The sequence below is a fragment of the Lonchura striata genome, chromosome Z (genome assembly GCF_046129695.1).
Source record: "Lonchura striata isolate bLonStr1 chromosome Z, bLonStr1.mat, whole genome shotgun sequence".
NCBI classification, from domain to species: Eukaryota; Metazoa; Chordata; class Aves; order Passeriformes; family Estrildidae; genus Lonchura; species Lonchura striata.
In genome coordinates, this window is record NC_134642.1 from 52,991,795 (window position 1) to 53,135,973 (window position 144,179).

The 144,179-nt window shown below is 39.6% G+C and overlaps 2 protein-coding genes and 1 long non-coding RNA gene across 5 annotated transcripts; 1 reads left to right on the top strand and 2 right to left on the bottom strand.

Annotated features, from left to right (window-relative positions):
• The first annotated feature begins 40,929 nt into the window (after positions 1 to 40,929).
• On the top strand, positions 40,930 to 95,866 carry CHD1 (chromodomain helicase DNA binding protein 1). Of its 3 annotated transcripts, none has more exons than XM_021546224.2 (37): positions 40,930 to 41,283; positions 43,045 to 43,252; positions 60,610 to 60,814; positions 61,826 to 61,927; positions 63,184 to 63,254; positions 64,466 to 64,615; positions 64,926 to 65,194; positions 66,735 to 66,960; positions 67,767 to 67,867; positions 68,114 to 68,292; positions 69,301 to 69,428; positions 70,011 to 70,227; positions 70,873 to 70,962; positions 71,857 to 72,047; positions 73,043 to 73,231; positions 73,536 to 73,698; positions 74,110 to 74,262; positions 74,737 to 74,808; positions 76,772 to 76,921; positions 77,512 to 77,660; positions 77,900 to 77,996; positions 78,085 to 78,180; positions 79,103 to 79,279; positions 79,453 to 79,613; positions 80,977 to 81,018; positions 81,806 to 81,936; positions 82,326 to 82,464; positions 83,161 to 83,311; positions 84,293 to 84,415; positions 84,775 to 84,912; positions 87,141 to 87,389; positions 87,781 to 87,921; positions 90,645 to 90,823; positions 92,389 to 92,485; positions 92,700 to 92,757; positions 93,706 to 93,913; positions 94,108 to 95,866. In XM_021546224.2, exons 2-37 carry the CDS (start codon positions 43,200 to 43,202, stop codon positions 94,469 to 94,471), a joined length of 5,409 nt encoding a protein of 1,802 aa, XP_021401899.2. In that variant the 5' UTR covers positions 40,930 to 41,283; positions 43,045 to 43,199; the 3' UTR covers positions 94,472 to 95,866. The 3 variants fall into 3 exon arrangements, with proteins under 3 accessions (XP_021401899.2, XP_021401901.2, XP_077646334.1); XM_077790208.1 differs by lacking the exon at positions 40,930 to 41,283 and adding an exon at positions 41,446 to 41,465; XM_021546226.3 differs by lacking the exon at positions 87,141 to 87,389.
• Positions 95,867 to 102,462: 6,596 nt separating this feature from the next.
• RGMB (repulsive guidance molecule BMP co-receptor b) lies at positions 102,463 to 111,084 on the bottom strand. Its single transcript, XM_021546227.2, has 3 exons — positions 110,747 to 111,084; positions 107,898 to 108,409; positions 102,463 to 103,453 (listed from the first exon to the last, which is right to left on the bottom strand). The coding sequence occupies exons 1-3, from the start codon at positions 110,979 to 110,981 to the stop codon at positions 102,791 to 102,793; spliced, it is 1,410 nt and encodes a 469-aa protein (XP_021401902.1). The 5' UTR covers positions 110,982 to 111,084; the 3' UTR covers positions 102,463 to 102,790.
• An 11,936-nt stretch (positions 111,085 to 123,020) lies between these two features.
• LOC144248295 (uncharacterized) lies at positions 123,021 to 128,250 on the bottom strand. The gene is made up of 2 exons (XR_013341676.1): positions 127,720 to 128,250; positions 123,021 to 124,792 (listed from the first exon to the last, which is right to left on the bottom strand). It is a non-coding gene; the product is annotated as an uncharacterized LOC144248295 (long non-coding RNA).
• Between the last annotated feature and the right edge of the window lie 15,929 nt (positions 128,251 to 144,179).

Here is a 144,179-nt window from a genome sequence, read left to right on the forward strand (position 1 = left end):
CTGTCCGGAGGGAAGTGGTGCTCCCCGGCGTCCTTCTGCCGAAGCCGCGCTTCGGAGCCTGCGGCTGCCGCTGCCCTCATCTGTGCGCGAGGCAGCCGCTCCTTCGCCTCCGGTAGCCGCAGAGACAGGTGGCTTGTATGAGGCGAAGAACGAAGCCGGCTTGTGTGCGCATTCTTCGGAGTGCTAAAGGACAGTGGCTGCAGCTCCATGCCGCCTCAATTCACTGCTGGCATGCTTATGGCAGGTGTTCCTGGACTACTTTCCTGCGTTTTGACTTCGCCCTGATACAGCCCCTCCTGGCTAAATCGTGCTCGTCCTCTGAGGCTCCGGGATGCAGAGACCTCGGTGGCAGCTGCAGAAAAGAAGGGCTGCGCTGAATTTGTTGGGAAGCAAGAGCATAAACAGCGCCTTGTGTTTGGGAATGAGCAGCTGCTGGATTTTGCAATTGACTTCACTGTGCACTGAATGCCAGGCTGGGATGTGCGCACCTAAAATTATGAGCTGGGCAGGAGCAGGCAGACAGCACGGCCATCTGAGAGCATTTTCTAGCCTGCTCGGAAAAGAGCAGTGTCTTTGGAATGTGAAGCAAGTCCATGTTTCTGGGCAAGATCGGGATAATTCCGCTGTGCTGGTAAAATTTTTCCCTGCGAGACACACTGGCAAAGCTTTTCGCTATGATGCAATCCACTCAGGACGCAGACTACGGCGGTCCGGAGCTGTCTGGAGGGAAGTGCCGCTCCCCGGCGTCTTTCTGCCGAAGCCGCGCTACGGAGCCTGCGGCTGCCGCTGCCCTCATCTGTGCACGAAGCAGCCGCTTCTTCGCCTCCGGGAGCCGCAGAGATTGGTGGCTTTTATGAGGCGAAGAATGAAGCTGGCTTGTGTGCACATTCTTCGGACTGCTAAAGGACAGTGGCTGCAGCTCCGTGCCCCTTCAATTCACTGCTGGCATGCTTATGGCAGGTGTTCCTGGACTACTTTCCTGCGTTTTGACTTCGCCCTGATACAGCCCCTCCTGGCTAAATCGTGCACGTCCCATGAGGCTCCAGGATGCAGAGACCTCGGTGGCAGCTGCAGAAAAGAAGGGCTGTGCCGAATTTTTCGGAAAGCAAGAGCATAAACAGCGCCTTGTGTTTGAGAATGAGCAGCTGCTGGATTTTGCAATTGCCTTGACTGTGCACTGAATGCCAGGCTGGGATGTGCGCATCTAAAACTACGAGCTGGGTAGGAGCAGGCAGAGAGCACGGCCATCTGAGAGCATTTTCTAGCCTGCTCGGAAAAGAGCAGTGTCTTTGGAGTGTGAAGCAAGTCCATGTTTCTGGGCAAGATCGGGATAAGTCTGCTGTGCTGGTAAAATTTTTCCCTGCGAGACACACTGGCAAAGCTTTTCGCTATGATGCAGTCCACTCAGGACGCAGACTACGGCGGTCCGGAGCTGTCTGGAGGGAAGTGCCGCTCCCCGGCGTCTTTCTGCCGAAGCCGCGCTACGGAGCCTGCGGCTGCCGCTGCCCTCATCTGTGCACGAAGCAGCCGCTCCTTCGCCTCCGTGAGCCGCAGAAAGCTGTGGCTTGTATGAGGCGAAGAACGAAGCCAGCTTGTGTGCGCATTCTTCGGACTGCTAAAGGACAGTGGCTGCAGCTCCGTGCCCCTTGATTTCACTGCTGGCATGCTTATGGCAGGTGTTCCTGGACTATTTTCCTGCGTTTTGACTTCACCCTGATACAACCCCTCCTGGCTAAATCGTGCTCATCCTCTGAGGCTCCAGGATGCAGAGACCTCGGTGGCAGCTGCAGAAAAGAAGGGCTGCGCCGAATTTGTCGGGAAGCAAGAGCATAAACAGCGCCTTGTGTTTGGGAATGAGCAGCTGCTGGATTTTGCAATTGACTTCACTGTGCACTGAATGCCAGGCCGGGATGTGCACACCTAAAACTACGAGGTGGGCAGGAGCAGGCAGAGAGCACGGCCTTCTGAGAGTATTTTCTAGTCTGCTCGGAAAAGAGCAGTGTCTTTGGAGTGTGAAGCAAGTCCATGTTTCTGGGCAAGATCGGGATAATTCCGCTGTGCTGGTAAACTTTTTCCCTGCGAGACACACTGGCAAAGCTTTTCGCTATGATGCAGTCCACTCAGGACGCAGACTACGGCGGTCCGGAGCTGTCCGGAGGGAAGTGGCGCTCCCCGGCATCTTTCTGCCGAAGCCGTGCTACGGAGCCTGCACCTGCCGCTGCCCTCATCTGTGCACGAGGCAGCCGCTTCTTCGCCTTCAGGAGCTGCAGAAACAGGTGGCTTGTACGAGGGGAAGAACGAAGCCGGCTTGTGTGCGCATTCTTCGGACTGCTAAAGGACAGTGGCTGGAGCTCCGTGCCGCCTCAATTCACGGCTGGCATGCTTATGGCAGGTGTTCCAGGACTACTTTCCTGCGTTTATACTTCGCCCTGATACAGTCCCTCCTGGGAAATTCGTGCTCGTCCTCTGAGGCTCCGGTATGCAGAGGCCTCGGTGGCAGCTGCAGAAAAGAAGGGCAGCGCTGATTTTGTCGGGAAGTAAGAGCATAAACAGCGCCTTGTGTTTGCTCAGGAAACGGGAAGCAGGGTGTGAAGGGGGTGCGTGCTCAGACACAAGTTCCTCTCCAGTCCCCGTAGCCCATGGAGGTCTGCTCAGCCTGCTCGTTGCCAGCACCTGCGGGTCAGCAGGTGTGGATGTCTGCACAGCAGCAACAGTTGCTTTAGACTTTTGCAAGGTGCATAAGGTTCCCCTGGACGCCTTTGGTCCTTTGGGTGAGGGCATGAGTGCCTTCCTTATCGGGAGGTCTAGTGCCACCCTTCAGGGCATCATTGTGCATCTGGGTCTTATAGACGCAGACTTCACAGGGCAGATCTGTGTAATGATCTCCACGCCCACCCCCCCTGTTACAATCCCAAAAGGGACACGGCTTGCTCAACTTGTGCCTTTTAAGTCTTCTGTTCGCAGGACGGCTGACCGGTCACGAGGGGATGGCGGTTTTGGATCCACTGGACCGCCTCTAGTTCACTGGACCGCTCTCCTGACTAAAGACCGTCCCGAGATGTTGTGTACCCTGTCCATCCCTGGTGCGACGCCGTCAGAGATCCACCTGCGCGGGCTCCTTGACAGCGGCGCTGATGTCACGGTTCTCTCCCTTGCCGCCTGGCCTCCAGACTGGCCCCTGGATCCAGCGGAGACGTCTGTCGCGAGCCTGGGAGGAACAGCGCAATGTTATGTGAGCCAGCGGCCCGTGCTGGTCACAAACCCAGAGGGACAGACGGCTTGGATCAGGCCTCATGTTACTTCTTCTCCTGCTAACCTCTGGGGGAGGGATGTTTTGTCTGCATGGGGGGTGCGCATCGGGACGGGTTTTTGATGGGGGCCACTGCAGCAAAGGGCGAGGAGTGTCCTACACCTCCTATACGGTGGCTGGTGGATACACCTGTTTGGGAAAACCAGTGGCCCCTCCCTCAAGATAAACTGACAGCCCTTCAAAATTTAGTGCAGGAACAGTTGGACAAGGGTCGTTTGGAGACTTCCAGAAGCCCCTGGAACACCCCTGTTTTCTGCATCAAAAAGAAGTCTGGGAAATGGAGGTTGTTACAGGACCTCCGGGAGGTCAATGCCGTCATGGAAGGCATGGGAACATTGCAGGCGGGCATGCCATCGCCTACCATGCTTCCTGCAGGCTGGCCGATCTTCATCGTGGATTTGAAGGATTGTTTCTTTACAATTCTTTTGCATCCTGATGACAGACCAAAATTTGCCTTCACAGTGCCAGCAGTTGACAATGATGAGCCCGCACAGTGATATCAATGGAAAGTTCTGCCACAGGGGATGCGCAATTCCCTGGTTATATGCCAATGGTATGTGGCTCGTGCCTTGTCTGGAGTTCGCAAGCAGTTCCCTGATGCACGTCTGTATCATTATATGGACGACATCCTGGTGGCTGCATCCACTCAGGAGGAGCTGCTGAGGATTCAGCCTCGGTTGCTTGATGCTTTGCATGCTCATGGGCTGCAGGTGGCTCCAGAAAAGGTTCAGCAACAACCTCCTTGGAAGTACTTGGGGGTCAAAATTCTGGAACGGACAATCCAACACCAGGAGGTGCAATTTGTGCATTCAGTGAAGACACTGAATGATGTTCAAAAACTGATGGGTGTCATCACCTGGTTACGTCCATACTTGGGACTAACTGACACACAACTGTCTCCTGTGTATGATCTGTTGAAAGGAGATCCTGATTTAAAATCACCTTGCACATTGACCCCTGAGGCACGTCAGGTGCTGGAGGAGGTTCAGCAGGCTGTTTCTGCCCGTCAGGTTTATCGTATTGATCTTTCTGTTGATGTCACTGTGTTTGTTACCACTCCAGATTCGCATCCCACAGGTATCATTGGTCAATGGAGTGACAAATGGTCTGATCCCTTGCACATTTTGGAATGGGTTTTCCTGCCCCATCAGCCGCAGAAGACGGCAACGACATTGGCTGAGTTGATTGCTTAGTTGATAATCAAATGCCGGCAATGGTGTTTGCAATTGATGGGTGCGGATCCTGCAAAGATCGTACTCCCAATATCCTGGGAGGACTTTGACTGGAGCTTTGCACACTGTGTGTCCATGCAATGTGCTCTGGAAAATTTTTCAGGGCACATCACTTATCATTTGCCCAGCCACAAGCTACTGCAGGTGGCAAAATCTACGCAGATCTCTTTGCGGCCCAAAAATAGTCAGGAACCCGTGCAAGGACCCACTGTCTTTACTGATGGTTCAGGGAAAACAGGAAAGGCCATTGTTACTTGGAAGGACGGATCTGAGTGGCAGGTTCTGAAAGCTCCTCAGGAGGGGTCGGCCCAATTGGTTGAGTTGAGGGCTGCTGTTATGGCATTTGAGAGATTTTCCCAGGAACCTTTCAATTTGGTCACGGATTCTGCCTATGTGGCTGACATTGCACAGCGGTTGGGTCATTCGGTTTTGAAGGAGGTCAGTAACCCTGCCTTGTTTCATTTACTGAAGACCTTGTGGTGTGCTATTCAGGCCCGGGTTCATCCGTTTTACGTTCTGCATGTGAGAAGTCACACCAATTTACCAGGGTTTGTGGCGGAAGGTAACGTGAGGGCTGACAGGTTGGCTAATCCGGCGTGGGTAGCACCTCAGCCTGATTCACTCACGCAGGCCAAGGCATCGCATGTGTTTTTCCATCAGAATGCACATACTCTGCAGAAGCAGTTTCAGCTGACAGCAACAGAGGCTCGTGGCATTGTTGAGTCCTGTGACGACTGCCATGCACTTGCTCCGCCTCTACAAGCAGGGGTAAACCCTAGAGGCCTTAGGGCCCTAGAGCTTTGGCAGACCGATGTCACCCAGATTGCCGAATTTGGCTGGCTCAAGTATGTGCATGTCATGGTGGACACGTTCTCCTCTGCAATGTGGGCTTCTGCTCACACTGGAGAAAAGGCCCGCAATGTCATTGCCCACTGGAGGCAGGCCTTTGCCGTTCTGGGCATACCTTCTGCTGTGAAAACCAACAATGGTCCTGCTTATGCATCGCAGCAGGTGTGGCAGTTCCTGCAGTTGTGGGGGGTGTCACACAAGTTTGGTATTGCCCACTCTCCAACTGGCCAAGCTATTGTAGAACACGCTCATGGTACTCTGAAGTGGGTTCTTCAAAAACAAAAATGGGGAATGCAGGGTGAGACCCCACACAGTCGGTTGGAGAAAGCATTGTACACCATCAATCATCTTACGGTGCAGCAGAATTCAAATAACCCTGTCATTTTAAATCATCATCTCTCGTTGCAGGCTTCAGACGAGGCACATCAGCCTCGAGCAAAAGTTTGAGTGCAGAATTTAGTCACCAAACAATGGGAAGGTCCCTATGACCTTATCGCTTCAGGGCGCGGGTATGCTTGTGTACGCTGGGTACCTTCGAAGTGTGTTCGTCCTGATCTGCAACTGCAGAGACAGAACCCGATCAACGGGCAACATGGAAGCCGTGACCAAACTGAAAGGCATCAAATGGATGGATCGTCGAATGATGACTCAGTTGAGGATGGTGGTGGGTGAGCACTCTGATGATTCCTCTGTGAATGGACATTGAACCTTATTTATTTTTTTTCTTTTTAAACTGAAAAGGATGAGATGTCACCCTGATTCTTAAGACTTCCTAAAGCCTTCATCTCATTCCTTTGGAGAACTTTCCCACACAATTTCTGTAAACAACATATTGTTTACATTCTTTTATGAGGGTGGAGAACACTTGATGTACTGGTGGTTTGTCCAATGTCTTTGGAGAGGTGACCCATTCACTCTCCAGTCCAATGTCACCCTTGGGAAGGTATAAAAGACAGAGTCAGATAATAAACATTCCTTTTTTACTTTGCAAGCAGCAGGTGGCTCGTGTCATGCTTTCACGTGTCCTACAGTGACAGGGAAGAAACTAAAAAGAAAATAAACAATACAGTAAACGAAAACAACACTGACAGAGTCAGAATAGAATGTGACACCCTCTTGGACAAGGTGTTGGTAGCGGTCCAATTGGAATTGTGGCTACAGTCCTCCTGGAGTGTCAGGTGTGGTTTTGTTAGAACAGTGATCCTGTAGAAAAGAGTGTAATCTTCCTCTGAAGAGCAAGTGGAAGAGGCTCTGGGAAATCCAGCGCAGAAAAAAAGCTGTGTTGTTGGGCCAGATTCTCAAGACTATATTCAGGTGGGAATGCTTGTCTCATCTCTCTGGGCAGTGCATCTCACAATGGGATGCTATAGTTCTTATCAGTCATGCAGTGACATGCAATAGTCCATTATCAGCAGATGCCTCCCCAGAGAGAGGATTGATTATGGAAGAGATAAGGAAAAACTGCCCACTTAACAGAAGACAACTGCCATACAGATGGCAAATAGAATATATCTTGCTTGTCAATCAATCTAGGACAAAAAGACAATTTCTTTGAAAAAGCAAGTATCATCTCCACTCTAACAGAGCTGCTGTTGACTGTTTTGCTATGCATCCCATCAGTGAAACTCCTAATCAAATCTTGAGACATCTTGCTTTTTGAAAAAAAGGACTGTCTAAGAAAGACATTTTCCTCATAAGGTATTTTAATGCTCACACACTGAGAAGCTATAGAACAAAACTATGACAATTACTAGTCTCATTTAATATCTAATATTAGATATCTAATATCTATCATTTAATATCTAAGTGGGATTTTGTGCACAATTTACAATCTAAGGTTTTTAAAGTAATAATCATGAAAAAACCTCAAAGAAATACTATTACATGTATTTTGCAAGTCACATGTTAGCAGTCTTTAGAAATGCTCCCACAGTGCAGATATATTGATATTTTAAAATCTACATGGAAAATCTACATGGAAACTCCATGGAATAATCTAAGATAAAACAGTAATTCAAAGTTTTTTTTTTCTTATAGCTGGAAGAAAATAAACTGATAGCAAGATTCAATCAGTTCAATCTCTCTTGAAAATCCATTTATGTGATGGTCCAAAGTTTCCTTCTTTGCCTTACAGCTGAAGATCCCTGACAGGGGTTCTGGCCTGGCCGAGGTGGATGTGGACACTTGCCACATGACTGTTAGCAGGTGCGCTCACTGTGCTTCTACAGAACACTGCATTCAAACAGGTTCTAACAAGTGGTGGCTTGTCCCTGCATGCCTGCACCTGCTCACAGACCGAGGGCTCTTCACAATGACCCCTAAATATTCCCTACCTTCTGGCCAGATGCCACTTGCTTTAGCTAAAGACTATGCAAACTGTAACTTTCTGAGATAACTTCAGTTAACCCCCACAGATGATGGTGAATCCATGTGGCTGTACCATTTAGGATCTCGTCTCAGCGGTAGTAGCTATAATCCCCTTTCCCCTTTTTTTTCTCTTTATCCTTTATTTTCTTTCCTGTCCCCTCTATTGCATTTGCTGTTGGTACCATAATGATGTGCATTTGTTGTGACTAAACTGATATTCCTCTGCTGCTTGCCTTCTTGCACTTTAAGGATTGATAAACGAACCATCACGACACCCTGCTCCTCTAAGCGGATCCTGACATTATGTTATACAGATATCCAAATATTACATGTCCATGTCCTGGTTCTAATAAAAATTACAGGCTATATCAGATCCACAAATCATTTCTGTGAAAAAAAAATCATTTAATGAATACAGTTCCAATAAGGTAGTTCACAAAATGTAAACATTACCTGAATACTTTTTATTTCAAATAGCATTGAATTCACATACAACATTTTATAGGAAGAAACTGGAGTTACTCTGTTGCCTAGACCTGTTTCCTTTGTGTGCTGATAAAAGATTAATGATTACTCAAATAAGATTTTTAAATAAGTATATTCTACTCTACCCAAGCATATTCCCTACTTTAACTCTGCTTTTCTTTAAATCTTTGTGTCAGTTATTCTACAATGTCTAGGAGCACCAAGAAAAACTCAAACTCAAAAAAAAAAAAAAAAAAAAAAAGGTGCAGCAGAGGATGTCCTGCTTGAAAGTAGAAGAAATGGACTGCAGATGGTAGAAAATAACAAGTGTCAGAATCCAGGACATCCCTCTGGCTGTCCTGCTTGTTTTGAGACCCTGGAAGTGGGCTCGGAGACCTTGGCAAGAAGTCAAAAATACTTGTGGCTTCGATTTTAGTCTGTGGAAAAGGCTGCCAAGTCTGTGTGAGGAATTATAAGCCACATGAGTTTGAGTAGTGTGATATTTGGATTAACACATGGTGGAAAAGTAGAAATTTGGAGTTTTTAGACTGTAGGTCAGGGAGTCAAGATGGAGGAATTTAGGTGTGTCCTAGCCATCTTCTTCTTGTCCTCCATGTCTTGGTGTGATGGTGACACTTTTCTATTGGTTTAAGGTAGAGACACACTGTCCAACATAGATGATAGGTATTGGCACGGTATCATAAACAGACTCTATGTAATATTGAGTATATAACGTAAACTCTGCCTGAGGTGAGAGGCAGATTGCCCTGGCCTCCTTGCTTGACAGAGCTCAGCAGGTCAGAGAAAGAATGTCATAGATAAGGAAGAATAAACAACCCTGAGAAACCGATCCAATGCATTCCAGACTCCTTCTTTGGCTTCACAGGCTAGGAAACAAGGACTTTTACACTCTTGGGTCTCAACAAACTGACCCCAAGAAACAAGCAGGATAGAAAGCAAATCTACATTTTCACACACTTTGCCTAGCACATATCCCAGGTCCACCTACTATCAATTCTGTTGCTGCTGTAGCAGAAGAGTGTAACAGAAAGGTTAGGCATCTGTTCCAGTGAAGAAAATTGCATGCTCCAGCATGGTGTTGATGAATGGAGGCAGAGATCTCTGAAGTTTGCTCTTGGGGAAAGAGGTTTATTGGGGGTGCAGAAGGTTCTGCCTCATGCTCCCAGGCGCAGCACGTGGCTGGGTCTGAGAGAGTGGGGGAGGGAGAGACAAAAGGAGGGTTTAGGAGAGGGGAAGCTCCAATGGAGGGGAAGTTCCAAGAGAGGGGAAGAAGTTCCAAGAGAGCGCGTGGCCCCTCGAAGCCTCCTTATCAGGGGCTTCTAGGTGGGTTGGAATAAGGCATGGGCCAATGGGGCTACAGACATTTGATGTTTGAAGGGAGGGATAGAGGTGTGGGGTGAACCATACATATTTTGGGGGGTGGGATGGAACAGTCTATTTCACCCCAGGAACCCATCCAAAGGCAGGGGTGTCATCCAGATAGCTGGGAGAACTGTTCTCATCCTAGCTGTATTATTTATGAACAATCATATTTATCTATCATCTGCAACACTCCAGGTTTTTCAGTCAGTCATTTTTCTTTTGAGCAGATGAACCCAGCCAAATAGTATATGTATGTGCAACAAATAGGATAAAAGAGCAGCATAACCTTACAGCATCATAGGCGAAGTGACAGCCTGAAGAAGACAGAGAGGAATCCAATGGAAAATTAGATCACATGGAACTCAAGTGTAAGAAGATAGGATTCCTGAGAAAAGGACAGTGTTATAAGAATGTGGATAGGGGTCCATCTTGTTCAGGTCTCACTGCCAGCAGTATAAAACAGATGTTATTTAGGGTATATCCCTATTTATAGATCATTATCTGTGATTTTTAAAAAATCCCTTCTGAATCTCTTGATGCTGTGTGTCTCTATAGTCCATTGAAGCAAAAGTTCACTGCCAGTTTTGCAGGGAAAAAAAAGGAGGCTTTGTTTTTTAAGTGCTCTTCTTACTAGTTATTTCCTACTAGTTTAAGGAATGCCTCTGATATTAGGACTTGCCAAATATAGTACTACCTACCATTTTCATGATTTTGTAAGACTTGATTATATTCCCCCTCACCTCTCTTCTCCAATAGCTACCCCACCAGCTCTTTCAATCTTATCTTTCAGGCCAATTACTCTGCTCTAAATGATAGGACTATAGCATCATTACGCTGTAAAGAAAGACAAAAATTAGATTAAAGCATTTCACAGTTTTAAAAATCTGAGGTTTCATATTGGGACACAAAAGACAGATGATGGACTTTGGACCTGTTAGCATAAGAGAATTGATAACAGAATGCCTTGGCAAGAGCAAATGGAACTTTGGGGATTAAATCAAGACTAAGCTGAAGATTAAATCAGGATTTACCAGAAAATAAAATTACACCAAAACTTCTGTAAGCAAGAGATGTTGTAAAATGTATAAGTTTGTTTATGTGATGATTAACCTAATCATTGCAGCAAAATATTACTAGTCTTTCTAAAATAGTATATAAGCATAGGTACTCCACAATAAATTTGGATTCTGACCACCAGCCAGTTGTCCCTATCTATTTTCATCACTGATAGTCTCATAGTTGTCAAGAGAAGATTCTGTTTAGGAAAGGCAGAAGAGATAACTTCAGAAAACCTAGTTAATTTAAATTTATAATTAGAGTATCTGTATTTTCTTTTATTGTGCTTAGTTACAGGGAAGATTTTACCCACGCACCTCAAGTCAACAACTATTCAGAGTTGTTATCTTTGCCCAGTTCATTACTTGGCCATTACAAAATATTAACTTGGCCATCAATAATATTTACAATGTTGTTCCCTATTTATTAAAAAGCAGATGTTAATAGAATCCACAGCTCATTTTCTGAGCGAATGGAGAATATATATATATGGTCAATGACTAACAATAATCCAGAAAGATCTGGAATTATTACACTGCACACAAATACTGTATTTTTTGTTGCTCTGCATTGACAACATTTGTTTTTATTTTTTATTCTGAGCTATGTTGCCTTCGTATTTTCTCTTAATAAGTCTACTTTTAGCTAGCATAAAGTTGTTGTACCTTAATTGCAAACAAAGCATGATCCAACTGCACCACTAAAGCTTAGAAACAGCAGAGAAAAAATATTTTCTTTTCTGTAATGTTTAGTGGACAATTAGGGATTTTGAACAAATGGTTTTGTTAAAAATTTAAATATAATTACAAATTATTACAACACCACATGAGGCTTGAGTAGCTTTAAAATTGACTGTAGCTTTTACTAGATTATTTACAACCTAGCTTCAATATGCTACACAATGATTTAATCACCTTCCCTGATTACTATTTATTATGGAAATATTACCTGTCAGAATAGGCAAGTTTATGATCAATGTCTATAATGAAATCAAACTCCAACTTGATTTTAGTTTTCAACCTTCTTCTTTTGTATACTACAATCAGAATCCTTTGCACACTGCTAAGCACCAAGTGTAAATTAATACTCTTCTCAGTCAAAGTTTTCCATTTTATTTCCCCATAAAATTAATTTACCTGTATTAAACTCTTTTGTAGACACACAGAATGAAAACTTAGCACTGTCATTCTGTCTCTGAAGAAAATATGGTCAAGTTCCCAAATCTGCTCTCACACCTTTACTTAAATGGGTCAACCTGTTGTGAAGAGTTCATCATCTGTCTTGGTTTGACAAGACAGGAATCTGTGAAGGAGGGCAAAAGCCTCCTGTGCAATGGAGAAGGTGAACCCCCTCCCTCCGAATTACCAGGATTTTTAAATTAAAAGGCTCTCAGGCAAAGATATGGGAATGGGAGTAACAATTCTTTACTAGGAGAAAACTAGATAACAATTTAAAAAGGCAAATGCAATCGGTACAAACAAAACTAGTGATAAAGTCCACAACCTGAGGATTCGGGGTGTTGGTAGCAGTCCGGTTGAAATGATAGCTGCTCCTCTTGCAGTGGCTGATGAATTGCAGCTGAAGTGGTGATCTTTTGAAGGGTATAGTTTTCTCTGAAGATCTGGTGGCAGTTGGGCCGGTCTTCCTCTGCGCCAGGGCCGCCTCCGAGCTCCGCTGCCGCCGCCTCACCGCACTCTGGCCGCTTCTCTCGAGAGGCCTGCCGAAGGAGCTGCTTCTCTGGGAATCCCACAAAGAGAGCGAGCTGCTCTGTCTCCCCAAAAGGTACCACTTTATCCTATAAAAGAGTGCTTGGCTTCCCCCTCTGGGTGGAGCATCTCACAATGGGATGATGTTACGTTACCAGCCCTGCGGTGAGTCAGTCAATGGCCCATTAACAAACCATTACCTCTTCGGAGCAAACCATTGTTCTTGGAAGAGATAACAAACCTGCCCAACCTCCAACAGATGGCAAATAGAATACAAGCTTATCTTACAAACCAGGACATCATCTAAGAGTTTACCACAAGTTGCTACATTCTTATAAAGTCTTATCATGTTTCTAGCAGAAGAATTAATTTTCTCCTTAAAAAAAAAAACTAAAAATAATTTGCTGTTAAACAGCAGCCAACTTATCTTGTGCAAGGCAGTTTCCTAAGACAAAGTACTCAGTTCTCTGATAAACTCAGTCTTAATTTTTTTCACTCTCCCAAACAAAATTCCTGCCTAGATATATTTATTTATACAATCTTACTCTTGTTTGGTGCAGGTGAAAAAAAAATATATTATTCCTGGAAGCAGTTCCAATTGTTCACCAAAAGCCTGTAGGTAAGGTACCACATTAGGAAGATCTGGGCTTTTCTCCTTGATAAATGTTTTTGTGGACTTTTGTGTTGGCATTTACTTCTTCCTCCTTTCTCCCTTCTCTATACATTTATGTGTTTGAATTCAAGGTAGCTTATTACACTCAATACATGTATGCCACAAAGAAGGCCAAATTAAGCAGCAATTTACCTGGATAATACACATAAATTCTTATAACCGTAACCATTAAAGAAAAACAAGAGCACCTACCAAGAAAATTACCACGTCCTTCCTACCATTCAAATAATCATTTGTTGGAATTGATATATGCCTTTGGGAGAATTAACAGTGATTTACTTGACATACAATTGAAGGAAATTTAAAAGAACATTCAGACCAGAAATGATTTCAGTTCTTCTTCTCACCCTCCTGTTTACTTTAAACTCTGTGTTTCTGAATAATACAACAAAAATCATATTAGAGATGGCTAATCATTGTATTTGAAAATAAAGCTTTCTTGTGAAAAATGAAGTTTGCCCAAAGTCTTTAATTTACTAAATTCTGAATAGATTGGATAAAAAAGAACAGAAAACCCAACAGCTTGTTTTTTCTTGATCTTTGCAGAAAACTGTGAGTGAAAAATGTTTTGCTTTTCCAGTCTTGCCTTGGAAAAAAGAAAATAAAGGAAACCAGAAATTTTTTAAAATCTTGACAAATAATGAAAAAGTATAGCCTTCTGCTCAAACAACAGTAATGGTACCTTCTTGTGCCTCTGCCATTTGTTATAATCACTTTGAGCAGAGCTCTGTCATCTAGAAGAAATAGTTTAAACCACACCAACAGAGCTTGAGATCGATCTGACAAGCTCTTCTTCAGTTGAACATTGTCCACAATAGCCATTATTTTGTTCCTTTGACAATATTATTGTTCTCTTTTAGATGTGTTATTTTGCTATATCCCTTCATTTTCTTCTCTCACTTGGCTTTTCTATCCTTTTCTTTAAAAAAAAATTAAAAATGAAGTTGGTATAAGGCAGCTAGAAAAAGAATAGGGCTACCCAGAGTCCATTTTTCTGCAGAAGTGGATCTTAATTTTTTTTTAATTCTGCCTTCTTTTTCCTATTCCATCTAACTGTTCATCTATTTTGGTTATTTTTATTAATTTGGGTATTCACAAGTATTTTAATGCAAAAGGAATAGCTGTTAAGAATTTAAAACAAACAAAATAAAAAGAAACAAAAAACCAAAACCAAACACCCCCTTCATCAATAGCTGTCAATCTTACAACAGTTTTTCCTTCTATATACTTGTACAGCAATTAAAAAAAAAATCTCTTAAGGAAATTGCAGAATGAGAACACTTTTAACTTAATAAAGACCATCCATTTTGGACACTTTATATCAGCAAGTCCTGCACTGATTGTCTTGTGTAGCAGAATTGAGGTCCTTCAGTGCATTAGTAAAACATCCTTCAATGATTTTCTCACCCGTATTTGTACAGGTGAGCCAATCTGCCTCTCTGACGCCTTTTTTCACTAGAGGGAGCCAAAATCCCTCTGTATGTAAGTATCATACTTCGAAGTATTTCAATCCAGTCCTGGCGTTAGCAGTCACTGTGTAAAATAAAAATGTGGTACTCCTGAAATATTATTTTTATTATCAATAATTTTAGTATGTTATTGCAGCAGAAAAAGGAGAAAATTCAAAAGATATAGTCTTGGTCCTGCTGGTACAAGCTTACAGAATTTTGGTAGCTGAACATAAACGTCTTGGGTATAGCAACAAGTTTTGACTTTGCATCATAATACTAGTAAGGAAGTCACTTTACAGCTAATCATCTCACACTAATTTATGCTCAGAACAGGGCTGTCTCTGTGTCTCTGTTTTCACAGACAGACAATAGACCAGAAGATACACTAACCTCAGAGTTAATAATTGCTGTGGAACAGGCCCATCTGAGCCTCAGTTTTGCCAAGGCAAAACAGGGGTAATGATTATATGGAAGAGCAAGAAGTGTGAGTATGACGGACAGCACAACAAGGAGCTAGAGTCAACCACCACTCATCTTTGGCAGTCTTTCTAACAGGAAGATTTTGTACCAAACTTCAGAGCTGATGAAGAGTTGTAGAACAGGATGAGCAACATTACTGCAGCTTGTCTTCATGACATGTACATTTTGCACTAGCTCAAAGGCAGCATTCACCAAGCAAGCACTTGGGGGAATTACACAACTAAACATGACTTAACCATGTTAATAAGATCACAGGTGGAGAACACAGTGCTAATTTTGAATGAAACAAGGAGAATGCACACATGGGTTTTTGGCTAAAAAACTGATCTTCTCCATCATTTTAATAATGTCAAAAAGGTCAATTTTCTTCATATGTATCTTTGATGATTCCAGTGATACTGCAATACGGGATTTCTATTTGGCAAAAGGGTTCATACAAAGAATGAAAGAATTGTATCTGAGGACTTCAAAGCTTGAGTTTTTTTCAGGTATCCTTTTTTCTTCTCTTTCCTTTCCCCCCCACCCCTTCCTTAATAACTTCTGAATACTATGGCCTTAAGTTACTAAAAATCAAATGTAATTTTATTAGCTATAAATCCTCTTTATCCCTCTAAAAATTTATACAATTTGTTATCTAGATTACTATTCTCTTTTGGTTTATATTTGGTTTTAGCTGTTTACAAAAATGTATTTATGACTAAAACCAGCTCACATCAACCCTATTGTATTCACCATCAAACATTGTTGTTTCTTTAGATTATTTACTGTATGAAATGGATATAAGGGAAAAAATGTTGATATTGTTGGAAAATGGTGACCATTAATGCCCTTACCAACCCAAACTATTCTCTGAATCTACGACATTAGAAAAAAAAATTATTGTTAGTAATTATAAAAACTATAGCATCTGATCATTGGTTAATCTTGAAAGCAACATCTTAATTTCTAATTGAGAAGGAAATAATAATGCTGTTTTTCAGGGAAATTTTAATTGACCACATCAAAATATATTTAAAAGGATCCTTAATAGAGCTCCTTTCTTATTTTTCACAGTCAATTTCAATTTTTTTTTACCTAAACAAGTTTTACCTTTTATCCAATTTCATTGTTTTGGAGGGGGAAAACATGCAAGAGAGCAGGGAAAATAATTACCCTTTACAAGGGAAAAGTAACTCCCATAGATTTGAGAATGTAGCAGAAGGCCTGAAAATTCATATTTTGATATTTTTATTACACTGCATTTGTGCTTTGAACTTACAGACTTGCATAGGCTTGATAAGAATATAGGTTTGTTTCAAGAAATTACATAAATAATTTCAACATAAAAGTGGAAATTTCTACACATGAAAGGAATTAAGGGGAAGTAACATTTTTTTATTTTAAAATAATCATCTAGGTCTAGTCAAAAAACAAACAGAACAAAACCAAAAGAAGAACAAAACATTGGCTTCAGAATCTAAAATTCCTTCAATCTTCTGATGTGGACAGTGTCAGATTGTGAAAGCACTTCTAGTATCTACATATTAACGGCCACTGCAGCTTCAGCTCTCTGCACTAATGACTCACGACAGTCACTCCTGCCTTTCCAATGCATTAGTGACTTTAAGAGCATTTATGGCTGTCTCTGTTAATGACACAGTTTCCTTGTCCATAATATCTCTCCGAAGCCTAACAGCCTTATCTCCTTCACCATCCACCTCTACACTGTCCAAGTCTGGGTGCAAACACCTGGGGATACTTTTTAAGGAAGCTCTCTCAGTGAACCCTAAAGAGGGTAAAACCTTACTTTGCATAAAAGAACTGTGCTTGAAAGCACATTATAGATCTAATAATACTCTCTAAGTACAGAAAGAGGAAGTAGCAACTAGGCAAATAAAGACTGCCTAATAACAATTTGCACCATAGTAATAGAGTTATGCATTAGCATCTGTATACCTGTATTGTCCTTGCCTGGGATAGAATCGTATTTCCTCGTAGCAGCCTGTATAGTGCCACACTCTGCATATGTGACCAAAATGTTTTGGTTATTGAACTGGGCTTGCACAGTCCAGGCCCTCAAACAGAGTTTTGTCACTCTGTCCCTGCAGCAAGCAGTCCAGGGGTGAGCAAGAGCCTGGGAGGAGAAGTAGGCAGGACAGGTGACCCCAAATGAACAAATGCAAAAGCCATATGCCATACAATGGCATGCTCAGCAGCAGATCTGGGTGTATAGTATTTCCAAAGTAGCTTATCCTCAGACACATAACCTGGGCATTGATGTGCTGTTTGGAGATGGCAAGTTGCTGCCATGACAATACATGCTCTTTTTTCCCCTCTCTTGTTCATTATTTAACTGTTCTTATCTCAATCTATAACTTTTTCTTAATACAAAAGACAAGAAGTATCTTTTTAATCAGCCCATGGATCACCTTGCAGAATTTTCATACAAGAGGAAGAGGAATGTGGGGGTTGATGTAGAAAACGTCTTTACTTTTTAGGTCAAATTAGTATGTAGCCTCTTCACATTTTCTTGGAAGGAAAAAATTAATTATGCAGAAAATAATTTTCTCATCTTTCATTCTATTAAAAAGAAAATAAAATTGTTGACTAATAAATTCAGTTTTGACAAGACCAGCAGCAATTGTGTGGGCCTTTATACTTGAGTATAAGACTGTCAAGAATCTGAAGTTGAAGTTTTGACTCCAAATTTTAGAGATTTAAGGGAATAGAATCATATAATCATGTAATATGCTGACTTGGAAGGGACCTATCATTGCTCATTGAGTCCAAATCCAGGGCCTGCACAGAACACCCCAAGAATCACATTATGGGCCTGAGAGAATTGTCCAAACTAATTGTCCAAATTCTTTAACTATTTCAGGCTCTGTGTTGTGATGATTTTTCTGAGAATCCTGCTCCAGTGCACAACCATCCTGTGGGTTAAAAACATTTTCCTGATAGCCAACCAAAACCTTCTCTGACCCAACTTCATGCCATTTACTCAAGTCCTGTCACCACAAAGAAGAGATCAGTGTCTGTTCCTCCTCTTTGCCTCACTAGGAAGTTGTAGATTCTGATGAGGTCTATCCTCAGTCAGATCAAGTGACCTTAGCTGCTTCTCATATGGCTTCCCCTGCAGACCCTTCATCACCCTCATGACCCTTCTTTGGATGTTCTCTAATAGTTAATGTCTTTCTTACATTGCACTGCCCAAAAATACCCCCAGCACTCAAGGTGAGGCTGCCCTACTGCAGAGCAGAGTGGGACAATCCCTTCCCATGCCTGGCTGGCAATGCTAGGGCAGGCTATGGTTGGCCATTTGGGCTGTCAAGGCACTCCTGACTCACGTTCAACTTGCCATCAACCAAGACCCCCATGTCCCTTTCCATGGCACTGCTCTCCAGCACTTCATTCCCCAGTATATACACACAGGCATGGCTGCCCGGTCCCAGAAGCAGAATCCAGCATCTGTCCTTGTTAAACTTCATAATGTTGGTGATTGCCTAATCCTCTAATTTGTCAAGAATACCTTTTTTATAAGATGTTCCTACTGCATTACCACTCATATGATCATATGTTTCTCCATATCTCACCTTTCACTATCACCGATTTAAAATTTATAGGGCAAAAAATACCCTATGCCTATTATAGGCAAAAAATACCAGTGACATATCTTACATTTTATTAGAATAATTGATATCAACTTCTAACAAAATCTTTTCTTTCTACACAGTTTTATGTAACAAATTATGTTTCAAAACATTATCATGAAACTCCCTCCTCTACTTTAAACCTTGTAAAGAGCATTAGGCATGCAGAGATTCTCTATAGATAATTAATGATTGATTAATGTGCAGTCTTAATGCATTTTAACATTCTTTACTATAATCAATTCACTCTGCTTAAGCAGTAATTTGCCACAGATGTTCATTCAAGCAAGAAAGAGCATGACAACACTCTGAAGGATAGAGTTAGTAAAATACTTATTCCAAAATTGACTCACCATTATGTCCTCAGTGACAAGGTATTTGCATTTTTTAAAAATCAAATAATTTTCCATTCAGTGATCCAACTAGCCATTTCTTTGTCCCTTTCTAGTATACATATAATCATATTAAGTATCAAAAAGATGAGCAATGAGAGATGAAAGCAAAAGGTCTCAAATTTTAGTTTAGTAATTTTGCTTTAATATTTCTCAATTATCTGTAGATGTCATCCTTCTAGAAAGGAATAAGATCTTCTAGTTTTTTAATTAATGTAAGTTACCCTTAACAATCTAGGGAAAAAAAACAACCCCAAAATAACAAGCCCAGTAAAATCTAAATGCAAGTCAACAGCAGTGGTTTAGAATTAGTGGACCCACATAGCAGTTTAATAAATACCTTCAGTAGAATTATCATCATGTGAGTTATTTCAGCTCAGCTATAACTACTTCAGGACTATCAGTTCTGATTAAAGTAGTACAAAGATATGTAAAACTAACTAACACTTAAAAACGACACTGAAAATTCAATTGAATTATTCTGTTAGGTCTAGCTGGAATTCTCACTGATGCTCCTTCTATTGCACACTGGCAAATTGTACCAAATTTCACCAAGTTTCAGAATACAAACATAAGAACATGTTCAATCATGTTTGTTTTCCATTTAGTCTGAATTAAAGTTCAAGTGCCAGTAGTACCTCACACTGTAACTCATCAATGCTGAAACACAGATGTAAAAATTATTACAAAAACTGTTCCCATAATTATTAAGAATTATAAACTAAAATTGGGCAGATACTTTACTAGTGTAAACAGTTCCAACATTACACAAATAGATCAATTTAATAATGACTAAAAGTTACACTGTCACTGGCGAATATCCACAATTCTAGTTTTTACAAATGTTGATTTTTCCATTTATGGTTTTCCAGAGCTTATTTTTAACAAAATTGTTAATAATGTGGGGGATTTCACCCTGAATTTTAGTATGTGTTATGAAAAAATTGTATTTCACACAAATTAAAATTACTAATACTACTAAAACTGCTACTATTGATTGTAAAACTGACTGTGAAAGGCTGTAGTTACATACTTGGAAAAATAAAAAGGTTAAAAAACCAGAAAAATGACTTAATTTAATAAATTTCCAAGTAGACTTTCCGATAGAGAACAGGTTACTTCAAGAAGAAAGAGACATCTATTAATAAAAGAAAATTTACTGTACTAAAGAATATTTTATTTCAAAAATCACTATTTTTTACTTATGCAAGGAATTCACACTAACTACATCTCAGATTTTAGGCACACACAGCTTTTTGCACAACAGCTACGTAATAACCCAGAATCTCTAACCCAAAATCTACTATTTTTAATTTACCAACAGCTTCCCAAAGTGGAACAGCTGCACAGCATATTTCTTTTTCATTTTCCTAATGTTCGGTAATGCTGACCACCATAATAATTTCATTTCCTTCAGAAAAGTGACCAATAGGATAGTACAAACCTTAGAACTCAATATAATTTATAGTACAAAGAAAGATGTGATACAGCAATGGATCCACTCGGATGGAGGTAACTTAACTTGGATATGAAACTTCAAAAAGTCATGACCACATACTTACTTAGCACTTACACATAAGCATAAAATAGGCAATTCCCTAAGATTTTAAATTACAGCACTGCTTTTCTCAACATGTCACAGAATGTTGGTGATTTTTCCAATTCAATTCTTTAATATGATCCCAAATGACACAAAAGTGATCATCTGTGTTTCTTACACAAATATACATTACAGCTGAAAGCTGAAGTCTTGTAAGTTTCAGTTTGCTCGTTCTTTTATATCATGTTACCTCAACACTTTAACCATAGGCTGTAGTATTAATGAGATATGTTGTTTTATTTCCATGTGCTCACTTTGACTCACGGAATTTTCTTGGAAGAAAAAAAATTAACCTTTTGAAATTTCCTTCTTTATCCAAAATGAAGTTAAAATCTGATTTCAGAATGATAAAGGTTAAATCTTGCAAGAAAAATCTACCAGAATTTAGATTAAACAGTTTAATTATGAGGTTCCCACGTAAGAAAAATGCATGTGCAAATTCTACTTCTGGGTCAGAGACAAAAAATTAAACCAATGTTTTAAGTGACAGTGGAGAAGCCAAACAACAGATTTACTACCTTTTCTGGGTACTTTTAACTCTTCTTTCCTTAAGAATCCTTTGCTCCTTTGTAGCAGCCACAGGCCCTGCAAGGCCTCCTGGGTGGTTACTTGCCCCAGACAAGAAATGCCTAGTCATGATGATTGGACCAAAGTAGCCCCTCTTCCGGCTTTGGACCCTTGTTATCTCTCTGTAAGACCATAGGTCATATTCGCCTTGACCCTTATTATTGGACCATTTCCCAAAACCCCTACACCCTATATGTACCCCATTTCTGCCCAGTTTGGCAGAAGAGCTGTCACTGAAAGACTTTGTAGAAGCTGCCAAGGCACATCTGTGGAACCTCACACAGCCTTGTCCTCTCTTTCCCTGCATCTGCCGAGGCAGCTTAGCAAGCAAAGAGCTGAAATCACTGAAGAGCTGAATTCACCAAAGACCTGATTGTACTTAAGAGCTGAGCTGCTTGCTAAGATTGCCTGCAGCTGGGAGCTTGCCGGAGGGACCTGGACATCGCTATCCGGGGCACCTACAGCAGCCAGGGTCAGATAGAACCCAAGAACCTCAGGCCGTAATACTCCTCTGCTAGCTGATTCCCAAGGTTACACTCTTGTAAGGAAGAAACTACACAATCTGCTGTTTTGTTTTTGGTAGAGATATGCTTCATCAATACAAAGGACAAACACTATTACAATCATTTGCAAGCAGCTTTTCACAATCTTCCCAATTGGATAACACAATTACTTCCAAGTCCTAGATCCCTTAAAGATATGAAATAATTAGTGTGTATTGAAGGAAGCAACATCTATTAATATTTTAATCCAGGCTTTTCTACCAAAGATAGAGACATACATACTGTCACTCTCAGTTACAAGCTGTACCTGGGCCCCTAAGGTTGTTTTTGAATGACTGATTTCCAAAACTATTTAAAATATAAACAAACAAACAAATAAAACCCCCCAAACCACAGCACTGCAACAGCAAATATTTCTTTGTTAGTAGAAGAATTACTTTAATTATTTAGGGACAAGCTGATTCAATTCTTTGGTTTGCTTGTTACAAAACCATATCTTAATTTTCCATCAGAAGAAATCATGTCTTGGAATTTTAAGAAACTTTTTTCAGGTTTGACTTACCTCATGATTGTGACAGTAAAGAAGGAGTTTAAAATAGATATTAATTTAAAAATCAGTATGAGAAATCTTCAATTATATTATTTGGAAGGTACATCTCTACTGTTCATTTACCAAGCATAATCCATTCCTGCATCTAGAAAAATTTTGCTTAATTGCCAGAAATGTCTGGAATGGAATGGAATAGCTCTATGATCTCAAGCAATTAATTACTATTTATCTTCCCAGTTTCATAAATGCAGCTCTGAAATTTTTTCATAGCAATAGCATGCACCAAAGTGCTCTGCACCAAAGGCATTCTATATCTTGAAGCACTCTTTCTCACTAGTCTTTACATTTCTCTTATTTTTGGATCTCAGAGATAAAATTTAGTAATATACAGCCTAAATAAGTAGCTTTCTCCCTTTGATTATGCACTTGTTTAATGTCAGCATAGATTTTAAATGATTTATCAAACTCTTTGGTAAACAATATTAAATAAAAATAAACTAAAGATAGCCCTCATTCCTATTCTACACTCCCTTCATATTTAAAATTGTGAAAATATTTTCCTGTCTGGTATCAGCAAAGTTAAAGTTAAAAGCACTATTTGACTTCTATTTCCATGTATTTTTAAACAGAAATTGCCATGTTATCTTGATCTATGACTTCTTCTTTCTACAATTAAAACTCAGAAGTTTGTCTGTTTCAAATTCAATAATTGAATTTAGCTTTTCTGTAAGTTTTGATATTGAAAATAAGGAGGGAGGGAAAAGCAAAATCTCTGTATTTTAAGTCCGCGTTTATAGAAAGATGTGGTAGGACTTGTAGCATATGAAAGTATCTTCAATCAACAACAAAAAATGAAAGCAGCATTTCATGTGACCAACTCAGTTGAGGTGGTAATTTGAAGAAGGTCCCACAAGACAACCACCCAAGTAATGACAATTATGTCAATATGGCTACATGCCAATCTACAAATTTTATTAACAAACCTATTATACTTCTATGCTTTGCTCACGCAGCAGTTATATAACACTCATTGGCTAACTGGCTGCAATTACACGTACATGTTACTTGTTGATTGGCTATCATGCTGCAAGTGCTTGGTCAGGGTTTGCTAACGTAGTGGTTCTCATATCCTGCATAGTGTTTAGCTTTGTACTTGTACAATGGTTCATTTTTCCTTATTCTGCTTGTTCGAGGACCGTCCAAGATTGTTAAGTAACTCTGTAATCTGCAAACCAGGGTTATCCAGTCCCTGCAAAGTAAGAGCATGTCCCTGTTCTGCAAGAAATTACTCTACAGTAATTTAATTTGAACACTTTTATTACGTTTCCAATACTAGTGAGAATCATCACGAGTCTATGGACTGATCAGGAGAACTAACTGACCACTAGAGATTTATTTGGAAGGCACATGGTATGGTTCATTGTTTTGGGTATATTATTATATTCCCCATGCCTTTAATGAAAAAAAACCAAAAAAACAAACAAACAAAAAAAAACACAAACAAACAAACAACAACAACAAAAAAAAACAAAACAAACAACAAAAAAAAACCAAAACCCAACCCAAAAGTTACATCAATAGTGAAGTTTTTGGTGTTGGAAGTTTTTTTCTTTTTTAAATGGATATTCTAAAAATCATAGATGTATTTTTGCAGCAGGATTTCTAATTTATGTATATGAGATGTATTTTAAACTAAAAAGTTAGATTAAGACTCCCCAGATACACACACTTGTCTTGGATTGAAAAGACAAGTGTCCGCTAAGGAAGGCAGGAGCCCCCCCTGAGATGGAAAACGTAAATCCCCTCCCCCCTAATTGTTATAATTTTGGAATTAAGGGGCCTCTCAGGCAAAGATATGGGAGCAAGAATAACAGTATAACAATTCTTTATTTGATGCTGTTGAGTCAGAGACAAGACGGAATGACTCCAATCATCAGAAGACAAAAAAGAGAGTGTTTATTAAGAAACAGCAAGTCCTTTTATAATCTGACTTGCTAAGGTGAAACCTAATTGGTCTCAAAGTAAAAACCTTTCACACTATCGGTGAACTATGAGTAGCACATTCTGGAGAATTTTATCTATAAACAACATCAACAGAAAGAGAGATAATAATTGTTTTCATTCTTTCTCTCTAAGTTTCCCAGGCCTAAGGCCTGGAAGAATCCCTTCAACTGAACTGAGAGTCTTGGTAATTCCCCTTTTTTCTTTCAAGAGGGAGGTGGCATTTGTAGTCCTCTACAGGAAAGAAAACAAACACAGCTCAAGAAGTTTATCAATTGTCAATGAAAACCTCAATCAGACATTTAATCAGAATGGTAGAAGGGATCTCTAACTTATATTAAATTCCAAGAAATCAGTTACCAACTCTAGTATAGTAACAAACTATTGTCAGTCTGCCAAAGGACTGGCAGCCCAACTTGCCAAAACCCATTTCCCAGCATGAGCAGATGCCCACATTGCAGAAAAGAAGATATTAGTAAACACGTGCACATACCCAAATCAGCCAAATTTGGCAAGGTGTGTAACATCTGTTTGCCACAGCTGCAAAGCCTTTAAGCCTCTGGGATTTATCCCAGCCACTAAGGTACAGCAGGTCAAGCCTTGGTAGGCATTAATTGAAATTGCTTTTTGCAGGGTGTGTGCACTTTGATAGAAGCATTGTTTCAGGCTTTTGGCCCATGAATTCATGTCCTGAATGAATGAAGCAGAATTGACCAAATTCAGAAACACTTGAGGAAAATGCTGGAAAGCCATGGCAACAGTCTTTAATACAACCAGGCCGAGCCTAACTTGTAACCTTCCAGTGCTCTGAGCCATCTATGACTCATCCTTCCATCCTTTTGTTAGGAATGAAACACTTGACTCAGCCAATTTATCAAGCACCAATTCAATTTATTAATTAATATGGTAACATATGAGCAAAGACAGCAGTGGGTACAGTGGTGAGGGTTTTCCCCTCTGACTGCACAACAGTGGTTGGGCTTGATGATATTTATCGATCATATTCATGCATATTCATAATCTTTTCCTAGTTTCTACATAAGCTTCCAACAGTTTGCATTTCTACCTTTAACATCACAATTCTATTCCCCAGGGTCATAAATCTATGATGGTGATGTTTAGTTCATTTCCAGTTTCTATACCCTATTGTGTATACCCCAGGATGTGTGTCCAGAGGGTGGAGTCCAACTTCTGTTTTCTGGGATCATTAATCTATGGTAGTGATGTCCAGCTTCCCCTTTCAATGTCACTAATCAGCAATCTTGATGTCCATCTTCCTTCTCCAGGAGCTTGAGATAGGGTCACTTCCCTTCCTGTTTAAATCCTTTGTACATTCTAAAGCTACAGTTTAAAATCCTTAGTACTCAGCAACATTCTAAAATTATAATTCAAAAGTTCTTATTACAGAACAACTTAAGACTTATAATTGTTATTTACACACTAAAGATTGGTTCAAAAGCCTTCTTTCATGCTTTCCTCAGTTGTTTATTAGAACTCATCTTCATAGCTATCCCATGGCCGTGTTCCATATATTTCATAGCCACAGCTACGCAGGTTGCTTTTATTTACCTGACATGAAACACAACTTTGTATTTCACAGGATGGACTCCCTGTCAGAATGCTTCCTCCTCCCCCTCCTCACTCCCTCCAGGACCACTAGTCCATGTTGGCAAATGGAAAGGAGAGGTTTTCCCAGGAATATGAAATTCCATCCTGGATTTGGAGCTCTTGGTACAGCCCATGCCTGCCCAGGACAAACGGGAGATTCTCCGTCTCTCCCGTACCACCCTCCCCCACGATACAATTGACTTTCAAACGGCTCCCGGATTTGTGGCACCACCACCATCCCCCCCGGGCATGAGAACAGAGCCAGCATTTGTGGAGCCCGCCCCTCCTCCCCCATAGATATATATGACCGCGGGGGCGAGATGCCCGAAGCCCCGGCGGGAGCCCCAGGGAGCAAGAGGAAGCCCACAACAAGAAGGTGCTGGTCCCAGAAAAATGCTGTCCCCCAGAACGTCACTGTGTTAAAGAGTTCAGGCACCGGCTATGACCTGCCGAGCGGCGCCGGCGCTGCAGAACAGGTTGGCGTTTCCTTTAGCCACCCCAGCCTCCGTCTCCGAGGAGCACAGCTTGGGGCAGTCTGGAAGAAGCGGGGGCAGGAGCAGAAGGGGGCCTGGTTGCAGGCTCCGAAGCAGATGGCAAAGCAGACAGTGCAGCTGCTGGAGGCGCAGCGGCGGGCAGCGGCACGGGGAGGCTGATTGGCGGGGGGGCCACAGATGCACGACGAAGCGCCGTGGCAGTTTCTCTTGGTCCTGGCAGGGGCGGCACTGGCGGCGGTGGTCGGCTCAGGGCCGGCCGAAACAAAGGAACACCGGCTGGTCCTTCTCTGGAGCGGGGCTGGGCTCCGACGGCGGCCACAGCAGGGCAGGTTCCGGCAGGGGCGAGCCCACCAAGTCCTTGCGGAGCAGGGAATGCCGGAAATGCTAGCGAGTGCAAAGGCACAGCTGCTGCCTCTCGCCGCGCGGGGAGAGCTGGAGCCACTGGAAATGATCGGGACACAGTCCCGGAGCCATCGCAGGCAAAAAACAGATGACATTCTGTGCCACTTTGTTGAGTCAGGGACAGGACGGAATGAAACCAATGATCAGAAGGCGAAAAAGAGCGTTTATTAAGAAACAGCAAGTCCTTTTATAATCTGACTTGATAAGAGATTCACACTCTTGGTGAACTATAAGCAGCACACCCTGGAGAATCATATCTATAAACAACATGAGCAGACAAAGAGATAATAATTGTTTTCATTCTTTCTGAGTTTCCCAGGCTCTGAAGCCTTGAAGAATCTCTTGAACTGAACTGAGAGTCTCGACATTTATTAGGGAAGAAAAAAAAAAATAAACCAACAAAACAATGTAGTAATACAAAACAGCACAGACAGAGTCAGAATACAACCAGACACCCTGTGGGTCAGGTTATTGGTAGCAGTCCAATTGAAATGGTGGCTGCAGTCTTCCTGGAGGGACAGATGTGTTCTGTTGAAGCAGTGATCTATTTGAAGAGCGTAGTCTTCCTCTGAAGATCCAGTGGTGGTGTAGATGGGCCTGGTCTTCCTCTGGGAATTCAGTGTAAAAGGCAGCTACCCCTCTGGGAATCCAGTAGAAAAGGCTGCCTGTGTTTTTCCAAACTTCTGATTATATCCAGTTAGGAATGCTTGACTCCTGCCTCTACACAGAGCATCTCCCAATAAGATCAGTGAGACTCAATGGCTCATAAACAGAAGGTATCTCCCCAGAAGGAGGCTTGGTTACAGAAGAGATATAGAAAACCGCCCCAAAAAAACCAGAAGATACCTGCTCCACTGTTGTGGCGCGGCATGCGCTCCTCTCGCCGCGGCACTCCAAGCCGTGCCAGGCTGGGCGGTGAGGGAAGAGAACGGGCGGCCGCTTCCCCCTGCAAGCTCTGCAGTTCAGTTCGTGGCGCGCGGGGACAGACGAAGGCGGCACGGGACTTGGGGGGTGAATGGGATGGTTTTATTCAGTGAGCCCCAAGACCCCCTCGGGGGTGGGAGGAGAGGTTTTATACAGAACTCAGGAGGATGGGTGTAGGAACAGCAACCAATGAGGGAATAGCAGGGGAGGAGTTTAGGGCAGAACTAACATCTGGAAGCTGAGGAGGGGGCTAGAATGAATGACAGGGAAGGTTCTAGGGAAAGGGGCAGGGAAAGGGAGGATTGACCACTTGGAGATGGGGGGGGGTTAGGGGAGAGCTAGGGAAGACTGACACTGGGGAGAGGAGGAGATTGGGGGGTTGGGGGGGGGGGAAACAGATATTAAACAAATATTAAATGAAAGAAAAACACACCACCGCATCTCCCTCTTTTCTTTTACAAAAGGAAGGAGAATTCTGTGGTTTAAGCAAATTAATATAACATAAAATTATATGATAACTTTGTAAATTACTTAAAGGACATGAAAGACACATTACTGCATTTATAGGGCAGGAAGAGTAGTAACATCCTAAATCAGACATAAGACTGTACAAAACTTGCTGTTTTGCTGCTCTGAGTAAAAATCTAGAATAATGCAAATAATTGAAATAATTGAAATATAATTGAAATCAGATAAAGACTAGGTGATTGAAATAGAATGAAATAGTTAACAGAAATTAAACTAAAAAATTGAATTAGAATTATTAAAATCACAACTATCTAATTTAAATAAAATAATTAAATGGAATTATTGGAATTAAATACAATAAAAGATCAACTAAATAAACTAATACATTTTTAAACCTCGCAGCAATGCAGCAAGCCTGAAGTGATACACTAGTTGTGTGATTCCTGTAGCAATAATGGTTAAAAACACAGCCTTTAAGTCAAAAAATATTAGAAAAGACTGAATTAATTATAATTATAACAAAACAACTTAATATAAAATCAAATTGTAACATTACATATTATTAAAAAAAAACATAAGTTGAAAGACATCAAAAAATGATAAACTAATTGTGATTATAACATATGAAACATATAAAAACTTCATCTGGAATATATAAAATTGTCCTAAACGAAAGTCCAAATTAAGGGTACAAAGCACAGCAGGATTTGTGACTTCATCTGATTTAGAATTTGCTTCGTTACGGCGCTTGCGATGTTCAGCTTCTTAAATTCTTAAAGCAGAGTCAGCGGATAACGGTGCTTGTCTTAAAGCAGAGTCAGCGGATAGCGATGTGGTTTGTTCAATTTCAATGTTTGTTTGCGAGGTGGGCATAATATCTTGAGTATTAATTAACTGGGATGATATTTCTTTCTATAAAATATAACTCAACAAATAGATTATTCAAAAAATAATTAAAAGCAAAAAGAGGAATTCGTAGTTAAATAAAAAGGAGTATTGGGTAGGGTACATTAAGGAATAGGATAGGGGAATCAGACAATCACTTAATTAGTGATTGCCATGATTAACAGGGGGTATCGGTAAGGGGTGGACCGGGGCGCCGCCATTTTAGGGGGAAGACAAAATGACGGATCCCCAGTCCCGGGTTTCGGCTCCATTTCCTTGGAAGAAGATCCCTCCTGACCTTCCCCCCGGAGGAAGAGCCAGAAGAAGGATTGGGGAATATCCAACCCCGCCTCCCCACAATAGGGACTAGCCTCGTGCAGGGACGGTGCAGGGCTATTGGGGGAGAAATGGGACTGGCGGAAAACCAGGGGTGGAAAAGAAGGGTCAAGGCAGGAAAATGGGTCCTGAGCGGCGTGGCCAGCGCCATCTTGGGAGGGGGTGCCGGGCACACTGCACTTGGCCTGAGCAGTGTCCGGCAGGGCACTTGGGGCAGCTCGGCCACAGCAATCCCCAAGGGAGGATAGGAAAGGGTTTTAGGAAAGTCTGAGGGGATGGGGATATAGGGAGCTTCACAGAAGCAAAAAAGGGGAAATTTATAGGAGGGGGGGGGGCCCAACGCAGCTGGATGTCGGCGCAATGCGTGGGTGTAAAGGGCCCCTTTCAACAACTCTCCTATAGCTAACGTGTCGCCCTCTTAGCTGTTCCCTACTGGTGTCTTTTCTACGCCCTCCGTCCAGCCCAGAATGGGGAGGGGAGGATAGAGAAGACAACATTTTCGAGGAGAAGAAAAAGCGATCCAATCTAGGTCCCCACAGAAGACTAGGCGAAGAATAGCACTCAGTGCTAGCTTCCCCCAGAAAAGGAAAACCCACCCGCCTGCCAGGGACATGCAAGGCTACAGCCCCAGTCTGGGCGCAGACGGGGGTTAAAATGCAAAAAAAAAAAGTGGCAGACCCAGCCGCCCGTCGGGGCGATCCCCACCCCGTGTAGCCTACCTTACCTTGCAGGCTCGGACGGAGATGGCTTGAATCTTCTCTTCGACTCGATGGAAAAGTCGCGCTAAAAACTGGGGATGTTCCTTCCCGGTTTTGGCCCTTCCGGAGGCCTGGGTGTTCCCGTTAAACCAAGACTTGTCCCCGAAGCCTTGGTTTCGGCCACTATCAGCCTCCGGTGGTCTCACTGCAGATGCTGACCGAGGAATGAACCTCTTCTCGGTCAGCCTTTCTTCAGGCTCCCCCGAGCCGCTGCCAAAACTGCCCTCTGTGTCCTCGGGTAAGTCTGCCCGCCAAAAAGCTCTGCAGCCCAGCTGCCCGTGCAGCGCGGCTGCTCCAGGGTGGGTATATGGCGAGAACAAAGAGGGTCCCGGAGCCTCAATCTTTTTCGCTCGGCGCTCAGCTCCTCATAGCATGGGGCAGAGCTTTTACGGCCGTAGATTTTCCTCTTCCCTCCTTCTTCTTCTGTGAGGCGGGCGTCCCCACGAATTTGCCCGTTTTTTTTACAAGACGAAGGAGGGAACCATCCTCTACTACCATATGTTGTGGCGCGGCATGCGCTCCTCTCACCACGGCACTCCGAGCCGTGCCAGGCTGGGCGGTGAGGGAAGAGAACGGGCGGCCGCTTCCCCCTGCAAGCTCTGCAGTTCAGTTTGTGGCGCGCGGGGACAGACGAAGGCGGCACGGGACTTGGGGGGTGAACGGGATGGTTTTATTCAGTGAGCCCCAAGGCCCCCTCGGGGGCGGGAGCAGAGGTTTTATACAGAACTCAGGAGGATGGGTGTAGGAACAGCAACCAATGAGGGAATAGCAGGGGAGGAGTTTAGGGCAGAACTAACATCTGGAAGCTGAGGAGGGGGCTAGAATGAATGACAGGGAAGGTTCCAGGGAAAGGGGCAGGGAAAGGGAGGATTGACCACTTGGAGATGAGGGGGGGGTTAGGGGAGAGCTAGGGAAGACTGACACTGGGGAGAGGAGGAGATTGGGGGGTTGGGGGGGGGGGGAAACAGATATTAAACAAATATTAAATGAAAGAAAAACACACCACCGCACTCCACAGATAGGAATAGAATACACACATCCATTTCCAACCTAAGACACACTTGATTGGACACTTTCTGAATTTTAAGTTATTTCCTTACATTTTTTAAGAGCCTCTTAAAGACAGTCCTGTTGCAGTTTGAATTTATTTTATTGATTCCTTGTTAAGTAGCTGATCCTGTTGTACCCCCATGTTTTCCTTGAGTTGGTTTACCCCTGGGTTTTACCCTCCTTCAAAACTGTCCCTCATGCCATTCCCTGCCTCTTGTTCCAGCTTTCTCTGCCTATTAAGGCAACCCAGCTCTTGATTCCGGAACCTTCTCTGCCACTTAAGCCTCAGGCCAATCCCTGTCTGCAACACCCCTTTGGAATTCCCCTACTCCTCAAAAGCCCCATTGGCCCATGTGACCCATCCTCTCCACCCTCCTACTCCAAATGGCCCCAGATACTTGATGTAATCCCCTCAACTCTGAAAGAGTGAAACATTTCTAGTCTAGCAGGCTAGAAATCCATTTGGATTTAGGGGAAATGTGCCACTTTGAGCTTGATAGCTCAAGTAAAATATGCTGTTTAGTCTGGAAGCTCTGCAGCACTAGTAAAACTGCCCCACTTGTGGAGAAAGAATGTGAATTTCCAAGCGAAGAGATAAGAGGTGAGAGATAAGAGCTGCGATGTTCCTGGAACCTTGAAGCAGACAGGGCAGAGTGACCCAGGAGTTCTTTCTGTACTTTCTGATAAAAAAACTAGCTACAAGTGTAACTAGCTCAAGTGTAACTCAAAATCAGTAGAATGAATATGGATGAACCTATTGTGAAATTCTATGCATAGGTAAACTAGTAAGGGGTAATAAAAAAGGATCTTTGAAGGGGAATGATTCCCTACATGCGTCCAGTGCTGTAATAAACATACCATTCGCTACAAATCTTTATAGGAATTGTGGGGTTTTGGTTTTTCCTCTGTGTTTCAACTCCTCCCCTGAGGATTCCCTACTGGTTAGCTGTTTGTGTCAACTCCCTGACTTGTATCTATACAAAATCCCTTGGAAAACACATCTAAGGGCTTTTTGTCCTACTACTTTCACCTGGAATAAACCATTCCTTGTGGAACCTCAAGACAGAGAGCCTACTCCTTTCTCCTCTGCCTGGTCCCTGTCATGGCTTGCATCTGGCACCTGAGAGCAAGTGGCTCTAAAGGATCTGCCTCTTGTAAATCTTCATATTGAGGCAGTTCCCCACTCCTGGTGTGACAACGGAGTTCTAAGAGCTAGCCTGGGTTTGGGCAATCACTTCACAGTCCCACATTAAAATTATCTTAAAGTGACCAGCTCTGGGGGGGAGCCTGAGGGGTCGCGCACACCACCGCTGCTCCCTTTGGCGATGCAGAGGAGGAGGTAGTCAGTTTTGCTGTGCAGCAGAACTGGGGCTTCCGTCCTCACGGGCGTGCCTAGGAAGACACTTCTTGGCTCGTTGGCTAGGGTTTTTACTCAGGGTTGGCTCTACTTAAATTATGGTGACGCTCCGGATACGATCCGATCCGTAGTGCTGGTAGGATAGAAGGACTCCTTCCTGATCGTCAAAGTCAATTTGTTGTTCAAGTCTTAAGTTGACTCATCATCTTCAGAGGTTTTTTGGAGTTTTTGATCACTGTCCTTAATTTGCATATCCCTGGAAGTGTTCTGGTCGCCATTTTGTGGAGCAGCAGAGGCAATACCCAATAATCGCAACAGGGATGACAGGTACAGTGAATAGGCACAACATGGAGAGATATAAGGGAGACATCAATGGGGTTTAACAAGTAATAACAGTCTTAATTAACACATTTAACCTTAAATTCCTTAACTTCCTTCAACTAATGAACTTATTCATAACACATATCACGGAATGTTCTCAATTCAGAAGTACAGAATGGCCAAATACAGTCCTGCCAAGTATTCATTTCCTGTGATGCTTTTCTTTAACAAACAATATTATTGCATCTTCCTGCTTCATAATAATTTACTAAGTTGATGAAAGTCTCTGAGTTACAGCAGTGCTTTTACTTCCAATCTCCGCTTAAAGGGCCATTGAAAATTGATCATTGAACAATTGAAAGATCAACTAGAGGTCCTGTTATTCTGTGTGCTGCCACTGTGCTAATCTGAAGCCCCCTGGCTTCACCTGCCTGGCAGAGGCACGGTCAGCTGTGGTCACTGCCTGTATCTCAAGGAGAGTCAGGGAGCAGCTAAAACAGAGCGCTACGCTATCTGTCTTGTATGGAGGAGAGGCAGCGTCCAAGGAGCTAATAAGGGAGTTGATTCAAGGCTGGGGAAACAGTTTCAGGTTTAATCTAGGCTCCGGAGAGCTCCGAATTACAAAGTATCCAACAGCCAAAAGCACCTTCGAGGCTTTCACAACATCTAAAAAACCGGGGTGGTAACACGGGGAAGGGAACGCCCATTGACCATGTGGGGATTTGGGGGGGTGGAAGGCGAAAGGATAGACAGATGCAAAAACAAGTGGAAGAAACTTAAGGGAGGGACCCTGAGCCCTCATCCAATCCCTCAACGCACAGGGTAGAAGATTCTGGAAGAATTGGATGGGGTGTCGAGTGATGGACAAGGTACCAGGGAGGGGAGAGGGGAGTGACTAAGCATTTTCAAGGAGATTGGCATTGAGGGAACGGCAGGAAAACTTGGGGTAGAGCCACTGGGAGAAGATGGGGGGTGAAGGGGCAAACCGTTACAGAACTGTTACAGAAATATAAAACCACAATACAACAGCACGCCTAATTTGAGAAGTCCAGGATCTAATGTGCCAGTATCCTAACATATACGTTTACCTACGTTATCTTGAATATCACCTTAAAAGCAAGCTTATGTCCAGCCTTACAGTAGGAGAGGTACAGGTTGTATTTGCAGTCAGCTCCATAACTTGTTTTTTCTGCTGCTACAAGACCTTTTGCATTTTACACATACAAATTCAAGCACAACTTCCTGCAATGCAACACAGTGTTCTTAATTCCAGTCATCATATCCTTCATTCTTGCTATACTTGTAAAGCAATTTGTAAGGACTTTCTCGGGAAACAGACAAGCATCTCAGTAAATTGCTTTGTCAGAGGGATCAAAACGAAAAGAAAATTGCTAAATCTCTTCTGCATAACTCACATCTTTGTGAAAGCATAATTCATGGCTCTCCATGGGACAAAGACCAGTCCTGAATTCTGTCTCCCAACCTGTACTTGGAAAGACTATCCACTTCCAGCACAAACACTATACACTTCCTATGAGACTCAGGATACCAGGATGCATACCCAGCTAATGTCAGCCACCAGAAAAAAACATCTTATTCTTAGAATTATGGAGTACCAGCTCTCAAAAAAAAATAAACAGCTCAAACGGAGGTAAAACACGAAACCATTTGGAGACTCTGGATATCTCATATTGGTGAAAGTGACTTGGTCTGTTGCCGCATTGGGTCTACAGTGCAAGATTATGATCATTGCAGTGGACTTTAAGGACAACCTCTCTGAGGAGCAGCCATGTGCCTATACGTAGTTCCAGCCAGCTCAAATGGACATAGCTGAGCCCTGCAGTCAAAGTGGTAGCAACTCTTGGAAAACTGATTTAAGAAATGGTAAAAAATGCTGCACAACAGTTGAGAGAGGGGAGTGAGAAATATGTGAAACCAAGATCAGAGAACAAGGGGACAAGGTACTGCAGGCACTGGTCAAACAATTTCCCTACAGCGCATGCTGGAGCAAGTTTATCTTAATGGAACTGTGGCCCACATACAAACCATGTTGAAGCAATTTGTGAAGAACTGTATCCCACAGAAAGGACCCACCTGGGTATACTAGAAGAGTGTGATAAGGAAAAAGGGGCAGAGAGGAGCTGTTATGGGTTGATCCCAGCAGCCATTTCCTGTGTTCTGGCACCATTCAGGGAGAGAAGTCAGGATTGAAGGACTGAAGTTGAGCCTGAGAAAAAGAAGGAGGATGAAGAGAAGGCAGTATAGATATTTTGTATTTGTTTTCCACCATCCAGCTCTATTTTAATTGGCAATAAATTAAATTATTTCTCCCATGTCCGGGCTGTTTCTGCTGTGATGTTACTTAGTAGGTTTTCTCTCTGTCTTTATCTTGACCCATGAATTTAATCTAAATTTCTCCCCATCCTGCTGATGTTCAGGAATGAGAAAGCAGCTCTGTGTGTGTCTGGCAGGCAGCCAAAGTCAACCTACCATGTGTAGTGGAATTAGTCACAAAGAAGAAACAGAAAAGTCAGATAAAAGGATTCAGTTTCATTGACAGACAAGCTATAAGGACAAAAATAACCTGATCACTTGAAAATACAGACTGTAGCAGAATCAAAGAAGAAAATGTTAAAACTCACATTAGAATTTCTTGTTGCTCATTACACCTTCTAAGAAAGTCTATGACACTTTCTAACTTTACAGTTCACAACTCCCAAGAACTCACATAACTTTAACTTTTTTGCTCCTGCCCACACATACAGCTTCATATTTTCTAGCACATGATGTAAACCCTCTTTTGTACTTCCTTGCCTCATATGATTGGACAATGGAGTCTTACATGCTAGTCTGACAGCAAACGTATTCCTCTTACATTCCTTTAAGCTTTAGGGTTGACTTAGATCTCTTCCGCCTCAAGAAATAAATCCCTGTCTTTAAGGTGTTTCTTCCTACTAAACTGAGTTCTCAGCTCTACTTCTAAGTGGAATCATTAGCTTCTGTAATATTTTGGAATAATTAAGGCTTGGTATCAATAATTTTGGAAAGAATTTTTATCCAATCTTGTTGGTAAGACCTGGAGACAAGTCTAATGTATTTTAATACATTAATGATCTGTCTTAGACAAGACTTCAGGAATCTGAGGTCCCATTGCCCTTCTTTTATTTACATTAGCAGTAAATGAATGATGTAATTAGTTTAAAAATCAACCCTGAGAAAATAGATACATAGACACTGTTATGTCTTTAATGTCTTGCTGCTAAGTACATGCCGTTAACACTTCATAGACATTTTTTTCTTCTGATGCTGTTGTATCCTTTTAATTCTAATTTACTTTGTCCTGCAGGAATATTTTGAGGATTAAATTCTGAATAACAGTACAAACACTTTGAAGTAATAAATATATTCTGCATTTTTGCGACTCTTCTCAGCTTCAAAATCACTGCTTTCCATCACTCACTATAGCAAAGAAACAGTTGGTTTTGTTGTACAGAGCAATATAGTGCAGGTCTTTTCTAAACACCCCTTCATGTTTTATATGTTATATGGTTAAGTACAGAAGCATGATTCCTCTTTCAGACAGTGCTCCTGCTTATCCTTTATTTAGTAACTGGAATAAACTGTTAACGTATGATTCTTTCAAATTATTTAGTCTTATTTTCCTAACAGCATTAGGATTAAGTAACAAACCTTAGCTTTGAGCTGAAATCTGCACACTCTAAAAGCTCTACTCAGAGAGACTCAGAAACTGAAAACTGTTACTCTTTATAAACTTATTATAGCTGTAAATACTGAAGTACCAAAAGATTATTCATTAGTATAACTTCTAGCATGACCTACCCATTATACTGCCACAACTCAGAGGTTGGTCCAGTTGGTCCAGTTAGAGAATTGCATTACTCCAGTACACAGGGCATAGTTCTCAAGGTTTTGGCCAAATGTAACCAATATACTAGCATAAAATATGTTCATTTGTTAGAACTGATGCCTAAGAGTGGCATTCCTGTAGCAGAGAGGATGCTCCGAACATCTGCATTTGTAAACACTTGTAGTGTAAGATCTGTCAGATTGGAATATGAGCAGGGGAAGCTTGTGACTGAAATAGGAATGCAAATAAAATTTCCAGGTGTAAATATAGTGTTATATATAGTAGCATATATTTATGCCATTTTATCCTTCTTAACTTCCAGTAAATTAGAAAAAATAAGGCTACAGTGACGTACTACAAAAAATTGGCATTTTGTGCATAAGGCTACAAAACAATGCTTATCAAATGAAAAACAGGTTAACGTATTGTCACAGAGGAGGGCCTGCAGCACAAGAAGTGCCTTATGGTGGGAGCTCATTAAACAAGATGCATATTCCATCAGACCTACCCAATATAGTGCCTTTTGCTGTGACATTCTACCTGTCAAGTGTACCTGATCAACACTCTACAAACCAGGCCAGCTGGCCAGCCACGTGAATTCAGGAAGACATGAATGAGACTTCTAGAAATTTATGATACACCACCAAGAAAACAAGGAAATCAAGAAAGGTGACAGATATAAAAGACTTGGATGATATAATTGTTGCAAACCCTGAAAAAGGCAGTCTGCCCTAGAAATGGTATAACAGTTCTCTAAAGGAGAGTTATAGCATATTAAACCTACCAATATGTAGAACCTGACATATTTTGTTTGTTAATATCTAAGGTTAATATCTAAGAAAAGAAAAAAAGTATACTTTACACTCAATTTATAATTTTGTTAGCTAAACATTGAGAAGAAAACAGTAACAGACATAATGCTTATTTGACACCTAACATATACACCCTGCAGCTGCTTTTGGAGAGAATTAATGCTTCCAGCAAATCTGTGGTAACTTAGGCCAAACAAAACAGTATTTTAAAGAAAAGTGTGAACTTTTCTCAGCTGTCCTGATGCAAATTAACTTTAAAGGCTCATTATAACCATATAAATACCCCTGGTTTTATTACTCATTTCAGCTTTTCAGCACGATGTTCAGCCAATGCAGAGATAATATATTTCTGTAGAGGTCCAATTGTGTACACATACTCTGTTCAGACAAGGCAGTAATCTGTTAAAACTGTAGTTGATTGCAATGTGCAGTTTTAAGTGAAGCCTTAGTCATGCTTATCCAGTGACCAGTTTGTTGTTCAATTTAATTAAATTAATATAGTTAAGAAATTTTATGCATACATTTTTACCAGCCAAAGGTGTTATTTTTAACTTGAAAATAATTTAAATAATGTACACTTTTTTTTTAGGAATCATGTAAATAATGTAAGAAATTTATAATTAAATAATTAAAAAGCCTTATGCTTGGTTGGTCATACTTAACCAACGTATCTAAACTATCACTATTTCTTTTTTCTTCCATAATTCCACTTTCTGTGCACTGCAGTTACCTGCACTTTAAGTATTGGCAGATAACTGACATTTAACTCTAACAAGACTTTGCATCTTGCATAAACTTGTTTTGGAATAACCACTTCTGCCCAACTGTTTGTGAAGACCTAAGCAAATCACAGATCTAAACTAAACTGATTTATAACAAGAGTAATCTGAAAGTGGCCCACAGACTAAACTGATAAAAAATTCAGACTAGCTTTTTCCCCCTGATCTGAAGGAATTGGTTAAAGATGCAATATGAAGAAGTTCTAGCATGAGAGAAAAGTCCTTCTCTCACATGGAAGGACAGTGTGAATAGTGTCTCCAGACACTATTTTGGCAAATTTTAAGCACTCTAAGTAACAACTGCTGCTACTATCACAATACACAGGGATCACAGCATGTGCAGCTGCATGGTGACCTGGTTTAGACACTTAAGTAGCTAGTTTTTGGCTCTCATAGCAGATGAAGTTGGTATCACAGCAGTTCTAACTCCGGTTATTTAAACCATTGTGAAAACAGACCTTCAAAATGGATTTCCAAGGCTGCGAGCTGATAAATTCTACTAAACAAATCTAGGTAAAGAAAACTGAAAAATCCAAGATTATTAAGTAAAATACAACCAAACATGAAGGTGTGCTAATTTTGGCTGGGATAAAAATTAGTTTTCTTCATAATAGCTGAAAAGAGGCTATGTTTTGGATTTTTGCTGTGTGAAAAATGCATATTTTATGATTGGTTTTACGCAAATGTTACAATGAATATTATATGTGTAATGTTAGAAAGTTATGCTGTATTAATTATCTTAAGTAGTGTGTTAAATACAGTTTTAAGTTAGAACATAATTATAACATAAATAGAAACTCTGCAATGTAGGATTTTTTTACTAGCTCAAGCAATAATTAAATAATCAAGAAATTCTTTGCATAGAGATGGCAGTGATGGGGCCCATAAAGAATTACTCCCTCCTTATCAGAAAAGACAAACATTCTTCCACTTCTCTCTGTCTTTATGGAACCACCAGGATTAAGGGGAAGAAGTTGACAAAAACCAGAAAAATTCTTAATTTGCAAGGAATGTATGCCTCATGTATGAGATATATGAATATGCAACAGGCTATTGCTTTTAAGGTTCTTCCTTTGTTCACAAGGCATGCTTGTTGTGGCTTAAGTGCCCGAGAGCATCTGGACATCCATAAGTCTTTGCTTTTTATTCTCTTGTAATTGTCCTAACTCTAAATTTTTATTACTCTAATTGTATTACTGTTTTTATAACCTTTTTATTATTATTAAACTTTTAAAATTTTAAAAACCAAGTAATTGGTGTTTTTCACATGCTGGAAACAGTGTTGATAAAACAAGTATGTTTTAATTACTTCTGATCCGGGCTTATGCAGAGTCAGAGCTTTTCCTGCTCCTCATCCCATCCCACCAATGAGGAGGCTGGAGGTGTGCAAGGAGTTGGAAGCTAGGATAGTTTAGCCCAAATGACCACAGGGATGTTTCAGACCGTATGGCATCATGGCATCATGCTCAGTATATAAACTGAGGGGGAAAGAAAGATGGTGGATATATGATAGAGCGCTGCTCCCCTAGGGATGGCTGAACAGCCACCTGCCCATGGGAAGGGGTTAGGTATTTTTTTAAATTTACTTTAATTTAAAAGTTATTTTTATTTTGACACTCTTCAATTTAAACTTGAGTCCCATTGCTCTTTGCAATATCACAAAATATTCTCCATTAAGATGACTTGGGCAAACTTCAGTGCTTCAGTAAGGAACATAGCACAATTATCCCTTTGTTGTAAACTTTAAAGCTGTTTTCTTGTCCAAGCAATTCCTAAATGCATCTTTCTTAACTCCAGAGGGAAATCTTTTTCTCTGTCATTCATCACTGAAATTTCGTGGTAATCGCCACGAAAAGTGAGTGTATATGAGAACTGTGAGAACTGAGTGTATATGCCTCATCTGGCCTCTGCAGCTCCTTATTGTTAAGTGTGACATGCAACATCACATCATACTTGGTGCACTCAAGGTTCCTTGGTAGGCTCCAGGAGACCTAACCAACTCAGCTGCAGGGTGGTGTGTACATCAGCTGTCCCACACATCACTGAGCACCAAGGCAGCCAGCATTGCTCACCCTGAAAGAGCAACCATGTGTGTTGTTTTTTCGGGGTTGGGTTGTTCGGTGTTTTCCAATAACGACCACGCATCTCATTACACCATGCTGATGGGCTGGCAAGGAGCGGGCGTAGATATTTGGATCAAGGAGGAAGCCAGCTCCCTGCCAGGGAACAGTCCAAACCTCCCTAAGCACGCTTCAGCACCGCTTGTGACCGCGTGAAGTGAGAAACGCGGTGCGTTTTTCGTCAGGCCGTGATTTTACACCGAAAACCGCAAACAAAACGCTTGCGCCGCGCAGCGCAGTATCAGGCGGCCCCCTCCCGGCTGCGGCCGCGGCACTCAGCTCATGGCGCCCATCGGGCAGCGCCCTGCGCTCGCACACCGGATGGGAGCTTTCCCAGCGCTAGGCAGAAGGGAGGTAAGTCCAGATGGCGGGCGGGAGCTGCGGCGACCCCAGCAGCTCCCAGAGCGACCGCACGGCTTCCGCCGCGCTGTCCGAGGCCGGCGGCGGAGCTGCTGCTCGTCGCCTCCGCCCGAGGCTCCTCCTTCCGCTACCGGTCGGTCCCAGGGCGCAGGGCTGACATCACGCCCGGGGTTTCCTTCCGACCGAGGGAGGGGGAGGCTGAGCGGAGCGGCGGCGTGATGGCGGCGGTTGCTCGGACTTAGGAGTCGGCGGCAGAGCGGACCTGAGCCTACTCCGGTTCTCCCTGCGGCCCTCCCAGCGTGGTCCTGACCCCATTGTTCGAGCGACAGAGCGAGCGACCCCGCGGCGCGGGCAGCGCGGAGCCGGCAAGAGCAGCGGCGGCCTCCCGGGCCCGGCCGTGGCCGCGGGAGCCGCCCGCGTCTCAGGGCTGCGGTACGAGCAGCAGTACGCCTCGCGGGGCGCATCGAGGCCTCAGGCCTTGAGGGGGCCCGGGGAGGGTTGGGCCGGCCGGGCCCCACACACGCCAGGTAGGCAAAGGCCGCCATGCCTCTCTTCGCCGGCCGGGAGCTGTGTAGCTGCCGGAGATGAAAGCCAGAGGGGGGCGGGCGGTGCGGAGGAAATGCAGCCCCGCTGCCGGTCCCGAGGGCGGTCGATGCCGTGCGCTGGGCTGGCTTGTCGGACCCTCTGCCTGTTCTCCGCCGAGAGGGAGGTATCCTGCGGGACTGAGATGAGCAGTGCGGTCGAGCTGCTGCCCGCGCGCTCCTGCGGGGGGAGCCAGTGCGGAGCCGTCTGGGGGCCCGACAGCGGCTCCGCTCCGGGCCGTGGGGGGCGCCGGGGGAAGCGATCGTGGAGGGCGGCGGTGGTGGCCTTGGAAGCGCTGCCAGAGAGCGGCGCCCGTGGAGGCCGCGCGGTTTGCGGTGCAAGCGGGTGGCGCTGCACGAGCTCCCTGTGGGCGGGCAGCGAGAGAGCGGCGCGGGCGGTAGAGGATGAGAGTCGGGACCGGATCGGCCCGGAGCAGAGAGCGGGCAGCGGGGAGAAAGTTTTGCTGTCGCCCGCGGTGTTTCCTGGGTACCCTAGGCGCGGCGGTTCGTGCCGTCGCAGGATCGCCCGGCGCTTCAGTACTTCCCCGCGGGCTCCCCAGTCGCGCTTCGCGGCCCCGCTGTGGCGGCGGGGCTCCTCCTGATCGCTCTCTCGTTCCTCATTGCCATTGTTCGCGGTCCGGAGTAGCCCGGCGGTGGGAGCGCAGGGCAGTGCCCTCCCCAGAGCGAGAGTTTCTTCACCAGTGCCTCGATTGGCTCGGGTTGGGCCGTGGCTTGCTTTTGGGGAGCACCCTGGGGCAGGCAAGACCCTAATCTCCTTCACACCACTAATTCCTTGAGGGCGCGAGTTCATCTGATCCCTTGAGTTTATACTTGCAGCCCATTTACCGTGACCTTAAACTTTCTCTGGATGCTTCAAATACTGACTGCATAGTAATCAGGACTAGGGACTGATATATGTGGAATAATGATCATTCCATCTCTGGGATCGTGCTGGTTGGATTTAGTGGGAGCCCGTGTACAGTCTTCCTGCTGCTGCCCACAACTCTTAAGTGGGTAGCATTAAGTGTGTTCTTGGAAATGCTTGCACTATATTTTGGGTATGAAATACATTTTACTGAGAAGATCTTGGCAGAACATTAATCTTCAAGTAGGCATTTTTTCTTTACTATTTAGATCTCTTTTGTCCTGAATTCAATACTATGCTCAAAGTTAGGACACAACTTCTTGTGCAGAAAGGAAACTGTTCTCACCCTGCAGTACTAATGAAAATGTAATTGCTGTAATTTTTCCTATTCTGGAGTTAGTAGTTCAGCAGAAGTTGCCATCTTTAGAGCACCATCCATGAAAAGTTGCATAAAGAAGTATGGCAAAAAGAAGTGTATGTTGGAACCCTGTTGCAGTCAAACAAAAAGCAAGATAGTTTTCCCCTTTTTTTTGTGCATTTTATATAGATCTTCCAGTTTTAAAAAAATTATTTATATGAAGACCTGTTGTTCTCTGGACATTATTTTTTGTTGTTTTCACAGACAGCAGGAAATATTTTTTTCTCAGAAAAGGAAATGGTAATAAAATGATCAGCCATGAACAGGTAACACACACACAAAAAAAAAGAAAATTTTGAGTTACAAACATGATATCAAACATACCCCCTTTCACTCTTAGTGGAAAAAAAAAGTTTATTTTTAGTATGTCTTCAACTGCAAACATACATTAAAATTATGTTAATGTGTTCCTTACCTATTTTAGGTATTGGGAAAAATCTTGAATACCCGCCGAGAGCACTAAAGCAAACACATACAGTGTTTGGAAAACATACAGAGTAGCAAGAAGTGGATTCCTGATATCTCCCTTGTACCTTGCGTGGACTTCTATTTATTTTTTTAAACTTTTTAATTTTTACAATGAATGGGCATAGTGATGAAGAAAGTGTAGGAAACAGTAGTGGAGAGTCAAGGTAAGCACTTGTTTATTTCAGTTATTCTTGGCTATATATTTTTTAATATTTTGTGTACTAAAATTAAGTTATATCTGAACTGAATGCTGAAATGTGGTTTGCAGGCAGATCATAGGAAGACTGGTTTTGCTTTCTTACAGGTGCTTAATCTGCTTGTTACGTTCACATTATTTCAGCTAAGAATGGGAGTGATCATGTACATGTCTTACATAATAACGCTGAAGTGGTATTAAAGCCATGTTGGCATCCAGCAGCATAGTATCTCTTTTGAGGGGAAAAAAAGTGCTTGAAAAAACAAATTCAAACAAATTCAAACACATTGAATTAAAGTGTTAAAGCTGTCCTCTATGAATGTGCAAGGCACACATGCATAATATATGTTGTATAAAACCCTAATCGTTTTTTTTTTTAGTTAGTTTTTTGTATTTATATTTTATAAAAGATATAATATTTATACTTATACATATGCATTTCTATTTATTTTAGTTGGTTGGTTTTTTTTTTTGGTCATTCTTGAGAGCTGTCAGACTTGTGTAGCTGAAAGTGTTAACTTTGTTTTTGGAAGTGAAAGGACTGTTGTCCAGCTGTGCTCTTAACTAAAAAGAAACCCAAAATCAGTACTCTAATGTGAAATTACAGTCTTGGTTCAAATGTTTGGAAGAGCCTGATTAGAATGTCTTTGTGTCCATGCAGGGTGACAGCCAGTTGTAGGGGATGGAATTAAGTTCATTTACTAGAACAGTTCCAAGTTCAAAAAGACTCTCCTGCACTACAAAGTTTAGATTTCTAAAACTGGAAATATGATAAACCTAGAGGTTTAAAAATCAACTTACCAATAAAAGGTGAGCATTAGACTAAGAGGTAGTTTGTGACTGTGCTGTTTTTCTGCCCCTCTTCCTGTCAGATTACAGCCTGTTCAACTGGTTAGCTAATTCTGTCAGTCAGAGGGCCATAAAGAAAACTACATTCTGCAGACTATGAAACTTCCAGCTGGGTAGAGAGAGATCGGAATTATTGCCTCAAGAGAAGAAATGCAAGAAGAACATATAAGTGCCAGCTAATCAGCCAGCGTGTGCTGGCCATCAAACTTCTACAGTGTATGATGGACTGGGAAGACAGGGAAGAGAGAATTGTTTAGGTGGCCCTGGGTACAGATCACAAGGAAATTTATGAACAGTGAAACTAAAGAGACTTTTATAATTCTTGTGTATTTTTATGTCAAGCTTCCTATTATATGCAGAAGTTTTCCTAGAAAGACAGTAGATTTTCAATTTTGTGAATAATTTGTAAGCTCTAACACATAGTAATTTTTGAAGATTTCTGCTTCCTATAAAGTTGATACTGTCACAGTTAAGAATCAAGTTTGAAGTCTTTTCTGGGGTAAAATATTGCTTGTTACTTCAAAAAAAAGGGAAAACAAAACCTTCCAAAGAGCATGAACCTACCTGGGACAAGTTATTATGTGAATTTGCTTACTACTTGAAAGAAGCCACCTTGCTAAAGATCTATGGAGAAACTATTTTGTATTGAACTGTGATTGCCCATAACTATCTGTATATCAAAGTTATTTAAAAGCTGTAGCAGTTCATAAGACTAAAGCAATTAAATGTCATAAAGTTCCCATGAATTAAATGAAAAACATGTATCAGGAGAATGCACAGTACTCAAAACTTCATATTTGACTGGAAAGTGAGACTTTATTCTTCATCTTAAATGTCCTTCTGAGCACATCTTAAAACTTAGAAAAATTTTTAAATCAACTGTTTTTCTTAGGCTTATGTTGCTTGATAAGCCCATAGTCTAATTCACAAGCAGGCCTTGGAAAGTTTATTTTCATGTTCATTATCAGAAAGCTGTTTGTGTAAGTGAAGCAAGAAAACTTGGCATTTTAAATGATGGAACTCTCTTTTGTCTAACCTAGTTCCATTATTAAAATAATGCAGAATATTTTTATATTACTTATCCTTGGGTTATAGCTGAGTTTTTTACTTTAATATGTAGGTTACCAGTACTCTAGATGATTTTCGCTCTGAGGTGAGTACCTTAGCAAGCTGCAGCTGTAGACAGATACTTACTGTAACTTGGAATGTGTTGTTGTAATTATTCTTCAAATCTGGATGTGTGAATTTTAGAGAATGGAGATAGAAATTGGCAGCAGAATATGTTTACTAAGCTTATAGTGATCCCAGAATGCTAGGGATGGAAATGAAGTAAGTGAAGAAAGTAATTGAGAACTGCTACTGGGAGTAAATTGCAAAGAAGATCAAATTGAAGGATTAGTAGGAAGCAAAAGAGATGAAGATGAGTACAGTGTTCATCTAAGCAGCAGAATTAATGTTAAGTAGTAGAACTCTGAAAATTTGTGTCAGTTTGTGAATTTGATACTTCAGTAGCGCAGCAAGGCAGTTCACTTGCCTTTGGTGTATGGTGTCAACTTCCATTCCTCTCATTCTGGAGTGATTATAAATACAGCCTGATGTAGCAGAGCCACCATCATTACTTCAGAAACTTAAGCAATTGGTCATGGCTGGTTTTACAAAAATACAGCAGCACATGGTGTTTTATGGAAACACCACAACTTAAAAAAGTTGTTGAAAGTTTGTAGTATTCTCAGCAGTAGGAAAGCTAGAGAAGGGGCTGATCATAAACCTTTGACTTAATAGACTGTGGTAAGGGATTGTAGCTTGCCTTTATTCACTGTGTTAGGGTTTGTTTTTTTCTAAAGAAGAATGAACAGTTTGTCACACTGCTTCATACCTTTCCAGCATTGTATCTATTCATCTGTCTGATAGATCACTAGAAAACTTTCCCTGGTTGCAGATGTTGGTCCTGAAGTTCTGTTTTGCTGCAAGTGGAAAAGTGCATGGCCACATGATTTGGACTTTTCTTGCCTATTTCAGCCTCTGAAGCTCTAAATTAGTACTAGAACTGAACATGATGGAATTATTGTAAACATTGTTAACTAGTCTTGTTGCTTGGTGTTCAAGTTCCTGCCCAGTAATCACAGTGGAGTCTACTTTCCAGTTTCTTATTTACTAGAAATAACTATTCTATAATGTTTTTATGTAGCTCAAGGTAAAATATCAGATATTATTCATCTGGATAGCAAGTGAGTGTAGACACAAAGACTTACTAAGCAGTATGCTGAGAAGCTTACTCAAGCAGAGCATCTTTGTATAGTGTTCTTGACAGCATTCAGTACAATTCATCATCGAAAATCTAATGTGAATACGTACATTTGAGTTACATAGCAATAAGAAAGCTTAATCAGCAAGGAAGGACAGTTGTACCTGAACTGCAAGACAAGTGCCAGGTAGAACAAGGACTGCAGCAGTGAAATGTTGGCACTATTTGAATAACAATCTGATTGTGTATCTCTTTGCTCTTGCATTTCCTGTCTCTGTGCTCTTCTTTCTGCAGAACAAGGCATAGAGGACTTGAGCATACCTTTCTTTCCTAGGTAAAAAGGCATGCGCTCAGTGTTGCTTGAGTGGAAGGTAGCTGACCATTTTTGCAGGAAGCAGAAAGCAGCTGCTTACACCAAAGACTTCTACAAGTCTTTATACACTTGAAAGTTGATGTTAAAAGAAGATAGGAATTTCAGTGGGTTTAATTTGTTTTGTGGATTGTAATCTGTGGACCACATAATTAAGTAAAGAGTAAAGACTTGATCAACAGGCTTCAATTTACTATCTAAATGCATACCTTCCATAGAAAGTAAAGAGGATTTGCTTAAAGCTGCGACTTTAGGTTCTCGCTTTCATGAAATCTAAGTGGGAGTTAAAATAGAAATTGACCAAGGATATTTGCAGAATTACTTGAATACAGAATTGCATGCACTGGCATCCTTTTAGTAGGAGTTTAATAGATGACATAAATAAAAATGCGTGTATACAGCAAGAGAGAGCATGTATGTAAAACTATATATTTCAGTACATACATACTGCATAGGAATTCTCAGATCAACAAAAGTACCTGAATGGTAAAGAAGACTGTTGGTAGCATGTACTGTAAACAGGTAGTAGATAAAGCAAGCTCTTTGTAGTATTTTTCTCCTTAATTAACAAATTGTTATTTTATCAGAAACAATCTCTTACAGAATTAAACATACTAAAGCATGATAAGGTATCCAAATCAGAGTTAAAAGCATCTTTTCACTTTTTGGAAGAATTCAGAGAGATCATGTATCCAAACCCGAGTTGTTTTTTGTTTGTTTGTTTTTCCCTGGAAACCTTCCCAACTAAAAGAAAAAATTAAAAATTTGTCATCTGGCTCTTGATCTGCGTGTGATCTTAAGTTTGGTTTTGGAACTCCTGCTGAGTTTATCCCTGTTTTTTGTCTAACCCAACTGGATGTCACATACCTGTACCACATATTTTAAGTTAAATTTCTTTATTCTGAGAGTTTCAAGATTTTAGCTAATGGAAACTTTTCATGTTCCTCAAGACAAAGTGAAGTGTTGTGGTACTGGCAGTATATACATCAGACCTGTCCAGATGGTGTCCTTTGGCTGCTTCAACTGTTTTCTTTGGTTGGTTGGCTTTTTGTTTGTTTGTTTGGGGTTTTTAAGGTTTGTTTTTGTTTGCTTGTTTATTAAATTCAATGTAATACTTTCTTGCTGGTAGTTAAGGAGCTTCTGGTAAAGATACTGTGTTGCTGCGGGATCCATCTGTGTGTTGAAGGTTTCTCAGATTACATAAGAAAGTAGTAGACCCTTGAGTAATCACTGATACCTCCTGACTGTGAAAGGTTCTTTGTGCTCTTAAGATGTGTGACTTGCACCTTTCTAATAAAGACTTGAAATGTAGTTCATACGGTCATGAAAGTTGGTAGGTAATCAGTTTAATTTTGATAACGTCGCTTTGCTTACAGTAGTAGCAGCAAATAATTAGTCTGCAGTACAGGAAACACAATGTGTTAGACCATACCAGGAAAATTAAATTCAGTTCATACTCTATAATAGCTGAGGATAGGAAATAACATTTGAAATAACATAACAATTTGATACTCTTTGTGCCCTCTGTTCTTTGCTGGCAGTGATGAGTAAGATCATGCCACCTTATGCATTGTAATTAAGTTAAATAGTAAAAATTTCTGGAAGAAATAAAGCTAGAAAAGCTATTTACTTAGCATTTGCCTATAAAAACTTACTTGTGATTTTGTGAGTTTGGCATTAAGTGTCTGTTACTTCTGCACATTTTGAATGGGTTCTTCATATTCCTTTGCTTTTCTTCCTTCAGCTTGTTTTTAAAAACCCAACAACCAAGCATCAAAGGAGACAGTCAATTGTCATCTCAGATCTAAGTTTCAAAGACTCTGCAGAGAGTAATCTCTATTTTTTAGTGTATTGAACTTTAATTTGCTTAAATTGTTACTGTGTCTTACTTGCCTTGCAAGAGAAGATCGCTAAGGTTAACATCGTCTAATGAATGCACTGGAAATCAGTGATGTTAAATTAGCTGTTCTTAGATCAGTTATTGTCCTGGACAGGAATATAAATTTTCTATCAGCTCTTTCACAAGGTGACTTGTTTAGCTTTCCATTTTAGGATTTGTGTTCCTAGTGCCTAGTTTCTCATTGTATGATCCTCTCAGGGGCACTTTGTTCTAATGTTCTAAAGGATAGGTGAAGCTGAACTTAAGGCAGCTAAACTAAGAGCTGTGTGGTAGGATACTTGCTTTAAGCCTGTCATTTCTCCAAAGTGTTCCCCAGTTTCATTGCATAGATATTTATTTGGGGGAGTTGGGAAAAAAAATTATATTTGTTTTAACCTGTTACCTGCTTTGTACCTTCTTTAACCTATGTTGCTTTTCTTTCAAGGAGTTCACAAATAAATACTGCATTCAAGCATAGATTTGAACATGGAGGGAGTACCCAGAGAGAGTATTCATTTAAAAACAACAGAAAAATTCTTTCAGGGTGTATCTAAATTCCATACCAAATCAGATTTGACATCTGCTGCTGTAGAGATGGAGCTATCAAGGGCTAGAGGAAAGAGATTTCTTAAGTGCATATCCTGGAAAGTGTTCTTTCTAGACTTTACACCTCATTTGTCAACATACATTAAACTATTTTTTCATGTAGAACTTCCATCCTGACACCCGCTCTTCATTTTCAGTATATGCTATTGTCCTGCTACTGGAAGTTACTGCTGACTGCTAAGTTTTTCATTGTTGCTGGGGTTTGTTTGCACAGTAAAGAAATTGTCTCACTTCAGCAGTATCAAGGAGATTATTAGTGCTTTATCCATCATGTTTGTTTCTATTTTCCATATCCATTTCCATATCCACTGTTCTGCACAGTCTTTTATACTAGTCTTAGTTTAGTTTGGAGATGTGTCTTGGTTTGAAAAAGACAGGTGTCTGCTAAGGAAGGCAGGGGCCTCCCCTGAAATTGAAAATGTAAACCCCCTCCCTCCAAATTGTTATAATTTTGAAATTAAGGGGGGCTCTCAGGCACGAGATATGGTAGCAGGAGTTTGGGAAGGAAATAAACAATGCAGTAATATGAAACAACATGGACAGAGTCAGAATACAACCTGACACCCTGTTGGTCAGGGTGTTGGTACAGTCCAATTGAAATGGTGGTCCTCCTGGAGGGACTGATGTGTTCTGTTGAAGCAGTGATCTATTTGAAGAGTGTAGTCTTCCTCTGAAGATCCAGTGCTGGTGTAGATGGGCCTGGTCTTCCTCTGGGAATCCAGTGTAAAAGGCAGCTACCCCTCTGGGAATCCAGTAGAAAAGGCTGTCCTGGTGTCCCAAAATCTCAGATTATATCCAGTTAGGAATGCTTGGTTCTCTCTGGGCAGAGGATCTCGAAATGGGATCAAATAGTTTTTATCAGTCATGGAGTGACACTCAATGGCCCATTAACAGCAGATGTGTCCCCAGAGGGAGAATTGGTTGTGGAAGAGATAAAGAAAACTGCATAATTAACAGAAGATAACTGCCCTGCCTGTAACAGATGGCAAACAGAATACTGACATTACCTTGCAATCTAGCACAAGAGGGGAGGCTGGGTTTTTGAGTGTTTGTTTTTTCTGTTTCAGTTGGGCAAAGTGAATGCAATTTAAGGTTTCTTATTCAGGAGCATCTTTAAAGAAATAATGACATTTTTGTATTACCTTTTAAAATATAAGTAATGCAAGTAATTTGCTTGAAGGTGGAAGAGGGAAGAAGACTTATGTGACACAGAAGATTAAATTTTGTTTTGATTAATGGAGTTAAGTGCCTAAAAGTGTCTAAAGTGGTTAATCTTAGCGAACATTTTATTACTGTATCTAATATAATAACACCTCTGTTATGTAACTTAACTTGCTTTTCCCTGTTTCCATCTGCACTTTATGTTGTGGTCTTGATAATGTTTATAATTTCTGGAGCAATTTGGCTTTTTGAAATCCCAGTCATCTGGGAAGAAGGTAAGAAAAAAAGGCAAATTGGACAATAAAGTGCAATTTTGAAGAGGCCAACAGTTCAAGGCCAGAGCATGGAGGGAATAATAAACATAATGTGACATGGTGAAGTAGAGTGAATTTGACAAACACAGATTCATGACAAACATTCTCAGTTAACTGAGAATGAAGTCTGTTATGCTGATAATTGCTCTGATTATGTTGGGTAAAGTGACTGTTTTGCCTGGAGACTTGAATGAAAAAAGTAGGTTCCAGCTTTTCAGTGTTCTGTAGAGAGATCATCTTGACAAAGTTTGGAAAGGCTGAGGGAGAGACAGATGTAGGTCCTAATTTGTGCTGCCTAAAATTAAGTTTTCATTTAGTTGCCAGTTTTAATCAGGGTGGGGGTTTTTTGTTTGTTTGTTTTTGGTTTTGTTTTTTTTTTTTTAAGAAATGAAAAAGTAGATACAGATACTCAAGCAAAATAAAAGGCTGGTTAAGTTGTATCTAGGCTACTTGTCCTATTCTGCCTTAGGTATGTCCAGGAGTAAGGGCAAGGTGTCCACTTTTGTTGAGTGCTTTGCTGAGTTGTTTCCAATGGGGCAACTTAGGCAAAGACCCTGGCTTGTATAGGAAGAATTGTCAAGAAATAATGCACTTGGCATCTCTTTTTCTGTAAGATGAACCCTTAAGAGGGGGAACCAGAAGCCCTGTTCCTGAGAAGGCATTTGTGTGATAGCATTAGACAGCAGCAGACAGCTAATTGTTACGGTGTTCTAATCAGTGTTTTAGGAAATATGTAATGTTTGTTGCCATTCTTCCCTTAGACATAAGCACTAGAATCTCAGTAATTTGTAATGTCAATTCAGGTGATTAATTTTGTGAAAGTCAGTGTTGCTAATTTGCACTAATGGACATTACTTGTTGCAAGGAAAATTGGTCAGATTAGGGACCCTAGTTAAACTGTATCAGCTGACGATTAAAGTTTTTTGGCTAGAAAGTAAATTGCTTATAGGCTGTGCCTGGAAAAATGTAGATGAATCCCATAGGCAAATCCCATGGAAAATAGAAAGCAACCAGATACTATGGCTACCTCACTGCTATTATCTCCCTGTGTTTTTAATATCGTCATTGCAGAACTTAGGTTCTGTTTCTTAAATGGAGGTAAACTGCCTTTCTATCAGACAGGTTTTTTGTCTTGTAGCAACGTTTTTAAAAGTCAAATTTTAGCACAGTATGAAATATTCTCACTTATCATTTGGTTTGCAGTGGTAGCTTCCATTGAGTATTTTCAGAAAATACATAATTTCTTCGTATTTTGTATTTCCTTTCCTTTTCCACTTCAAGGAAGATTAAATCATTTATGAAATTCTGCTAATACAAGTTGTTGAAATCAGAGATTTCTGTTAAAATATTACTTGTCTTCATACTCTGAAAAGCTTTTAGACCTCTCTCCAGCTGATAATTATTATTTTTTGCCTTGTTATAGCTGGTTGTTGGGGTGTCCCATTTCAGGAGATGAAGAAAATTCAGCTGAGCTACTAAAAATCTGTCTGAAACACCTGTATGTACTTTCCCATGACCTTCAGAAACTTAAACAATTGCATTTCAAAAACTGGTAAATGGGTTTTACATTTGCTCTATCCTGCTGCCTGTTTTATTAGTCACATCTGCAGTTCCATGTGCTAGGGGAAAGGAGAGATGGTGTTGCACCATGTAGTACATGTGCTAAAATTGAGTAATACCAAAACCACCTTTTTCATTTTAAATCGGTCTAGGGTTTTCTCCTAGATTCTGTGTTTATTTCCACTGGTTTATTCTGTCCTGCTTTCAGGATAGTAGTCTTATGCAATACTGCCTGATCATTCCTGCTCATTTCTTCCACATTTTAATAGATGCTTAAGAATGTTTATGAGAACAGAAGCAGTTTTGAAAAGCTGTCTTCTCTCTGATACCATCAGGGTAAGTGGAGAAAGCAACAATACCATTGTCAGAAAAAGTTATTTTTATATCTCCTCACCAACAGGTGAATGTATTGGTGAGGACTGAATGTGTTTTCAAAGTGTGGCAGGGCATACTGTTCCCAGTATGAATTGTGTAAATATTTCTGTAACTCAGAGCAACTCACAGTAATTAGGAGCAGTTAAAGAGAAGTTTTACAGTTCTGTTTCTTGTTTCTGTGTTCCTCTTTTACTGTGAGGAAATGACAGATGTAAATGCTGTCTTTGAATTCCCATGTGTAAGTGTATATACCTCTTCTTAAGTAATTAAATTTCTACTCTTTAAGTTTAGCATCTAGCATACTAGGATTTAATCTGAATTATTGCTTATGTGGAAGACGGTCATAGTTAATTTTGCAAAAGGGATTACAGATTGATGGTTGTTTTTAATAAGGCTTGCTCCTTTTCTAGGTTGAGGAAAAAGGAGGACAGCTCTCCTTTACTTTTTTTTTTTTAATGTCTTAGAGCACTGGTCTCCAAAACTGTTGTTTGTGCACTCCTGTCAATATTTCAGTGTGCATCTCAATGTATATATATATAATTTATGAAATATATACATGTAATAATACTTGTACTACAATCTACCTTTATAAAGCATATACAGGAATTAGAACATTTAAAAGTATGATATAAAGATTTAATATTGGAAAATATTAGCTTTTTATTGATAAAAGAACCCTTTTAGCACTTACTAGAAAAATATTAAAAATATTCTTGTTTAGTAATATCTTAGTTTAGCATTTTATGACACAGTGGCTTGACGGTATGGTTCTTCGTTAAGTTTATTTTGGTACTTTATTTTAATGACTAGCGCCTAGCAAAGATACATAGCTTCAGATGGAAGAAGTGCATTGTGTACTGCACTTACTAAGTCGAAGTACTATTTTTTCAGTCCCATGAACTAATTATGTGAAGTTTTTTATTAAATTTTGTCTAGTAAATTTCCAAGTACCCTGTCAGTCATTTCATGCATGTTAATCTGAAGGGATTGCAGTTTTCATGTTTTTTAACAAATGAGTTCAAAACCCACTGAAACTTCTTGGAAAAATTTTTAAAAGTCTGGGAATTTTTATCTCCCAGCTTTTAATGTGTATAGATACAATAGCTTTTTTAGGTAACATGCACTGGTTTTAGTAATAAAATCATGTAATGATGGAAACCTTTCCAAACATCTGTTTTCAAAATGCTGTCTCTATGGCATGAGTTTCTTTTGAAAAGCAGCTGCTTTTTCACTGTTAAAATGTCGCCTTCACTTGGAAGGGATACATAAAATCCGTTTATTTTTTTCAAAAATATCTGCAAGGCAGCATATTACTGCTAACAAATTATTTCCACAGAAATAGCCAGTATATTTGAAGCACTCTTCTTTTTAAAACAAACACCTTCAGAGCTTACCGAGAACTAATATTCCTAGTCAACAATGCTTCTTTACAGTTCAACCTCTTATGGTATAAATATTTTTTATGTTCATTTCCTATCTTGCTACAAAGTATAGTAAATATTTTACTATTTAATGGACTTGTTTTCATAAAATGAAGAACTTCAGTGACTTCCTGCATTCTTCTGACTCCAGATTCTTTGCTGCAATAGCTTACCTATTATTGATGGAGTGGATGACTTTATTTTGTACTGCAACCTCTTACTGCCCTTACTAGACTCTGTTTTTTATTCTAGCCAAAGCAACCACACATTCCTAGTTACATTAGCATAGTTTTTTCAGAAAACTTTTTAATTTTTTTTAAATTTAAAAATTAGTTTACTGTTGATAATTTCTCTATTGCTTTTCCTTTAGTGACTTAGGAAGAGTAATTTTTTGTGTACCTCATTACTGAAATTCCTGAATTTGAGACATGTTAGAAGCAACTGTACCTTCATCCAACCATAGAGCAAACCTTCTTATATGGATGATGTTCTAATACTTGTTTCTTCAAATCTTCAGCAATGTTTTCTATGCATCTTTGACACATTTGTGTTTGCTGTCAAAGAAATGTGCTTCAGTTTGTCGCTGTAGTTTTCCATGCATTATTTTAGTAATTTTTAAGCAACAAAAATTAAATTCTCAGATGGCATGCTGTTTTTTTCCCCTGGATCTTACACAAGAAAACCTCAGAGCAGGCTGCTAAACATTTATCATTAAATTAAATAATTTTTTTAAGACTACTATTGCATTACTTGAAACATTGCTGGAAAAAATGAAGTTTTATCTTTGTGTTCTGGATGGTTAGTTTTCAAATGTTTTGCTAATTGTGGTGGTTTCATGCTACCATTGGCTAATATCTCAAGTTATGATACACATTTAGGGTAAGAGTAAGAGTTAACATGGGTAAGTAGTATTTTGAATAGTCTTGATTACTGAAGTTTTCTTTAATCCAACTTCTTGTCAGATGTCATTAAATTGTCTCTGTTTCTTTGAAGTGTGGCTTATAAAGAGGCTTATGAAGAGCTTGTACTGTAGTAGAAGTGTCAGTACTGCCATTGTCATTTCACATACACTCACAGTACCTTCAGTCCATTGTTTCCTTACAGGATTCTTTTTAAACTACTCCATTCTGTAAGGGTTAGTTTGGTTAAAAGGATGTAATACTATTCAGGAATCCACCTCATCAAGCAGAGACAAACTGCACACAGGTCTGTCTCACTGCACACAGGAGTGGAGTGATCGTGCCACTGTCTGGTTTGTGAAGCACATACTTCCTCCAGGGCCCCTCAACTGCCTTATGTGACACCAGCCCATCAGACATACAAGCTGAATAAACTTACAAGTGTCAAGCCATTTATTAAATGCTTGAATGTTTGTAGAGTTGAAGTTGTGATTTGGGGTCTACCTCTGTCCCCCCTTCCTTTCTGTCCTTCCTGTCCTCCGGTCCTTTCCTTCTTGCATTTCATGGATTGTTACTTTGGTTTGGGTGGGGTTTTTTGGTTTTGTTTGTTTGTTTTAGATAAAAATAAATCTAAATATCAGTTTCAATATATTCGTTGCATAACCCCACAAATTGTCTTATGAGCTTGTGCGCACTCCTCTTTGAGAACCATTGTCTTCATGTGCCAGTTTTATCTCGATGGTGAACTGTGGTGAGGCTGGGAGAGGGGGAAGCTCTTACAAAGTACACCTTAGCGCAAATGCTGCAGCTACAAGGCTGGCTCCTTAGAGCATGATAAAGCCTTTAGGTAAATCCTGTCGTTCCTTGCATCAGTTTAAAGTATGGATTGTCTTTATCACTAGGAAGGCTGTCTTTAAGAGATAGTTTCTCAGTTAAGTCCCGAGGCAGGGTTACTCTGGCTCATGTGATAATTCAAAGCAATGACTCATTGTTTTGTTTAGGTCATCACTACATGTGAAACAAAAATAAAAGTACAGATAATGTCCCAGTGATGTTACATCTGCAGAGGGAAAGTGCTAGAAATCATTGGTCTCTGTGTGTTAAATTGATATGATGTAGTAAACTGCTAGTATCTATGCTTAATAGAAGTTGAAATGGAAAACTGCTGCTGTATTGGGTTTTCAGTAAGACTTAATTTTTACTGCCTCATTTTTCCACTGTGGACACTGCTTAAGAGATGTGGCTAGAAAATGCCACAGATATATTTCACTTTTCCATTTGTTGTGAGGTAAAATACTTTATTCTCCTCTTTATGTAACTCTTCTCCCCTTGTCCCATGTAAGTCTGTGCATATTTTGGTGAATTTCTTCATTTTTAGAAAAGGTTGCATAGGTCTATGCTTTTAGTTCATTGCTGCTGCTTTCTTACAGGTGTTTTGTAAAAAACAAATAAGGTTCTCTGTTATATTGAAAGTGGATCATTAGTTGAGTCTGATATTAGTCTAAAATTGCTTTGTGTGAAATATGTGAAGAAACAAAAAAAACCAATTGATAACTGTATTTTTTCTGTCTGCCTTGTAGAGACAGAGCTTAAGAGCTAATTAAGAACTAATTCTTAGACTGAAAAATTCTATTCAATTTCTGTTTGAATAGATACCTAGTCCTGTTGGTTTGTAGAGGTTTTGTTGTTGTTGTGTTGCTACAAAAATGTTTTCTTTAAATTGCTGTGTTATACCAAATATTATCATTGGAAGTGCTAGACCCGTATTTTACTTTTTTTAAGTATGTGAAAAGCAAAGGGACAGTATGCATCCAGAAGTATATAGTATTTTGATATTGGCATGAACATGCTCTTTTTTGGATCTTTGACTTATAGAAAGAAAAATACTAATTTTCTCTCTAATATTGAAAATACACACTGAAAACTGAGCCTTAAACCTGTAGTTCTTTCTGTAGGTGTGCTTTTTGTCTTTTGTGCCCCATATCTGTTACATATGTCTCTGGAGGAAGTCCTTTGATGTATGGACTGTTGCAGCTATTGAGGATTTGTATCTCATGCAGTGCTGCTTGTCTGTACTGTCTTAAAGATCTGTAATTTGTCTTTATGCAGAGTTTATTTATTATTTGACTTTCTACCTCCTTTGCAAACAAGAGCTTTAGGTTTGACTTAAAGTGCTATCTTCGTAGAGTTTGTGCCCCCAGGTTTCAGGTTGAAACAGTGTATGAAAGTACATGATAAAAGAAACATTGCTTTGGTAGCTCTGGGAGCCTGTCATTTACTTGTTCCGTGGCAAGTCAACAGGCAAGAATTCAACAGGGAAGTCAACAGCAGACATGAAATGAAATTAAAACCTATTTGTTATTCTTACCTAATTTTTTTAATACATGCTGTAGTTCCATGAAGATATCTGGAGCTATGTGGTGCACAGGCAGAACTTGGAGTTCATAGAAGTTTCACACAACTGCATTAATTTGGACGGTTATAGTTGAAGTAAGCTCTTCCCAGCATAGACTAGTGTGTTTGAACTCCTGTAGTGTTTTTTATGAGTTAGTTTCAAATGCTTTATGTATGTATGTAAACTGACATAGAATACTAAGCTTTGGTAAATGTTTCAGCAAGTCATTGATGTTACCCTGGTTGTAAAATTATTTCAGGCTACACATTGTGTCTTTTCTCCTTTCCTTGTTCTGATTTGACACTGTGGGATAAGAAAGCTTAGGAAGATATTGCTGCTATAGTGTTTGAATTTCATATGACTATTTTTTTTCTGTTCTGTGTTCTGTATGTTAATCTCTGGTAGGGATCCTACATTGCCCTTTGTGCATGGTGTCAGTATGGGCAGCTCTGAATCAGTGTGGTGAACTTTATTACTTGTTTTTTCTTCTTGTAATTTCTCATAATTTTCTTAGAATTTCTCTCCCCATTCCTTTTACTTCTATGTGCAGGTTTGTTTTGTAGTCTTGCATTTATTAGTAATGTGGTTGAATTAAGATTTTTACTCTTTGTCAGATGTTACTGTGAGTTGTGATACAGTTGAGTTGTATTAGGTTGCTCTTCTTCATATAAGGCCAATTTATTTTGAGTAACAAGGATTATGGAATAGCTCTTTGCTGGTCCTTCTCATAAGCCTAATGAAAATTCATTGCCAGACTTAGAGCTTTGAGGAGAGCTAGATGGCAAGATAAGGAGCCCGTGTTCTTTTTTCTGGATATTGTACGATCTACATCAATATCCACATGTTGATGTGTTGGTACTGTTTAACAGAGACTTTAGATGATAGTCAGCTGATCTCTTAGTAAATAATAAGATCTGCCATTAGCTGTTTTTTTTTTCCCATCAAACTCTACAGCAAATGGCATTATCCACTAGACTTTTTTCCCCCTATTTCAGTCCTTTTGGAACTTCCTGTGAAGAGCATAAAACAACTGAAAGTTTCCCATCAATTATTTATCCCTGGAGATGTCCAAGAGGCATTTGATCTGGTGGTGGGTGATGTGGTTTAGGAGTTACAGTGGTAGTGCTGGGTTCAGTGGATGATCTTGAAAATCTCTTCCAATCTTGATGATTCTGTGATTCTATCTAATCTGTGTAATTCTTGCTTACACTTGCTTATCTAAGTAAACAAATTTTTTTTAAGTTTTCTACCTCTCCACCATTCTCTTCTGTATCTGGTTTAGATGTTTCTTATAGTGTTAGTAAGTTGACCAAGATGTATTATTCCAGTGTTAGTTTCCCCATGCTAGCTTAGACAACAGGCACTTTGTTTTGGTTGTCTGTGTCTCTCTGAGCAGTTAAACACATGGTTAGCACTGTATTAGTATGTGTGAACTATTTTACTGCTATGTGGAAAGCTGACTTAATTACCATCCATATGGCTTAGTGTTTTGCATAAGTTGATTTGGTAATCCATGTTATTAATGTCCTCTTTGAGCAAGCCTTGTCCTGCATAAAGGTACTTGATTCCTTTCCCCTCCTTCAAGGTTCTTTAGGATTTGCATATTTTTGGTAACTTTTTCTGACTGGTACTTTGGCTGATATTTACTTGTGTCTCTCCATGCTGAGTTTTCTTCTGTATACATATTAATTTAGAGTTAGTGCTGCCTTCTGTAGTCTCTCTGACATGTATTTATGCCACTTTGCTTTGCTGAGAAATATGGTTGTTTTGTAAAGGTGCAATTCACCTAGTATTTAAGGTAAGGCAATATTTGTTTGCAAAAACTCTATTACAATAGTTTTTCTTCTGTTAAGAAGACAATCATGGAGTGTCATTAATTTCTGGTGTCATTTAACCTCTGGTGATACATTGTAGCATCATAATCTGTATCCTGCTTTTTGGACAAGTGGGGTTAGTGTTACAGCACCATATCTGAAGTAAGACTTTGATAAAAGAAAGTGGAAATTTCTGAGCAGCCTTCTTGTTTCCCAGCTTTCCTCTCAGTAAGTGCAAAGAACCAAGTAGCAAGGTGTTTCTCCACATCTTGCCCTTCAGAGCAAGGAAGCTTCACTGTGCTCTCTTTGCCCCTCTTTATTTTCATGGTTGCTGGTTGCAGATGGCTGATGGAGATACACTCTGCAGGGATCTGTTAATGAATAGCTTAATTTCTTATTTTCTGACAGAGTTTTGTTGGTGGCAGCAAAAGCAGAGGAGTGATTTTGCTTTGCTCTGTAGTTCTAAAATAGTCCATTAAGTATATTCTGTGGCAAATGATCTCCTGCACTTCACCTCCAGCTGATTGTCAACTAGATGAATTGTGCTGGCAGAGACCAGCTGGGATTTGGTACAGTTTTGGCTTTAAGGTTTTTCAGTTCCAACTTCATGTTTACTCTGGTTTTTAAGCATTTGTGTCAGTGTGTACATAATTTGAAATTATTTTGCAGTGTGTACATAATTTGAAATTATTTTGTTTCTTTCTCATGATAGCTTTGAAATTTAGTATTAATCTAGTCAGGAATTTTACTGACATTTCAAACTCATCTATCTATGAAAAACAAATGCTAAAATTATAAAAGAAGTAGCTTTAATTAATGTGTGTTCTAATTATGTTAAATCTGATGTAAAGTGAATATGCAGATGAAATAATTTAGACTGCTGAAGTGTATGCCAAGTGCTTTGGTAAAAGTCATACCACCTCTGACAAATTAAGAGTTGTCCATGTAGGAAAAATTTGTGCTGCTCTTTTGACAGAAGACCATAGTCTGTGCAGCTTTTTGTTTTGTTTTAAGGGCTACCTTGGCTTTATGAAGATTGAAAACAATATCGGATAGTCTTTTGTGAAATAGACGGAACCATTAGCTAATATGGCATTTGATGGTGCTAAGCAGGGATTTAGAAAGGGTGAAGCTCAAGTTTGTGTGGCTACAAAGCATTTCTACCACTTTTAATTCCCCTGTGTGACACTACTGTATTAATTTGAACGGCTTTGCTCTATTTTGGCTTCACATAGAGTATCTAATTGCACTTTAAATTCTTATTCCCTGTTTATTTCTAGCTGTAGTCAACTCAGCTTATTTAGTTGACTGCCTCCATTTGTATGCTACCCATTTGTCTGGTCTAATTTAACAGTTGAGTTATAGGTAAAGCTAAGGTGACTTTTCTTTTAATCCTGTTACTTTGGCAGTTGTGTAATATCTAACTTGTCATTGCAGCCGATCAGATGATGATTCTGGGTCAGCATCAGCTTCTGGATCTGGTTCAAGCTCTGGAAGCAGTAGTGACGGAACCAGCAGCCAGTCAGGCAGCAGTGACTCTGACTGTGGTTCAGAGTCAGGCACTCAATCAGAATCAGAGTCTGATGCATCTAGAGAGAAGAAACAAATTCAGTCTAAACCACCAAAAGTTGACGGATCTGAGGTAAATATACATAAATGAATCCTTTGTCAAGGAAATGGCAAAGGAAATACTGAAAAAGTGGCAAGGAAATACTAAAAAAAAAATCTAAAATTATTTTAAAGAGCAGTGCTAATTTTAAAAAAATGATGTAATGAAGTGTTCTTAATTAGATTCTAACTTGATTGGGTTAGTGAAAGCACGTACTTTGGTGCATTAAACATTGGGCAAGTTTCTCATATAAGTACTTAAATTAGTGCTTTTAAACTTCTCACATTTGTAAGTATTTAAGTATTTTCAGTTAAAAGGCTACATAATTTCATCGTACAGAAGCATGTGCTAATTTCCTGGAATTTCTGGAAGAGAAAGATAACACACAATGTTGTTCCTGAATTCTATTTCTACATTTTTTCTCAAATGCTTGGTTTCATTGTATCTATAAATAATTGTATAAAAATTTCAAGCTTACATACAGTTAGCTTTCTTTATCAATAAGTCTGCTAAAAGCAGGAAAAAAGTGGTATTGAGAAATCTCTTTAACCCAGGGCACTAGAATTACATGCACTCTCCCATGTTTATGGAGTGGTATACTCTCATTTATATAGGTAGTTATAGATGAGTCACACCAAGAACTAAAAACTGTGTTAAGGATTCCCGGTTAAACTTTCTCCCATGTGTTTTAAGTATTACTGCATTAAAGAAAAGCGTAATAGTTGAGCAGTCTGAAAGAATTTATCTGTGTGAATTTAAAAGTGTACTTTATAAAGTTTTGCTTTAACAATTACCTACACAACTATGGTTAAATATGTTTCAGTAATTATTCTGGTGATTAGCATATAACATTCTGTTTTGTAGAAATCTTACGACTTTAAAAAGGTGTCTGATATTGTGAGTTAATGTTAGTGTTTTGTAGTAAAATTTTCTGTAGTGAAATTTTTTAATTGATAAAATTAAGATGCTACTTAGGACAAGTATGTGGTAAACTGGAGATTTTCAGTATGTTTCACTGACTCTTGCATCTCTATTCCTGTTTAGTTTTGGAAGTCTAGTCCAAGTATACTTGCTGTGCAAAGATCAGCAGTGCTCAAGAAGCAGCAACAACAAAAGGCAGCCTCATCAGACAGTGTTTCAGAAGAGGTGATTAATGTAATTTTAAAATGTACACATTCCTGTCTCATTGTCTTACACATTGCAGTAAAATTACATAGAGCGAATTCATATTCTCTGACTGCATAGAAGCCTGGGGTTAGTCTCTAAAATTAACATTCAAGTAACTGACATTTTTTTGTAGAAAAGTAAAGGTACCTCTGGTTACTTGTTTCCAAGTGAGTTGTCCCAGAATTATAGCCCTCTTGATTCTGTGCTTTTTTTAGGTAGCTATTGTTTGTTGTCTAGACAAAATTTTCAAGCCACACTACATTGCATGTCTGGCTTCTTGAGTTTATTGTAAAGACAAATAAAAATGCTAACTTATTTTTTCAATGTGTTTTTGGAAAAGATGTCTGCTGTAGTTTTCAGAAATTCAATATGAAGTAGAAAACTAATTTTTACAAGTCTTGTAATAGTTACTGCGAAAGAATTCCTGTATTTTAAGAATGAGGTCTGTATTCCAGGTTTCAAAACTAAATCATAGGCTAAAGAAACGTTGACTTTTTGCAGTAGGAATATCTTTTAAGAACATTAATCGGAAAACAGTCTTTTTTTCCCTGTATTACAAAGACTTCGTAATGTAGTCACACTCATTTTGTTGAATTTTTGTTTTTATCTGATTTAGCAGCTCATCTTTTAAACAGAAAACTCAATCACGTATCATTAAAATGTTAATTTACGCCTGTTAAGCACTCTCTTCCAGAAAGATACTTTTCAGGATAAAAGTTATTCTAAACTAAGTTTAAGACAATGAGACTGGCCTTAAGAAAATCTAGGTTTAAGAGGATTCTTGTTTTTTCTTCTATTGTAAAGAAAGAAGGGATACGCTAGTCTCGAAACTTTCTTAAACTCGTGGTTTAATGTGAACAAATATGAAAGGTAAAAAAGCTCTTGAGGGTAGGAGATGTCATTAGGATTTTTACAGAGACATCATCTTAAGTAATGTGGAGCAGCTTACACCATGACTGTTTTTATGTGGGCACAATATTGATTTTTTAAGATGGGGGTTTTATGTGGTGTTCTCCGGAGCGGTATTGGCACAGAGTATTCATGGAAAAATACAAAAACAGCAGTGTTCTAATAACTAAACTGCAAGGCATGAAGGGGGTAAAATATGAATAATACACCTCAAATTTGAAAGTGGAAACTGATGTATCTTTTCAAAATCTACTTGTTAGAAGATTTTTTTACATAATTGTTTTTGTAAAAATGAATTGGTTTTGGTTTATTTCCTTTCCCTGCAGGACTCTTCAAGTAGTGAAGATTCAGCAGATGACTCATCCAGTGAAACCAAGAAGAAGAAAACACATAAAGAGTAAGACACTTTCCTAAGTAATAGCACATGTTTTTTATCATAGAGACAGATGCTTGTAACTTTTGATTTCCTTGCTCTTGAAATCCTTAAGTTCTCTTTTTAATTTGTCTTGATCTTTCATTTCCAATTTTGTAATTTTAAAATAAACTATCAAATGAACATATCTATCACACTAATTTCTCAGCAAAAGAGTCTGCAATATTGTTTGAAAACATTCATCAGTGTTTTTATTTCTAAAATACTTCATTGCAGTTTACTTTTGAATAAAATTCCATAAAAAGCCATAAAAGTTCTTGTAGAGGTAGGAAACTACTTAAACAGGTTGTCTCAAAGCAAATTCAAGTTAGAATCCCTTGGTTAATGCCAGATGGCTTATCTTTTTGATTTTTGTGGGGTTGCTTTTGTTTCCTTTTTTCTTTTCCTTGGACGTGCTTAAAAGTTATTTTAGTATTGATATTAAATAACTATGAACTTGTTATTTAAGCTATTAAGATTGAATTTTCATGTATCAGTTTGAATCAAGACACTGTACATCATCTTTCCTGTCATGAAATAAAAAAATCTCAGTTAAGCAGAAAGCAGGGAATCCTGCTACTCAGTCACAAGTGTCTTACTCATAGTACCTTGCCTGGCTGCAAATCACTGATGTGAGAGTTTAGTGGAAGCTTTTGGGAGCCAGTGCCACGCACTAGTTGCTGCAGTTCAGGTTTTTCTGCATTTCTCAAATCTGCCTCTATAATTTTTCAATTCTTATGCCAAAGTTGTGGATTCTTCACATGGGCTACCGAGACCATAGGCATTAGACAATATGAGACTCTCCAAAATACAGTATGATAGGACTTTATGATTTGAACATGTCTAACTTCTGATGAATATGTATCTTATCAGGTAAACTTGTTAAGTGCTTTGTTTTCTTAATGTCACATTAACTCATTTCTTCATGCTGAAATTTATATAGATATCCAGATTTTTGTTGTTATTTTAGATTTTAAATCTACCTCTTAGTCCAAATCCCTTTGATGCCATTGTACATTTTTTAACTTACCTAGTATCACTGAGGACAAAATTTTGTCCCATCAATTGAAATAACTGTTAAAAGATTTTTATTTCTGTGAAGAGTCTTGAAATGTCAGTGTATTCCTCATGGATGAATAACTGTTCTAAAAAGTGCAACAGCATGAAATTACTGTTTTGTCTTTCATCATGTACAGTGAAGACTGGCAAATGTCAGGATCAGGATCAATGTCGGGAACAGGTTCAGATTCCGAATCAGAGGAAGACAGGGAGAAAAGCAGCTGTGAAGAGAATGAATCTGACTATGAGCCAAAAAACAAGGTCAAAAGCCGGAAACCTCCAATCAGGTAAGAAGTTGGGCGTTTGAATGCTCTACTCTAAACTATTTCTAAAAAGCAAATGAGTATGTACTACTACTATGCATGCAACTGTAAATGGTAGTACATACTGAGAAAAAAAAAAGTGTGTTTTTTTTTTTAATATTCATAATATGATAATATATTAATGCTTTCTAGTGAATACCTTTTCCTGCTTTCCTTTAAATGAAAGCATAGTAATTGACATTCATGAAATACATGTATTCAGAAAACAATGCAGATAATTTATTGTTGCACTTGTTGAAACATGATTGTTTTGTCATACATTATTGTCTTGAAGAATTAAGCCAAAAAGTGGGAAAAAGAGTGCAGGACCAAAAAAGAGGCAGCTTGATTCTTCAGAGGATGAGGAGGAAGAGGATGATGATTATGATAAGAGGGGATCTCGTCGCCAGGCAACAGTCAACATTAGTTACAAAGAAGCTGAAGAAACCAAGACAGATTCTGATGATTTGCTAGAAGTTTGTGGAGAAGATGTTCCACAACCTGAAGAAGATGAATTTGAAACTATAGAGAAATTTATGGATAGTCGAGTTGGCCGTAAAGGAGGTATTTTTGTTAAATGTTTTTAAAATCGTTGTTAAGATCATGGTGCAATTTCAACACATATTCTCATCTATAGGTTAAAAAGCAATAGTTTTTAACTTCCAAAGAAGTCATACTGTTTCACCTTTTATATTCATAAGAATGCTCCTATTCCAATCTAAGCATTGCAGAATACAGAAAAATTGCATACTTAAGTGGAAAATAAAAATCGGGTGGAATATAGCTCTGTATTGCATAATTGCACACCATATTGCTATGATGCTGTTTGTACAGTTCAGTGGTACTTGATCAGTACAAATTATGTACAGTGCAGAAAGCAGACTAAGTAGACTACATGGGAGAGCTGACTAGTAGTCTGAACATTGAAAGACAGTGTTGGCAAGGCTGAGCCACTGAAATAAAGATTTCAGTTAATGCACAACAAATACAGAACAATGTGTGGAATGGCTACAAAAAATGCATCTAAAATTGCAATGTTATCTATAATTCTGCTTTGTATTTGAGTCTGCAAGTTAACATCATAAACTCATAGAATAGTTTTAGTTGGAAGGGACCTTAAAGATCAGCTAATTCAAGCTCTTCTGCCATTGGCAGGTATACATTCTACTACACCTGTTTGGTCAAAGACCCATCCAGCCTGGCCCTGAACACTTACTCAGGCATGGTGAATCAACAACTTCTTTGGGTGTAGCTGGGCAACCAGTTATGGTGCCTCACCTCCTTCATAACAAAGAATTCTTCCTAATACCTAATCTAAGTCTCTTTCAGTTTAAAGCCATTATGTCTTGCCTACTACTATGTGCTCTTTTCTGAAGTCCCTGTCCAACCTTCCTATAGCCTCCTTTAGGTTCTAGAAGATACTGCAAGGTCTCCCCAGAACCTTCTCCTGGCATAGCAGCCCCAACTTTCATACCATAGATATTCCAGCCCTCTTTACCATCCATGTTGGTGCCCTCCTCTGGATGTACTCCAGCAAGCCCACACCCTTCTTACAGTGGGGACCCCAGAGCGTGGGGTCTTCCTTTTTTCTCTTTTTCAAAATGAGCTTTATATTTCTTCTTTTCCAGTTGGTGTGAACTTCCCTGGATCACCGTGACCTCAAAGATTATGGTAGTGGCTTAGCTATTTCCTCCCCTAGGTTTTTCATGTCTTCAGGCTAATCAGACAGAACATCAGATGTCTTTTTTTTATGCTCAGGGATAAAAATAGTGTAACAGAAAATGACAAGCAGTGTTAGTGTGGAGCATTTCCTAGTGACTGCTTTAAAAACCAGAAATACAAATAAATTTTCAAGAGGGAAGATAAGATATTTTAGGGTAGGTGTAGAAATTTTAGTTGCTCTTCTATTCTCTTGATTACTTGTGCATGTCTAAATACATCTGCATTATGATCTTTCAAATAACAGTAATGACCTGAGTGCAGTGGACATTAGTCAGGTGTATGCTCATCTAAAATTACCTCCAATTACTTTACTACATTTCTAACTGGTTAATTTATGACAATGCACATTTACTAAAGGCATATGATGTGGTTTCTTTCTCAGCCACAGGTGCTGCAACCACAATATATGCAGTTGAGGCAGATGGTGACCCAAATGCTGAGTTTGAAAAATCAAAGGAGCCGGCAGAAGTACAGTATCTTATTAAATGGAAAGGTTGGTCACACATTCATAACACTTGGGAAACTGAAGAAACACTGAAGCAACAAAATGTTAAAGGAATGAAGAAACTGGACAATTATAAGAAAAAGGATCAGGAAACAAAACGATGGTGAATCTTTTTTTTAATGATACTTATTTTGAAACACTGTGGGTATTCTATTGTGTTTCTGAGATTTGTTACCTGGTTTTGAGGACATAACTTTGAGTGTCTGTGCAATGGGAAGACAAAAACTTTGAAAGCCAAAGTCCCTTTAACATGTTCCAGTAACAAAGTTCTCTGAATCTGGTGTGGGTGTGTGTCTTTATGGTATAAATGGAATTTTAACAACATGAATAATATTTAAAAATTAATAATAAGTTGTAGCTTTTGGTAATTTTTCCATTGTGCTTTGATTGGAGTTTTTCAAGAATTGTGTCAAGGATCAATGTTTTCTTGGTGCATTAGCCATTTCAGGTTACTTTGAAGAATTTGGTTTTCTTTGCTGAAATCTGAGGTTGAAGCTTGACAATAAAAATCATGAAGAAATATATGCATTTTAAAATCACCTCTTTGGTGTCCAGTTTTATTAGTATGTTTAATATAATCAATGAGCCACCCTGACTACTATTCCATGAAAATAGCCTGTAAAGTGTACTGCTTATGCAGAGACATAGCTACTACATCTACCAGTTGTACTAGTCAAGCAACTAATGGAGAATGCTAATTTTCAGCGATAAGTATTTTCAGTCATTAATGGTGAGGCACTTAGGCCACATGCAGCCATTTTATAGTAGGGATTTTTAAGTTGTTCCTTCAAAAAAATTTCCCAGGCACGATTCATGGGATGGTTACATTCAGAGCTATGGAGTTGGTGAATTTTGTTCATTTTGGAAGTATATGGTGTAATAAGTGTTGTGAATTAATTCCTGCTCCAGGCTGAAAAATGCTTCTCCAGAAGATGTGGAATATTACAACTGCCAGCAGGAGCTTACAGATGATCTACATAAACAATACCAGATAGTGGAAAGAATAATTGGTATGTTACAAACTTGTGGACATCAGTGTCAGGGATTCTGTGTGTTCTCAATGCTCTTGTATTTGTAGTTAAGAAATATAAACTATTGATATCACAAAATTTTAATCCAAAGCAAAACTTCAGGTAAAGAGAAGAGCTGTCAGGCTATCTGTATGGGTCTAGCTTCTGTTGTATTATTACCTAAAATGAATGTTTTCCTAAATACAGAAGTAAAATGCTGATTAGATCTCTGGTGCATTTTTGTAGCTCATTCAAATCAGAAATCAGCTGCTGGTTATCCAGACTACTATTGTAAGTGGCAAGGTCTGCCTTATTCTGAATGTAGTTGGGAAGATGGAGCTCTCATTGCCAAAAAGTTTCAGGCACGCATTGATGAGTACTTCAGCAGAAATCAATCCAAGACCACTCCCTTTAAAGACTGCAAGGTGAGTAGGTAATTTGCAGTGGATTTGTAATCAGTTGTACTGAGTCTGACTAGGATAGGGTTAATTTTCTTCATAGTAACCTGTACAGTCTGTGGTTTGTATTTGTGACCTAAATGGTTTTGGTAGCACATATTGGCTGTTACTGAACAGTACTTGCTCAGTGCCTTCTCTGTGTCCTATTGTGTCATCCCCACCATGAGTAGGCTGGGAGGGAACACACCAGTAACAGCTGAACCCCAGCTGACCAAAAAGGTGCTTGGTGCCGTTTAATGACTTACTCAACAATAAATTGAGTGGGCTGAGTAGGGGCTGCCTGTTGCCTGGAGATTCGTTGGTCATCAGTCTGCTCATTAATTGATGTGTGACTCACATTCTGTCACTTGTGGGATTTTTTTTCTATATGCTCTTGTGTTTTGTTTGGGTGGGTGGTTTTCCTTCACCCAGTAGACTCCTTATTTTGACCCACAATTTTTTTCTGACTTTTACCTTTCCATTTCTCTCTCTTTTCCCTCTAGGGTGGGAAGTGAGTAAGAAGTTGAGTGGCAGCTTGGCTCCTGGCCAAGTTCAAGCTGCCACATCAGTTGCAGTAGTAAAGATGTGATTTTTTTTAAAAATCCACATATCAAATACATAATATGAATTTTTTGAAAAGTTTTTTCAGAATACCAATAATGACGTATAATAGAATGTATGGACAATACCACTACTGAGAGTAGCTGTTGTAGATGCCAGTCCTCTGCATTTTTACTAGCATTCAGAAGTAGATTTGTTTACTACTGTAGTTTATTTTAAAAGAAAACTTTGAGTGAGTTAATGTCACTCATGTTGTGACATTTAGATTGGTAATCAAACTAGTTTCAACTTGCTAATTACTTGGTGGTTTTATATAGCCTGGCTTACACTGATAGATAAAAACTAAAGTTGGTGATCTAGTAAATACCTCCTGTTATTTTTCATCATTTCAGTTACAGTTCAATCATTGACTCATGATCAATTTGCTTTTCACAGGTTCTGAAACAAAGGCCACGGTTTGTTGCACTAAAAAAACAACCATCTTACATTGGAGGACATGAAAGTTTAGAGTTAAGAGATTATCAGTTAAATGGGTTGAATTGGCTTGCTCACTCATGGTGCAAGTAAGGAGTCTCAATTTTATTTGTAAATTGCAAGCATTTGTAAAGTATTGAAATGTTTTTTTCTGTTGAGTGGTTTGGTTTTTTTTTAAAGTTGGAAACTTTAATACTGTAAGCTCAAAGTAGAGGTCTGAAGGAACTGGTTTTGCTTGAAGTAGTACCAAAATTATCACTTTATGGCCATTCTCAACAAAAAACAGCTAAGATGTGTCATTACTTTGCTTTTAGTTTCAATTGAATAAGTAATATTTTTAAAACAACCAACAGACCTAAAACAGTAAACTGAGAAAAGCTAAACAAACATTTATGGAATGTCAGTCTTACTCTTGAAATTTTTAAATTAGACTCAGGAGGACTACTTGCAACCTTTTTGTTAATTCAAGGGGTAGGAGGGATTGGAAATCTTTCTATGGAAAAACAATATAAATAAATATTTTCAAAACATATAGTAGTAAAATTTTGAAAACTGTTATGATTGGTTTTATGCTCAAAAGATAATGATTTCTTTTTATCCAAACCTTTTCCATCTCCACATATCCCCTAAACAGCTTTGCTTCCTTTTGTTTTTCCTTTTTTTTCTTTTAGAGGGAATAGCTGTATTCTTGCAGATGAAATGGGTCTGGGTAAAACAATACAAACAATTTCTTTTCTGAACTATCTGTTTCACGAGCATCAGTTGTATGGGCCTTTCTTGTTGGTTGTGCCACTTTCTACCTTGACATCTTGGCAAAGAGAAATTCAAACCTGGGCTCCTCAGATGAATGCTGTAGTTTACTTAGGAGACATAACTAGTAGAAATATGGTGAGTATTTCTCCTTGTCATTGGAAAATCTTGTGCATAAACAAGACATACTTCATATTTTTGTCATCTGCATATCTCAAATATTTTAGTTGGGACTGAGCAAATATTTGCTGAAACCCTATGTTTTTAAAATGTGAATTGAAAGCTTGGATTTTGATCTCATGTAAATGTGTGTGAGAGATTTCCTTTCTGCTTAATAGTGGACAGAATTAAAAATTTTGTCTTGTATTTGAAAACCAGCTATCTTCTGCTATGTAATTATTTAGGTGAATATAGTGAAAATAAGTATATAAGAAAGCCAGTCATGATCTTACTTTTTTTCCTGAAAGGTTGTTGGTTTGTTAATGTTATTAGTCTTATGTATTGAAGTAAAAAGTTCTTGTCTGTTATAAATGTGTACGTATCTATATATAGCATGCATATGCATGTATACATATTTATATATAAACATTATGTTAATATGTATATATATTTTTATATTATATATATATAAATGTTATATATGTGTGTTGTCCTTCTGTTCCATTATCATTTTGTTTTATGCTAGTAAATATCTACATTGTTCGATTGCAATATTGCAATATTTGAGTCTAGTCTGCAAGACCTTTTTTCTGCAGCTTATGGTTTACTTGTTTCTTTTTGTAGATAAGAACTCATGAATGGATGCATCCACAGACCAAACGATTGAAATTTAACATACTATTAACAACATATGAAATTTTGCTAAAGGACAAGGTAATTGCCCTTCTGTGGGGAGACAAAAATAATTTCCTCAGTGTAGAATAATTCTCTTTAGACTTGCATATATTTGATTTTATGGCCCATTAAATTAATGGAGAGTCTGATAGTTTTTGCTTTTGAAAGTATTACAATGTGTAGTTTGGGTTTTTGGTTTTTGTTCCTTGGGGGGAACTTTTCTTATTTTAAGCACTTCTGGATTTTTCATACATGTGGTAATGCTTTCAGCCTTTTCCCATTTTATGAGGTGGGTAACACTTAATTTTCTTCGGTTTGCTTGAGAGTTTCATTGCTGTAATGATCTCTTCTTAGCTTCATGCTCTTCTTCTTTATAGACCATCATCAAGCAACTGAAACAGAACCTAACAGAACCTTAATCCCAAACATGAATGAAAACTAGGAAATCCCATAGTTTTTTGTGGTATTCTGCATGCATGCATGCATGTGATAGCACACAGAGTAATACTTCTGACAGTAACACTTCTAATAACTTCTAATAACTCCTGACAGAGTAATACTTCTAACAGTATGTGGAAATTGATACAGATATTCAAGAAGCACTTGACATTGTTTACTTCATTTGTTTGTATGGGAAGATTCAATAATGATTTTTTTTTTCCTGCTGTGCAAAAGAATGTGGGTCAGACTTCTGGGCATTTTTTAAAATAATAAATTGAATTTATGTTTTCTTAGGATGACTACACAGCTTTGCATTGAACCTGGTAAATGTGTAAATGTAAAAGCCATAATTAGTATTAAAAACATATAGTTGTTATTTTATTAAAATAAACCAAGAAGTGATTTGGTTTATAGCTTCTTTCTATTATGTGGCAAATCATGTAATATGTTGATTTGAATAAAGTTTCCCTGCGTCTCCATTTCCTTTTCAAGTCATTCCTTGGTGGTCTGAATTGGGCATTTATAGGAGTTGACGAAGCTCATCGTTTAAAAAATGATGACTCTCTTCTGTACAAAACTTTAATAGACTTCAAGTCTAACCATCGTCTTCTTATTACTGGAACCCCTCTGCAAAACTCTCTCAAAGAGCTTTGGTCTTTACTCCACTTCATCATGCCAGAAAAGTAAGAAAGAATGTTTTGTTAAGTTTTTTATGACAAGTAGTGTAGTGATGTGAGAATCAGTAGAAGTAGAGAATTGTACTGAAAGATAGCTTGAATATCCTGCATAAAATAAATGTGTTTATCTTTTGATGCTGCTTTAAGTAAACATGCTGGTAGCAGATGTCACCTTTTCCCATTTTAGCAGTGCGCAAAAGTGATGGATTGATGTATGTGTCAGAACCTGGGAAAAAGACTTTGTATTAGCCTAAGAGAAAACAAACATACAGATTTGCTCTGGGGGAAGAAGAATGAAATTTTTCTTATGTTAGTAGTATTGATGAAAACAAATTTGTGTCAAGATGCCAAATATCCTGTAATTCAATCAGATACCTGGTTTTCCCATGTGTTTTGCATACAGTAAGCTTATTACATTGACCTGATTTTGTACTGACTTGTTTAAATCTAGACTAGCGGTAAACTAGAGATCATGTGTGAAGGTACATGTTCCTGTCAGACATCTTGTAATACCAAGCACCATATCTTGTTCAGTTTGAGCTATGGGTTATACAGAACATTACAAGCAAAGCCATTGAGGTTGGGTAGCCATTATTCATTTGCTTGATCATAAACTGCATTCTCCAAGTCTGTTAGTACAGACAAAAGCTACATTGAAAAAAAAGCTACACACTATACAAGCTGAAGACACATTTTAAGTATATTCTTGTTTTCTTGCACACCGTCTGGACATGGAACTAGCTTTTTATGCAGTCTTGATAAAATATAATAATGGACTTTTCTGCAACGATCTAGACAAGTGTCCTTGCAGTAAAAGAAAAACTTTGTGTTTCCGTTGTGGAATCAGAAGTTTTCTTGGGCGATGAAAATTCAGAAATGGGATGAAACAGAAGGGAGTGTGGAAGAAATCTGAATGTATATATTTATATGTTCTGTGTCTGAATTTTCCTTCAACTGTTCGTAGTATGTCACTATTTTGCACTTACTTTTTTATGTTGAAGGTTTTCTTCATGGGAAGATTTTGAAGAGGAGCATGGCAAAGGGAGAGAGTATGGTTATGCAAGTCTTCACAAAGAACTTGAACCATTTCTATTGAGAAGAGTTAAAAAAGATGTAGAAAAGTCTTTACCTGCTAAAGTTGAGCAAATTCTGAGGATGGAAATGAGTGCATTGCAGAAGCAATACTATAAGTATGTACCAACTCTGTATATTCTGCTGTTTCAGTGATAAGTCTTACGTACAATTTACTGAATTAGAGTGGTTTGTATACTGTATGGAAGTTGAGGCTTCGGCAGGATTTCACAGCACTAAAATTCTGCTAAGCAAGGGCTCAGGAATTGCACTGGTCTAATGTATATGTAGTGTCTTTTGGCATATTGATAGACTCTTTCAGAGATGCTTTTTTTTCTTTAGCCTGTGTATATTTGACAGATGCAACTGTTTTACTTCCACATATGGTTAGAAGTTACTAATATTGTACATCTTATTTCATAGGTGGATTTTAACCAGGAATTATAAAGCCCTTAGCAAAGGTTCAAAAGGCAGTACTTCCGGCTTTTTGAACATCATGATGGAACTCAAGAAGTGTTGCAACCATTGCTACCTCATTAAACCACCAGATGATAATGAATTCTATAATAAACAGGAGGCCTTACAGGTAGTGTCGCTTTTTAATTAAAAAAAATAAAAGAGAGATTCTACCTCTGTAGTTTTCACATAATTTTATAGTTTCTTGGCAGTTCATTAGTTCTTATTGAAGTATATTAAGGAAAAACAGGTATTCCACAAAATGTGCATCTTGGGTTTTTACAGTGAAGTGTTTTTTGAATCTTAATTGGAACTGAATAATTGACAGACAATTGAGTAAATAAATATGCCCAGTTTTAATTATATATTATTGTATGGTGTTTTAAATAGTAAATTTTTTCAGGAATGTCAGAATTTGCCTTTTTTCTGCCCACAGTAACAGAAAGAAAAACAAAGCTCAGGTGGATGTCCAGCATACCTCCAGTGTGTATTAGTGTCAAGATTAATTTATTTTGCAATGTATGTTTCTTGGTTTTTGTAGCATTTAATACGTAGCAGTGGAAAACTAATCCTTCTTGACAAGCTACTGATTCGTCTGCGAGAACGTGGCAACAGAGTCCTGATTTTCTCACAGATGGTAAGGATGCTGGACATCCTGGCAGAATATCTGAAATATCGTCAGTTTCCGTTTCAGGTAAGAAACTTGCTGGTAATAGCAGCTAAGAAGCATTGATCTTGAATATTAAATATTTTTTTCTTTTCTGTGAGTGGTGTCAATGCACTGGAACAGGTTTTCCAGAGGTTGTGGAATTTTTGTTTCTGGTTGAGGTACAAAAGCTACTTGGACATGACCTTGGGCAGCATGCTTTAGCTGTCCTTGCCTCAGTAGGGGATTTAGACAAGAGTACCCTCAGCAGTCCCTTTGATTATGTGGCTTTTAGCCCTTTGATTAAAAAAACATGGATGAAAACGTCTTATTTTTCTAGAAGGGGACTAGCTCTATGATAAATGTTATTTTGAAGTGAAACAGATGAATTAAAAATTATGTGAGCTATTTATTTACTTTTTTTTCCTTTCATATAACAGTTTGGCAGCTGGCAATTGAAGTTGCTCTGATATTGAATACAGTTTAAAATTACTTTTTAACTGTAGTTCTCAATCTCTCTAGAGACTTGATGGATCAATAAAAGGGGAATTGAGGAAACAAGCACTGGATCATTTTAATGCAGAAGGATCAGAGGTACAGTATTTTTTTTCCTGGGGAATCTGTTTTACTTTTTCCCAAGTACCAAAAGACATTTCACAAAAAAGAAAGGCTGAAAAAAGTGAGGAATATATCAATAAAGTTGGAAATTCATTGCTACTGCCTAGATTATAAGGTTTATATAATATATTTTTTAAGAAGATGCTAAGTAGAAAACACATAAATTAGGGAAGTGGTAGCTGATTGCTCTATAAATGCTGCAGAATTTTAACCCCAGCTTTGTTCCTCTGTAGAATTTATTAATATTTACAAAAGTGCTAACTTAAGCAGTTAGTATCCAAAAATCCCTTGGCAATGGGCAGAACTAACTTCATATATCGTTGCACAATCAGTCATATTTTATTATTTCAAATACAATTCCTGTTATCTTCATTTGTTGATACCTGTTACATGCTGTGGAAGAAATAGTAAAGTACTGATTTCTAGCAATTCTTTCTGAGCAACCTGTGAGTAGGTAGGCATGTTATGATTATTTAGATTCTGAACTGGAATATTTATACCTTATTTAGCACTCCTATTAGGCATGTTATTCCATACTGTTGGATTGGTTTAAATCTTCTTTCCTACTGTCAGATTTGAGGGAGTGGAGGTTTGTTGGTCATTGATTTTGGTTTGGTTTAATTGGTATTTGAAGATAGCATTTGCTAGTTGCTGCTGAGCTTGTTTCTGCTTTGTGGAGAGAGAAGGACCAAACTCCATGTTAAATACAGAAACTAACACTCTTTCAAATTTCTTTCATAGACATTGCTGACATTTTCTGAAATCTTAGCAGTTACACTGTACATTTTTTGAGATGAAGAAAAATTTATGCATTTCTAAAATTGAGGCAAACTCTGCATTTGTACAGCACAAATGCAGCTCTCAGTTTTTGACATTTCTCCCTGTCTCAGCCCTAAACTATTAGCCTAGCCTAGAGATAAGAGGCCTTGAGGGGAGGAGCATCAGGAGATGGGTAAAGGTTCTAAAAGAGGCTCTCACCCCGACGTAGTTGTCCAACTTCTTTATTCCATGAGGTCTGGGAAGAAGAATAGGGGAAAGAGCGCGAACAGGAAGGGTCATTGCCTTAGCTAGTCTCCGGACAGGGAAGGCTTCTCTGGCTCTCTGCCAACCCTGTTGGGGCATGAAGGAGGGGACCAGGTTTATCTTGATCAGTCACAGAGGTCCTGGGGAATGGGGGAAAACATGGCCTGAGCACAATGTAACAAGTTTTATTTTTTATTTCCTAAAATTTCATAATGTTTTGGGGTGGGTTTTGTAGAGTTTTGGTGTAACTGTGCTACAGGCTACCTGAAAATCTTTAACGGAATTCTCAGGATTCTGTCCTTATTGTAATGGTTGGTGTTTCCTGTAACTGGACTAAAAATTTAGTTTGGTTGGGTTTTTTTAGCCTGCTTTACTTTAGCTTGGATTTCATATGTTGTTTTTTGTACATCTCAATATTCTTCTACAGGCTTTCATAGTTACAAAAACTGATTCAGTACGTTTATATTGCCTACAGGGTTTTTTCTCCTTGCTACTTACCTATTTTCATATTGTTCATGAATATGCTTAGCAGCATTGAACTTGGGAGAAGATTCTTGCGATGTCTCTCAACCAGTTATTTGTAGGCTCAAGTGCTTTCCCTGCTCTGACATGACTTTAGCCTTCTAGGGCTTGGGGCAGTGAGGGTGGGAGAGGCTTTTTGTAACAATAAAACCTTTCACAGTAAGATTTGGTATTTTTTTGGCCAGTCTGGTTTTGTTGGGATGTCTTGCTCAGTGATTTTATGAAAGAAATTGGTAATCACTGTTTGCTTTCTATTTAAAGAAACTTTAAGCATAGAGCAATTACAGATTTGATAGCACCACATACCGTGTAAAGTAAATAGTAAAGTATGTTGGTTCCTTTAGGAATATTACAAGTATTGTATATAAAACTATTTCCTACTTTATGATTTCAGGACTTCTGCTTTTTACTGTCTACCAGAGCTGGAGGATTAGGTATCAACCTGGCATCTGCTGATACGGTGGTTATATTTGATTCTGACTGGAATCCACAGAATGATCTGCAAGCACAGGCTAGAGCACATAGAATTGGACAGAAGAAACAGGTAAACACAGTCAGTTTAAACTCCAGACCTGAAATTGACGGTTCTGTACATCAGCTGTCCACTCTCTGTCTGCACCATACAATCCTCTTGTATTTTTGAGAATAACTAATACTTTCTTCCTATCTCCAGAATTGTTAGTAATGCTAATTTTTTTTTCCTAAGTCTCCATAGAGGAAGAAATAATACGGCAGCTGTGGTATTTGGGTGGGAGAGGGAGAAGAGTTTTCAACTTGTCTGTCTTACATTCATTGGTATGATGTCATTCTACAAAATAACTGCTACATCAGGCACATCTCCAATGTATAAATATTCTAGTTCTCAAGAGGATTCTTTCCTTCTTACAGAAGACATACAACAAGAATTAGAAGCATGACATTATTGCCTCTGGCAATGCTTGTGCCAAGTCACTGAAGTTTATAAAGAAATGTCTAAGATTATTTATTAGGGCTTTTTAAAACATTTCTGTAAAGACTGTGGTAATGTGATTGAATTAGTATTTCATATTTGAAACCCATGAAAAAATGCAGAAGTTACATAATGAAGACTGAGATTTCTGCTTTTAAAATTTTTTATTTTTTAAATACAAATAGGTTAATATTTATCGATTAGTCACAAAAGGATCGGTGGAAGAAGATATTCTTGAACGAGCCAAAAAAAAGATGGTGTTAGATCACTTAGTAATTCAGAGAATGGACACTACAGGGAAAACTGTGTTACATACAGGCTCTACTCCTTCAAGGTACCTTTGTGTTTGTTTCTATACCAACATACCCTTAAGAATATTTCAATTGTAAATGAAAGGCAGAACAGAAGACGCAAAGTCTTTGTTGATTTTTATTTGCATAATAAATACATATCTCAAATATATGAAGAGTTTATACTTAACAGTAAGAAGAAAGCTTAATTGACTAATGATTATAGGGAACTTTTCCAAGTTAGTAAGTTAAAATGTTTTTCCTGAAACATCATTTATTTCAGCTCAACACCTTTTAATAAGGAGGAGTTGTCGGCAATTTTGAAGTTTGGTGCTGAGGAACTTTTTAAAGAGCCTGAAGGGGAAGAACAGGAGCCTCAAGTAAGTACCACTTCTGGACTAAGTAGATAAAACAGTAGAAAATATGTATGTAATATTTAATTGTAAAGAGAAACTTTTTTATCCTCAGGAAATGGATATAGATGAAATATTGAAGAGAGCTGAAACTCGGGAAAATGAGCCAGGTCCATTAACTGTAGGAGATGAGTTGCTTTCGCAGTTCAAGGTATGGCTCTGTTCCTTCTTTCCTGCTATAATTATACTTCCCTTTTTAAACAGTACTAATTCGCTTCTACTTATCTATCTTTTAATTCTTCAGAAATAAATGCCTCAGTAAGTCAACTCTGTATCACTTCCTAGTAAAATATTTTTTTCCTATGCATGATACCTTACATCAGTATAAACAATTAAAAATATATTATGTTTTGATAATATAATGAGATGTATTTATGAATGTGTTAATGATTAGAATTTTAATTTTGTGTTTTATTTACTACCTTTGTTATTAAGCAGCTATAGTATCAAGAAATGCAATGCATTCTTTGTCTTTCTTAGCTGTAATTTCTCCATGTTGCTTTTAGCCCCAAAGTAAACTTGGAATGCCAGGTATTTTTAAGTGTTATTAGTTAAACATTATGTGTGGGAAAGAAAGGGAAAAATAAAGCAGAGCATAATATGTCTTTTTAGTTCTGGAGATTATTAAATAGCTCTCCTGCTAATCAGTTATTCATAACATATTTTGATATCTGCATTGTATTAATGTTTGGTTAATTTTATATTATTATAGTTTCACATTAAATCAGGAGTTAGCTCTATTTTGAAGGAAGTTAGACCACAATCATAGAGGTGTATGGGGTGTGATTCTCCTTGTATCTCTTCTTAGCCCATGCTGAAAGGAGTCTGTCTTTCTTAAATGTGTAAGTCTCATTAGAGACTGTTTCATGAAACATTTTGAATTTAGGTATTAATATATATCTTATAAAACAATAGCATATATAGAAATAGATAAAATATTTAAATATTATATGTATAAATGCATAAAATATGGGATCTGTAACCTTGTTTTCCTTAAATAGTAGTTGATTCGGGTTTTTTTTAATTGTGTAATGTATTGACTTGATTAAAATGTATATATTTTGATGTACAAGGTGGCCAACTTCTCCAATATGGATGAAGATGATATTGAACTGGAACCAGAAAGAAATTCAAGAAATTGGGAAGAAATCATTCCAGAGGTCCAGAGGCGAAGAATAGAAGAGGAGGAAAGACAAAAAGAACTTGAAGAAATATACATGCTTCCAAGAATGAGAAACTGTGCAAAACAGGTATCTCTTGATTTTTACTGAATTGTAGTTCTGTGTTTCTTTTGGTGTAGTCCACTGCTTTTGGGGTTTGGGTTGCTTTTTTTTTTCTCTTTTGTGAACATGCTTTTTTGACAGACCAGGTGAAACTTGCTTATATATGTTACTTACATAGCTTGCTTGCTCTGGAATTCCAGATTAGCTTCAATGGCAGTGAAGGGAGACGCAGTAGGAGTAGAAGATATTCTGGATCTGATAGTGACTCCATCTCAGAAAGAAAAAGGCCAAAAAAACGCGGAAGACCACGAACTATTCCTCGAGAAAATATTAAAGGATTTAGTGATGCAGAGATAAGGCGGTAAGATATAGGAGGACATGCATATTTAAGGGAACAAGAAATTACGAGTATTTTTATTAATAATATTATTATTAGTCTGGAAACTACAGCTGGTAATCTGTTTTTCCTGAAGTTGTTTGAAATCTTTATTCTAAACATTTAATGTTTTTACCTTGTGGTGCTGACATAGTGAACAGTTACAGCAAGAATTTGAACCCATTTTAATGAGGTATAAAATCAGGTTTGAAAAATATGCATGATTTGTTTAATTTTTTTTAGTTCCCTCAGTCTATGAAGACAGTAATTTCACTAAATAATTACTGACAGTAATTATTTTTAGGAGGGGTGAACTTTCCTTTAAAAAGAAACAAGCAAAATAATCTGGTTTCCACCAATTTATCTAAAACCTGCTGTGCTCAAAGACTATGTTACATCTATTTGGTGATAAATGAAACAATTTGATTGGATTTTGTTTTCTTTTTAAACTTCTTGGCACATAATTGAATTCTTAAATCCTGCTTTTGAAAAACTAAGAAATTATAAAATCCTATTTGAAACTTGTATTATCATTGCTCCCTTCTGTATATGCTAAATATTTGCTGAAGTATTGTTTTGGTAGGAGTAGGAGGAATTATTTGGATTAGCATTTTTGGGTTTGTGAAATGCTGCTTGCTTCTGAAACTGAAGTATGCATGTTTTCCCAAATTGCTGTAAAGTCTTCAGAGAATTTTTTTAGAGGAATAACTTCAAAGATACTTCTTGGCTTGCTATGTCATCTAACAGCTGTTGTCATCTCAAAGCTATTCTGCTTTAACAATCAATTTCATTGTTGAGGAAGTTTTCTTTCTTCTTCTCTTTTTTTTTAATTTTATTGTTTAAATTTTTTTAAATTACTATTTCTATTTAATTTCCTTTCTCCTCCAAGTATCTCTAGTTTCTTTCCATTGCTTAGATATTTGAACAGAAAGTATCTTTCATGTAATTTTCCTAAATCTTCCAATTACCTGTTGGAGATTGCTCTTTTTAATAACCTTATAACTATACGTAACATGATGTCTGAAATCTTCATTTACTGTAAATCCACATTCAGTTTTCATTTTTAGATACATACAGCTGTGGAATCCTCAGTCTTGTGAAATTAATAAAGTGATTTCTGAAATAAATTATATCTTCTATTGTTTTATTTATATAAATTCTTAAATCCATAAAATTGATTTTATTTGAGTTATCTGAATATGTGAAGCTGCTCTACTCTCTCTGTCCTTTTTACCTGCATTGTCCACATAGCGTTATACTAAGATTAACAATTGTATCAATGCAACATTAAAACAAATGTTATTTGTTAAGCATATATTGGTATGTTAAAATTATTTTCTGTTACTAGGTTTATCAAGAGTTACAAGAAATTTGGTGGCCCTCTTGAGAGGTAAAGTTGTTTGATTGTTATTTGTGTGGCAACTTGGAATATTTTTATATTTTATATTATATATATATAATATAGAATATATATTTATATATATATTTATATATATATATATATATATTTATAGAAGTTAGAATGTACCATGAAACTTTAGGCAGTAGGGGAAATACAACATCTTGAATATAGTGTGACTTTAGTGTAGTATCTTCTGTTTCTTCATGTATGGTATGTGTGCAGACAGCCACACAAGAGACTTTGCCATTTGGAAGAACACATCCTTTATATTTATCTACTGACTTATTTATTCTGCATTGGTGATAATCATTCACTTGTCATGTTTGATAAGCCTGTTGAAAGCTGATCAGTTTATCCACTCTGTTAAAGTTAGTTTTACATTTTACATATTGTCAGTTGTCATTTTTAAGCTTGTCTCATTATTCCTATTTTAAGAAAAACTTCCATCCTTGTGAATATTAATCCTTAGAAATATTTATGGTGCATATGATCACATGATACATATATGTATGTATGATTTAATGATTCATTTTCTTTTCTAAAGAAATTTAATAATTTAACACTAGGGTTAGGGAGTTCTTTACAGTTCTTGTTTTATTGTCCTCATACCTAAATAATTTAGGGTCTTTCTTCTTGGATCAAAATTGTACACCAAATAGAAACCACAGCTGACTGCTAACTTACGCAATCATTTATTTTGTTTTGAAGTCTGAAGGAATCATTCACAACTGCCAAATTTTCAGAGTTACAAAAATTAGTTTTTTTTTTATTACAGGTTAGATGCTGTAGCTAGAGATGCTGAGCTAGTTGATAAATCAGAGACAGATCTCAGACGTTTGGGAGAGCTTGTGCATAATGGATGCATTAAAGCCTTAAAGGACAATTCATCTGGACAAGAAAGAGCAGGTACAGTATTCAGGGGGCGTGAGAGGACAGTGAAAAATGACAAGAAGAATGAGTTACTCTTGCATTCTGATTATAACAGAAAACAATTTTGTTGGGAAGTAGGAACAAAAATGTTAGGATGCATACTGCATAATTTAAAAAAATCCCAGGGTTATAGTAAGGTAACCGTTTTCCCCTTTCTGTGTGTGACTTAACCACTAAAAAATGAAATAGGTTTTTGATTTGCTGTGAAATTTAGATGTCCTGTTATGTAGGGACTTTTCAATTCTGAAACATTTAATTCAAGCATTTGGTCAAAAAAAGGTGATATGATACAATTGTTTCCTTTACATTTTTCTGATGTTATTTGCAAAGGTAAATATTTTAATAGTGTTGTAATTTATTTTAAGGAGGTAGACTTGGGAAGGTTAAAGGCCCAACATTCCGAATCTCAGGAGTGCAAGTTAATGCAAAGTTAGTCATCTCTCATGAAGAAGAGTTGGCACCATTGCACAAATCCATTCCTTCAGATCCAGAAGAAAGGAAAAGGTACTGATTTTTGTATATTTTTAAGGGAATAATAATGCAGAAAACTTCTCAAGTCTTACTAGTTTGTTTTTTTTTTGCAATTTAGACACTCTATTAAAAGCATTGTCCCTCTATTCCCTTTAAGGACAGCAGTAACCTACTCCACAGCTGTACTTTGTTTTTTTTCCTTTGCCACAGAAGCCATAACAGTTTTAACTTGTCAGTTGTATTCACTATGAACTGTGTTCAATTAGTAATAATAATTAGGACTAGAATTCAGGCTTGCTGAGGAGCTAAATGTGTCATCTCTGCTTGACAGGAGTATCAAAGTGCAGCAGTATTTGTTCCTACCCTCTAAACTTGCCACCTTGTGTATTGCAGTTCCTAAACTGCACTAGTTAGAGCACTTGGAGTATGATTTTTGCTTTTATTCGTGGCTAGCCAATTCTACCACACAGCTCATGGCTACAGACAGGTATCTGTTCTTCATATTTTAGTCTTAATCACCTTTAAAACACATTCCAGTGCTGCTTTCAATAACTGTTTTATAGAAATATTAAGAAAGCATTATAAATATTTGGATTAATTTCTTAAATTTACCAGCATCTCAGCAGAGAAAAGAAATCTAGTTACATTACCTTTAGTATGGTCTCTTCTCCCTTGCTAAGTTTCAGATGTAAAAATCATGTATTCTTCTTTCTAATATATTTCTTCTAGATATGTCATCCCATGCCACACTAAGGCAGCTCATTTTGATATAGATTGGGGTAAGGAAGATGATTCCAATTTGTTGATAGGCATCTATGAATATGGTTATGGCAGCTGGGAAATGATAAAAATGGATCCTGATCTCAGTTTGACACAGAAGGTATGCCATCTACAATAGTTTTATCAAAGACTATTTGCTTAGGTATTGATGCTGCTAAGTAGTGTTACCAAAAGAGCTTACTTTATGATAAATGAAATTGCAGAAACATTATATGTCAGTTGTACTTCATACATAATTCATATCCTTCTTGTGGTATATTACTAGATTATCGGGTCTTGAGTATTTATTTTGAAGCATGCATTCTTGCAGTCAGTTGTGTTTTCATATTCTCGTGTGGTTGGCCCTATGTCATTTGATTTTTCACTCTTACACATCTTCAGATATTCTGATTTTGTGTTCTCATTCTTTTGAGAAGGGACGTTTTTCTAGAGTTTTAATTTAGTTTCTTCATCCCCGCTTAATCCTCAGGTTCTTCAGTTGAAACTGTCTTCCACTCCCAACATTGGGAGTAGCTAGTGCAATAACTTCTTAGCTATAGTGAGCAGCAGATACTGAGGAAAAGTCTGGGGTGAAGTAAACTTTGCAACAGTGCCAACAACCTATAGCTTTGGGATTTAAGAAGCCAGGTTTGTGTCCAGATTTGCTTCGTAATGATTCCTACTTCTGCCTTTCATTAATTTGTCTGGCTTTTGAAACCATGTGTTTGTATTCTTGGCAACTGCATTTAGAACATGAATGAGTCAGAGCCAGGAGTTCTGTAACTGATTGGTATAGGTGCCCGTAATTTCTTAGATGAAGTGTCTAAGAGTGGAGACAGTCTTGTTTCTTGAGTTGGTTTTAAACTCTGAGGCAATTTCCAAGACTCAGCATTGGTTGCTTGCATTGGCTTAATTGGAGAGAAATTAAAACTTTTTTGAGATTCTCCTTTGCTTTAAACATTCTGATGTATTTACTAGGTATAGTTGGAATGCATTGTTTACCATGTCCTTTTGCGAGCTTTTTCTGTTCTGTGTGCTCCAGGCTAACATCTGAAATTGATAATCTGTACTCACAACTATGATGTTACCATTTTCTCCTAAGATTTTGCCCGATGATCCAGATAAGAAACCCCAGGCAAAGCAGTTACAGACCCGTGCAGACTACCTCATTAAATTACTGAATAAAGACCTTGCGAGGAAGGAAGCACAGAGGCTTGCTGGAGCAGTAAGTAAAATGTGGCATTCGATAATAAGGTAAAACAATGCTTTTTGGCATGTCACCTGATTATCTTCATTTTTTATTTCTGCACTTTTTATTTGTGTAGTATTACTCTATTGCTAATTGTAGAATATAAGACAAACGCAGGATATTAATTGCAAGTTTCATATTGTATTATTCTTTTATTATCTGTGTGTATTCTCTACTGTTGCACTAAGTTCTGTCTCCAGTCCTGAGTAAAGTGGTGGTCATTAGTGGCAATAAATAAAAGGAACCCTCTCTTTGATGTAAAACCAAGTCTCATTTTGCAAAAAAGATAGTGCATGGATGCTTGTCAGTTGACATGATTAAAAATTTGCATTCAGGGCAATTCAAAGAGGAGGAAAATGAGAACTAAGAAGAATAAGGTGCTAAAGGCTGCAAAATTAAAAGAAGAAATAAAAAGTGATTCTTCACCACAGCCCTCAGAAAAATCTGATGAAGATGATGATGAGAATAACAAGGTGAGCATTTTTCACACAGTAAAGATACTCACCATACATTCAGTTCTTCCTATTAGTATCAATTTGTATTTCATCTTCTGCTCAGTTTAATAAAATTAAAACACCTGAATGTCATCCTTTTCCCACTACAACTTCCCACTTCCCTTTGGCCGCTACAAGTGATGTAGCCTCAGTGCAAGCAAATGGAAGACTATCTATTTCAGCTTAATGATAAACTAATAAATAATGAATTATGAGTTTTCAAAATTGTTATTAAAATATAGTCTAACTATTAGTGACATTGCTTAGTTTCAACCTTTTTTTTTAAGCATTAACCCTGTATTTGCTAGAATTGCAAATCACAGTTGTAAAACTACTGGATTTTGCTCATGTGTTACTACTACTGGTAATGATTCTTAAGGTAAAGGTTTTCTTATTGAGGCTGAGAAAAATACCATCGAGCTCAATTAGAATGAACAGCATAAAAAATTGTATTTCAAGACCTACATATGAAAGCTCATATATACATCATGGCTTTCATTTTTCAGAAAGACTGTTTAGCCTTGTTGGGGTTTTTTACTTCTGATTATTAATCTTGGTATTATGCTTTTGTTGTGTCTAATTTTTGTTGTTTATCACATAGCAAAATCACTAGACATAAAAATTTGGATAAAATTTAGGGTCATGTCACAGCTAATTTGAAAGCAGTTGAAATAAGTCACTGCAATTTTATAATCAATAAAATACTCTCTACTTGGTTTAAAGCAAACAGTTACAAGCCATTGTAATTGTCAACTTGTTCTAAAAGAAAAAATACTCATGGAAATACATAGCTAAACTTTGCATTAGAAAATCCATTATAAATCTATGAAAAAATAGTAAATTTTAATCACTCTTTCAGTGTATGTGTTTAAATTGTACTAGAAAGAATAAAATGTGAAGCCAGCAGTAAAAAAGAAATTCAATGTAGATGCCTTGTGTTTATAGCTACACTAATCTGCCTGAAATGTAAAACTAAGACTTGTAAATGTTGCCACAGTTCCCAGTGCATTAATTGGACAACTGAACCCTAAAATTTAGCAAATAATTTGTTCAGACTACTTTAAAAATTAGTGTTAGTCTTCATCTCCACTCAAAAGAGAAGACACTGCCATCAGTTTATGAACTTAACTATGTTTAGGTAAACTGCCTAGAATGCTGTCCTCTCTGTTAACAGGTACTCATCACTTCAGTTTTTGGACACTGAATAACAATTGCATTTCTGAAAACTGAACTGTATGCTACAACCTTCCTAAACTGCTGGCTTTAGCTACTTAGATTCCATATTGTGTGCAATATTTAAAACTTACCTATTTTAGTGTTAGAATTACCAGGAAAGTTTTTAAATAATAGGATTTTTGCTAGAAAGTTTCCATGATACCTAAACTCTAAAACCTAGCCCTGGCTGTACTCATAACTTTATACCTCTTATAAGTAACTTGTTCAAGTACTAGACAGTCTTTCATCTGGTTTTATGCAACAGATAAGCAGTTTTTGTATGTGCCTTTCTGGTATGTTCAAATAAATTAAAACATGATAACGATTCTTCCACTTACGTTATAATAATACTTTATTTATAGTATTTTTCTGTGTCTGAAAGGATATTAGTTTTGATCTCGGACCTTCTCAGTGAATATTATACAGAGCAGTGAGTAATACTTTGTTCATTTCCAAACAACTAAATGGGCACATAACAGCAAGTCTGGAATTAAAATTTTTTTTAAAGCCTAGTAAAATGAAGAGTTCTAGAAAAGAGAAAGTTAGGATTCTGTTACCTTCTCCTGTGAGTGTTTAATATGGGACTGGGACAAAGCTAATTAGATCAGAGATCTTCTAACATCTCCCATCACTTTACTGTCCTGACTGATCAGGTCAGTTTTGCAATACCATGCTTTCTTTTAGACTTCAGTTCTTCAGTCTAACAGCCTTTAAAGAGACCAAATTCAAACTTTATTTCAAGTTAACTGGATGCAATTTCTCATGCCCACTGCCTCCAACAAATCAGTACTTGCTTTGTCACATCAAGGAAGTAAATGCATAGTTCTCATATTTCTTTACCAACTGCATTCAGTTCTGTTTGAGAGGTGATTTGGTAAATCTACATCCAGGAATAAAAAATTCACAGATAAGAAGTGTTTTTATCTGATAGTTGCAAAACTTGTATAGATAGGAACCCAGTTTGATGTGATACATATGCTTGCATATTGCAGGATGAGATTGTTTCAGTGAAACATCTGCATAAAAAATTTAAAGCAGAAAAAGAAAATGAAGAAAAGCCTGAGCCAGATACTGGTATAAAGAAGGAAGCTGAAGAAAAAAGAGAGACAAAAGAAAAGGAAAATAAGAGGGATTTGAAAAGGGAGAAAAAAGAAAAAGAGGATAAGAAAGAATTAAAAGAAAAGAGAGAAAATAAAGTAAAAGAATCCACACAGAAAGAAAAAGAAGTAAAGGAAGAGAAGGTAACTAGGTTTACTTATCATACCTAGCGCTAGAGAAGGCCACGAGGTTTATGTGAATTATTTTGAGATTAAAAATGTGCATCTGACAGTTGTCATTTCATTAAAGTATTTTATGTCATTTGAAGCTTTATTTTTACTACCTGAAACCACTAGGACAGGCATTTGAAATGGGGAAGTACATCTTCAATGAGATAGTTCTTAATTGGACTGACTGTGTGCAGAAAAGTATTTTTTTCCATTTTCCTTTTCCATTTCATAGAGAAAGTAAAATGTATTGTCATTGAATGTCAGAATAGATCTTATTCTTATTACTGAAGAAAATGCAGTAGTTATGTTTTAATTGCAGAACCAAAATAAAATGTACTTTTTTTTTTTTTTATCTTGTTCTTAGGTAAATGAAATCAAATCTGAAAATAAAGAAAAAACTAAAAAAATTCCATTGCTGGATACTCCAGTTCATATTACTGCATCTAGTGAACCAATTCCTATATTAGAAGAATCTGAAGAGCTAGATCAGAAAACTTTTAGTGTGGTAAGTCATCTTTTAATAAATTAGTCTGTATACTTCATAGTCTAAATGCGGACATTTACTGATATTCTTGATACTATTGCTTGGCACAGTAACACAGGTGATCTTTTGCTAAGTGTTGGATCAATTAATGTTATTGACAGTATAGTAATGTAATTTTTTACTCTGTTCTAGCAGTTTTGTTTTGGCTTTTTGCTGTATATATGCAAGATAATAGAAAAAACTTACCCAATAGTTTGTATGATTAATAGGTTGAGAATATAAACTCTAAAGATTTATCCTCAAGAATCACTTGTATATGCTTCTTAAGAGCAGATGTGAATGAATGTAATTGGAATTGATGAAGTCTTTGACTCCACCATATAATATATAATATCTTCTATGTAAGATAGCAAGAAAAACTAGGATTCAGCACTTCTCTTCTGAAGTATTGCAAACTTTAGTTAGTAAACACAGGAAGAAACAATGCTAAACACTTAGAAATATCTTGCTGAGGCAATGTCTCTTACACCAAATGAATTATGTTTAATTATTTGAGAAAAATGTATATGCACAATTTAGATTAAGTTTTATAGGTTGGCTGAGGCCCATGGAAAAGTATCAGAGTCACTTTGAACAGCTGTGGTTGTTTTGTCATTCAGATTTCAACAGCTGTGTTTTTGCCAGCCAGGTCTGTTGGGTGTATTGTGAGTGCTGGCTATGAGAATGCCAGTAGGATTTTTATGTGTACAGCAGTTACTGTCCATGAGTTTAGCCTAAACAATCCAAGTAACTCACCTGTGATTTTCAGCATGGGCCTTGAGTGATTCAAGTGGATATGTCTGTGTGGCTAATGACAGAAAATCATTTGATTTCCATGTGCAGTTACACATTTCTGATCACTTCTCTATTTAAGAATTGCATTCTATAAGTTGTCTTTTTAAAAGCTACTTTAATGTGTGGCGAGTTTAATGTGTAAACTAGATGTTTAATTACTTAGTGGCATGAGATGGCAATAGAGCAGCTTCCCCAGTTTTTTTGAGTTGTCCCTAGATGCCTACCTGGTAATGGTGATATTCTGTTTCATTCCATTCCAGGTATTTTTTTGGTTTTTCTAGGTTTGCTAGCATGTAGTGGGGAAGGAAGTGATTGGTGTTTATCATTATGCCATGGTCAGGAGCAGTCTAATTAAACATACCTGCACTTTCAAATGGAAATGTTGTTCAGGCTTAACTGACGGTGACATTGATGACAGTGAGGATATTCTGGTCATGGGTACCATGCTATTGGAGTTTGATGTATGATTAAGCAAGTGTTTGCAATTTAAACCATGCCAACTGGATTTATCTGGATTTATTATGAAAACATTGGATTCAAAATATGAACATTCAAGAATGTACGACCTTTATTTGTGGCTAGTCTAGGCATTCCCTATGGCCACATCTCAATTGTTCAGTTCTGGGCCTCTCAGTTCAAAAAGGACATTTTGGTGCTGAAGCAAGTCCAGAGAAGGAAATGGAGCTGGGGAAGGGTCTGGAGCACAGGTCTTACGAGGAGTGGCTGAGGGAGCTGGGGTTTGAGTCCGAAGGAGAATCAGAGGAGCCTTTACCACACCTGCCTGATAGCAGGTTGTAGGCAGGTGAGGGTCAGATCTTTTCCCAGGGAAGCAGTGACAGGATAAGGAGAAGTGGCCCCAGGTTGTTTCAGGGAAGGTTTATGTTGGATATAAGGAAAGATTTATTCAGTGAAAGAGTGGTTAAGCAAGTCAACAGCCTGCAGGAGATAGAGTCACTATGCCTGGAAGTGTTTGAGGAGATAGAGTCACTATGTCTGGAAGTGTTCAAAAGAACAACTGGGTGTGGGACTTGATACAGTTCAGTTGGGATGGTGGTGTTCAGTCAAAGGTTGGGTTTAATGATCTTGGAGATTGTTTCCAGCCTTCATGGTGCTATACCCAAACTAGCTTTCTTCTAGGTAGCATAATTTCTGCTAATACCTGCAAAGGAGTGAGGTTTAAAAAATGCTTAGAGAAGCACTTTTGATCCTTCATTGAATGCCAAGTGTAATGGTTGCATAAAGTATTTGTTTGAAATGTACTGAACACTCTCATATTTAATTTTAACATTGAGTTTGTATAGCTTTGTAGGTGTTAAAAAGGGTAGGTCTTGCCCTACATGATTATGCTTAGAGTTGTAATTGCAAAATACAGTAAGTCCTTTTCCTCAGAAATCCTATATATTAAATTAGTGGTTTCTCAAATCATAGTGGTCTCCTACTCTTGAAGGGGAAACATCACCCTAGATTTGTGGAAACTTGCAAGTGAAAGGAACTTCAAAAGTGAGCAAATCTGCAAAAGCTTAGAAGAAGAACTTGGAATGAAGATCAGTATGTTAGTTAGTCCCTGACCTACCAAATAAGTCCATAGCAGTGGGTTTTGAACAGAAAAAATGGCCTCACAGCTATCTGGCTGCTGGTGTTTGAGATATACACATGAGCACCTTCTACAACTTGATGTATTTTATATAATTTGGTGCTTTCATAGAGAAGTGAATTTCCAATTGGATTGATTAATTTTCTGAAGGGAACATGTAAAATGTTTATATGACCTCTGAGGAGGTCTTGTAATTCATTTGACTTCTAACAGTACTGTCTTCACTTGTGGTTATGTATCACAGTAATAGGTGGGTCATGCTTTAGAATACATTTTTTTATTTTGAATCAATACATTCCTTTTTTCCATTTCACAGTGCAAAGAAAGAATGAGACCTGTCAAGGCAGCATTGAAACAGCTTGATCGACCAGAGAAGGGCCTTTCTGAAAGAGAACAGCTAGAACATACTAGACAGTGTCTTATCAAAATTGGGGATCATATTACTGAATGTCTAAAGGAGTACACAAATCCTGAACAGATTAAACAGTGGAGAAAGTAAGTTATCTTCTTGGGTTTTACTTGAAAAATGGAAATCTACAATTGGTTCCATTGAGAAGAGTACGTTTTAGTTATTTCTCCTGTTTATTTTTCCCCTCTTTCTTTTATCTTTCTGCTGTTTTAAATAGGAGTCTATTAAAAGGTGATTATATATTGTTCTGACCTGTAATGATTGGATTGATTTTTAACATTGATGCAGAGCCCTGTATTTTGTCCAGAGGGTGGAGACATCTCTCTGCTTAACACTGACTGGGGACTTGTCACTGTCACTGTGTTTAGTCAAAACCATTCTTACCTTTAAAGATCTGTTTTTTCAACTTCAGGTCATTTTTGGTTTTTAATAATTTGTGTTGAAAATATGCAGTTCTAAAATTGTGTTGAATATATGAGTCTAAGTTGTAGAATTCTTTCTTTTTTTAAAATGTACTCTAAAATGAAATTACTTATTATGTATTAACTACTAGTTGATAACAAGTATTTATCATAATGTACTCAGATGCACTTCAGAACTGAGGGAAGAGTTTGCATCTATATCAGGTGACAGTATAAAAAGAACTAAGAAAAAAAGATTGGTCTTGTAGTTCATTGATAAGTTCTTAATGCAATTTGACTTACGTTTGTTGGAATCTTCAGTTTATGCTTGAAAATACATCCTGTGATTATATATATCAAATTCTTAAGTATTGCATTTTCTTGAAGAATTCTGTTAGTGTAATATGCTTCTGCTGATTTTACTTCCTTTACTTGAAAATAGTAAGGTGATCTGAGATACCAAAACAAGACCCATGTCTTCGGTTTTGGAAAATTATTTATTATTTTAAGCTGAAACTTCTCATAGAGTTGTTACTCATAATAATGCTATGATACTATGTGTAGATAGAATACTTATTTCAGGTATATTTGGTAAGAAGTAGTATAGTTTATATAAAGTCAGAATGGTCTCATCAAACATACCCTTGACTGGTTGCCTACTTAGGCAAGCTTCTGGACAGGAATTATCATATTTAATAATCACAGTGAAGGAGCATACTGTTGCTTTGTGAACCTCCACACTTCAAATATTTTTGAACACTGTTATTCTGTAGACTTTTCTAAGCATTCCACCTGCAAATTTTACTAAAAAAATCAGTATCTGTTAAAAAAACTTTACCGGTCATCATAGAAGAAAAGGCTAGGTATTTAAATTTTTCTTTTTTACAGACTGCTAAATACTCAGAATTCAAACAGATTTTCAGAATATATATATATAAATTCATAGCTATGTTTTTAATAAGCATTTCATAAAAATGTAACAATTCTAATTAGTACTACTGTCTATGCACTTCACACTCTCAAGTACTTAAAATAAATATTAAAAAGTGAAAAATGGTTAAAGGAATCAGTTTTTCAAATATTTTATTTACAACACCTCTTGTGCAATTTGGCAATACTGTGTGGATTATATAGAATTTCAGGTTTACTGAAGTGGTATTCAAATAATTTCAAGTCAAATCCATGTTCTGCTACATAATAGAGAGAAAAGAAATTTAAAGAGTTACAACTTCTCTTTTCTTCTTCCTCAGAAATTTGTGGATTTTTGTCTCTAAGTTTACAGAATTTGATGCCAGAAAGCTGCACAAACTGTATAAACATGCAATCAAAAAACGTCAAGAGTCTCAGGTAATATTTTCACATCCTTTTGAAATACCCAAATATATATTTTAGTTATTATAACTTTTGTTAGAGGATTATAAAGAACATGGTAATAGACTTCAAGTTAGTATTTGTATTTGCAGTATAGTAGTCTCTTTTGATAGAGTATTTTTCTAATGTATTCAAATAAACTTTGGGTTTTACCAATAATTATATTTACCAATGTATTTGCCTCTTTTAGCAACACAATGATCAGAATATTAGCAGTCATGTGAATACACATGTAATTAGAAATCCAGGTAAGAAACTTTTAATTATATTCTTGTATTAAATACCTTAAGTATTCATGTTTATTTAATTTCCCGTGTCTTCTGGGTCTGTTTTCCACATACAGAAATGTGTTAAGGTCTATAATGATAGAATAATTCAAAAAGCTTCACTCATTTGCTGATGAAATCCAACAGAGTGCAGAGTGAAATTGGTACTTACCAGGTTAATTAAGCATCCTTTAAAAAAACCCCAATTTTTATGTTAAATTTAAGAGAGGGCAAGAGGTCTACTTAAAACCTGTAAACTCGGAAATTCTGAGACTGTTTGTAGCTGTTGCAGTATCACTATAATGAAAGAAAGCAGTTTATTAGTCAGTCACAGTCTGATAGGGGCTCACAGTCATTAGTTACCAGGGCTGTCTTTTATTCTTGTGAATAACACTGATTTTTTCCCCACATGATCTCACACCTGCTTTTATGAATATAGTGCTTTATTTAATCTTGTGTTACTGAACTTCCAAGTATATTGTCATGGACTTAAAATCAACAACCATGAATTTTAGGAATACCACTGAAATTCTTTTGCTAACAAGGCGTTTCTTTAAAACTGTTACTTATATTAAGTCTATCTCGTCTTAGAAAGGAAATTGCTGCGATTCTATCCAATATTGCTCTACTTGAAGATACCCTCTACTCACTGCCCATTTGGACAGTCAGATTCATAGACTGAATAGAGAGGTTTAGAAGTTCAGTTTCCAAGTCCTATGCACCTGCATTCTAGCTTGCTTTCCACTTAAATCTGAGATTTTCTTCTGTTCACTGGCATTAATGCATTTGATTTTCCACTATTTAGATCTTGTTTCTTTTAAATGGTATCTATTTCATACTGGTTTACCGCTGACAGGTAGAAATGCTGTTTGAATTAGGTGAAGTAAAAATGTTACGATACTTCCTTTTAACCTGTGCTTTATTAAACAGATGTGGAAAGACTGAAGGAGAATACAAACCATGATGACAGTAGCAGGGACAGCTATTCCTCTGATAGACATCTGTCACAATACCATGATCATCATAAGGACAGACATCAGGGAGACGCTTACAAGAAAAATGACTCTAGGAAAAGGCCCTATTCAGCCTTCAGCAATGGAAAAGATCACAGAGACTGGGATCATTACAAACAAGACAGGTGAGTTTCTTCTGCAATTTTGAAATTTGGTCAGAGTTCCCTTTGTGTTTTTGTAGTTATGCTTGTACCAATCTTTTCTGAGTAACACAAAATTGCAACAATGATCTTTCTCTAATGCTTTTCTGTCAGTTTTACATAATTGTAGCTTTTGCTGTTACCAGTAACTCTAATACAATTAAGTTATTATTTTTTAGATACTACAGTGATAGTAAACATAGGAAGTTAGATGACTACAGGAACAGAGACCACAGGTCAAGCCTGGAAGGGAGTCTAAAAGACAGCCGTGTTCATTTGGATCACCGTTCCCATTCAGACCACAGGATACATTCAGATCACCGTTCCTCTTCCGAGTACAGCCATCATAAATCTCCCAGAGATTACAGGTACCACTCAGACTGGCAAATGGACCACAGAGCTTCAGGTAGTGGTCCAAGGTCACCACTAGATCAGAGGTCTCCTTATGGTTCAAGATCTCCCCTAGGTCACAGATCTCCATTTGAACATTCATCAGATCACAAAAGTACACCTGAACATACATGGAGTAGCCGGAAAACATAACAAAAACTGATATTTCTGGACTTTCTTTTAGCCATATACAGTAAATTAACACAATAATTGCCTTACATGACTTGAAAGATACAGAAGGGATATTCTATCAGTAGCAGTATTGTTACGTCTTTCCAGGATGCAAGGTCTATTATCCCAACAGAAGAAAAATATTTTTGTATTTAAAGTTTATGCTGCACTGTGCTGCAAATGCTGTGGCACTTTTTTTTAAGAAATGGAAGATGTTTACTTTTACAGGGACCTCAACACTGCCCATTTCAGACTGGATCTTAGTATAACACTCTTCGTGTCAAAGTGGTTTGAGGCTGATAATGTTTTAAGTTATGTTTGTAAATGAACTTTTAAACACTGACCTGTGCTCATATTTCAGGAGGGAATGGGGAGAATATTTGTTTTTCTTAGTAAAGAACTCTCAAGGACTTTGTTCACTTTCCAAAGCTACTTGTTTACATTGTACACTGCGACCACTTTGCCGCTTTGCATCACAAGCTTGAATATTTAAATTCTCTACCTATAACTGTAAAATAGCCAGGATTTCTCCTGTTTGTGATCAGTTACAATGCCTTTTTACAAAACAAACAACAAGAAGAAAGAAACCACACCACAGAAAAAAAAAAAAGAAGGAAAGGAAAAAAAAAAAGAAAAGCAAAACACAAACAAATGGCTGTAAATTGTTGTAAATTTATTAAATGACCTTTCTCCCCCTTCAGGCTTTTTTTGACTGTTCCTTTCCCCACCAACTCAGGACTTCTTGTCACAGTTATGAAACTCAGTGTATGTACATGTTTCAATAAAAGAATTTGATGGAGTCACTGTTCAGAATGTAAAAATGGGGAAAGGCAACTTTAGTGCATTTAGTGCTCTCTTTTTTGATACTTTAGATATATGTTTTGGTTTGTGATTTTGTGGAGTTTTTTGGGGGTTTTTTGTTTTTGTTTTTTTGTTGTTGGGTTGGTGGGGTTCATGGGGTTTTTTGTTTGTTTGTTTTGGCAGGGTTTTTTTGTTATTTGGGGTTTTCTGTTGGGTTTTTTTGTGTTGTTTTTTGGGTTTTTTTTTTTTTTTCTGTATTAAGCTGTTAGTGTTGTGATTGTTTGTAATGAAATGGTAAGAAATATCTAGCTAAACAGTGCTCTGGAAAGCTTTCCCGGTGCATTGGTTTTAAAGGAGGTTTGTCAAATACCTGAACAGTTCAGTATCGAAATCAATCAAAATTAATTGTAAATCATATATTCCCTCTTCAACATGGGCAATAATGTCAAATGTGCTATGCAGGTAGTTAATATTTTAGAAGATTTGAATTATTACTTTATTGACAGAATTGTTACAATGCACACTGATTGTACATAGATAACTTCTATCTGACAAATTAAATTTAAACTAAAAGGACGTGTGGGTCTTGTAGTTTTCTGCTGTGTTTTTCTATACTGTGTTACTTTTCCCAAGGTTTACCATAAAAACATTAAAAGTACTGAATTTTAATCCTGGTGATAAATAGAGACTGTACCTAGACTAGCATCAGGTGGCAGGAGCTGCATCTGCTGCTGCAGTTTTTCTCTGCTCCTGCAATATGGAATATTTTTTCCAATTAAGCAGGTTTATGTGGAAGCATTTCCATATAGAACCACAATCTGACCACAGAATATGTCTAAGGATCTTACTATAGGCACAGTTGCTGCACATTAAATAGTTGCTGCTCTTTTAGTGTAGGCTGGGACTTGGTTAATTTCTTAGCTGCTTAATTTCTTAACTTTTCATCTTGACAGGAGCTGAGGTGTTGGAGTGGTTCTGGTTTCAAGCTTGACTGTTGAATAGTGTTTAGGCAGCAGAGTCTGATAAGATTGTTTATGCACATTCCACTTCCAAGGGTGGAAACGTAGAAGTCTGAGCATTTCCAGCCACAGACATAATTCTTCCAGGTTGGGAAGCACACAGTTGCATCCTAGAGCATAGACAGGACATTCCCACAGAGCCTGGTTCTCCCATCAGTGTGGATATGATATATTTTCACCAAAGGTCCCTCAGGTCTCTGAAATACTTGATGACTTTGATGTCAATCTTTGGGAATTAGTCTCCTTATGCTTTGTAACTATAACTTTTGCTCAGTCATATTTACAAATACACAGATCACATTTGCAATAGTTTAATTTTTTCCCCTCTGGCTTCCATTATGTTGTAAGTATTTGAAGTTTGATGATGGAAATTGTCTTTATTGCTGGTAATGCCTGTTACGCTGTATCTTAGTTTTCAATCCCATATTCTCTGCAAATGACCCATTTATCATTCAGTCTAAATGTAGGTTTGATCCTTCTTTTGCTTACTTTTACTGAAAAGTCTTCAAGGAGTGTGTCCAGTTCTGAAGCATCCATCAGATACTAAAGTTGCCTGTTTGTCAAAGATTTTGGGAAGTAATAATTCTGAGGCCTGCAAGAGAAGTCCTCATGTGGCTATTGATAAAGGCTTAGGCATTTCATCTACCATGCATGGAAGTCTTAGAAGTCTTAGTCTACCACTCCTAGTACCACCCAAACAGAGTAGGGTGGTTAAGTATGAAAAAGCAGTTTAAAAACCGTACTACTGCCCTTAAAGTTTTAGGGACAGAGAAATGCATATTCTGGTTGCTGTTAGTTGTCAAGGGTGATGATGTGATCATAATTTACCTTATCACAGTTGCTCTATGTTTTCCCCCATTCAGATCCTCTACACATATGTTGTGGTGTCAGAGCAGCATTCAGACAATTGCTAGTTTGAGAGTTTTTCATCACAATCAACAAGACTTGCAAAAGTGCATTAGGGCACCACTCACTGAAGGATTTGCACTCCTTTCATAGGAGTGTCATGTTAACACTGTGGTGTTGACACGACACTCCTATGAAAGGAGTGCGCCCTGACCTCCCTTTGAGACACTGCTCCTAGGACAGGTATCTTTGATGCCCTTTTGAAGCTTGATTGGCTTGTTTTGTCCCTGTGTGATAGTTTGTCATACACAGACATATCTTATCCATTTCATAGCCGTAATTGTGTAGCTGGAGAGCTCCACTTATAATACAAAATCCCAGGAAAGTACCCTGGTATCCAAGCAGTTCAAAGGAGTTGTTTCCATCTCCAATGTTAGGCCTAGTGTTGTGTTCAGTACAATAGCTCTTTTTGGTAAGAAATTACCTCACCATTACTTAGGAATTACACAGAAATCAATTTAGACAATTTCTTGTTTCTATTAGAGAGTAGTAAAGAATGTTAAAATAGTAATGCCTGGTATGAGATAGCCATTTGTACCAAACAAGGTTTGTTTTACTGAACTCTGTTGGGACAGGTGTGTGCTGGCACTTTAGTCTTCATTCTTCCAACAAACTAGAGTGGCTGCACCTGACATTTTCAGAAGTTTTGTTCTTAAAATTTTATGCTGAATCTTTTATTTGTGAAAACAGTCCAGAAGCAGTAGCTAAGGAATACATAGATGTGTGGGATGCTGATACGAGCAGAATGAAGAGAAAGTTCATGGAATTTGTTGTTTGCTTCTTAAGCTTTTTCCCTCTCTGTTCCATTTACCTACTTAAGATATAAGTGGAGAACACCTGAGTAATGGTAAGTACCTTCTGGTCCACCTATCCTTAAACTTCCATGGTGTATTTGGATATGGCCAACACAAAACCAATCATTATAGCATGCATTTTCCAGGCCCATAGCCCTATCCATTTATTGGTAATTATTTTATTCTTTTTATTTTTAAAGTTTTTAACAAGTGAAAAATTTGGCATAAAAGATGAAATTTAGTGATTGTTAATTTGCATAAAGATGTAAGAATTGCTGTTGTCCTGATTAAAAAAACCAAACTATTTCTGAACCTTGCATAGCAAAATAATTATGATTTTTAAATTATTTGTAGCATCTTCATAAACCTATTCAAAAACTACTCTTAAGATTGAGGCATTACCACAGCTGATCCCATGTTTGCACTAACAAAAAGAAGGGCTTTGCTGGAAGGCTGACAGTCTCTGCATGCCTGTGAGGGAGTCAGGTAAGTGTACATTTCTTGTATGCCAGATAGACGACTGTAAAGGAAATGGTGTTCCAGGGTGCTGCGAGTCCTCTTATGCCTGCTATGCAAACTTGAAGTGTCCAAACCCAGCCTGGTACTGAGTGAACCTATTTTTATACCCCAAATTTCCATCCCACAACTTCACTGTCAGTGTTTCTTGAAAACTTTGGAAATCACTGCTGCAACACTTCTGAGATGTTTTGACAAATAGAATTTAGATCTATATTGAGTTCAAGCACTAAGGCTGAAGCCTGAATAACACACTTGAACATTACATATTATTTATTTGATACAGGTTTTTCATCAGGCAAGTCTGTCTTTCAAAATAAGCACACAAATTATGGCTGAAAAATTATGTGACACTGATCACATGAGAAAACAATCAGAGAGCTTTTATTACTGCAGTACTCTTAGACCTCCACTGTGTTTTATTTGCAACAGAGCTAGTTATTTATTGCAGTAATTGAAGTATTTGGAAAGTAATCTCACGCATCACTTAAAATTAGCTACTGGATTTGGGTTTCCCTATTTCTAGCATTGATAAGTTGCTACCTGTATTGTATAGACTGTGAATAATGCTTATTTTATTATTGCCTTTTTGCAAATATTAAATTGAATACTATGTATTCTGTTATATTGATTAGAAGTGCTGTATTAACATTTTAATAGTATGGTAAATGTAATTTTGTAGTTACAATAGAGCTTTTGTAGTTAAAATAGAAACTCTGTATGTGGGAAGAAAGGAATGAGGAACTTAAGACCTCTGGACCTAAGTCTGGATAAAGCTATCCTCCTGTAATACCACAAAATTACGTTATTCAGTAATAGCTCCCAGCTATTACTCAAAAGATGTGAAAGACCAAGGCAGAAGAGGAATTTCAACTTGCCTCTCCCAAACTCCAGCAAGAATGCTCATCACCACTATAAACAACTCCACCATCACCTGTCAAACATGAGTGAGCAAATGAAACCTGCCCAAAAGGTCCTGCAAGTAAACCAGGCAGATGACCAACATGTGACTCTGGTTGGGGTGCAGGTGCAACTCTCAAGACTGCTTTCATTTTCTCTGCTCAGCTGCAAAATACAGGTTTTTTTTAAGGGGGCTCACTGGACTAAGAAAAGAATTTGAGATCCCAGGGAAACATCTGGGTTTAAGTTGAAAAGACTTTACTGTGTGTTTCAGTTTTGGATTTAGATACTTCACAAACTAACTAGACATACAAACCTTCTGTAGATCCAGCCCTCAGCACATGCTAAATCAATGACGGGTACATATTTTGTGTAAATAAATATTCTTCTATTGTTACAGTGTAGACAGAAGTGGATATTAAGTTTTAAAATAATTGTAAAATAATATAATAATGTAATTGTAAAATAAATGTAAAATAATTCCTATAAATAAGGTATTGGCACACCCCATATGACATACTTTTTTTTATATCTAGTTAATGTGTTCTTATATATACCCCTCCACAAAGACTGTAATCAATCTTACTCTTCACAGTTAATTTAGTAATAGCAGCTTTTAATGTCAACAAAGTTCAGTTACAAACATAGAATTCTGAATCAGATCAGATGCAATTGTTGTACATCAGCATCACAAATTCACCTGCATGTTTGTATTTGATCTGTAGCAATGTTGCTCTTCATAATAGGGTAATTAATGAGAACTATAAAATCTAATGGACAACACTGATCCCCACAATCCCTGTTTGCTTTGAATATAGTTGAAGAGAAGTAGCAGCACAATACAGAGAATGCTTACCTTGTAAAAAACACAGAATACTGCTAAAAAAGGGGATTGTTACTAAGTTCTGTTTGGATACTGTATAGATAGCAGTCTTCAATAGCTGTAACAGGGAAAGATGCAAAAGAATTTTATCAGTCAAGATATACATAAGCATTAAATAACCAAAGCATGAAAATTTCAGTGTAAAAGACCATAGCTATATTTACATGAAGAAAATGAATGCAAGATTTTAAACTGTGCTGTGTGTCACTGAAAGCCATGATGCTCCTAGTTTTTTTTTCAAAACATGTCAACTAACGAAACTCTCATTAGGCAGTACAAAGCCTTTAAAGTGTATATAAGTAAACAGACACTGGCACAGCCTCAAAAGTCATAAAACAAATGCATGGTAGTCATAATGCTAAAGTAGGAGAATGTAAATAATTGGTAATCTATTTTCTGGCAGTATAGCAGTAATCTGAAAGGAAATGCAACACTGAAGATCTGCAACTTGACCATAAGAACAAAAGGCTGTACTCTTCAGTTGTGTTCCACTTAACAGATGCTCTATGCGCATTTTTCTTCCAGATAGGTTTTCCAGGAAGAAAAAAAGAATTTTTGGTTTGACAGGCAATTGAGACTCCTAATTCTAATACACTTGTTTAAGAGCCTTCTGTATACACAAAATAAAGGATTAGGATCTGCTAATCCTTCAAGATGCTTACTAAGGAAGTTGTCAGACTCCACAACTACAGAGAACTATCATCACCAGTTGTTAGACGCTCTGTTAGAATATGGTTAAGAGTGTTCTAGAAGATACTTAAAAAACCCTTTTGAGTAAGCCACTGATATCCAACAGTAGCTTGAGACACAGGCCAGCAAACAGATTGCATCGGTAATGGCTGACTGCCTGTTGCATTAAAATACTGATCATCACATTACACAGCCTTCTACAGAGCTTGTGGTGTTAAGACATTCCCCTGTGAGTATGACATCTGCCTTCTGTGTACAGTAAACATATACATATTTAAAGCTCCTTTTGCCTTCTACAGCAATTTCCACAATTCATTTCTCTGATAAGATTATTTCTCACATACTTCAAATTCCAGCTGTAATACAAGCTTAGTGAAGCAACAGTTCACAACATTCACAGCTGTGATTAGGTTTATTAGGTGTGTATTTCTTCGTATATATCTGACATAACTTCTTTTAAGTTTTGGCACTTTCAATGTACCTTCACACTGATTAGCCTTGCAGCTGAAATACTCCATATCTATTTAGCAGATCATCTTGTTACACTAAGTTCTGTAATCTTGTGGACTTTTCTGTATCATTTATTCTAATTTCCTCACCTATTCTTTAAAGAAAATAATTTTATGTTCCAGGGTTCTTCTAGTCTGAAAGTTCTCCAATCACTTGAAAAGAGGATTTTTAAAATGCTTTCAGGAGGGATGCAACAGTAACACAGATCCCTGTGTTAAAATTCTTGTATCTCTGCGAACATTACAAAGTGCAAGTCGGATCCTGAGGAAATGGTTCTTCATCTTAGTTTCCTCATCTCTTTCAATAAACTCATCTCTTTCAATACACTGGCCTGGTTTGAAGCTGCTGATAATGAATTTACACATCTTACATAGCAGAGGGAAACAAGCATCTGCAAGAATTATAACAACTGTATTCAGCACATAGCTATCCAATATCCTATCCATCCTATTTGGCTAGGAGACAAACTGAGAATTTATTTATAGATTACCTGTCCAGTATGTGGTCTGTATCTCCAATTTCTGTGCACCCCACTAGGGATCACTTATATCACTTTACTGACATTCCTCAGCGGGGAGGAGGGGGAGGGGGTAAAACTATTCTTCTACTATAATAATTTAAAATATTACACACTGCACAGCCACTCTTTTATACACACACAAATACTTACTGGTATACTGATGAACCAGACCTACAACATTTTGCAAAGACTGATACATTGTGGGTTTCCAAGCATGAAAAAAATACACATCCGTAGCCTTCTATAACACAGACAACTGGAGGGCCTGTGGAGGGGGAGAAAAAAAAAAAAAAAAAAAAAAAAAAGGTGTTCCCTCTAAGTTTAAGCTCTCGCCACAGAACAACTTCAAAATATACATGTTTGGCATTAACTAAAGGTCTCTTGAGAAAACCCACAAGTTAATTCAGTTTAAAAAAATGAGTTAAATGAAGTACTTAGAGAAGAAAGAGTACTGAGTATTTAATGTGTAACACATAGTTACTCTGATACACACATATATTTAATGTGTAAAAAATAAAGTGCTTTTTATCAGGTCTCAATGCAGGAACACTAAAACTTTTCAACAACTGTAAAACAAATAGATGCATAGAATACTGAATCAAACATACATGAAAACAGTTAACATCCTCTCTGACTGGTGCCCCAAGACAAAACATCCCTTCATATACACGGTATATACATATATATTCCTCTTTACTCAATATATTATGACAATATATATTTCAAATTTTTTTGTTAGAGTTTAAAAAAAAATTCTTACAATTATGCAACAACGATCAAGCATAGAAGTCCAATACTGACAAAGAATTTGCTATCCCTGCCCACACCATCATTTCCACTTCTGGGAAAGATATGCCAGTGCTCTTTCCTGGGGTGCAGTGCCTCCACATCCTGCAAGGCACTGTGAGCAGCAGCTGTGAAGCTGACATCGCCAGTGGTAAGTAGATCAAATACACATGAGTAAAAATAGATGTCCTTCACAAGCATCTTTTCATGGCATTTGGTGGTGGCTGTTTCTAGTGTGTACCCTGAGCGGGCATGAGACACAGCACCCCAAGAAAGAAGCTTTCCTATCACAGGCAATGGCAAGTGGTCACTCTGATCAATACGTTCGCTGGAAGGGCAGCCGTTCACACAGAGCTGTAGATCCTGGCTTTCCTCATAGGCCATCACGAGCTCCTGCGGCATGCGAATGGCCAGGGTCAGGTAGTGCCCAAGCTGGCGGATATACACTGTGGTCCCAATGTACCTTGCATGCATCTCAATATATTTGCCACCAACTTTCTCCACAATGTGCAAGTTCCTGGTGTGCTCATCTCCTCCACTTGTTGTACCATCAACAAAAGCTGCAGGCAAGTCATCAGTCATTGCTTGATATACTTTCTGATCTGTGCAGTCTTGGTATGATTTGAAGATAATAGTTACCTGTGGGGGAGGGAAAAAAGATAAGTAAAGTTAGTGGAAAGAAATCATTGTCTCAATTCCTTTTCCATTTTGTACCTGATATGTCTGGAACTGCCCACTACCTTAAAACCTGACAGTTGTCTGTAACTCATGCCTAAGGAAAACAGCCTGTACACATGCTTAAAGCAGCCTTTTATCACATGGCAAATGTTAAATTTGTTTTTTTTTTTTTTTTTGGTCTGGAAGCAAGACTATTAGCATGTAGCAACAGCCTTGAGGTCAGAAAAGGAAAACACTTTATATTTAATTAAGCATAAAAACTACCTCCTGCCTCACAGTTTCTTAACGCTTTGGAATGCCTCCTGCAATGGCGGAGAAGTGTAAGGACCAAGTAATTCCCACAATGCTGGCAACTATGGCAAAACCAGAATGGGACCATGCAAAATCAGGGAAAGGTATAATCAGAACCAAGAAGAACAACTAGTCAAATAACAGCTTAGAGATCCTGGATACATTAATCCTAGGAATTGGGAGATTTGACACTTTGAATCCACTGTGCTACAGAGAAAATGCAGAACTGAAAGATACCCAAAGATGTGCCTCTGAAGAGTGAGTGACTTTCAACATCAAAATCATTAGCATAAGGCAATTAATTATTTTTTTAAAGATAAGAACTAGCCTTTTAATCCTTTCTACTTATTGGAGTAGGTCACAACAGAAGAAAAAGCAGGTCCTCCTTAAGTATCCTTGAGGTCCTCCTCAAGTCTTACTTGAAGGGAATAACTAAGCTATATGGCAGATGAAATGTGGAGTGTCTAGCAGCTTTCCTAAAGCAAAAATTAGAATGAGAAATCACATCTAAGTATTACAAACAGATGTGCTACTTCCTGTAGAGAAAGAATGACTAGAAGGGAATAACTTACTGAAAAGGTAAAAGACATTTTGCACCAAGAATAAATATTTTAATAATTATTTTCATCATTAACTGATTAATCAAATTAGTTACAGTCTACAATTTAGGAATTCTGCTATGAGACTCACTCAAAAACTTCAAAACATATCAGAAGGGATTTTTAAACTAAGGTTAAACTTAAAATCTGTTCCACAGCAACCTCACATTTTAGTTTCAGTTAACCAATGGACTTCTGCATAACTTTTATTTCTGCCTCTCTCATTTAAAGTAAGACCAACACACTTCTGCACAACTTTTATTTCTGCTTCTCTCCTTTCAAGTAAGAGCAAGAGATTAGATCAATAACCATTTACAAACAATTTTAATAAAACCTCTGGCCTCATTAGTCTCACCTCTCTATACAATTTTTATAAGACACAAGTCTTCCCACCTCTCTCCTCCCATTGCAACAATTTCTTCTTTGGAGTACACACACATATCTTAAAAAATATTACATTAATTTTCAGTAATTGGCTCATCCCAGGTGGTGGATGTTTTGTCAGTGTTTGTCTCACAACACAGACACTACTTACTATTTTGACTTCATATGTTCTCACTAGTGCTGATGGGATTTTTCCAATGTTTTTTCCTTGCATTAACCAGTTATACAGCATGAGATGTATCAGCTATATACCTTAAGACCATCTTAGTCAAGTAATTTAGTAAAGTGATGTCTGTGAATGACAGCTGAGCAGGAATGCTTATGCCCAAAATCCACAAAACACACAAGTGCCTCTTTTGCTGTAAAGATGACCTCACAGTTTTGCTCTTAGTAAAGTACACTCAGCAACCTACAGAACAGAAATTCGAGGTCTCTCAAATGATTAGTATTTCTGCATATAATCCAGGCCATAATACAGTAAAAAGCCTTTTATTTTGTGTAACACAGTTTGAATGAAACAGACTTCTATCTCAGCCTGCTCAGACAAAGAGGCATTGCTATTTTCTTGAGCACACTTGCATTGTTCTGTGAAGAATAATTTACACACCTACAGAAGTAAAACTCTAAGTTTCCTTAGCACTTGAACAAGACTGGAGCCAAAAAGAAGTCTCATTGTTTTAATGAGACACTGAACTACCTGCTTCATAAAATATTTAAGCAAGACACCTGGCAAAATTGATCAGGAAGCAGCTACCAAATTGCTCTCTCCAGAACTCCCTCATTTACTAGAATGAAATGCACACAATTTCAGAACACAGAGAAAGAACAAGAAGCCTTCACACTAATTTAAGATTAACAATAACAATGGATGCTGTAGACATGTAGAAAGCTGAAATTAGATTTTAGAGAGCTTTATTAGATGAATAAAGGCCTCCATGTATGTTGCAAGGACACTTTAAAGAGAGAATCAACAGAGACATTAAGATTTTCCAAGGACATACTTGTATTTAAACACTGCAGCTCAATACACTGATTTTGAATATTCTGTTGTCTGTTGGGCAACATCCACCTAAACCATAGGCCAGATCAGTAAAACCAGAGTGCTGCATGGGCTTTGTCTTATCATACACTCCTATCTCAGTATCATGCCCTGGTACTGACAGATACTTCAGAACCTACTGCAAATGGAGATGAAGCAAAATGTCATTGTAGAGCTTTCTCTCTTTAAATTCTCAAGGTATCAGAGAGCATTAAAAAGTGAAAATGGTTATTTCTAACAAATGTTTATGTACCTATGGTACTTTTCACACTCTGGGTCCCAAGAACACCTTCACACAGCTGCTTATGCAGTACTGTTTACAGACTAGTGATTAGCTGCCCTTTCTAAAGTTAGGATGGAAAAATCCGAATGCCAAAATCTTCACATAAAGAAAGATCTTTGAAATTATCAGTGTATCAGCCTTGTTCTTTGGGTACAGAGCTCTTCTGCAGTGAGGCTTGCTGAAACACAAAAATAAAGGTTTCCAGAGGCTTATCTAAGGATACAATAAACAAATCAGCTATAGTAAGATTACTAAACCAAAGAAATTTACACATTTAATTTTGAACTTCATCCTCCCACTCCTACTGATGCCAGTACTGATGAGTACACTGACCACAAAGCTTTCTTAAATTCCACTGCACATATAAAACCTTTCAAAGATGATGTTACTGAGCTGTAAAACTACCATTTCTAGAGAAGGCCCTAATGTATTTGTAGAAAGTTTAAGGCTTGTGTGCCTTAAACAAAAGCAACACTTTCAACTGTTGAGTTCTTGTACTTATCTTCTTGTGGGAATCAGACACAGAAGGGTTTGATCTACAGCCTTAGAAAAAGCTTAGATTCATGTAAAAATACAAAACACAGATACTAAGCAGAAAAATTATAAATTTTTATTTCTATAGTTGTAGGTGAGAATATGCCTTAAGTAAATGAGAAACTATACTGGTAAGCTGCTCAAGTGTTTATAATGTAGGGGTGTAGTTGTATGGAATCAGCTAAGAGTTCAGAGTTATAACAGATGCATATGTATGTCTGTGAGTTAGAAGCCCATTGGATAAAAATAGCCACAGTGCAGTAGAAGTAAGTAAAGGTGATAGGTTAGAAAAGTAAAATAAATCCTGTGGCAACTGTCTGTTGGTTTTGAAAGTTATATATTGCCTTGTAACAAAAAAACTTGTGACTGCTTAGTAAATGTCTTGAAGCTGTGTACATACAGCCTGATGTAGCTTGACAATCCAAGAGCTACACTAACACTATTTTTAAAAAAGCCCTTTCACTCCAAAAGAGATATGTGACAATATCAGCTTCAAATCCAGTAATTGATGGACTCACTTGCTACCTGCATCCAGCAGGAAGAGACACAGACTTTTCTTAAGTTAAAGAAATGGCATCAGTTATTAAATACTAGTGGATGTATTCCTACTCTAGACTCCTCAAAATATCTGAGAGGATTGCAATCTTAAGTCTCCCCTGTCTCAACAAGGGTTTAATATCCGTGGCATAATTTTAAGGCCACTGTTTGTTTAGTACAGCTCAGGTACTAAAGTCCTTGTCACAAGCATTCAGCTTGCTACCTTCTCTCAGTTCTCTGCAGTTTGCCCTCTTGTTTTGGCTCTGAATCATCAGTGTTTTGGTAACCAGTTTTTTGTGCCACTCTCAGTATTATTTGTTTCCTACTGTTATAGCTGTGAAGTTTAGAAAATTAAACTTCATTCATTAAACATACATTCTTTACATCTTTAAATTCTTTTCCAACCCAAAGCATTGTATGATTTTTCAAATTTCTAATTAGTACAGAGGCAGTCACAGATGTACAATAATCAATAACTGTTTTAAAGTGTTACATCAGTATCATTACAGGCTTGTGTGTTGATACGCACAGGTTTTCTTAAACAAGAGAAGAGGGAAGAAAATAACCTGTTTTGTTTGATGCTCATTAACAAAGATGCTAAGAGTTTTATTTTTTTATACTACTGCACAGAAGATTCTCAAGCTAATACACTTTTTCATTGTTAAGGGCTAAATGACTTACTTAACTGTTTGCCTTTCACTTCTTCATGCATGCACAGTACACAAAAATAATCTCTACCTTGTTTGTAGCAGTAGCGCTGGATCCTGGGACCACAGGCACATTGGTCACTTGTACTGATAAGTATTTATTGTCTATAAGGGGCCAAGCACCTTCCACTTTGCATGTCTGGAAGTGATCCTTAAAAGTCCTCAGATGAGGATCCCCAAACAAGCCACAAAACAGGTAAGTAGGAGGAGATGTCTTCTCTCCCCCTTGATGGTCTCTCACTTCTGTGTGGCCACTGTAATTGCAGGGATCATGGGTTATTTCAGAGTTGGTGGAGGATGTGGGTCCATTTTTGGTACAGTTTCTCTGGGTCATGAGATCACCGATCCCAAGCACTGCAGAATGGTAGACTAGGTTTCCACGGCATACTTTGGAATTGCGATAGGTACACACAGAGTATGCTCGCAGGGCCTTGCAGAACTCCAAATCAAAGTCCTCAAGAGCTGAGTTTAGATGTGTAGTAAAGGATACAAAATCAGTGGTGCACTTCTGGATTCCACAAGATGTGTGCAGCTCACAGTCACCTAAGCACGAAACAGACAGCAGAAAGACATAAAGCAAACCTCTTAAGTGGCAATACCCCTTTCCACTCCCACAAGAACCATAAGAAAACAACTTGAAAGAAACTTAAAAGTGTTCACTCATTAGGGAAACATTACATTTTAAAAAAGAAGAGGTTGAAAGATAAAAGCAATGGAGAATATCTCAGAGGCTGATGAGACTCATGATGTCTTAATCCATTACTTCATATTGTCTAGATGAAAATTAAGAGCACTAGGTCCTGTCAAGTACAAGCCACACATTTCTTTCTAGATACCAAGGTCATGGTATTCTGTTTTTAAATTAATAACTTAGTCAATAAGGAAGCCTCCATTTAGTTTTTAAGTGCTTTTTATATAGAATTCTGCCCCTCAGAAGAATGTGGTAAAGACAACAAAGTAATGTTATTTAGACATTGTTTAGATGTTAGACATAAGTCTAAAAATGTTTTGACAAAAACTAGACTGAATAAAGCAGAAGCCAAGTTCTCTTCTAGAAACAAGAGTGGGGGAGAATGAGCAGATAAGCGAACAAGCAGTTTGCTTTATTTCCCTGGCAATGCCATAGCTAGAGCTTCACTGCTTATTTTTTTGAAACTAAAGCATGAAAAAAAACAGTTTTCTGAAGTGCAAGTTTTCAGCTAACGCACCTGTACATTGCAGTAACTGTACCTCAAAGAGCAAAATTCATAAGATGGGGGGAGTAAAACCCTCTCTCCACAAAAGTCTGAAGTGATTATCAGATGTATACAACTGCTACACAGTTGAACTTACATGAGCACACCAGTCACATTTTATCTGATAACCTGATTTCCATTAAAAAAAAACCAGTTAAATCCTTGCAAGCAAACCAAAGTTCTACAGTCTCCTCCACAGCTCTCACAGGTATGATCTGAAATCATTCCAGACTCTCATGGCAGTTAACATCAGCTTTCTAAAGGTAACTTTTACCAAAGAACTTACCAAGAGCAAAAATTAAATGAAAAAAACATACTAAGGACAACAGACCTACACTTTTCCCACAGGTTAAAAGCAGGGGGATCCCAGTCTAGGAGAGCTCACATTTCCTGCCATCCAAAGAGAAAATGGACTTTCATAAAGAACTGGTGCACAACTTCATACAATAGCTGTCCAAGCCTGCAAAACTATCTACTAAAATTCATCTGTAGGAACATTTGTCTGAAATTTCTCACTGTCATAAAGCAGGTTTTGAACGCCACAAAGACCCATGGAAGAGTTAAAAAAAAAAAAGGGAAAACGAAATATATGAGAAACTTCTGAGCTGTCAGAAGTGGAAAATAGGTTGAATAACAAATGAATAATTCATTTCTAAATAGCTGCTTTCTTCAATGCACCCAGTGATGGGAGGATATCAGCAATTTCTTTGCCTGCCCCTTAGCTCACCTTCCTGAGTCAGTATTCACATGACTTACTCCGAATATCCAAACTATGAATTTACAAGGGTAATATGTTTTGCCAGTGATGCGTAGCTAACACAAATCTGTCAAAATCCCATGACAACATGAAGTAGAATTAGGAACTCTCCACCTACAGCTAAGCATGACCATGCCTTGTGCAGGTAAGCTGAAAATTTCTTTGTGCAAGCCATACATACCTCTGCAGAATACAGAAAAAAAAACCCAAAAACAACAACAATCAATTTCTGTGTTTTCAGATATATAAAAAAGACCCATACCAAGCAAAATGACAGAGGGAATACTGGATTTAGAGCCAGACTTTCAAAGCATCAAAACTTTTGTTTCCGTTCAGTTGTATTTGTAATACTATTTTAATCACAAATAAATCAGGCTAGCTGAGCAAGTCTGTCCAGTCATCAAACAGTTCAATAAATTACAGAATTAGAGAATTTTTAGCGCTGGAAGGGGCCTCTGGGGATCATCTCGTCCAACCCCTCAGCCAAGGCAGGATCACTTAGACCACGTGACAAAGGCACGTGTTCAAGTAGGGCTTGAATGCCTCGAGAGAAGGAAAATCCATGACCTCGCAGGCAGCCCGTTGTAGTGCTCTGCTACCCTTAATGCAAGGAAGTTTTTCCTCATGTTGAGGTGAAGCTTTTTTTGTGTTTCAGTTTATAGCCTCCTTCCTGTCGCTCGGCACCAATGAAGGAATCTGGCACCATCCTCTCAGATGGAGCTATTATAAGCATTAACGAGATTGCCTCTCAGCCTTCTCTCCTCTGGACTACACAGGCCCAGCTCGCGAATCCCGCCTCATGAGAGCCTCTACGGGAAGGAAAAGGACCCGCGTCTGCGCGCGCACACAGCTGCGCACCCGTCCTTCCCAGCCCCACACTCCCGGTACCTGCGCCCAGCAGCAGCAGCCCCAGTGCGGCGAGCAGCCGCCGCAAAGCGGCGAGCGGCGGCTTAGCCCTGGGGGCGGGCGAGTTTACAGCGCTCCCCATGCCCGGCCATGCAGGTTCCCGAGCCGGTGGCAGGACGGTACCACGGCATGAGGCGGCGGCGGCGCGGGCGAGTGGGCGACGTTTTCCACAGTGCTTTCCCATCCGCCTACTACTGCTCCAGCGGTGCGGCCGCATCCACGGCAGCGGGGCGGGACGCGATGCGCACAAAGGAACGGACCCCCGATGGGGCAGCGGCGGCGGCGCCTGCACCGGCGCTGCGACCGGCGCGCCCCCTCCTTCTGCGCCGCCTCTTATTGGTTACCTGAGCTGTCGGTCATGGCTAGCCCAGGCGCCTGACGCCCCTTGCCGGCAACGACCCGCCCGCCGCGGACCCCGCCGCCGCAGCTGCTGCGTCACTAACGGCCGAGCGCCCGCACCACTAGTCGCACCCGTGAGGCGGGAGGGGTATTGCCGGAACAGGGCAGGGAACACCGCCGTGATAAGAAAGGAAATACCCCGGAATAGGGTGGGGAACACCGCTAGGACAGGAGAGGCGGCTCAACCGGGATAGGTTAGGATTACCACCAGGCAAGAAGGGGGCACGGCCGGGGGGGCAGGGACACCTCAGGGATGGGACATGGAAGACCTCCGGTGCAGACAAGGGACGCGGCGTGACAGGGCAAATGGCAACACCGGTGGCCCACCGGCACTGCTGAGAACAGGGCACGGGACATCGGTGGCCCAGAGCAGAAGTTACCAGTGGGACAGTGCAGATGGCAGCGCAGATACAGGGTGGGTTACAGAACACCGAGATGGGGCAGCTCCACTCCTTCCCTGTGGCCATGTGTACTTGTTCCCACAGGTTGGCCCAGGTTCTGACAGCACCTGACTTTACAGAGCAATGGATGTGAGGTCACAGTTATAATCTACCATCAGGATTATGTGTGGGTCCTCTGCTTGTTTTTTCTACCTCTGTCGAGGTTGGGATTGAAGGCACTTGAGATGGTGTTTCATGTTTGGACTCAGGTGTTTATTATTACTTATCAGTGAAACAACCTCACAGCCTGCACAACCTCACAGTTCTGCAGTCTTTCATTAACAAAGCATAAAATGGTTTACTATCTCTTGTTACAAAGTCTTTTAAAACTAAACAATCCAATTAAGAAATGACACCTAGACTATTTTCCCTTTTAACCCAATAACATCCCTCAAAGCCCACAATGCAGACTTTTCTGTCCAATTACAAAACAACACCCAAACCCATGAAGAAGAAGGAAGAAGGCGAAGAAGAGCCTCTCCCCGCTAAAACCCCCGTCTTGCTTCATATTTATTTCTATATTCTAAAACCCCAAGCTCTAAATTTTCCACTGTGATATTACACACTTCTAACCAACTACACACCTGGAATCCCAGTGCTGTTAATCAATTTTGGAAGTCTTCTCCACAACTTCAAGTCAAATGCAGTGCTCTCTTGTGAGTCTGTACCTTTCAGCACAGAAAGTTTAAAATTCTCAGCATCCAGGATTCCAGCAATTATGATTATTCCTAGGATTATTATTAGGATCACTATCACTTCCACAATTATGTTACAATGTGATGTCTGCCCCTGTGGCTTTTGGAAATACACTGCTAGTTGTGAAACATAAATTTTAAGGAATTTAGAGATTTTAGAGGAGCTAAGATTTTAGTTAGAGATAAGCTTTACTAGAGTTAATTAAAATTAATGAGTAGGCTTTGATGAAGTTAAGAGTTAGTAGTTAACTAATAATTGATTGCTTGTCAGCACAATGTTTAGTTAGCTGGGTTTATAATGAAGAATATAAAAACTGGAAATAGCTTTTAGGAACATAAGACAATTGTGGGCCTCCTCTGTTCTGAAACCAATTGAAGAAAAGGAATGGGAGTTCTACCAAGAGTTCATTTGTCATATTTGCATTGAAAAGGTAGAAAGGTCAGAACGAGGAAGACTTCATTTAATTCCTCAGTTTGGGACCCCTCCCCATGAAAGGGACCACCGACCGATTTCAAGGAACAAACTACACATCCTTAATAGCTTTTGAAATGATTAGCATATGAAATGAGGAATGGGATGTACCAAAATTATTAATATGTATTTTTATTTTGGATATTCAATACTTGTATGGATAAAAAGACTCTGTAATCACCTGGAAGCCACAGTGTGTATTTGGGAGCTATCCCGCACGCTGCCCGGTGTTGAATAAACATACACTTTCTAACTTTATACTGTTAGAGAGATTTTGTCCGTCACAGTTGGATATTTGTACTAGATAAATATCCATATTTTTTTAATAAATCAGTTGGAGGCTGCCCTCTGCAGAAGTCTCTGTTGCACCCTAGAAAGGAGGGCATCACCAAACCCGAAATGTACATCTTATGTATACAATTAGTAAGGAGAAGTTTTTCAGAGTTGTATTGTGTTACACAAATCTGTTGTGCTGTTTGGCAGCCCCATACTGTCTCAAGGATTCACCTACCTTGAAAATTCCCCTGCTTCACAAGAGGACTGCCTCTATCCAGGGTCAGAACTCATGTGCTTGACCTTCTCCTTCATGTGCCTTCTCCTCTCACCTGCAGCACTGGCATCAGTTTGTTCTTTTCCATAGCACTTTATTTTGACATCTAGAATTAAATAACAGAGGAAAATTCTATATAAAACTGCACTTTCTAGCAACACTGCTTCCCTCTTTTGGTCCTTGCAAATGTGCACTGTAAAAATAGAAGTTGTGACTTGATGAGAGTTAGTTAGCTCAGAAATTTACTCAGCTTCTGTAGGCTGGATTTTAGAGTCCAGCAAATATTTAAAAATGTGCTGCCATCCAGTATATATCCATCATGGATGGGACAGAGATTTAAAAGCAATGTTTGCTGAGGGAACTGATGCTGCCGATTCCCACAAGCCAAAGGGAATCTTCTTTTTGCAAAGAGACTAGGAGTCCAATGCTGGATAGGGAACTTTTTTTGAGAAGGTCTGACTTGTGAGGCTGTAAGAAAAGTGGTCAGAGTGGGGAGAATGGGCAGATACACCTATGGGTGAATCCACATTCTGATGGCTTTCAATGACACCCCCTGCCATGCACAGGACACGGGTTGCTTAGAGGATGTGTCCCTTAGATGTTGACAAGACAAAAGCTATTTAAGTATATTCTGGTTTGAAAGCAAAACTAGTGAGAGACTCCAAGTCAGAAATACAATTTATTGAGAAAAGGGAAAAGAGAAAAAATACATGCAATGATACAAATGGAAAGACCACTGACAAAGTCAGAATACAACCTGACACCCCTTTGGCCAGCATGTTGGTAGCAGTCCAAATTAGAGTGGCTGCAGTCCTCTTGGAGTGGCAGATGTGGTTTCTTTTTGTGCAGTGATCCTGTAGAAGAGGTATAGTTGGTCCAGTGGAAAAACCCCAGATGTGTCCTCTTGGAAACCTGTGGGAAGGCTGTTTCTATGTCTAGAAATCTCAGGCTATATCTAGGTGGGAATGCTTAGCTCCTCTCCCCTGGACAGAGCATCTCACAATGGGCTCATGTCATTCTGAGTCACAAGGTGTGTCTTTGATCACAGAACTGGCTCCTGGAGAGTGTTATCTCTGAGTCATGTGGCAAGACATTGATGGGCCCATGAACAGGAGATAAAGAAAACTGCCAAAGGGCAACTGCTACACAGATGGTACTAGAAAACGTCCTTCCATCTTGGATGAAGTGTCATGCAAACACATATGAGATTAGTGTCTCCCTAGACTCTACACTTGTCATGGGGACACTCAACCTTTAGGCACCCAAAATTAATGATTCATGAAAAAAAAAGGGAAAAGACAAGCAAGAAACCTGCTGCACACACCAAACAACAAACCTGCTTTTGCTGTGGTATGATATCTTCAATAAATATCTGTGTTCTGTGATAATGTCTGGTAGTTTCCCTGGGCAAATCTGTGAGCTGCAGAGATCTACCTGTAGTTGACAGAAGGAAAGAAGAAAGTTCAGAGGTATCTTTCTGTGTATGTGACAACCTGGTCAGAGAGTGAGAAAACAACAGAAGTTTTCTCACTGTGGACTTGTGAGACTTTTAGGAAGTTGTAGAGAAACAATGATAGCTTGTTATTGTAAACAACCTGCAGGTGTTATTTTTCTGTTCTTCTCCAGGATTGTTTGTGATAAAAGTGTTTTTGTTCATTAGCCAATCAGGTAGAATGTGTCAGGTCAGTCTATAAAGAGGAGACTTTTGGCATTAAAGCTCCTGTTGTGCAAACCAGCCTTCTTGGAGTCTGTGCCACTTTCTTACTCAATAGTGACATCTTTCCCTCTCCCATCACTTTTAAGCTAGTTTTTCTCTCCCTCATAAAAAGATAATACTGAGGATCAATACACCTGGTGAACTGAGAAGCTTTTCCTCTGCTGCTGTGCTACAGACAGATTCAGTAGCATCGCTTCACATGGATATCCACAAAGTGACCAAGTCACTGCATTTGTGCCCCTTAAATTCAAAATTCTGAAATCTGAAATCTTACAGTGTTGCGCTGTGGGTTGATTTAGTCAGTTTGTTTTAGCAATGTTAATTAGTCTTATGCTCTCCCATTTGTCCCCTTGCAATTGGATTGATACAAATTGTTTACGCCAAAAGTTCCTGCCACTTGGCTCCCCAGTTATATGTCAATCATATCTCCCTGTTTTCTCGTTATTTGGTTCCATCAATCCGAGTTTGTTTATACCCTTTTGGCTGTCAATCCTGTAACTATCCCCAGTTTCTTCCAGAAAGTTTTGTATCAATCACTCCAGTTTAGCTTTTCTATTTGTCCCCTGACCTTGTACCTATCCCTGCTACATTATCATAGGTTGTTGTATCCCTCTCTGGTTTATCCCCATTAGGCAAGACAGGTTTACACCTCTGTCCGCCCACCCCCTATTTAAGTTTCTGTAATCATTGATTTCTTCAGCATTTGTCACTGTACCCATTCAGAGGGCACCTTTCTTGCCCCACTTGGGGAAATAAAGGACTCTGGGCTGGTATACAAGTGTCCTTCTCTCATCTCTTCATCTCCTCTCAGTGTGCAGAGTTACTTAAGCTGCTCGTCCACTCACATGGTGGCCACACAGCCTCACATGGGTTGTACTAGCCAGACCCTTCCACCTACCTGGGGCCATGGATGGTAACTGCCGCAGGTGGTGCTCCACCATCAGGCAGGAAAATAGCCGTAGAGGGACATGTGCCACCACTGTGGGCCTCCACTGTTGGAAGTCACACCACCAGATGCCGCCACTGGACGCTGCACTGCTGGACCCCACTGCCACCGGCTGCCACGGTTGGAAGCCACTGCTGCTGCTTAAGGCCACACGACCAGCATGCCACCACCATTGCGTCGCTGTACCATGCCGGCCACTGTGCCATGCTGCTGAGCTGCGTGCCGGGACTACGCCACCCACACACGGTGGCTGCGGTCCAGGACCACACTGCCCACGCCAAAGCAGCATGCTGGTCTCCTGACTGGTGCTGCCAGACCGTGTAGCCGCCGCCACTGCCAGACCGCATAGCCACCGCCACTGCCAGACCACACTGGCCGCCCCCGCACCGGCCACTGCCATAGACGCAGCCACGACGAACACTGCTGCCTCTGCATGGAACTGCCCCTTGCTGGACTGTGTGTACTCAGTCAGTGAAAGCACCAACGCCCTTGAGTGAGCACACAGATTTTTTGTTCTGCTTATGCCCACAAGGAATGAGGCTTTAACTCCTCACCAATTGCTATAGGGAGCTGTCTTTGAGAGGAGGACCCTTGACACAGATTGATTTCTGAAGATCGTCAGTTGGGTAAGTTTTCCGGTGGGTGGGACAGACCCGGCCGGAACTTCCCTCACTATGTGGGTGGCCATGCTCCTGAGGGTAGGGGAGGTACAACGTGCAGTGTGAGTGGCTCACCACTGGCGACTCTTTGGCCATTTTTTGTTTAGTTGTTCCTTTCCTGTGGCAAGTGCGTGAGATTGTGTGAGTGAGCAGCATGGATATTAGGCTGTCCACTCACCAGAGAAAATTATATATCCAAGTTAAGGGATTCCTAAGGGAGGGTCATCAGTTGAGGGAGGGGGGTGATGTTATTCCTAAACATTTGGTTAAAAAATTCGTCCGATGGTTGTTCTTTGCTTTTCCCGGATTCTTGGCAGAGAATGTTAGAAAAAAGGATTTTTGGAAGGGAGTTGGTGTGAGATTAGCAGAAGGAATCAAACGTGGAGACCCCTCCATAAAGGACAGCTTCATGAAGCTGTTTGTGCTGGTTTGGGAAGTGGTTAAAAAAGAAGGTGCGCAAGAGGTGGATGGGTGGCTGAAGAGCAGCCAGCGGACAAATCCCCAGTTTTTTCTACACCCCTTTCCCCACCTAGCTCTCCCTTCCTATCTTCCCCTAAATCAGGTGGACAGGGAAAGGCAACCCACCACTTGCAGGTGCAGGGCAGCTCCTGCAATGTGGACTGTGCTCCTAGCTCCCCCAAGTCCCCCCAGTACCCTTGCTCTGATGGCACTGGCCATGCTGCCAGGAACTTTATCCCTAACCCTCATCTCGATCCCTCTTTCCCAGTTATACATCCCGGTTTCGGCACAGCCCAATGCAGTTCTGCTCCCCTAAATCTTTCCCTTTGTCCCCCTGGAGAGGCACCACTGCACTACCAATGCGAAATGGTGGCAGGCGTCTCTCCCTCTCCCAACCCCTTTGTGCCTTTTCCCACTGTTGCCTCAAATACCTCCTCTTTCCCTGCTGACGTATGTGCAGCCCTTTCTGGAAATTGTGTAACTCCCCCTCCCTCTGCTCCTCCTCCTGTGGGTGTTCCCTCCAGTCCTCCTCAGTTTCTCACGGCCCGACCATTGGCCCACCCCCTCAGTCCACAGAGGTCTGTCAACTCTGCCCCTCAGACTCCAGGTTTGGACCACCCTCCTCTTGTTTCCCATGCCCCACCTTCAGGTTTCCACGGTCCCTCAGGTACCGGGGAGGGAGGGGGGAACAGGGAGGGAACAGGCTTGAGCAGTAGATCAGCCATTCTTAGCTCCAGTCTGTTATAGGCCGGTGGGGGGGAAACCCTAGATGGGAACCCCTCTCCTACAAGGCTATAGAAGAGCTCTGCAAGACTCAAAGAGATTTTGGCCCCAAAAGTCCTTTTTTTCAGGAACATGTTATGAGCAATATTTCCATCAAAAACATTGGTCCCTGCAGACCTTAATCGCATGTTTAGTTGTCTGCTCAGCCTCTCAGAATAAAAATTATGGGAAAGAAAGTGGAAGAGATGGGCAGAGGGCCCATATGGCCTCAACCTTGCCAAGGAACCAATCACTTTAAACCACCTTATTGGTGAGGGAGACTGGAATGAAGCACTGCTGCAGGCTAGGGGAATTCCAAGAGCAGTGCTGGACATGACCAGGGATGCGGCAGAGTGCACGTTCCTGGCTATGCCCACCAAGGAGCCAATGCCATCATATGCAGCAATTAAACAATTTGTTACTGAGCCTTTTATAGATTTTGTGGACTGTGTGAGGGAAGCTGTGGAGAAGCGTGTGGAGGGGCTGGAACTCCAGGACCAGATCGTCCTGGAAATTACCTCCATGAATGCAAATGAAGTTTGCAAAAGAATTATCCAAGCCTTGCCTGTCTCATCACCACCAACCCTTGACCAAATAATGGAAGAATGCATGTTGCTTCTCTTTCGACTGCCACTTTGCTCTCGGGGGTTCCTCGCTGCTGTCACCCATCCCTCTCCGGCCCCCCGGGACCCTCTGGCTAGCTGTCCCCTCCAGGGCCGGGGTTTTCCGCGGTCCCGCTGCCCTGGGCTTACCAGGCAGCGTCTGGGTTAGCATGGTCCGAGCTGCGGCGTTGCCTCAGTCACCGCTAGGATTCGACATAAAGAGACCAAGAGAGACCAATGGTATGCTTGTCCAGATAGATTGTATTGCCTGAAGCGTTGCAGGGACCAAAGGCCCTGGGCTATTGCCCAGATACAGTTTTATACAGCAAAATTAAGAGATAAGGTCTTAAACAATAGAGACAGTGTCCAGCCTGGGCACATCAGAACCACCCCAGGGGCCAGGTCCAATAGGAACTGCTCAGGGGTGGGGAGAAGGGGGTCTACAGAGGAATGCTGAAGCGGGACTTTCCCGAAACAGTGGAGCATACATAAATGTATCTTTTACCTCAGTTTACCATTCCCAAGGCCTTTCTAAAACAATGGGGCATACATGAATGTATCCTTTTCCTCAGTTTACCATTCCCAAGGCCTTTCTAAAACCTTCCTCCATGCTACCATGCCAGCATGATAACAACAAATGCACACAGAAAGCACAACTCATGGGAGAAGAGATACCAAAGAAGCCTCAAGACAAAGTGGTTGCTCCAGCTGCCACACCAAGGAACTTGTGGGATTCCTTAAAAGCAGAGGGTTTTGGGCACGTTGCAAAAGACAGGCCTCAGAGACAGCAGGACGGTGATTTAGAGATAAGCAGTAGCTATAAGATTTGTCAGCAGAAAAATTATACAAGAAGTAGAAAGAAAGGACCAATAGAACAATGGTCTGTGTATTAACGCTTGGGTAGAATAACTCCCTAAATTGCAGAAAAGTATATCTGGTGAGATATTAGGAAGTTCTAAGCTTAATAATGGAGCTCTGTGCATTGTATCTTGAGGCTTACAAGCAAGTATTGTATTCTAAATAAGCAAGCATTGTTTTAAGCAAAGGTATGTGTATTAATAGTGATTGGATAGAACTACTGTCAATATACTTTTGTGTGATTGGTCAAAAGGCTTATAAAGTAAGTTGTAACATTAAGTTCTTGGTTTGTTGCCTGGGATGTGAGCTGCTGGCATCTTCCCATTGTTATAACCATGTAATGAGACTGATGCTAAAAAATAAACAGCTTGAGACATATTCCACAGCAGTCCCGTCCTGTTCATGACTTGTATTTAGCCCCTGGCTGGTGATAGGAACTCAGCTCCAAGGCAGTTCCCATCTAGGTGCCAGTGCTTCCACTGCCATCAGGAGGGCCACTTTCTGGCCCAATATCCATTTTTGGGGAATGCATCTCCAGGGGCTGCAGAGGCGGTCGGGGAGGAGAATCCTACACTTCAAATAAACTGAAGGAGGAGCGCAGACCTACCTCGCGTGTAGACAAAAATGAGGTGGGTTGTGGCACTGCACAAGGAGCCGCGATCCATCATTTAGTGCCATCAGTAAAAGTGGCTGCCTCTCAATGACTGACAAGACGGAACCTTATCAGCTTCGACTCACTAACCCTGTCCATTTTCCTTCTCAGGAGTGGCATTTCTTTATAGCAGATGACAGAGCTTCTATCGCACATCTGCTGCTGTGAGACCCGATGGAGAAAAGACCTCCTGAACTGTAGGTACCTCATTGTCAGGGACACAAAAAACACTTCACTTGAGATAGAGATCCCTCCTGGGATCTCCACACTTGACCCGAGGGTCTTCTCTCTCATGGCACGCTGTGTCCACCCCCCCACCCCCTTCTTACCAAGAGGCCAGATCATTGCACAGGCAATTCCCATTCCTTGAGTCCTGTGTGACGATCTGGAACTCTCAGTTTTTTACACCAAGTGTTTGGGAGAGGAAAAGCCCCCTTGTATGGTGTGGCCTTAAGAGCAAGAGGCATTCACTACAACTCCAGGGGATGATGGACACCAGAGCAGACATGACAGTGTCATGGTTTGACACTGGCACAATGCCAGTGCCCCCATGAAAATGCAACCTCTCAATTGAATGCTGTGAAATGTGATTGGGAACAGAGCAAAACAGGCCCAAGCTTAATAGCAAGGGGGGAAAAAACTTTATTAAGCTACTACTATACTACTATAAAGGAAGAAAAAAAGGAAAACACACACATAAATCTAAAATGAAAACCTTTCAAAACATTCCTCCTCCTACCACCCAACTCTAATAAACCACAGTGAGACACATTTGGACCCTTAATCAAGCATTCACCCTGCAAATAATCAATACTCAGTCCATCAGGGGAGAAAGGAATCTCCCTTGCACCATAGACCTCCAAGAAACACAGCTGCCGCTTCTTGTGTTTCCATGTCAAACATGGCACTGCCCGGAGAAAAAGTTTGCCATGGTAACACTCTCCTTTCCATGCTCATGCACAGTGCTCTCAGCACCAATGCATGGATGGACAGACTGCTTTTAGAATTTTTCCTTTCAAGAATGCTCTGCCAAGAGGGAAAAAAACACTTCATCTTTTAATTTTTTTTTGGGACCACAGTCCCCCCCATTTTCTTCCTCCCCTGGGGCTGAGGGCTCAAGAACAGAGATCTTCTTCTCTTCTCCTTCTTTTGAGGACAGGGGAGCACCACCACAAACCTCCCTAACTTTTCTCTGTTCGCTCCACTTCTGTCTTCTCAGCTGCTGAAGCAGGTCTCTTGGCTCACTGGAATCATCCTAAAATACAGTCTCTCTCTTAGAGGAGAAAATCAGTTCAGTCAATGGCTAACAAGAAAATGTTCAGCCAAAAGCCACTCCATCATCTTTCCCCCCAATCCCAGGTCCCAAGCTGTCTCTCTTCCTCTCTTTCAAACTGAGGAGGAGTAAAATTTCACAAAGCTTTCATTTCTCAAAGAAAGGTTAAAAGTCCCAACTCCCTGGATAGCTCTCTGCCCGGATCTCTAGCTCCCACGGCTGGGCACCTTGCAGCCCCCCAGCTCTCCTCCTTCCCTGCAGTGTACTGCTGGCAGATTGTCGCTGTCTCTTTCTCACTCTCTCTCTCTTGAGAGAGACTCTGTGGGGGGGGATGCAGACATCCCAGATTTCTCTACCCTTCCATCTGCAGAGGGCCAGCCTGGTTCCAGTCCCTCCACCCTTCAGCCTACTTCAACCTGGGCTGCATGGCTCCCCTTCCCCACCCAGCCACGGGTCAGGCCCAGAACTAAAGAAAGAGAGCTCTCTTAGAAATTCTGCTTTTAACCCCTCTGTGTTCTCAAAAGCGTGTCTACCCTCAATTAGTCACTCTAAGTGTCAATATCCAAATTGACCTCTTCGTTCCGAGAAGATTCTTTTTCCTGTGCCGTGTCAAACCACAACAGACAGTCATCCCACCACACAAATGGCCGTCACAATGAGAGATGCAGAGTGTTGGAATGCCAGTTGTAGAAGTAGCAGGCCTCAATTCGCAAAACAATCTAAAAGCATAGTGCAAATTACAGGACTGAATGGACAATTGGCCTCAGTACATCCATTTCTGATTAACAGCAAATTTACCTTGTTGGGGAGAGACACCATCTCCCAGTGGGGGGCCAAATTGGAACTTACGGCCCCCCAGGGTTTTTAGGTGCATCCACTGAAGAGCGCCCCACCCAGAAACTAAATTGGCTCATGGATTCACCAGTTGGGGTAGAACAGTGGCCGCTGAGCAAGAAGAAATTAAAGGCGCTCATGAAGCTTGTGGAGGAGGAATTAGCTAAAGGTCATATTGTATAAACCAACAGCACCTGGAACTCCCTGTTTTTTGTTATTAAAAAGCTGGGGAAAGATAGGTGGTGCCTCCTCCATGACTTGAGAAAAATTAATGATGTTATGGAGGACATGGGGTCCCTCCAACAGGGTATGCCGTCCCCTTTATGCTGCCCCAAAATTACAACCTGGCTGTTACTGACATAAAAGACTGCTTTTTCCAAATTCTGCTACATCCTGCCGATGCACCACACTTTGCGTTCTCTGTGCCCTCCATCAACAGAGAGGCTTCCATGAAGCACTACCACTGGAGAATATTGCCTCAGGGCCTCAAATGCTCCCCCAGCATCTGCCAGTGCTATGTCGCCAGAGTTCTGTCCCCGACGCATGCCAAGTGGACATTCTTTATTTTCTACCATTACATGGATGATGTGTTGGTTTGTACCCATCACAATGACACCCTACAAAAGGCATTAGAAGACACTGTTGTGGCTTTGTCGGTGGCAGGATTTGAGCTGCAAAAAAAAAAGGTATGGCTACTTCCACCTTGGAAGTATCTGGACCTAGAAATTAACAACAGAACCGTTAGGCCCCAGCAGATAAAGATAGATAACAACCTGAGAACACTGAATGACCTCCAATGCCTGTGTGGGTCCTTGTCTTGGTTTGACAAGACAGGAGTCTGTGAAGGAGAGCAAAAGCCTCCTGTGCAATCGAGAAGGTAAACCCCCTCCCTCCGAATTACCAGGATTTTTAAATTAAAAGGCTCTCAGGCAAAGATATGGGAATAGGAGTAACAATTCTTTACTACGAGAAAACTAGATAACTATTTAAAAAGGCAAATGCAATTGGTACAAACAAAACTAGTGATAAAGTCCACAACCTGACACTCTGAGGATTCAGGGTGTTGGTAGCAGTCCAGTTGAAATGACAGCTGCTCCTCTTGCAGTGGCTGATGAATTGCAGCTGAAGTGGTGATCTTTAGAAGGGTATAGTTTTCTCTGAAGATCTGGTGGCAGTTGGGCCGGTCTTCCTCTGCGCCGGGGCCGCCTCCGAGCTCCGCTGCCGCCGCCTCACCGTGCTCCGGCCGTTTCTCTGGGAATCCCGCCGAAGGAGCTGCTTCTCTGGGAATCCCGCCAAAGGAGCTTCTTCTCTGGGAATCCCGCAAAGAGAGAGATCTGCTTCTCTGGGAATCCCGCAAAGAGAGAGAGCTGCTCTGTCTCCCAAAAGGTACCCCTTTATGCAGTAAGAGTGCTTGGCTTCCCCCTCTGGGTGGAGCATCTCGCAATGGGATGGTGTTACGTTACCAGCCCTGCAGTGAGTCAGTCAATGGCCCATTAACAAACCATTACTTCTTCGGAGCAAACCATTGTTCTTGGAAGAGATAACAAACCTGCCCAACCTCCAACAGATGGCAAATAGAATACAAGCTTATTTTACAAACCAGGATATCCACTCAAAATATTTTTTCTTTAAATGTAAAAGAATAATTAAGAAATCTTTGCCTGACATTGTCAGCAATCTGGTCTTTGCCTTAATAATAATCTGAGCCATCATCTCTAAATCTGTAAGAATTGTTTTTGAGGTTCTGTAAGCTAAAAAGAAACAAAAACCCACTTTCAACTTCTGTGAAAACATTAACATAATCCCTGTTCAAAGTTATTAACTTGAATGATTTTTTCAATTTGAACTGTCCAGTGTCTGGCATTCTCCTCATATTTTTCTGGAAATCAGGTCTACAAAAGAACAATCTCAAAAGATTAAAATATACAAAATTTTCATTGCTCATTCCAGCCTTATTTCAGGCACTTCTTCACTCCTTTTCTTTTTCCTTTTTTCTTTTTTCTCTCTTTTTCTTCTTCTCTTTTGAAACAAGAAGGTAGAAATATAAAACATAATATAGAATAAGACAAAATACCTCAATAATAAAATGCGTAAGACCTATCAAAATCAATAACAAGTCAAGAAAGTTCAGAAGAGATTCTAAATAACATATATAAAATTGAACAAAGCGTGATTATCAGAAACATTGTGCCAGCAGTTCAGAGTCTGCAAACAGCTGAAACATTTGTTTCTAGTGGAAACTCCTGGCATCCGTTCCCAGGCAGGGCTGACAAGTTTCACCTCAAAGCTGTGTCAGCTGTCACATTTGTAGGATCAAATTGGTGGATCAAAATGATCTACATATCATTCATTTTTGTGCAAAAACCTCTGTATTTTGCTGGCAAACTCAACTGTCCAAGTTAAAATCGGGGCCTAGCCAAAACTCAAACTTTAAATTGGAGTGATATCCTTTAACATATTATCTTAAACAAAGCTTATACCAACAATACATATATGATACTTAAAACATAATAACTCATTATAACATTTTCATATAAAATAAACACTCAAAGTTCAAATTGATAAATTCATCAAATGACACAAGGATTCATTCTTCTTGAAACTTCTTTGCAGGAAAAGGATGTCAATTGGAAGAAATAATAAGATTAACAATGACAAAAGGCTGTCAGAATGCTTCAGGCACCTCTCTCTGAGATCTTCTGAAAAACATCTGAGAATGAAAAAAAAATTGAAATGCAATTATTCCACTCACAAGAGATATAAAAACAAACCAGAAAGTTCACCTAAAAAAATGCACAATATAGTTAAAATCCAAAATGATACTTCAGAACGGCATGTAACCTGGATAAGATTACATAAACAACAATGAAACGTATGAAAATTCACTATGAAAAAACAAAGCACAAAGCTTTACCTGATAACATGATAAAATTTCTTAACAATAACATTTATAAAACACTTAAATAGTTAAAAATAAAATAAAGGATTTGGAAACAAACACCCTTTGTATCATTATACAAAGAAATAATAGACTATACAACTGATTATTAAACAATGAAATCAATCTCAGAAAAACTCAAATTCCTTTAAAACTCTTATACACTGATAAACTTATAATAAAACAGAAAAGACTAAAATAAAACCAAAGATCCAATAGATTGTGTCTTCCCCTTAAATCAATGTTCATTATAATTTCGTAAACTCTTTCAGTCAAAACCTTCTAAACCTTAAAGAAAAACAACTAAACTTTGTTAGCTAAATAAACTTGACCTTTGAAAAACTTAAAATAATTTTTGAATCAAACAGTACCTAAACTCAATATAAAAAATCTTGGTAAAGAATCCCTAAATTATATTAACTTTATGAAATCCATATGTATCAAATTAATAATATATAAATCCATTATCAATTAAACCTTTATAAACTTAACTTCTTCAGGGCTCAAACCTAAAATAAACTTAAAATTATATACTCTAATTAAACAATACTTATCTTAAACTCAAACCAAACTATATAAAAATCAATTCTATCATTAATAGAATGTTAAAATGCAACCTAACTTAAACCTTAATATAATAAAATACTAAAATTTCATGCTATTTAATTTTCTATTTCAATTTTTATTATGATATCTCTTTTTCATATTGTATTCCACAATCAGTGCTTTTCATCACACCGGCTGGGTGTGTCTGCTGATCAGTTCTGTCACCTAACTGAAAAATCTGGGGTTAGTGTTTAGAAACATTGGAGAAGTTTGGAAGAAACCCTTATGTTGCAATGAATTCAAAAGGCGACTTAGCTGTATTTTATTTTTGGGGTGAATGTTGGAGTCCCATCCTCCAGCATTGCTGCAGGATATTTGGTGCAATGGATGTGCTTGTAAAAAGTTGTTTGCTCTGGCTGCTGTGGTTTCTGGGCACTGCCACGTATTTGTTGTTAATGTTTGGATGTGCACTGCAGTTGAACCATGCGGCTACAGGCTCACCGATGCCGCAGAAAAAACCTTGGCATCTCTGCGGCTGCCACAATGCAGCTCCGCTGTTGAGAGGAGGTGACCAAGGAAATCCCTGCAACTGGCTGTGCCCAGCCCCTGCCTGCACGAGCATGAGGGGTACTGCTTTCTTGCTCACCCTCCCTGCTCATGCCCAGCGCCAACTGTGCTGAACCCGCGCCTGCAATCTGCCCCTCTCAGCCACTTCCGCATTCGCTTTGACTCCCGCAAACACATGCACAGCCTGGATTCACCCCTCTCTGTCTGTGTTGCCATGGGAACAAGGTAAGGAAGCCCCGCCTCGTCGCGCCCTGCCTGCACCGGCTCCAGTGCGGCTGTGGGCTTGGCAACGCCTCCCTCCTTCTCCCAGCCGGGTCTGGCGCCACCCTGGTCCCACTCTGGGTTGCCCCGCCCGGTCCCAGTGGCAGTGCCGGCTCCCAGCGCAGTTCAGTGCTCCACTGATGTCAGCAGCGCATGACTGCTGCATTCCACCGCTGCTGCATCCCCACGCCACGTTCCACCAGGCCCCGCACCACTCGGGTCTCCCCCCGCTGCCGCCGCATGTTCTGCGGATGGTTGGCTCACAGCCAACGCCGCCCCCGACGCTGTCTGTGCCTGTGTTGCATTCTCAAGATGCGAAAGATCCCCCGCCCCGGCTTCCGGGTTTCACTCTACTGTTCTGCGCATGCCGTGGCGAGAATAGACCTCCACTCTCTCTCAGCCGCTTGCTTGGCCAGCGCCGCCGCTGCAAACCGGCAGCTGCTCCCCGGCGCCTGCCGAGTGGCCACTTCCACCGTTTCACAGATCCTCGTCATGGAACGCGTCACGGGACGCTCGGGACACCTGACTACCGCACCCGCGCTCCCACCACCACCTGTGCCCGCATCGTTCCCGCTGCCCCCCTCCTCGTCTGCATCATGAGCTGTTTTGAACTCCCCACCCGCGCAGCTGCAAGAGCACTCTCCTCTCCCTCTTCCCTCTGCTCTGCACTCACGTCTGCACCCTCCCCCACCGGAGCCACCAATGCCGCTGCTCCCCCCCCCGCCGCGGGTTTGGACTCGGGCAATGCCTGGTCCCTTCCCCCACCGAGGGCTGCGGCCATGTTTGGCTTATCTCTCACTGTCTGGGGAGTTTCTGCATCGGAGGCGCTTAGGGATTGATGTTCAAGGGAGGCTGAGGAACAGTGGGAACCCTGAGACACAGGGCGTGATGAGACACCATCCCCCTGATCCTCCACGGGAGGCAATCCTGCTTCCCCTGGTGAGGAAATTTGCCCCAAGCTGCTGGCTGGGCGATGTTCCCCGTTGTGCTCCCCTACGAGCCTTAGCTGTCTGGTTTGAAATGCCACATTGTGAAGGTGACTCTATTGTTCTTGCTGAAAGCAAAAGTTTTGCGGAAGTCTTATCTTTTTTTGTGGCTCAGTAATACAGTTGCTGATTGATCCCTTGCCAAAAATTCAACTCAAAGAAAAGATGTGCCTCTGTGTGCGGATGATTATACCGCACTCACAATAACAAAGCTTTCATCTCATTCGGAGATATCTCTCCCTGATGGGTAGAAGTCTCGCCCTATAGGGCTAAAAAGAAATCTTTGGTCTGTCCTTGGGAGCATCCCCTCCCCATGTTCTTAATTTCAATCATTCTCACCAAAAGCTGAGTCAGCATGAGGTCAATCTGGAGATGGCACTGTTCATTGTCCAGCAGGTCACAGGCAAGAAATCCTAGGCGTGCTTCTGGTTTCTCTCCTCCTGGCTGTCCTCCAGACGAGCTGTCTTGGTGAATGTTATGATTGAGCACAAGAGGCTATCTGATCCGATTAACAGAATTTATTTAATTCATTTAATAGAGTATATGAGAGCAAAGCAAAAATCAGCGCTGCGGCGACAGAGGGGAGCAACCGCTCCGCCAAACTGCCGCCCTGTGATCCCCTAGCTCACTCTTTTTATCTCCTTCCTTAGTTCACTCGTTTCTTCTGCGCAGTCGCATTCTGTTGCTAGGTGGTCGTTTTCTGCCTCCTGGTGGTCGTGGGATGAAGGCTGGTTGTCTTCCTCACAGGTGTCTTTTGATCTGGGGATTCTCACAGTCTCAAGTGTACGTGTTATCTTAGAAATGCGTGTTATCAGTTAAGCAATGCAAAGCCTATTGCCTACTACCGCTGTAAAAGGTTAGGAATGCGTATTATCAGCAATTCACAGCCTGTTGCCTATTACCGCTGTAAAAACAAACTTCTTTGAAACAAATTACTATCTGCAGCTGCATCGAACAAAAAGGTCACCCTTGTCTTACAGTGAAGGTCAGGTTCTTGTCTTGAGCTTTCCGCTCCCTCTCTCCTTGGAATCTGCAGAGAGTGTGTGTGCTCTGCTCTTATTTTTTTTTCTTTTTTCTTTCTCTGCTGATGAAGGTTGGAGGTTTTTTGATGTTTCTTTTTGTTCTTTTTGTTGATGTGCGCCCAGGGATGCCATTTGTGAGAACCCCGGTCTTGGTCTGGGGTCTCGTGTGGTGGAAAAGTCTCTCCTCCAACCTGTGCTTCCAAAGAAAAACTCCACAGTCTCTTGTTGTTCGGTCTCAAGGCAATTTATTGCTAGTTATCTAAAAGATTGTCTTCTCTGGCTACTGTGGTTTGGTCAGCGGCCCAGGCAGAGACACACACACACCCTGACATCCTCTCTGTCAGCTGTCTTCTTCTTCTCTCCCCCTGCCCAGGGCTGCTGCTATCTTTTATATGATATATTATGTGTTATATGTTTACGGTTTTCCCCCAATACCTACTACCTATATTACAAGGTGCTTTTCTACTCTAAACCAATCCATAAATGCCAGCATCACCAAGAACACGGAGGCAAGGAAGAAGAAGTAGGAAGAACAGGATCAGCCCACTTTCCTCCATCTTAGAACTTCTGACCCCCATGTACAAAGTAAAAACCCCCCTGTACAGGTGCTAAAACCCCCCTATACAATACTAAAAATTTTTCCCCTCTACTTTGTAACTACTTTTCCTGGAACCTCTAAAAATGTCTGAGAGACATTTTGAGTTCCAACAAGTAAACCTCTACCTTTTATTACTCATAAAATTACTGACACATGAGGTGTGTATAGCTTTGAATTTTTCACTTTTCCTCCTAAAAATATGTTTCTAGAATTGTTACCCCATGGCTCTAGGGATTCTGTTCAGTGTAAGGATGTCTGCAGGCTGCAAATACTCAGGACAAATTTTTTGAGCAGTAACTTTTAACATTGAAAGCATGTCCTACCTATCAACTGCTTGAGGCTTCAGAACAAGACAAGGGAAAGCACAGGATTGCATTTTGGAGCTTCTGCTTTTCAGAAGATAAAATATTCACATCCTGATTTTTTAATGAAATTTGTTGGATTATTCCCTTTTTTGACTTAGAGATGGGGTAACTGAGAGGTGTTTTAAAAACTTATTCTATTTTCAGTCTACTGTGAAGAGTGAGACAATACAAGTGTTATAATTCACGCTATTACAATTAGAAGATACTTTCTTATTATAATACATTATAAGTAGTTTTTATCAGCTTTTAATACACTATAGTGTAAATGTCTTAAAGCTAATAATCTAAAATTATCCCTCATAAGTCTTACTACAATGTATTTTTCATAGTTTTATTTCTCTAAAGTATTTAGTCTTATTTATAAAACCATCCTTAAAAACTTATTTCTAGTTCCATTTCTCTTTCAATAATATCTATCTTATTCCACAACATTTCTAAATTAATATTTCTTATCTCAAAGTTTATATTCTAATACGTACTATATAAGCCTTCTATCAAACCTTTAAAATTTTCTACAAATCCATTTCCCACAAAACTGAGCAGACATTTATGTATTCTTTGCAGGTTACTTTGATAATTCAGCTCTTATCATGTGGGTAGATTCAATACTTACACTAGCATTGCTATGTTCCTATAACTCTGAAAGCAAGTTCTACTGCATAGTTCAAGTGTAATATTCAATATAGCATCAGAAACCACATTACTTCCTCTTCTTATATAAATACCTAAATGTGGGAACTCAAAATGTCTCTCTGTCATTTTTAGAGGTTCCAGGCCTTGGTCAGAAGCATTCTAGACCCTGGCAGACAGCTGAAAAACAGCTGTGATTTTGAGTTTGAGCCATGGAATGAATTACCAACTTTGGAGGTGGAACAAGCAATCACAAAAGGTTAGATAATACAGTAAAAGTAATTACAAAGTAGAGGGGAAATGTTTTTAGTATTGTACAAGGGGGTTTTAGCACATGTACAGGGGGGGTTTCATTATGTACGTGGGGGTCAAAAGTTCTAAGATGGAGGAAAGTGGGCTGATCCTGTTCTTCCTCCTTCTTTTTCCTTACCTCCATGTTCTTGGTGATGTTGGCACTCACAGATTGGTTTAGAATAGAAAAACACTTGGCAACGTAGGTAGTAGGTATTGGGGAATAATTGTAAACATGTTACACGTAATATATCTTATAAAAGATAGCAGCAGCCCTGGGCGGGGAGAGAGACGAAGAAGACAGCAGATAGAGAGGATGTCAGTGTGTGTGTGTGCCTCTACCCAGGCCGCTGACCAAATAGCCGCAGTCCAAGAACATAATCTGTTAGATAACTAGCAATAAACTGCCTTGAGACTGAACAGCTAAAGCCTGCAGAGTTTTTCTTTGGAAGCACGGGTTGGAGGAGGAATTTCACCACTACATGAGACCCCAAAGCAAGGCCGGGGTTCTCACACCTAAACAGAAAGAACTCCTCTTATTTTTTAAAACTTTTTTTTTGTGTCTTGTGAGGGGAATTCAAATGTTTCTGAAAAGACTCAGAGTTGTCTATACTGAATTCAGACTTTAATTCTTCCTCTCACTTAAAAGCAGCTTTGTAAATTGGGAAAAATGAGATCTTTCTGTCCACATATGAAACACAATAAACCAAAAAATATTTCTCAATCATTGCAACTTGTAGCATCAGGAACTGAGGTTGTAAATATATATGTGTACATGTGAATGTATCTAACTTGAAAATTCCACTTCATTTGCAATTTACTAATAAAGCAAACTTCTGTGTACAGCAAACTCCTGTATTGGGACAACAAATATTGTAATAATCTTTCACAGTTGATAGCTTTGTCAGTTCTCAGGTAAATAGAAAGCAGTTATAACTTTTCTTCAATTAAGGGCCACATTGCTGTTCTTCTCAGGGTCAATAATGAATAGGACAATAAAAAAAGGATAGAAAAATCTTTCTTTCTTGTTTTTTTTTTTTTTTTCTGAGGTTTTGACAGAGCTCCAGATAGAATTTAAAATGGATGAAAAATACTACAAATTTAAAATATCCAGGTCCTTCAAACAAGGGAAACTATAAGTTGGACATTGCAAATTTACAGGTTGAATGAATAGTAATTAAAAGTATCTGCTGTTTAAATAGAAATATTCCGTGATCATTTGTTCAGCTTATTTCCACATTATTTCCTTTTCCTGACTTGAAAATAAATTCAGCATCAACATTTATATTAATTTGGATTTTTCCCAATTTAGACAACAGATAATTTTGTATTTTTTACGACAGTGCTAGTTTATGAAATGTACACTGTATATTGGGGGTTTGAACCGCCTTTCAGGCCTTAGAATTAGATTTTTCCTAATTTTCCATTGCCTTCAACTTTGCTTTTCAAATTTCTGATATTGAGCACTGTCTTTTACTACACTTACCTTTCATTGAGAAGCCATAATACTGCTAGTTGGAAAAACTTTAAGTATATAAAGTCTGGTAAAGCTGAATCAGATTAATTTTCATGAAAGTTTAAAATTTTAAGTTATGAGTTGTCCCTAGGTTAGCAATCAGGATATTTTTGTAATATCCTTTAACTCTGACATCAGTACCTGCGGACCTTTCACAAAATTTAAACTGGATTACAATATAAAGCTATAACTTAACATTACACTAAATAGATTTCACTTTATTCTAAACATTTTCCCTCTGTGCTATTTATATAGTTCTTGAGATGTATTTTTGTTTGGAGTTTTGAGAGATTTTTTTTTGTGTGTTTTTTCTTTAAAATAATACATTGCTTCTAGCTCACCTTGGAGTAAGATAACTAATTTTGCAAGCATTCTCTTCCAAAAGTAATGAGTTTGCTTTGAAATTTATCTCTTCTCACTATTAAGAAAGTTACTTTGTTTCAGAAGAAATAAAGATGTGCTGAAATCTTCCACAAAAAGATATTACTTGCAGTTACCATCTGGCCGGGGAGGGAGTTTTCACTAAACCTGAAGATCAAGCAACAGACCTTCCCTGAGCTGTGTTAGAAGAGATAAAAGGTGCTGCAAAGACAGCTCTCATGCAGGACATCCAATGGAACAACACCTACTCTAGATTTCAAAGATGTTCGTCAGGGACCTGGGGAATCCTTTATAAAATTTATTGACCACCTTACACAAGCAATAGAAAAACAAGTTGAGCATACAAAAGCCAGATAGGAACTGCTTACTGAACTTGTTGAAACAAATGCTAACAACACCTGTAAAGACATTTTACACTCTCAACCCCTCGACCCAAAATCTACCACTGCTTGAATGGTTGAGACATGCACCCTTAGGGCATCCCTACACCATAATGCCAACCTATTTAAGCGTGTAGTAGAGGCACTAGTAGCCTTCCAAGTTATTCCCCGACGTACACATGAAAAAGGACATTGCTTTAAATGTGGAGAGATGGGACATTTTCAACGGAACTGTAAAAATAACAGCTATTACCAGGGACCTTCTAGGTGTCACAACCACTGTCCTGACTGCCCCCCTCCAATGCCAGCAAAACCAGTGGCCTTTGGGAAACTCCACACAGAGCGCAGAAAGGCTCCACACAATGGCACCAAATGCAAGGCTGTTCCACCCTACTCTCCTGAACATCATGGAAAACCAGCACATCAACCTTCTTAGATCCATTGGGATGGCTTGATCACTACAGAAGTGTCTGACAAACAACGGTCTGTCCCAGAACCTGAAGGCAGCTGATAAGCGCCTTTTCCACCTTTTCAATTCAAATCAATGATGTTTATGTTCACCATATTCCGACAGGCAAATACAGTCCTAAAGAATGGCCTGGTGACATTTTGATTTTAAGTGATACCAGGGAAGGGATGGAGGGTTTGACTATACTGCCAGAGGTAGTCACCTTGACATCTTTGCTTGAGATAACTGTCCTGGCTCTATGCTTAGACCCTCCCCTTTTCATTCCAAAAAGAACAATTACAGCCCAAGCCTATCTCCTACTGGACATGATCACCACACCAGTTGATCCAATGGTGATGTGGGCACAGATTATGGGCCAAAATAGACCTGTTTTAAAGTGTTCTCTGTCATGCAAAGGGAGAAGATATGTCTTTCAGGACTATTGGACATGGGAGGTGATGTCACCATAATTTCCTGCTCTGACTGGCCAAAAGAATGGCCCCTGGTTCCACCTGGGGTAATTTCCAACACTGGGGGAGCCACTACCAATTTTCTGAGTCAAGGTGTCATCTGCATGGAAGGTCCTGAGGGCAGAATCACTACAGTAAGATCATTCATCACCTGGGCACCAACAACACTTTGGGAAAGGGACCTCTTGTCCCAATGGAGGACAAGGCTAGAGGACCTATCAACACCTCAGGGTTTCTACCTGGGGCCACCGAGCAGCATGCCACCCTTCAGTTAACCTGAAGACCAACAACCACATATGAGTGGATCAGTGGCCCCTCCCCAGGCAGAATGTTAAAAGTGCTGCAGTCCCTCATGCAGGAGCAGCTGTCTATAGGGACACATTGGTCACATTGTACCATATACTAGCCCCTGGAATGCTCCTGTCTTTGTCATACAAAAGCCAGCATTGGAGCCGAAAGGCCCACTGGTGAAGGGGTTGCAGCCCTCCCTTGGAGAGCCAGTCCTTAAGCACTGACTTGAGTCCTGACTGCACTCAGGGTGAGAAATACTCTCACCCAAAGTGCCTTGCTCCTCGTATGTTAATACATTGTTACCTATTGGTTTGGCTTCCCTCACCCCACCTCCAAAGTTGCACCTGATTTGTTACTGTGTTTTCTCCACCCCTGCTTTCTCCTACAAATATCCCATTCTCTCTGTGCTTGGGGAGCTGGCTGCCACTAGTTTCCTTCACTAAGTGCCCTGCACTTAATAAAGGCTTTCTCCATGGAATGCCATACAGTGCTCAAAGTCTCTTGCTCCATGTTGCCTCACAAAGAGCTAGAAATCACTAGCCAGGCTGGGAGACGTGCCTGTGCACCCAGACAGTCCTTTTCAGGACAGCTTCTTCAGGGATTGTCTCAGCACTCCACCATCAGACCCCACTGTGGCAAGCGAGGCAAAGACAAGTGGCAGCTCCTGTAGCACCTCAGGAAGATCAGTGAGGTCATTGAGGACATGGGTCCCTTCCAGCCTGGCTTGCCCTCAGCCTCCACGTTACCTCGAAATTGGCAGTTGGTTGTTATAGATCTAAAAGACTGCTTTTTAAACATCCCTTTGCACGCCAATGACACCCTCCAGTTCACCTTTTCCATTCCCTCTTTAAACAGACAGGCACCTTTACAGAGGTACCAGTGGACCATATTACTTCAAGGAATGAAAAACAGCACAACTATTTGTCAATGGTTTGTAGCCCAAATTCTCTCACCCATCTGGAAAAAACTTCCTGATGCTATCACTTTTCATTACATGAACGATATGTTAGTTTGAACAGAAGCTCAAATTATTGTGGACATTGCAGTACAAGATGTCATCACTGCAGTGCAGGAGAAAGATTTTGAGATTGCAGAAGATAAAGTCCAAAAGACAGGAAGTACCTCGGCCTAAAAATTGCAGAGACAACCATCACACCCCAACCACTGCAAATCAAGGACAACCCAAAGGCCCTGCAAGAACTCCACTGACTCTGTGGAAGTATCAATTGGGGATGTTCACTGCTGGGAATCACCACAGAAGATCTTGTGCCACTGTTCCTGCTCCTTAAAGGCAGTGAAGAACTTGATTCTCCGTGATCATCAACACCAGAGGCTGAAGCAGCTGTACAAAACGTAGCCCAAGTGATTCCAATTAAACAAGCACACGGATACCACCCTAATTTACTTTTCTCTCTGGCAATCCTTGGTGTTAGTCCAAAATTCCATGCATTGTTTCCGTGGGACTCGAGTATTTCAAGTGGGACTCAAATATATATTCAAGATCCCCTGATAATAATTGAATGGGTTTTCAGATCACACCAACCTAGTAAAATGATAGCAAGCCCACAAGAAGTTATTGCACAACTAATCGGGAAAGCTAGAGTGCATCTGTATTCCCTTGAAGGAACAGACCTTGTGAATATATACTTACCTCTCACTCAAGAGCACCTCAATTGGCTATTTCAAACATCTGAACTGGTGCAATATGCCTTAGATAGTTACTCAGGACAAATTTCTAGTCATTTTCCAAAACACAAACTATTTATTTTGGCTCTCAATTTAGTCCCCAAACCTCTAAAAGGCCAAACACCATTAAAGGCCTTGACGGTTTTCACAGATGGCTCTAGGAGCTCACACAAATCTGTCTTTACATGGAAAGACCCTACAACCCAACAATATTGAATTTGTTCAGATGTCTCCCCAAATCGCTGAATTGGCTGCAGTCGTTAGGGCCTTCTCCAAATTCAAAGAACCTATTAATTTGTTCACTGATTTGGCATATGTCTATGGCATACTGAAACAGGCCAAAAATTTGATTTTAAAAGACATTTCTAACCCCCAACTATATGATTTGCTTTCCATTTAATTTATCTTTTGTCCCACAGACAACACCCGTACTATATTGCGGTGGTGTGTCTTTAATTTGATTTTTGTTCAATATCTGTTTCCCCCCTGCCCATCCCTAATCTTCTCCTCTCCCCAGCTGTCAGTATCCCTAGCTCTCCCCTAACCCCCTCATCTCCAAGTTGTCAATCCTCCTTTACCCTGCCCCTTTCCCTGGAACCTTCCCTGTCATTCATCCTAGCCCCCTCCTCTGCTTCCAGAGCATTCACTGTCTGTTTGGTGAGACTCGAAACCCTATTGCTTATTTTGTGTTATTTCACTTCCCTGCTTCCCCTGATAGGTTTGTGATGGGTTAATTCTGCCCTAAACTCCTCCCCTGCTATTCCCTCATTGGTTGCTGTTCCTACACCTGTCTCCCTGAATTCTTGTATAAAACCTCTGCTCCCGCTCCCGAGGGGGTCTTGGGGCTCGCTAAATAAAACCATCCTGTTCACCCCCAAGTCCCGTGTCACCTCCGTCTGTTCCCACACTACCGACTGGGATAGCAGAGCACCCTGGGGGAAAGTGGCCACCCGTTCTCTTCCCTCTCGCCACCCAGCACGCTTCCGCTCAGGGAATCGCAGTGAGGGGAGCGCATGCGCGCTACAACATTTGGTTGCAGAGGATGGTTCCCTCCTTTGTCTTGTAGAAAAAATGGGTAAATTCGTGGGGGCGCCCGCCTCACAGAAGAAGAAGGAGGGAAGAGGGAAACCTACGGCCGTGGAAGCTCTGCCGGATGCTAAGAGGAGCTGAGCGCCGAGCAACAAGAAGATTGAAGCTCCGGGACCGTCTTTGTCCTTACTATTGTGCTCTCTACCCACCCGGGAGCAGCCACGCTTTGGGGGCAGCCGGGCTGCAGAAGCTTTAAGTGGGTAGACTTACCTGAGGACAAAGTTTGCAGTTTGGCAGTGGCTCGGGAGTTGAGCCTGAAGAAAGGCTGACCGAGAGGAGGTGGCTGTCCTCTTTTTTTTTTTTGCTTTATTGGGACCTGCCGGCCACATGCTAAAACAGGTGGGCTCCCTTTCCTTTTCCAAGGAGGAGATGATAATTCCTCACTTGGTCTTTTATGGAAAACCACATTTGAATCCTTTGGTCAAGGCATCTGCAGTGAGACCACCGGAGGCAGATAGTGGCCGAAACCAAGGCTTCGGGGACAAACTTTGGTTTAACGGGAACATCTAAGCCTCCAGAAGGGCCAAACCGTGAAGGAACATCCCCAGTTTAAGCGTGACTTTTCCATTGAGTCGAGGAGAAGATTCAAGTCATCACCGCCCGGGCCCGGAGGGTAAGGTGGGCTAGATAGGGTGGGGGCCGCCCCGACGGGCAGCTGGGTTTGCTGCTTTTCTTTTTGCCTTTTAACCCCTGCCCGTGCCCAGACTGGGGCTGTATCCCTGCATGTCCCTGGCAGGTGGGTTGGTTTTCCTTTTCTGGGGTGGGGCTAGCACTCTTCGCTGAGTGATACTCTTCACCCAGTCTTTTGTGGGGACCCATACTGGATTGCTTTTTCTTCTCCTCGAAAATGTTGTCTTCTCTATCCTCCCCTCCCCATTCTGGGCTGGATGGAGGGGGTAGAAAAGACACAAGTGAGACGAACATCTAACAGGCAACACGTTAACTATGGGAGGGTTGTTAAAAGAGGCCCTTTACACCCACACATTGCACCAACATCCAGCTGCGTCGGGTCCCCCTCCTGTACATTTCCCCTGTTGGCTTCTGTGAAGCTCCCTATGCCCCCATCCCCTCGGACTTTCCTAAACATTTTCCTATCCTCCTTTGGGGATTGCTGTGGCCGAGCTGCCCCAAGTGCCCTGCTGGACAATGTTCAGGCCAAGTGCAGTGTACCTGGCACCCCCTCCCAAGATGGCAATGGCCACGCCTCTTGGAACACGCTTTCCTGCCTTGACCCTTCTTTTCCGCCCCTGGTTTCCCACCAGTCCCATCTCTCTCCCAATGGCTATGCACCATCTCTGCACAAGGTTAGTCCCCATTGGGGGAGGCGGGGTTGGATATTCCCCAATCCTTCTTCTGGCTCTTCCTCCGAGGGGAAGGATTGGGAGGGACCTTCTTCCGAGGAAATGGAGTCAAAACCCGGGACTGGGGATCCGTCATTTTGTTTTCCCCCTAAGATGGTGGCATCCTGGTCCACCCCTTACCGATTCCCCTTATTATTCATGACAATCAATAATTAAGTGATTGTCTGATTCCCCTATCCTATTCCTTAATGTACCCTACCCAATGTTCCTTTTTATTTAACTACGAATTCTTCTTTTTGCTTTTGATTATTTTTTTAATAATCTGTTTGTTGAGTTATATTTTATAGAAAGAAAGATCATCCCATTTAATTGATACCCAAGATATTATGCCTACCTCTCAAACAAATATTCAAATTAGACAAACCACATCGCTATCCGCTGACTCTGCTTTAAGAATTTAAGAAGCTGAACATCACAAGTGCCACGACAAATCAAGTTCTAAATCAGATCAAGTTACAAATTCTGCTGTGTTTTTTACCCTTGATTTGGAGTTCAGTTGTACAATTTTGTATACGTTATATTAACTTTTTATGTGCTTCATGTGTTGTAATCATAATTAGTTTATCCTTTTTTAATGTCTTTCGATATACGCCTTTTTTGTAATGTGTAATATTATTTGAGTAGGAAAAAATATCAAAAAATCTTTCTTTTGACTCCTCCTGTGTCCCCATTAGCCTAGAAAGGTCCTTCCCGAAAGGGAATTTTATATTAAGCTGTTTTGTTTTAATTATAATTAATTTATTATTTTCTGATATTTTTTCACTTAAAGGCTGTGTTTGTGACCATCATTGCTACAGGAATCATGTAGCTACTGTATCACTTCAGGCTTCCTGCATTGCTGCGAGGTTTAAAAATTTATTAGTTATATTTAGTTGATCTTTTATTGTATTAGACAAAATTTGTCCAATTTAATTATTTAATTCCAATAATTCCATTTAATTAATTTATTTAAATTGGATAGTTGTGATTTTAATCATTCTAATTCAATTATTTAATTTCTGTTAATTATTTAATTCTATTTCAATCACCTGATTTTTAATTATTCTTGGTTAATCTGATTTCAATTCTATTTTTTTATTTGTTTCTCAGATTTGTTTATTTCAATTGTTTTATTTTAATTCATTACTTATCTTTATTATCACTAATTGTTTGTTACAATTGTTTCTTTATTGCAATTACACAATCTTAATTCCAACTAATTTAATTATAATTGTTTTATTTATATTCAAATATTTTAATTGTTTTATTTCAATTGTTTCAATTAAATTTCAAAATTTATTTTTGTTTGTTTTCAATCACTTAACCATTCCATCTAGTATTATTTACATTATTTTAGATTGTTACTCAGAGCAGCAAAGCAGCAAGTTTTGTGCAGTTTTGTGTCTGATTTAGGAGCAGTATAGCCACTAGAGTTGCAGGCACTTTCTAATATTCTCTCCAGCTTTCATACAGCCTGGTGCCCTTCCTGGCACTATTGCCACTCACCTCCAGCCCTCTGCTGCCACAGGCCTGAGCACCACCCAGTCTCCTGCCAGCTACTGGCTCTGGGTTAAGAGTTGAGTTGTAGCAGAAGTAGATTCAAATAAATGGGATTCCTAACTTCTACCTGTATGCAGCAGGTCCGGTTGAGGTATTTGAGGTATTTGAAAAGACAAAGATGTTACTACCCTTCTAGCCCTATAAATGCAATGATGTGTCTTTCATGTCCTTTAAGTGATTTGCAATGTTATCATATGATCCTGTTATATTTTGTTAATGAAACTTATATTATTTATATGCTATAATTTTATATTATTTGCATGTTGTATTAATTTGTTTAAACCACAGAATTCTCCTTCCTTTTGTAAAAAGAAAAGAGGGAGATGCAGTGGTGTGTCTTTAATTTGATTTTTGTTCAATATCTGTTTCCCCCCCTCCCCATCCCTAATCTCCTCCTCTCCCCAGTTGTCAGTATTCCCTAGCTCTCCCCTAACCCCCTCATCTCCAAGTTGTCAATCCTCCTTTACCCTGCCCCTTTCCCTGGAACCTTCCCTGTCATTCATCCTAGCCCCCTCCTCTGCTTCCAGAGCATTCCCTGTCTGTTTGGTGAGACTCGAAACCCTATTGCTTATTTTGTGTTATTTCACTTCCCTGCTTCCCCTGATAGGTTTGTGATGGGTTAATTCTGCCCTAAACTCCTCCCCTGCTATTCCCTCATTGGTGTTCCTACACCTGTCTCCCTGAATTCTTGTATAAAACCTCTGCTCCCGCTCCCGAGGGGGTCTTGGGGCTCACTGAATAAAACCATCCTGTTCACCCCCAAGTCCCATGTCGCCTCCGTCTGTTCCCACACCACCGACTGGGACAGCAGAGCACCCTGGGGGAAAGTGGCCACCCGTTCTCTTCCCTCTCGCCACCTGGCACACTTTCGCTCGGGGAATCACGGCGAGGGGGGCGCATGCCGCGCTACAACACTATATCATGCACACAAGGTGTAATACCACCCTTCCTGGATTTATAGCAGAAGGGAGTGCTAGAGCAGATACCCAAACAATGGTCATCCAAAACACCCTACCTAATGTTTTTGAACAAGCTAGGATCAGCCACCAATTCTACCATCAAAACATTCCTGCACTGGTCAGGATGATTAAAATTACCCAAAACCAGGCAAGATCCATTGTAGCCACCTGCCCAAATAGTCAGGAACATGCCCTTCCTTTTGCCAGAGCTGGAGTCAATTCAAGAGGACTACAGAGTCTCCAGATCTGGCAGTCAGACATCACACACTATGCCCCTTTTTGGGAGACTAAAATACATCCATGTCTCAATCAACACCTTTTCTTGTGCCGTTTTCGCCTCTGCTCATGCTGGCAAAAAACCGAAAGACACTATAAAACATTACTTCATAGCCTTTTCACTTTAGGAGTTCCACAGGAAATTAAAATTGATAATGGTCCTGCTTACACCTTGTACTGATTCCAACAATTTTTTGACCGGTGGGGTATAAAACATGTCACAGGCATACCACACTCCACCATGGGACAGTACGTAGTTGAGAGTGCTCACCATTCCATCAAAAGGATCCTTGATCAGCAGAGAGGGGGAGTCCAGATATTATCTCCCATTGAGAGACTGGTGAAAGCCCTTTATGTGTTCATCTTTTTGAACAACTCAAATTTGGAGCCAACTGCCCCAATCATCAGACATTTTACTAATTTGACTACAGCCCAATTAAAAGAAAAGCCACCTGGGTTGATCAAAGACCCTGAATTTAAACAAATTATGGGCCCTTTTCCATTAATTACTTGGAGGAGAGGATATGCTTGTGTCTCTACAGCAGCAGGCCCAAGATGGATCCCAGCAAAAAAAAGATTTCTGGGAAAGGCAAGGCAAACACCAGAGTGACCATCACGAGAACACAAAGTCTAAGAGAGACAGCAGCAGCCTGGAAAAGAAGAAGGAGAAGGATAGAAAAAGATCTCCTAAGCAGCATTGACCACACAGACCAAGACCAAGATAGCTCAGACACCACAAACCAGGATACATGAGTTAACATTTGCAAAAACTATGTTTTTGCACTGATATATGTTTCTTCTAATAAGCTGTGTCCAAACCCTTGGTTTACAGAACATAAAGTTTAGTGAGGCCAGAATTTAAGTTTTGTCACTATAGAACACATGAAAGCACAATGTGAGCTGCTGCTATTGTAAAGGTGAAAATGATGAAGTTTATTTTCTTATTCTAGAATTTATATTTTTCCAAAAGTGACAGTGGATTGGAGGGTGAATGTGCCACCTCTCCAATGATATTGGACAAACTACTAGTACATCAAATTTCTCTGCCTCTATGGAGTAATGGTAAACAATAGATTGTTTACAGAAAGTTGTGTGAGAAAGTTCTCTACAAGAATGTAAACTCAGAAGGCTTTAGAAAATCTTAAGAATCAGGGCAACATAGTTTCACCTTTTAATCTCTTTATCTGTTTACTTTTAGGCCACCCAAGCCTCCAGACACTAAATTAGGTAAAGACAAAGGATGTCATCATTTGTTGCCACTGCAGCAGGAATCTAGATGCTCCTCACTATGCTGCATGCCTTCAGCTGGGTGGTTCCACAGCCAAGCCACAGTTTCTTGCCCAAGCCACAATTTCTTGCCCATGGCTGTCAGACATTTGAAGGCATGTGTTTTTTCAGCCTGCTGTCACATAGTGAGTCAATATGACTCAACCAGAGCATCCACCTGCTAAAAGACCAAGTAAAGAAGATCCAGATTGAAGGCAACAATGACTGGCTCACTGGACTTTTCAAAGGCTGGAGGATGAAAGCCTGGCTATCATTTTTGGTTAAGACTGTTTTGTGGACTTTGTTTATTGTATTCATTGTATTGGTCATATTATCCATTTATTTCTAAATGCCTGGGCAGAAGCTTTCTTTTTAGAAAACAAAAAGGAGTTGTGGAGGCCCAGGGACCTACCATTGGAACTTTAACTTCAGGACAAAGGTGACCAAGATCAAAGAGAGACACCCCTCTGATGCAATAGTTATGAATGGGGTCCCATCCAATTTCATAAATCATAAGATTGAAATTTAGCAGCAATTTTTAATTGGGGTATAAAATAATAATAATACAATCAAATATAATGAAGTGGCTACAAAGAGTAATTTGGCAATGGTTCAGATAAAGCATAAGTGAAACCGATCAGGGTACAGGGAGGGCTTCTTGCCCTACTACCTCTGCAAAGGGCAAAAGAATCCAAGCACAACTTTTATACTGTATGCTAATACATATTCATCAATAGTTCCTGTAAATCTCCTCCCAATTTTGATTCTTGAAATCTACATCACTCTACTGCATGGCGCATGCTCCCATTGTTGCTAAGGAGTCTTCTTGTCTCTTCAGAGGTCTTCTTGGAGGAAGGCTGAAGGTCTTCCTCGTTGTCCTCTGAATGACCTGGCAAGTTGCGCATGCACACTGAGCTTGATGCATTCTGTTCCAATTGAGCCTTATTATTTCATATATAAGACCAGTATTTTAGGTTCCATATCTGGAATGGTCCCTATTTTATTCATATTCAAGGTTGATCCTGCTCTGGGAGTTGTCTTTTAACTTCAGTTGATGCCAATTTTAGTTTGGGAGTCAGTTCCTGACTCCTGACAGTCCATTCCCAAGGCTGAATCCAACTCCTGCATCCTGCTTTCCACATGTATTCTTGAAGAAACCCATCTGCTTCATAACACTAATCACATATACTTTTCCAATTATTTTCCCATATTATTGGTGTAAGTACAACTTATTCAGCACGAATCACATCCATTTATCACACAATGGTCTCGCCCATGGGCATTTGCAGGCTCATGTTGATACAGCAGGTTTTGTTGGTATCACCAGTTCAACTGCCACTTTTTCCTTATATGTACTCACCCAAGAATGTTCTCCCCTCTCTTGTCCCCTGCTGGTCCTGGCTTACTGCAGTGCTCTGCCCCTTTCCCCCCATATAAAACTCTGTGTCCTCAGCCCCCTTTTGTCTCTGTCCCTGGAAACTCTTCAGTGCAATAAACAGCGTTTGGAGTTCCACACAAAGACCCATCTCTCACCCCATTCATCAGCAGTTAAAATAAGCGTGCGCTGGGCTCTGGGAGTGCAGGTGGCTCACAGAGGCTAGTTGCGGACACGCCACAACAAGTGCTAACAGTACTCTCATGTTTTCTCTGTTTACCCCTCTGCCCCACAACAAACAAGCTGGGATGGGACACAACCAGCAGAGCTGACCCAAGTGATACCTCCCCACCATATGACATCATGACAGTACTAAAAATTCTTTAGCTCAGGCAAGAGAGAATGCTTTCTGAGATGGTTGCATGTCTGAAAACATGACTGATCCCAATTGTTATAAATGAAAATTAGTCCAGGCAAATTAAAAATTAAATAATAAAAATTTTATTTAGGATCAAATTCTCTCTGAGCCAGCCACAAGGAAAAGGACAGTGCTGAGTCTGGGATTGGCGCTGGGTGCATGACAGGAAGGACACCTCTTGGCGGAGATTCCTCTGGACACACACACCACCCTCCTGGACCCTGCAGTTCTTGTAGGAAATTTTCTGCACGAGGCCAGGATTTCAGCCATCTGCCTTTTCTTTCTATTCAGAGTCTCACATATTCATAAAGATCTTTTCTCCAAGCTGGGGTTGAACAATCCATGTCCAGGTGTGGACAATTTTTCCTGATGGTTACGGGAGCTGTGGCATTCAGATGTATCAGCCCGGAGGACTCCAGTGATCCCAATCTTGGGTTG

What these genes read in the sequence shown, in the direction of transcription:
- CHD1 (XM_021546224.2), top strand. Translation starts at nt 43,200, where the DNA reads ATGAATGGGCATAGTGATGAAGAAAGTGTAGGAAACAGTAGTGGAGAG. An exon ending in ACATAACTAGTAGAAATATG is followed by an intron (nt 70,228 to 70,872) that starts GTGAGTATTTCT and finishes TTCTTTTTGTAG; the next exon opens with ATAAGAACTCATGAATGGAT. An exon ending in GGGAAGAACAGGAGCCTCAA is followed by an intron (nt 77,997 to 78,084) that starts GTAAGTACCACT and finishes TTTTATCCTCAG; the next exon opens with GAAATGGATATAGATGAAAT.
- RGMB (XM_021546227.2), bottom strand. Translation starts at nt 110,981, where the DNA reads ATGCGGCCGCACCGCTGGAGCAGTAGTAGGCGGATGGGAAAGCACTGT. An exon ending in GCTGCTGCTGCTGGGCGCAG is followed by an intron (nt 108,410 to 110,746) that starts GTACCGGGAGTG and finishes TTTCGTGCTTAG; the next exon opens with GTGACTGTGAGCTGCACACA. An exon ending in GCGCTACTGCTACAAACAAG is followed by an intron (nt 103,454 to 107,897) that starts GTAGAGATTATT and finishes CCTCCCCCACAG; the next exon opens with GTAACTATTATCTTCAAATC.